The sequence below is a fragment of the Rhopalosiphum maidis genome, chromosome 3 (genome assembly GCF_003676215.2).
Source record: "Rhopalosiphum maidis isolate BTI-1 chromosome 3, ASM367621v3, whole genome shotgun sequence".
In the NCBI taxonomy this organism is placed as follows: domain Eukaryota; kingdom Metazoa; phylum Arthropoda; class Insecta; order Hemiptera; family Aphididae; genus Rhopalosiphum; species Rhopalosiphum maidis.
In genome coordinates this window covers 14610827-14723598 of record NC_040879.1, presented here as the reverse complement: position 1 = coordinate 14723598, position 112772 = coordinate 14610827, and the positions used below count along the sequence as shown (strand labels likewise).

At 27.2% G+C, this 112772-nt stretch overlaps 4 protein-coding genes and 1 pseudogene across 4 annotated transcripts in view; 3 read left to right on the top strand and 2 right to left on the bottom strand.

Annotated features, from left to right (window-relative positions):
• Window positions 1-16618: 16618 nt before the first annotated feature.
• Window positions 16619-25382, bottom strand: LOC113559610 (phosphate carrier protein, mitochondrial-like). Its single transcript, XM_026965355.2, has 7 exons — window positions 25136-25382; window positions 21165-21325; window positions 21025-21099; window positions 20797-20958; window positions 17864-18042; window positions 17088-17275; window positions 16619-16860 (listed from the first exon to the last, which is right to left on the bottom strand). Exons 1-7 carry the CDS (start codon window positions 25230-25232, stop codon window positions 16703-16705), a joined length of 1020 nt encoding a protein of 339 aa, XP_026821156.1. The 5' UTR covers window positions 25233-25382; the 3' UTR covers window positions 16619-16702.
• Window positions 25383-34049: 8667 nt separating this feature from the next.
• Window positions 34050-60865, bottom strand: LOC113559961 (dynein beta chain, ciliary-like). Its single transcript, XM_026965756.1, is given in 63 exon segments — window positions 34050-34344; window positions 34446-34594; window positions 34672-34845; window positions 35300-35482; window positions 35550-35792; window positions 35860-36261; window positions 36326-36463; window positions 36532-36675; window positions 36823-37123; window positions 37227-37378; window positions 37538-37708; window positions 37888-38401; window positions 38465-38658; window positions 38732-38896; window positions 38985-39123; window positions 39195-39364; window positions 39421-39563; window positions 39809-39962; window positions 40371-40499; window positions 40858-40991; window positions 41055-41181; window positions 41276-41749; window positions 41810-42355; window positions 43163-43324; window positions 43415-43634; window positions 43696-43889; window positions 44122-44234; window positions 44552-44747; window positions 44971-45144; window positions 45276-45707; window positions 45815-45942; window positions 46011-46221; window positions 46307-46531; window positions 46693-46894; window positions 46954-47216; window positions 47316-47450; window positions 47596-47731; window positions 47790-47968; window positions 48034-48267; window positions 48334-48460; window positions 48522-48748; window positions 48835-49535; window positions 49617-49906; window positions 49985-50151; window positions 51101-51323; window positions 51377-51546; window positions 51627-51821; window positions 51902-51979; window positions 52038-52257; window positions 52703-53066; window positions 53652-54014; window positions 54114-54232; window positions 54920-55089; window positions 55156-55348; window positions 56576-56769; window positions 56847-56960; window positions 57759-58055; window positions 58973-59138; window positions 59212-59309; window positions 59370-59581; window positions 59667-59807; window positions 59885-60024; window positions 60777-60865. Coding segments are annotated over 63 exon segments (13503 nt in total).
• Window positions 60866-73463: 12598 nt separating this feature from the next.
• On the top strand, window positions 73464-74834 carry LOC113559962 (piggyBac transposable element-derived protein 4-like). The gene is made up of 2 exons (XM_026965758.1): window positions 73464-74112; window positions 74257-74834. The coding sequence occupies exons 1-2, from the start codon at window positions 73464-73466 to the stop codon at window positions 74832-74834; spliced, it is 1227 nt and encodes a 408-aa protein (XP_026821559.1).
• Window positions 74835-80028: 5194 nt separating this feature from the next.
• LOC113559963 lies at window positions 80029-82855 on the top strand (annotated as a pseudogene).
• Window positions 82856-102397: 19542 nt separating this feature from the next.
• The window catches only part of LOC113559964 (serine palmitoyltransferase 1-like), a 24360-nt gene continuing 13985 nt past the window's right edge, over window positions 102398-112772 (top strand). The window contains 1 exon segment of the mRNA XM_028188651.1: window positions 102398-102894. Coding sequence (XP_028044452.1) covers window positions 102862-102894 — 33 coding nt within the window. The 5' untranslated portion in view covers window positions 102398-102861.

The window sequence follows — 112772 nt, the reverse complement described above, 5'->3', positions numbered from 1 at the left end:
TACTATTACTATTACTATAGCTGCTGTTGCTGTCGTTTGTATTCGTGGTTTCGTAGCATTACAGTTGCGGATCCGTCAGTGACGGATTTCGTGTGTAAGGGGTTGTTAGAGGGGATCAGTCGTCTTCCCCGCCGCCCCGCCATTACACGCGCCGAGGCCATAGTTTGTATAATTTTTTTCAACGACTATTCCTCCTCGTAATATTTAAATGTTATATTCAGGCGCATAATATGATTGTTAAATTACTATTACGATTGGCCGTGCAAAAACAAAACGTACACGGAAAAATAACACACACAAGAACACCGTCTACGTCCCTTCTCGCCAACCCACCACCCCCGACCCGCAACAATTCACCGAGCCGTTTTTATCGACGATTGCGTCTGGCCGACGGCGGCGGCGCCGTGTACGTTTCGTATCGCCGCGCCGCTCTTTCTGCATCTGCATCGTACCTACAACGACGAATATACATTATACGCCGTATAGGTTACCTGCCTTTTGTCGTATTGACGACTCCGCCGGCGCCGGAAGTGTTCCGCCCTCCCACACGACGGGCAGCATACAATAACCATGACATTTTGAAAAATTAAGCTTTTGCACCTCCCTTTACGGTCACACAGCATAACATGCCTGGTGTAACAATCAAAAGACTGATATTATACGTATCAACGAATTATTTATTTTTATATCGGTGAACATCGGTATAACCGGTATTGATACATGCCTTCTATTACCTACTCACGAGAAAATAAATGATATTTGTCAATTATTGATTCACTATATTATTTTATGAGCAAAATTATTGAAAATTAACTTCTCAAAGTTGTATGCAAATATTAGTATTTGTTCGTTGTCTACGCAACAAATTTGAACTGCTATTATTTCATTATTTTCTTTAAATATTGTTTTAATTATTCTGGTTTATTTTTAACTTAAAATGTGTTTTATTTAATGTATACTTAAAACTGTTTCAAAAATCCAAAATGATGATTTCTTTTATATCTATGCATTTTGTTAACCAACATTTTTTGATGTTGAAAGGTACCTACGATATTTGTTTTATTTTGTTTCAATTGCAATAGAACATGATTTAATCAAGTTAATATTTTCTTTTAAGTGTACATATATGATACATTATTCGTGCATATTGGCGCATTTATATATTGATCCATTTTCTTTGCATATTTGCATCATATATTTACTACATTTTTAATACATATAATTCGAGTCATAACATCAGTTTAATCATCACTAAACACTTACTCGATAGACGATAGGGTTGTATTTTTATTTTATTTTATCAACTGAAATCAAATTTAGAAAATTAAAATTTTTAAATTAAATAGTTTAGTTGTGAGTCTAAATTTGGACTATTTGTTTCTACACTACCTCGTTAAATAAAATCTAGATACAACTTTTAATTTATAATAGTTGTAAATAAAATGTGTTTATAGATTTTATATTATTATGACCAGAAACAAAATGTTCACGTAAAACTGAATATCATAACAATTCCATCACTTTTCTTTATAACAATGACATTAAGTGATACAGAAATATAATTTGATTTCTAACTAAAAATTTTGATTTTTCTAGATTCAGCTGTTCTTATTTAAAATATGTAAAATAGTTGGGTATATATCAGGGGCGGTCAAATTTCAAAGTCGTTCATGTTAATATTTATTTTTATTTCATACGCACGAAAATTAATCGATGTTGTAGTGAACAAATTTTCGATAAGTTTTATCGAAAAATGTTCTATGAAAGTCGATCCTCAAAGGTGAAGTGTATTTTTAGTATATCGTGATTCGTAACTAAAAATGGTTTGGGCACCCCTGGTATACATAAAGTATATTCATGTATTATACAATGTAGCAGTCTCGTCGTAGATCTGTAGAAGTAATGTTATTATGATGTATTATATTATATTATGTCGTGTTAGTGTAGTGTGCTGCAGTATATTATTACGTCCCCAATATGGCTCGTGCCACTCATCGTAGCTGTCGTCGCACCCTCTATATATAAAAAAAAAAATACAAATAAGTCTTTTGAAACGTTTTAATCGAATGCTAGCATAAAACATACTGAAATACTGATTACTACTATGTGTACATTTATAATTTATAAAACAGACGCATAAAAAAAACCAAATTGTATAAAAATTAAAAGTCACCCATTTGAATAATAATTCTTTTGAAACGTTTTAATCAAATTACAATCTAAAAAACGCTTTCTGCTATTACGTATAATGTATACACTAAACATTTAGAATACATTTATACACAAAGAAAAAACACTAAATAATATACTAATAATAATAATATAGACGTACCCCGATAGTATTTACAAATACAAATAAATTCGGAATTTTCCGTTTAAATTGTAGACATTTTTTCATTCCAACGCGTTTACTGTCCAATTAAAAAACGACGATTTAGGTAATATTGAAAAACCATACATTCAGGTATACCTGAATAGGTCCTTTTCGACTGTTTTTAAAAATAGACGTGATTTGGTAACCAAAACTAAAATAAATATATATTTGATATTTCTCATTAGAACTTGTATAGACCATATACTTATTTCATATACGTATTTACTACACAACTCTATAAATCCGTAATGTAATGTCAGGCTTATCTAAAAAAACAGAGTTTGTAATTAGTAATATATGTCATAGTAAAGTGAATAATTCAACTATATAGCGTAGAAAATAGATTACTGAAAATTGTCAGTAAAGTGTTCGGCACCCTCTAAATGACATCTTTATCAATGCGAGTGTGAAATTGGCTTAAAAGGGTTAGTTTATTAATTTAAATGAGTAGCTCCCTACTGAATGGCCAAACAATGTTATATGTACTATAGAGGGTTGTAGATCATTATAACACATTCTATTTAAGTTAATGGGCTAGAAAATTAATTAAATTGCACAATACAATAACAAATAATACGGCTTACTAATATGTATATATATATATAGATAGATACTTATTATCGGTAAAATAAATACTTATAATTGCTTGCCATTAAAAGTAAAAGAGCTTTCTTAAAAATTGAATTAAATTTTTTATTATTTTAAATAAAAGAAGCTGATAAATTGCCAACAACAAGAATGCTTATTAAACAGTGAAATATAAGATTAATTTTTAAAAGTTAGACTAATAGTTTTGAAAAACGGCAAAATAAACGGAATGAAATGATAATTTAAAGAAATATTTCTGGTGTATTTTGATAAATCAAAATATTTATCTAATGATAAAATATGTATTGTAATCTGTTTAATTGCCAATTATAAATAATTGTATTATATGAGTACGTGTACCAATACGTATAGTATAATAACATACCGGTAGATGACTGTTGGTCGGCCATTTTGTGACAACAAGCTTTGTACAAATCCCTTATGAAATACCGTACATTAGCTACTTCTGACTTATACGTATTAATTATGCAAACTCCTAGCATATAACATGTACATCATTATACAATGCATACAACTTAGCGACCTAATTCGATTTTACGCACGAAATAGACTGGTCGCATAACGCACATAATAAATAGGTGGTCAATTAACATAACGGAAGGAAATATTTGCTTGAATAAAAAAAAAAAAATGAATATTTATGAATTAAATTAATTTTTTTTTAATTATGTACATACGAGTTAGAATTATACAATAGCAGGTAAGTAGTTGGTTAATAAAAACCACCAATCACCGTGAAAAAAATATGACCTGAAACAAGAATTAAATAAATAATTTAGTTGTGACATCAAAAGTAGGAATTTAGCCATTACCACTTCCTGGCGTGTAAAAATTATGTACATAAATCTAGTTTTCAAATTATTTAGACTAATTTTAAGGTATAGAAGGTACTTGTTTTATTTAATAACAATAACTTATATACATTTTACATTATTCTACGGTACCAGTATTGAATTATAACTTATATAAATTAATATTATTAGTATATATAAATGTATAAATTATAAATTATATGATATAATGTATGCAAACATAATCAATCTAAAATAAATAAGTTTCAAAACTTTTTATTTATCATTACATTCAAATCTAACACATCTTTTTCATCCGCTGAGTAACCTACTCAATGGCAAGATAAAATCGAAATCTACTATTGAGTAGAATGAATTCCCCATTCTACTTTAAAATGTATTAACGATAAAAAGATTCTTATATTCTCTATAGAAACATTACAAGAATATTGGGAACTTACAATGCATTCAAACTTTGATTTTATACGTTTGAAGATTGGGTTTTCATAGTCCATAGAACTCTACGCCGTTTTTGTTCCATTATCCAACCACAAATACTTTCTACCTGGAAAGTGGTTTATAATGCCACCTCTTCATAAAATACATATATGCTCACTACTTATTCAGAGTCATAAAAATACGAATATTTCAAAAAAAAAAATTTAGCTTCTTACACTTCATCAATTTTATTTTTTTACCACGTTAATATAATAGATACTGTAAATAAAAATTCTTGAATATGTAATTTAAATTGTAAAAATTAACAACTTAATTGTCAATATAAGTACATAAAAAAATTACTAATTATTCAATTCAATAATAAATCATTGTAAAAAAAAAAATCTACTACCCTAAGGATAATATTTTATTTTACACTAATATTAATCGTGAGTTAAACTAATTTTTAACAAAAACAAATCACATATAAATTATATAATAATTATTATATTACACTCAACATTTTTTTTTCTAGTTAAACAACTTATTTTTGGATTTTTTTATTAAATTTTCAAGCAATTAAAAATTTAGTAAAAATTATTTTATTGACATGTTTTTAAGAAAAACTAAAAAAAAAATTAAAATTAAAAATGTATAATTATATAGCTCAAAAAGAATGAAAATATTTTGAAATTATATAATGTATTAAAAATACTAATAAACCTATCTGCATTTATTCGTTTTTGAATGACAACCGCATGCTTTGTACAGAGTAGAATTTTTTCGAGTCTTTAGGATTTTAATTTTTTTTTTTTTTTGATAACTAAATACAAAACTTGTACCTATAATTTACATACCTAATTAAATACAAAACATTGAAATGTACAAATTCGTATTATTTAATCTTACTACACATACTACATAGAACAAATAAAACGCAGTATCACAGGCTTCGTCCCAAGTAATTGTGTTAATGTATATTATTTGTTAAATTCGATACAAATTTAATGAGTGCCTATACCTATACCTATCGAGTGATATAGTTCATTTGTAGTATTACAATTGTATACACATAAGTGATATGTACATACATAATAAATGTATTGATTCGGTTAGTCTAAGAATTAAGTTGATCATTTAGTTCATTATGTATCTTTGGAACTTTGAAAGTATACAAAAAATCAATCACAGTAATCTGAATTTGTGGCTGCTAGTCACGCTTTTCGTGCCATATCGGGGAATTTGCGGCCTAAAGAGTACATTATTTGGGATAATTTAATATTTTTATTGTAAACTAAGACTGACTAAGACGCCGAAATATATATTAACCGAAATGGTTTAAAATGTAAACACTTACCATAATTATACTATAAATACCTGAGTTATATATTTTAAAATACTTATTATCCAATTCAGTGTATTCTCCGAATGGTTTTTTAATGCTTTTACTGAGGTATGTGTATTTTCTTATTTCAAATTCTATACAGTATTTTAATTGATTAGAAAGTTAGTAGGTAATTTTAATTTATAATAAGGTGCATATAATTTTAAGATAATGCGATTTTTCGTGTAATATCTATCGAAACTATTATTTGAAAAAAAAAATAAAAATATTTTCAAAATTTTAAAATAGTCATTATGTATATGATTATTTTATATAAGTTCACAATACAATTTTAAACTAAAAGGAATAAATATATATTTAATTACTTCTTTGTCCCACGATTAAAAAAAAATACATGCATATATTTGAATAGATCATCTCGAATTTACAAGCCAATTCATGTTATTATTACGATAAACAATTTTTAATAAAATCGTTGATAGGTACCTAAAACACTGTAATTGCCAATAGGTACAATTAATATTGAATTAATTTTATTTTTCAAATTTGATTACGTACTAAGTATTATAATATGTTTGTTATTTATTTATTTTTGAATTTGAGTACTTAAATAAGTTTGAAGGAAATTAATTGATGAATATTATGAAATAATATTTTCAATTATTTACTGTATAATAGTTTTAAAATATTAGTACTTTATCGAACTTACATTTATCTAGGATATTAAAAACCTAACATTTAATATTACAAAATAATATTTTCCGGAGTTATAATAATTAAAAATCTGAGTACTAAAAAATAATAATTGGTTATTTTTGATTTTGAGTGGTGCAATTTATTGATTTTAAAATTATGTACCTATATTTTCTTTTTGCTTTGTGTCTTTCATCACTTTTTGGAGTGGTGAAATTGTTTTGATTTTCAGCTTTAGGAGTGGTTTTTGGTGGTAAATAAGACCTAATTCAAAAAAACGAAATAAAATTAAAAAATAAGAATTTTAGGATAAATCAGTTTTTAACAAAATTATTTTTGAAAAAAATTTGAAATTTTTTTGTAGCTAAAATTTGAAATTTTTATAGCTAAAGCTTTATAATTTAATAGAAGGTTTGTCATAATTATTTTATACTGAAACCAAAAAATCTAAAAAATATATAATAACATTATTTTTATAGCTTTTTGAATTCCAAATTTACCTAAATTAAATATTTAAAAGAAGAATAGCGATTTTAATTATTTTATTATAATTTAAAAGTATTATGCATAGAGTCTTGAAACTTTTCTTTATACTATTATTTATTAGGTACACTGCAGTAAAATTTTCAAAATATGTAGATTAATGTATATATAATATTTTAATATATATTTATATCATCACCTTGTTTACGCTGTTTTACAGTAAATTAGTATTGATTCAAAAATTAATAACAATCATATAATATGGTATAAAATATAAATAAATATCATTTTAATAATTTGATAATTATAATATTAATTATTAAGTAAGAAGTATATCCCTGAAAGTTTATGCAGTATTATTAAAATGAGATATATATGCACTAGGTAGATATCTCACTGGGTTTTGCAATGATTTGTTTTAGTAAATGTAGCTTATTTAATTAAAATATCTAGTAGATAGATATTCCAAAAAAAAAAAAAAATACTCGGGTGGCACAGGAAATAATACCTAGAACTAATAAAGTTTCAACATTTTATTTTGTGACTTAGTTTTATGTTCGGCACCAAATTGTTTTAAAAAAATAATTAATTAACTCAGTAAGTTTCAACCAAACAATGCTTATTATTATTTTTCATTTTCTCTTCCCTCTATCTCTTATCTAATTTTCTCATCTTAAAATTTCCAAAGTAATATTTCTTCAGTTTTCATAATAATTAACACATACTTATATAAAAAAAATAACGACGATCTGAGGCAACAAAACTTAGACTCACGGTTGGTTAACAAGGTAATTAACCCAGTCAACTTATCAGCGCTAAATTGAAGACAATATTTTGCGAAGCGTCTCAGAAGATTGCATCATAATTATTTGTCAAAAGGTTATAAGCGTAATTAGTTATTAAAATGTGAAAATATAATTAAACAATTACCTGTAAACATAAATCAGCTATTCAAATTCTTAAATCAAATTTATATTTTACAAAAACTTTTTTTTATGTAGATTTAGGGTATTTATTTAATGGTTTCTTACAAATATAATATAAAATCAAAATTCTATTAAATTTCTAATAAATAATATAATGCTACTTTAAATGCTAATTTACTTCCAAATTAAAAACTGAAACAAAAATAGTCACTTATCATTAAAAATCGTTCTGTTCAAATAGGTACTATGTAATAATTATCATTGTAATAATAATATATTTTTATGCTCTAGCGTACATATTATACTTTAACAATTGTGGACCACAATATTATGCAGTCACATAGTACTAATATACTTACTAAGTTCATCATACATCAATAAACATCCTAAATTTGAGGAAGCCTAAGAATACATTTCACTAGAAATTTGTATATAATGCAAACATTATAGCACTTAATTTTTACAATTTATATGTTTGATGAATACATTCCTATATTTTCATTAGCACATTATTTTGCTAGTAAATGCGTTATAGATAGATACAAGGTATTACAATTGTAGTGTTTTACATTCTATTTGAGGTGGTAATAACTACGTTGTACCTGTAAAATGATCATGGATTGTGGGCTGTGGCAGAATTTTGACAAGATAAACAAATTATTGAATTACTTGCAACGTTGAATTAGTAAAATAAATATTTTTTTGAATTCTAACTTGAGCTCAAAATAATTTGTTCGTAATAAATACATTTTTCTTTTTTATAAACATATTTTTGAAACTTTTTGTAAATACAACAAACTGATATTTGCTTTTGTAACACTTTATAAAGTGTGAAATTGCTTTTCAACTTTTTCGTTACCCGATTCCAATTTTCAAATGTTTTCCCCGTTTCGAGCACTACCAGAACAACTTTGGCTTTGGGAATTTATACCCGCACTTGTTTTATCGAACACAAATTATATCTACACTACAAGCGTATTAAACGCACCATTCGATTTGTATCAGAAATCGGAATACATTGGCCATAGATACAGATGCTTGTTGAGTGTATTCATTATTGCGAGTACTCACTCAAAAGGCGAAGCAATTTTTGCTTCAATAATGGTTTTGCTCTATAGTAGTGTGTTGTGTAAATGAAATTTATTTTGTAAATAAAATTAAGGTATAATATAGATACAATGATACAACACCACTGACACCCATTAGATTTTAAATCTTTATAGTGAACACATTTTTAAAGTCCTACACCATTGTTGTGTTATTGCCGATTATGTAGATATGCATAATACACTTATAAATACTATATCAAATATCTTCATCCTAAAGTCATACTTATTATAATTTTATAGCGAAAAATAATGAAATAACCAATGGTTTTTTTTTAGGGTTGGGCGTAGGTGCTAAAGTTTATCATGATTAGTATTCCAATAAAAAAACTAGTTTAGGTACTGTATATCTTGGTATATCTAAATCTAATTGCAATATATATTTGGTAACTTTCCGAAAATAATATTTTTATTTGTTTTTATTTCTAAATTGTAGACAAAAATGATAAATATAGTACCTATTTGATGAAAAATTGATTTACATTAATGTCAATCTCTGATAACTGTACAAAGCTTAAGGTAGATTTAATATTGTTTTTGGGCTATATGTCGGGTGTTTTTTTTTTAACTATTGTAAAACATTATTTGTTTCTATGTTTACCTGCATAAATATTATTTTCATTAACCTAATATTATTCAGAATAATTATTCATTTCATTATAATATGCTATTTATTATCAAGATCGGTTATAATTTTTCTTTTGTGTGTTACATTTAAGACAGTTAACAAATTATCATAATAGTATCAAGCATCTACTATCTATGTAGTATTAAGTCATTTAATGATTGCTATATAATATACTAATATAGTTAACTATTATTATTTTCTACAATATTATTACAATGACAATTTCCTGAGTTTAAAATAAACATTAATTCAAATGAAATATATTAAAAAAGTTATAATTATATATTATAAAAAAAAAATAAAAAATTTAAAACATTGATAACTACATTTTTAAAGATCCATTTAAATAAAATATTATAGTTAAAACAATATTTTATTCGTAGATTATATATACTTAATTTTAAAAGTATATAATAATAAACTAATGAAATCCATTAGGTTAAAATATCTTAAGTTAAAAATTTAACATTAAAATGTTTTTAAATGGTACTTTAATACCGTGCAAATTTTCAATTTATATTAATACACTTGAAAATAATTTTTTTAGTAGGTAGATATTTTGTTTTTCAAATGCTGAAGGTAATATAAATGCCACATGATGCAGAAAAGAGTAACTTATTTAAATATTTATAAGTCGTTAAAGTTACTTCATGAAATTCCTGAATAAACCAAATATTCTTTAAACTAAGTGTTTTTCTTGATTCTTCATTATATACTATTAAAAATTAATTCATACGCTTTAGAAAACTAAGCCAAAATTTACGGAGAAAATAATTTTCATTAAATCAACATTATTTAATTATTCTTTTTTTATATTGAAAATTTCAGATATTCTTACTTTAAATGTTTTAAAACAGGATAAATTAATTTAAGTTGAGGTAAAACAAGCGATTTCCTATGGTCCAAAGATATTGTTTTTATAACAAAATAATACTCTGTACAATGTACATACATTTAATATGTAACGTAAAGATTTATGAGAAATAACTCAAACAATGATATGATTTTTCATCTTTTGAAACAGTAAAATTACTACAATCTTCACTATAATTTTATCTAATAGTCTATTTAGTGAGCCGCAAGTAAAAAATTATCAGAACTTTTCTAAATTATTGTGAAAAAATAAAAAATGTATAACATAGAAAACGGACAATATTAAGGAAAAAATAATTTTGTTATTTGACATGCGTCGAAATTACGTTAATCCCATTATCGTAACCGACTTCTCAATGACGAGGTTCACTCGACACCTACTAAAATATTATAGAGTTAGTCTTATAGTCCATATTATTCCTTTTCTCAATTATATTGTCGTTTTTTACTTTATTATTGCTACATTAATTATTTTATACTCTGTTTCATTAAAATTAAATTATTTGTATATATTTTTTTTGCGTGAAGTTTATTTGTTACTCATTATTACTACAAATGAACCCATATGATACGATGTAGCTTTGATCTACGCGTGTAGGGATCATTGCAAAAAAAAAAAAATTGTCTAGTACAAAATTGATCAAAACTCACTCTAAACATTTAATCTGAGTGTACTAATGGATTTAATAATTTAATAGTTAAATAGTTTTAAATATTTAAATATTTTAAATTTATAGGTAATGTTATATGAGAGCTATTAACAATATAGTTGATTTGGTGACCCCTTAAGACTTAACTTACATAAAGGGAATCACATTTGATCTAATTAATACCTATACTACCTACATAACTTTCCGAACACCCGCAGCTCAACATTCTAATAAAAGTAGAGTTTGTGAACCATAAAATAATTTTGACCATTGTAAAACAAAATATATGAATGATCATTGTGTTGCTTGAGCAGCAAATAAACTATGTATTCCATAATGTCATAGCAATTTGCCTTGCGGTAATAAATAATATTTAATTTACCAATGTCTGTTTTAATAATTAATAATGTTAGATTCAGTCAATTTTAAATATTGGTCACGTTGACTACTGTTTTTAAATGTCATGTAATTTAAATGTAGGTCTTAATATTAAATATTTAATTGTTAATTATTCAATTATCGATGTTCTTTCTTGTAAAACCGATATTTTTAAGTACACCTGCTTAACAGATAATATGAAATTAAGATAATCTTAGATAATATATTTTAACGATAATACATGTACTAAGTACGTTGCATTAGGAGAAAAAAGAGCAAGTTGGCGATGTTAAGTAAGGTTTAAATATTTATATTTCTAAATGCATTAGACTTAAAGACCTTTATAAATTCAATACACACATTATTAAAGTTATAAAAAAACAATTACTATTAATAGGATAAATTGTATATTGTGTGTATAGCATTTTGATCTTATAACTTTAATAATATCTTCTTATTTTATATAATAGAGAAAAAAATATTTGAAAAAATTACTTAATGGTACTTACTGTATTATTTCATTTTAAAATAAGTAATAGTCAGTATGTTCAGGTAGTGTATCGTGTATGACATTCTAAATCAAAGCACTAAAAATGCAAATATTCGACTGTCGCAAATTTTCATAAATGATTTACTATTCTGAATTTGTAAGAAGAGATGTAATGCCTAGGGAATACCTTCAAATCTGTGTGGCTGTATGAATATTTTGTTTTCCTATTTAAATGTTAGCTTTATTTATCAAAAAATAAGCCCATTAACATTTACTCAAATCTACACTCATGTTCTGTGAGAATTATACATATGCTATTATTATAAGTGGGTATATTATGTAACCTACTAAATGGTGCAACGGCGTTAGTTTGGACTAAACTCTAGAGTGATATTATCATATACTATAATGACACCGTGCATGGGTGGGTTGTTATTCTCCAAAAATAATAGCGACTGATGAGCAAACCTTATAGTGAGCAAGGCGCGTCAACGGGCTGGGGGAAATAAAACATGTGTCAAACAAAATATATTTATGTATATATATATATATATATATATATATATATATATATATATATGTTATTTGCATTTGTGTGCAACGACAAGTCCGGTGCCAGAAGAACCGTCGTGGCGTATACGTGACACATTTAGGGTAGTTGTCCGGTAACCATGGTAGCGCGACGCGACGGCGGCAAAAGGGTCATAGGTCACTTTTCTTTACTCTTTATACCTCCGGACTTTTTCTCTCACACGCATACACGATTTCTCTATACGTATCTCTCTCTCTCTGTATATCCGCTTTCGTCCCTGCCACCATCCAATGCATTTCCGATCCCACGCATTGTTCCTGTGCCCGTACACGTCCATACCAATCATCTCATCGCCCTATCGTGTAGACGAGAAAAAAAATTCCCGCACAAACTCCTGTACCCCCCTCCCCCTTGCCCACGAAGCCCAGAAATGAACTATATGCGCACGCGTCACACTGCACTCGTCCGATTTAGACCCGAGTTAATACGGAACGCCTCTGGGGACTCGGTCTCTCTCTAAAAACTCGAGTACTGACAGGTTTATTTTCCGCACTGTCGCCCGTCGATGTCACCGTCGACGCTCCGCAGAGGGTGAACGCACTCCCCTAACACGAGAATAAGTATAATATACTTAGTATATATACACGGTATACATAACAATACGCGCACAGACGGGTATTACGTATATATACTTACGACAAGAGCAGTCGAAGTATATATATATATATCTATATATGTTATATGTAGTCTGTGGTAGAGTAGTATGGGCGGGTAGCGATCGATATGGGATTCTAAATCGTCCAATTTCACGCGGTAAAATATGTTAATGACACCGTCGACCGAACATGCCAAACCGACACGATGCAGACGCCACATCCCCCGGCCATCAACATGCGTACATAAGCATAGTGTATATAATACGTAATCGTGTTTCAGTACATAACTTTGTGTTCGTTTAAGATTACACAATTTTTTCATAGTATAAATCCTAATACTGTCAAACTTTCAATACAGAAAAAATGAATGATAGATACACTTTGATATGAAAAATTTTTACATCATAATGTATAGGTGAATTAAATTGTATAAAAAAAAAATATATTTTTTCGATTTATCGTACATGCACTAGGATACACTAACCACCGGAATTGCAGTCAAATTTACAATCAAACTGCAGTTTAGATTTGACTATTCGGTCTATTCGAGAAACATAATTTTATTTATTCTTATAGTTTGGTAAATATTTTATGATGTTCACATAATATGACATTATAACTAAATTGTATGAAGTTTATTATATGAATTTAAAATAGGTAAAATAACAAAATATATTCTTTGCCCTTTGGTACATATTTACTAAATAATATTATTATTATATAAAGGATAAATATAAAATCAAATCGAATACAGCGTATGCTCTCCTGTTATAAAATATAATTGTTTCACATTTGTTCAGTGTCTATTATGCAGCAATAGGTGTAGAATAATGCCGACGAAGTTTCACAATATATGTTTATAGATAAGAACCACTAAAACACCCTGGAAATGTTTACATTTCAACACAATTTTACATTTTTTGTTTTTCGACTATTTTAAGAGTACCTACAAGAAATTTTCAATTTTAACATTTTATAAGTACCAACTACATATTGTATCCAATTTTTTATCAGAAACAAGTAACAAACTTAAAAGTTGAGATCAAAACATTTATATTTTATTTCCACTTTATATCACATACTATACGGACTAAAAAAATGCATGATATTGTTAAAAAAAAAAAGATTGATTAAAATTTAGAAAAACTAAAAACACAGATAAGTTAACATACAATTTCACAAAGTTCTTAATTTTTTATAATATTAAAATTAAATTTTGGAAAATCCAAAAGTTGAGAGGTATGTTAAAACCATGATAATTCATCTTATTTCACAGAACTTACAATTAATTACCTATCAATTTACCATAATTGTATTTATTTAATAACTTTCTGAACATTTTCACATTTTAATAAAACTAGTCAATTATTAGGTAATTTTGGTTTGGTCCATCTTGTAAAATTATATTCACATCGAAAATACGTAATTTTCGTCAAAATAAATGCAAAAAACCTCTAATAGTTCATAGTTTTTTTTTTTTTTTTTTTTTTTTTTTTAATGTATTAATAATTGTAATGATATTATTAAATTAACCTAAAATCATCAATAAAATAAATGACTAAGTTATTTTCTATCATCCGATTTTAGTAAATTAGTTTTATTAGTTATGTTATCAAAAAATTAACTTTTTGTTTAAGTAGTTACTCTTCTGTTTTTTTTATAACTATTCTCTTCTAAATACAGACATATACAATTATAAAATATGTTTAATTTAAAATTAAAATAAATATACTTATTTTATTGATTACATTTGATTTTAAAGAAGCATTTTTTAATTTAAATTATTTATTTTTTCATTAGTTATCATAATATTATATTAATCATTATATATGTACTCAATTAAAATTAAAAATTATGAATGATTTTATTATACTGGTTATTTGGAAAATGCAAATAAATCAAAAATAAATCTCTACACACCTTTTTGTATACCTACTTGAATTTTTATTTAAAACAGTTGTTATATACATAGTTTTACCATCAACACAAGAAGCATTTTTTAAACGATACACACATAACTTAATGTTTTCACATGTGACTTTGTGGAACTGAACAAAGTGAATAGAGTAACCAAAAAAAAAGGTAAAATTAAAAATATGTGTATACATATTATACGATAATATTTCTAAAGATATATACTTTATGCTATGTAAACATTTAATAATGTGACATGTATGTTATGGACAAGGCGTTTAAGTTATAATGAAAAAAAAGATTCAAGTTGCTATGTGTTTTCACGATTTATAATTATATTTTGATTATAGTAGGGTACCTAGCTTAAAAAATGAATACATTTGCATAAATTTCAATACAATTAAATAGTTTATTCGCAAAGTGAATCAATAAGGTAAATCTAAAATATATTAACTCAATTTGCTGATTTACTATATAACGTTAATGGTAATAGGAAATAACTAAAACTTAATTTATAATTTAAAGAACAAATTCAATAAAAAAATCTTTTTTGTATTTTTATACTTTTTAATTTCTAAAAAACAACTTATTAGGAATCTTGTATCAAATTTTCAAACTTTTTGACTGTACCAAAAATATAAATTAATACATCAAATAAAAAATGAAAATATCTATAATAGCTTAAAATTAATCTTAATATTTTAAAATATTCATTGTTTAAAGAAAATGATAATTGAAACAACAATAGAATGTTTCTTGTTTCTACGAATAATAACTAAAATTGTTTAATAATAAATCGTTATTTTACGCGTGAATATTCGATATTATCAAAATTTAAATTTCAGGTTTCTGTATAAATATTTGCTCAGTTTTGCTCATTTTCATAATATACTTAATTTATTTATGCTAATAAATTCTTTTTTTGTATTTTAAAAATTAAATATTTTTGAGAAATCTTGTTTTACATTTTCAATTTTTTGACCAATCGTTAATTTTGGTATTGAAACTTAAATAAAATAAAATTTTGAAATTTCAATTTTCCATGAATAGCTCAAAGAGATTCAAAATATTTTTGAAAATGCTTATATGAGATTTTATGGTGAATATTATTAATACATTTTTCCAATTATCATGGTAATTACTGTCTTCTAACTTGATTTAATTTTCTAACAGAAATGATTTTAAAGTTGAAGGCTGAAACATTTTTACTGCACCAAAAGGTGTTGACAGACACAAAAGAAAACTAAACATTTTTTAAAAAGACATTTTTCATTGTAAAATTAATAAGTCTGTCGTTCAGTACAGAATCTGAAAAATACTAAAAAAGTATATATTATATTGTATAATTTAAAATCTTTTTATACTCGTATCATGTAAAGATAAATAATATATCAACCTATTATGAAAGTGATTTGTAAAAAAATTGAGAGTTTGTTAATTAATTAAAGTAGTCTAGCACCCATATATGCTGTATTTAAATTGAAAATATACAATATTTATATGTATATAAAAAAATATAGTTTTATAAATTTAAAAAAATTAAAAATTAATTCATAATGCATTTGTTGAAAACTATAGTTGTACTGGATTGAATCTATTACTCATATTTCAATAAATACAATATATAGCCAATAAAAAAATACTGTACTGTACTCTTTGCAATAATATATCCATGTATAGGTACCATCATGATATAGATATTTTTATAGGTACCATGATAAAATTGTACACATTTATTTTGAATAACTAGATTTTAATATAATTTTTTAAATAATTTAACATTTTCTACAACCATTTTTGTTGTTATTACATATTATTATTGTAGGGCTAATTTCTTCTTCAAAGACTCTGGCATTTCTGGTGGTGGTGGTCTGGGTAATCTGAAGAAGACCTTAACTGCGTCATAGATAAACCATTGAGCGGCTGTCAATGTTCCTACCATTACAATCCTTGGTCCCAATCCTTGCCATAATCCTAAATAATAAAATGTATCATTGGTAATATTTTAAAACAAATAAAATAAATAATATTATTTCATATAATGTCATTAAAACAATATTCAAGTAGGTTCCTAAAACATTAGTGGTTTTCAAACTATTGGTTATAATAAATAATATTTATCACAACTTTTTACAGTTCGTGTATATTGTTTGTACATTTCATAAGACTGAGTGTATGTAACTTTAATTAACTACACTCACCCATAAATCCAATTTTCTTAACAATATCTCCAGCAGAGGCACCCTTAGCCTGGTTCAATTTAGACACTAAAGTATCGGCGGGATGGGAAACAATAGCACAGAATACACCGGCAATGTAACCAGCTCCGAATGTGACAATCAATTGTTCGCCCTTTGTGCATTCTGCCCTAGGTTTAGGCACTACATATCTGAAGACAAACGTATATTGCATTGTTAATATTAAATTTCTTATAACGTAAATATTTAATAATTATTAAAATAATTAATATCATTACATAATTTATAATATTATATACTTTATAATTAGCCACCTGATATACCTATTATTGAAAGCTATCATCATAGAATTTTAATTAATATATCCAATAGATTTTTGATTTCATTTCAGATTAAGACAAACAACAAAAAGAAGAAAATCAAACAGTTTTATACAACTAATAACTACAGGATGTCCCAAAAAAAACTTTTTTTTTTTAAATCGGTAACCATAATTTTTTTTGTTTTTGGTTCACAATATTGTTCTCATCATTTTTTTTATCTACTATTATTCCGGTTTGTTGTTGTGTAGTCGGTTTTTGCCAAGTATCACCATGGACACGTTGAATTGAAACACGTGTGTTAGTTGTTACGACCTTTTACTAATTTAACGAAAGTGATGCGGATACTGTGCGACGACTTCGTATCTTACTCGGATGGGACATTACGTAGGCAATAATATATATTAAAAAATATATAACAATAAATTATTATTGAATGCCATAAAAATAATAACATACTTGTACAGCAATTCAATAGTCTTTTCAAAACATGCGAACTTCATCATGGTGTAAGGGATTTGTCTCATCCACAGTGGCACCAAACTTTTGTAAAATCCATTCAATCCTTCAGATTGTTGAATTTTCGGTAAAGCTTCTCTCAAAGTATTAGCAAATCCTGGTTGAGTTTGGATACGGACCTAGAATCAAAAACAAAAAAATAAATAAATAAAATATTTACCTACTATTTATAAATTCACAATAAACAAGAACAATTTAGTTTGTATGTATTCATGATATACTTTTAATAATTTATTCTAATTTTATTATGATCAGGGAAGTCGTCTTGATGTAAAAGAAGAATTAAGAGTGAGTATCTCTTCATTAAGTATAATATAGTTAAATGTAATGGATAGGTTTAATTCTCAGGATCTAATTTCTACAGTTATTAAATAATTAATTAATTAATTTAAGTTGATAAACTACATTTAAAAAAATACACATATTCTTGTAAACCATTACATACATATTACAACATTGTATTACATTAATACAAAATACAATCGTATTACACCGAATTTAAAATCTATTACAAATAAATATTTAACGCAATAGCAGTTCTCTGAAGTAGATGTACAATGTACATGTATAGAAACTACAAACATTTGGAAAACCCTAAGTATCAACTTGATGTTTCTTAGAAATTAATATGGGTTTATCGAGAAAATGTAATTTGACTGACATTAACTATTTAGTAGAGGTCTCACAACTTTGTAAAATTGTATAATATATTGTCGTCCGAGGAGAAAATTGTATTAGAGACTAAAGTTTATGAAGCACTCACATTATTTGTGTATCCGTGTTAGGAATTATTTCGAACACATTAAAATCGGACGCTTTACAGAATTACAGACGTCAGTCACATATTTTAATATAGGTACAAAATGATTATTTTAACAAAAAATACTCGTCATCCAGAAAAAGCGTATACTTTTTTCACAATATTCTTTTTGGAAAGTTTAAAACAAACGCAATTTCAAAAATGGTAACTGCTCTTTATTTTTTTACCCTTTTTATTAAATTTATATTTATGTTTATAAAAATGTTTAATACATTGTGTGTTAAAAATAAATAATAAAGAATGCTTTTAAAAAACCAATAACAACAATTAAGATAGCTATAAATAACAAAATAACTTTATCAAGGCATCTAAGAACAATTGTAGGGACCCGTTATTTATTTTCACGGGAGGGGGACGTGTTTGTTTTGAAACAAAAATACTGATGATGGTACAATTCGACAGAAAGCAGTGTTAGTAAAACGACGACAGTACCATAAGCCTACTATTGATGTAACACACGTGTTATATTTTCTCACGAAGTAAAATAAACATATTTTAAAAGGGATTTTTCGAAACATAGGCACAGAGTATATAATATAATATATCTTATATGAGTAAAATGAAAACAAGAATTGCATTTTTAAACTTTTACGATACTATCTCAGAAAAACAAAACAATAAGTAAAGCTGTAGTGTGTGTAGACATTTGTCATCGTGTGGTAAAAACGTGTTTTTATTTTTAAAAAAAATACACTTCAGTGGAATGTCTACTATGCCCAAGTCCTCTGCTTTTAATCCCTTAAAAAGTATAAATTATTATTCACATCACGTCATACATTTTTTATTATTCTTTATAACTTAATTGCCAAAATAAACAGACAAATGCATTCATTATAAGTTATGACTTATGAATAAGTAATAATACAAAAGTTTATTTTTTTTAATCTGTAATTAAATATATTTTAAATGTTTTAATTTTGAGTCTACAATCAAGTACACAATTAATATTGATACTAACAATAATAAAAAAAACTAGGTACCTATGTTAACATGAACCAACAATCAATGTCTTAGCATATACATAGCTACCGTATTTTGTTATATCAATAACTGTATAGGTAATTAATTTGGTCTATGTTAAAATTTTAACCAAAGTATAACAAGGTGATTAAAGTATTAAGGAGCTAACATTTTTAAATAAAAAAAAAACCAATTATATTTTTGTAAATTATACCTGTTATTAGTTTCAATAAATAACAAGGGGGATAGTTGACAAACAATGAAATAGGTATCAGTGAATCACCTATTTATTGATTTATTTACTTAATTTACAGATTTATGACAAATATGAATTTATTTTTCACATTTATCATAAATCTGTAAATTAAGTAAATACATTTCGTTTAACAAAATTTGTCAAAACTGTGAACATTTGCAAATCATTTAGTAGTTAAAAATTTATAAAATGTTTAATGTTCATACATAAGACTTGAACATTTGATAAAAATCTCTCATGAGTTATTAATTTATTAGTTTGAATTAGGTAAAAAAGTTGAATGTAATTTCAGAAATATTTTTTGTAAGAAACTAAAATTAATTGGATATTTTTGCGTAAAAAACAATTTACCATTATCGATTTTCTTATTAAATTGTACCTAATTCAAAAAAAATAAAAACGTATTTACCTACTTGAAATAGTTAAAATATTAACTAAATGTTTATATTATCATTTTCTATACATGCGGGTATAATTGTCTTTTGAATAAAAATGCTTGAATATTTAATACAAGGTACATTATAATTTGTTCTTACTTCTTACAGCAATTAAAATTATTAAAAATACAGTAGTTTATTTTTATATGTATTATAGACGCTTTAAAATGTTTACAAAATTACAAAATTATGAAAATATGTTTATTATTAATTAAGTTAATAAAATGTTCAGTATTTATACCTTAAAAGCTTGAAAATTAATTATTAAAATCCTTGGTTTATGAGGTTATTTTTACTTTAATTAAAAAAAAAAATTAGCGTACTATTTTACCGTTCAATTATATAATTATTGGTTCTATGTATCTATTTAATTATAATTTAATTAATATTATGTACTTACTTTTGCAGATTCCATTGGGCTTAGCGCGATATCAGCGAAAAATTCGGCAGATGCGGATGCAGCTAAGTATAACGCTGTTCTGTATACGTATGCATTCTCTTCGCCAATCATCTCCGAATAATGCACTTTGAAAACTTCATACAAACCAAATTTGCACATACCCTAATGCGGAGCATTACTAGTTATAGACACGTGTAAGCACGAGAAATTATTTTGAATTTAACTTACTTGAGCGGCATATCCTAAGAAAGTGGGTGCCCAACCTTTGGCCAACCCTTTAACACCGTCTTCCTTCAGTGTTATCTATACACACATCATTGTCAAATAAATTTTTTTATATGTTAAAAAATATGTTACTTTCTACCTACCTTGAAACCGTGAACAACGTTCTTGTATTTAGCTTGGTCGACTTGTAAGCGACATTTAACTAAGTCCAGGGGTGTAACCATTGCATGAGTTATTCCACACGACAAAAATCCGCCGAGCCCGCAAAGTAAAAAATATTTAGTCGATCCAAACGCACAACTGTCTTTAAATAAAAAAAAATATTAAATTATTAATAATAACAAGGGAAAGGTTTTTTACAGGTTTTGTAAGACCTAATCCCTACAAACAGTAAGTAAGTATATTCAATTTAAATATATATTTATTTCAAACCTCAGCGTAGGATCTAGTATTGAAATAGCAATATACATAAAGATCTAGTATATAGCAATCTGCTATATAACTTTTATCAATTCAAATAATTATTGTATTAAAGTAAAAAATCTTAAATATTTTGTACAATAATTTATGTATTGTGAATACTGAATTGTATGAAATTAAGTATTTAAACAAAATAATAACAATTTTAGATATTTTTTTGTAGGTAATTCAAAATTATTCGTGGGCATCTTGAAACTTTGACATATATACATATTATATATTAATATATTTGATTATATGTAATGACGTAATTTAATAATTTAAACCTATAACCAATTATATGTGAACCTATTCACACCATTTTACGTAAGTTAGTATTGGCTTAACAGTAAATTTAACAATAATAAATTATATAAATATATATTATAATATTCGTAATAAATAATGATATAAAAAATGTAATTTTTTCAGCTTAATTGTATTCGACCTACCGTATTTCTAATAATAAAATAAATTCTATAATAGCAGTATAAAAATGTAATAAAATAAACTTAGTAATACCTACCCTATAGGTCGATAGTTTATCTCCACTGAAAATCATTTTTAGTATGTACTCATTTATCTTTGAATTAAAATTTAAAATATTACCGTGACCTTCTCAATGCAGTGATACTACACTCAACTTGACTATACAGCAGAGCGTTATTGGCTGTTTACTTTTCTATATTAACTTAACGAGTTGAAAAAAAAATATTTTACTTACTAACCTTGAAAATATTGATAAATTTATATATATATATATAAATATATAAATATCAATTTAAGATTGTAAGAAAAACAAATAATAATTTATACATTTCAATTTATACTTTTAAATAAAGTTTACCAATCAACATGCCAAAATATACTTATATACTACTCTATCCCGCATTGGACACATAATCCTTTCATCATCTATACACAAAGGTTAATCAATATTATTGTAAACCGAAATAGCTTAATATAATTTTGCCTTGATAATTTATATCCAATGTTTTTATAGAATTTTTACAAGGTTTTTTAAAAATATATTTTTAAACATAAATTGACAAATGCTTGATTAATACTTTAGTCGGGTTTTAAATTAAATTTAACTGTCTGTAATCTTATTTTAGAAAAACTACATGTAATTGAAAATTAAAATTAAAACAAAATATCAATTGAATTTAAAATGTATTCTATCAGATTCCTATTAGACATTTTTAAATCTTGAACCCGCGTGATACCCGCGTAATCGTTGTGTTTTCTTAACACAATTATTAATATCAATTACACTTACAATAGTTAACTCAGCTTCTTCAACTAAGTTCTGTCGGAGATTATCAATTATTTCAAATTTAAAATAATGGATAATAACAAAAGTATACTCTGTAATCAAGTTTTCTGTTTGATTTTATTTTTAATTTCATATTTTTTATTAATGTTAAATATTGTATTTGTTAATAAGTTATCCAAATTACCATTTAAAACTACTTATTCATAAATTTATTTCTTTGACATTCCTACATAGAACTATAAATTATCACGACAAAATAGGTATCAGGTTAATTAGAACTATAAACCTACTTTTAATGCATTATATCGAATAATTTAATTAAAACTTTGTGCGAGAGTTGTTTTAAACTTTAAAAATAAACTCACTTTGAAAACATACTTAATCTTGAACTACATTCTGTAAGTAATTACTTATTGTATAATATACCTATTACGAAGTTACGAGTATCTACCTAACTAAATTATGTTTTTGTGTTATGTGAAGGTAGATATATCAACTAGTAATTAAAACAAAAATAATTTTTAGAATTGCCATGTAAAATATCTAAAATTACCTAATTTATAAACGGTTTTAATACTAGCACCACTAATCATACCTATTTATATATATTAAATAATTTTATATTATATTAATAAATAAATCATATTATATTACAATAATCATATGATTCATTTATTTATTTTTAATGATATATTTTATTTCTGGTAATGATTTTGTATGAGCTTTTTAGTATTCCATTTAAGTTAAGGATTAATACATACATATATATATATATATATAAAGTTTAATTAACAAACAAATTAAAAGCGATTGTCCTCTGACAGTACTATTTATTTCAATCAGATATTTCATATCAATTACTTTAATAGTTATATTTTGATTACATTTGAATACGTAGTTAAAAAAACCACAAATTTCATTAGTATTCCTATCTATCTACTAAATTTGTTCATGTAAAATAAATTCATTTATCTTTATTTTTCTATTGAATACAATGTTAAATTCATTAAAATGCAACTAAACTGTAATCATATATCATATATATTTCAATAACAATACACGTTGATTGACGAGTGATGACATTAGTACAAAGTTACTTCGGTACAATAATTGATGTTTTCGGTTTTTATTAAATGAAAAATGACAAACAATTTTTTTTTATTTAATTTAAAAAAGTAAATATTATAATATTACACAAATATTATTATATAGGTATATGATTTGCGACGCAAGTATCTACTAATATATTATAACTAAAAATTATTAATCAGAGCTATCAATTTAGTATAAAAATCAAAAATTCAATCGTTTAAAATAAAAAAAGTATACACTAAAAGTATGATTTGAAATTACTTCCACATTTAGCAAAAATATTTTGTACATTAAATCAAGTATGAAAAGTACTCTTTTAAAATGTTTAACACATAGCTATATAACTTTTGTGTATTATAATAATCAGTTATATAATTATGTTTGTCAAAATTATTAGAACCATACTAAGTACTCGTATTAACAGATAATTTCAATTTTCAATTTTGTTATCTGGCAATTCTTCCAATTTCGTTAATATTTATCTGATTGAGATCGGAAGAAAAGGGATTAAATTGTGGCCATCTAAATATGTAATATACATCAACATTTTGTAGGTATCTTTTACGATAATAACTAATAATGAAAACCACTTATATTATTTTCATAATTTTTTTTTTAAGTGCGTTGATGCAAAGCCGGGCAAAATTATCAGCGAAACGAAATCCGGGCTTGCGCACATGTAAATCATGACCACCAGCTATTTCTACCAAAATATCGATAGGCACCTTTACTGGGCATTATCCAAAAGTGACCACATAGCAAATTGTCTATTAAAATAGATTAGCTGTTATTTGAGTCATCTACATTAGGCTTTTATGAAGCTTAGACTTTTTCATAGGAGCCTAAGACTATGTTGAAATCAATTTACGAATAGCAATTAACTCAAATTTATAATTTGATAATATTAATATTAATATGTTGCATAGAATTGTGTATTCGTTCAAAGAAATTGTGTTTTTTGGGTGGCACATTTAATGAAAAATGCTAATGTTGATGGTATAGCCACTTTAACAAATCACGAGAATGTTCTTTGATAGACATTCACATTTTTAGATTTACAGTTTACGGGTGGAATTTAAACGGACACTATGCAAATACGTATCAAATATTTTTATGGAAAGAATAGAAAAATTAATGTCGTGGGTTCAAAGAAGGTTTAACCCGCAAAACGTTACTAGAAATAATTAAACCGAATGTCGTGTATCTAGCGGCATTAAACATCCCCAATTGAGAGTAACCCGACGGATTCTGTTGAACGAATTACTAGTACGTGTTTGTGTATTATACCTTCGACGACGGCCGCAGCCATGGAACCGTTAGAACTGAAGTTGGGCGACGGGAACACTTGCCGTCCCAGTTGGACGATTTCCTGTGAAGACCTCATGACGGCTTGATTCGACGTTTTATTAGAAAAATATATGATATATATATATTATATAATATATTTTACTCGCGGACGGAGCGGCGGCGGTTGTTGTACGGACTGCGCGACACACACACACACACTGGCGGTGGCAACGGTCGGATCGTCGATCTTGTAGAGCCGCGTGTGTCGAAATACGACGGAAATCGCTGACCCAAATAATCCTAATGTCAATGCCAATTGTGACAACAAATAATAAAAAAAAAAAAAAAAAAAATTGCAAAGTACGAGTAAGGTACAGTAATAGAAAATCACTGGCACCGGCGCTTTTCCTACTTAACGAGCGGCGGCCGTTTCGCAAACACGCGTAACGATATAGGTATTATTATTAGCTCCGCAGCGGCGAGGCGGTCTATCGTAACCTCCGCTGTGTCCGCGTCGGCCGTTCCGCACGCTCTTGTACGCTTGCCAATATGATGCCGCCGCAAGTACGCGTGGGGTAGGTGGCACTCAGAATTGTTTAACCCCCCCCCCTCCTAACTACGATGCAGTCTGTCGAATCCAAAATCCTCACACTTTTTATTTCGGAACGAGACTGACGGCCGCGCAATTTCGCCGGGGAGACATTTGGCCGTTTCGGCGGAGCCGCGAGGGTGTGAACATTATATTATACAATATTACGCAAAGTTATGTGGACTCTACTGAATAGTTAATGTCGGGCACGTTAAATATTATCGATAAAACAATAATAATAATTTCAAGCAAACATCGGGTATTTAGGGTTTTCTCAATGTTCGTAGTACATGTACATCTAAGGTAAAGAGAAGTGTTATTGCGTTAAATTGTTGATGATATAATACTATGTAAGTACCTAATATGGTAACAATATAATAAGTGTACAAAATCAGTTCTTGTTTGCGTATCGCTACATAAAAACACTCGATAAAAAAATGTAACTTCTTGTTTTCTCTTTTTTCTGATACTTGTGGTGTCCAGAATAGAAATAAAAATGTTGCAGCAATTCTTATGTTTATAGTTCAAACTACTAACCATATTAAAGTAATTGAACAAAAGTTTTTAGAATCAGGTCATTGAGTATAATGATTTTTATGATTTAGCAGGGTTACCCAGTACATATTTACAAAGTACTGATATAAATACACAAGGTGAGAAGGTTAACTGGTTAAAAAAAAAAAAAAAAATTGAAATATGACAAACAATATTCAAATAGTTTACTATACCGTTATGATTATTCAGAAAAGTTTTCTAAAATAAACATAAAATTAGTAAGAATAAGGTCAACTGAATGTACTTAATTTGTACCTAAAGGAGATGATCAACTAAAAAAAGTCTACTCCAGTATATTACCTATATCAGCAGCAAAGTATAATGATTTACAAAAATTATGTAAAATAAATAAATAATATTTTTGTTACAAAATGATTTAGAATCATTATTGTATAATATTATAATACGATACATATACATTTCAATCTACTTCCGTCCATATATTTTTATTTATATAAATTAATAAAATAAGTTAGAAATTATTTTTAATAATATTGGAATGTTACGATTTTTGGTTTCACTGCAGGTAATTTAACTGAATTAGCATCATTGTGGCCCGATCTATTACTAGTAAACGATCGGTCACGTTATCCACAAAGCCAAGGATCTGTAGAATTAAGTTATTGTACGTTGAAGGATTCACTGGTGGCGCGGATGCGAGATAACAAAACTGCGGCGTGGAGTTACGGCATTGCCTTTGTACAATGGGATTTTAATACCACATATCACGAAGCCATAAATATCGCATCATATGAAGCAGCCTTTGGCCAAAAAGCACGGATGGGAGATGGGACTGGCAACAAAAGTACCTCGACAATTATTAGAAAATATAATGACTAGCGTTAGGCACACTGGAAGAGGATATGTTGGAAATGCTTTTAGATCCAGTTACTGCTACCACTCCGGAATATCAGAACGATGAGGACGTATAAGTAGGTACTCAATACTGAAGTGAGTAATAATTCAAAAATATTTTATATGAAAAATATGTATACCTTTTTTAAATTAAATTATGTTATATAATTTTTTTAAGAAGAGTTTTGCCTTTTTTTATATTTTTTTATATACATATAATATTTATTAATATAATTTTATTTTATTATATTTCCAGCATGTTACAGATTTATTTAAATTAAATTATGTTTTATAATTTTTTAAGGGTTCCAGGTCAAAATATCTCCCATATTTTAATATTTATATTATTTTATATTAATTACTTAATTTGTTTATTTTATTTATTATTTTATTATTATTAAAAGGAGGTACCAAATATATTAATATATTATACTTATAATAACACTGATGTCTAAAGTGATACCCGAGTAAGTACATTTTCTAGTAATAATGTTTAATGTTTTTTAATTTTATAACATCACTCAATCGTCCACAACCTAAAATTAGTCAAATTATAATTTGATATTTATTAAGTTGTAATATTAATTTTGTGATAAGTTTTTATGTTCTGTTTTTGTGGCAAACATTATTGTGTACAATATGTAAAACTCACTGTATTATAAATACAGTAACATAATATTCAGTAACTGATACATAATATTATATTATAATAAATAATTTATTGTGTAATTGTAATAAAAAATAATAATAACATATTATTTTAAAAATTATATTTTATGATTACAATAACATATTTTCAAATATTAAAATATTTTCATGCTAGGTATTTTAAATTGGAAATATTTTGACCGGTCACCATTTTTTAGGAAGAGTCTTGCCGATTTCGCGTAATCGGGGCGTAACACGTTTCCACCAAAAGTAGACCTTTCCCTTTTCCACCAATATCGGTTTCTACCAAATAAGATATGACCACATTTTCACCAAAAAATTGTATACTACACTTATATAGTTATATTAAAAGCTATAACACATTTTAATTCAACACACACGACACAGTTGTATTGCATAATAATTTAAATTGTGTAACTTTTTCACGTGTTCATTTGATATTGTTCCGGTATATATTATCACGATTAATCAACATAAAAGGTAATAATTACGGAAACGGTTTAATATACGAACAATATACAATATAGGTACATTGATTATATGTGTATCTATACATTTTACATCAAAATCCGAAAAACTCATAAAAATAATATTCTACAATTAAAAAAAAATATATCATCCAATTATATATATATATATATACATATGAATTATGAGCACATAATAGCTAAAGTACCATAATACCATAATATATCATTTTTTTAACCCAGCATTAGTATGTTACATAAACTTATTACTGTATTAAAGGTTTTAATATAAGCATATGATGTATAAATTGTTTTGGTAAAAACGTTAACAAAGTTAGGTGGATCTTATTTGGTGGAAAAAGTAAAGATACACTTTTGATGGAAACGGGTATTACCCCGTAATCGGCAATTTTTCTGCCGAATTCACGAAATCATAATTTTCACAAATTCAGCGTAACATGTATATTAGACCTAATAATATAACTATTATAATAAACTAATATATTATCACTGATTAAATCGTTCATTATTGAATGATAAATATCATTGAGTTAAAGAAAAGTCTATCATCACCGATCACCACAGTCAGTTTCGTAAATATAACAAAAACAATAAACAGTTTTATTAAAATGAACGTTACTAGCGTATTATTAGCGAAAAAGACAAAACAATTTTAATTTGTGATGGTTTTAAGTTTGGATTTCAAAAAAATTTAGCCAATGACGTTAAGTGATGAACGTGTATAAAAAAAAATAATATGTTCAGCTTATTTAAAAACTAATAAATGTAATGAAATTCAGTTCGAAAATAGTAAACTTATTCACGATTGTGCGAAAGACTCGGAGCAAAAACTCAATAGACAAATACTCAACGACAATTTAAAACGTAAAGCTTTAGAACATCTCTCTGAACGACCTGCAAAATTATTTCATGACGAGATGAAAAATTGTAATGTAAGTACATTAACAAGCTCAGACATAATTTACATAAAAAATAATATGAATCATGCTAGGAATTGTATACATCCAAAATTGCCACAAGATGCGAATGAAATCCATAAAATTTTATCGTCCATTGAGATTAAAACATTTATAAATGTGAACTTTTTAATGGTAAATGACCCATTAAATGGCTTTGTGATGTTTTCGTGTGATGAAAATATCAAATTCTCAAGTTCGCTAATTACAATATACCTACATGGATGGTACTTTTGATTATTGTGTTCAATATTTTTGCCAATTATTTACAATACACGGACTTAATAATAATTATTATATACCTTTATTATTTTTTTTGCTAAGGGATAAAAGTCAAGCATCATAATATTATAAAGGAGCTTTAATCGAATTACGTAACCAATTTTAGAAGTCCGTGAACATAATTGAACCAAAATTGTGTTTTGTTGGTTTTAAAAAATCCATTCATAATGCATTACTTGAAGTTTGACCACAAACTGAAATTAAGGGTTGTATATTTCATTTATGTCAATTTTGGTGGTGTACCGTCAATTTATCGAAAACAATTTACCGCAAACTATATAGGTTATTTCAGGGTGGTTATTTTAAGCACGGAAAAAAATAATTTTGGTATGGTAATTGGTTAAAAATATTATAACAATGCCTGTTTGGTGAAAAATACAATGTAGTTTTAGTAATTAACTTATAGTTAAATTGACCAAATAAATATGTACACTAAATACTTCCGATAGTTAAATCAACCATGTTAGTATGTTCGTTGTATACAAGTCACGGGAATTTCCTATTTTCTTTGTCTATGTACATTATTGTATATTAGGTATCAGGAACTCGTAAAAATTATTTTTCTTTGTTTCGGACTTTGGTAATGTGCCGGTACTCGTAGTGCAAATGCTAAAGTGCAATTCTTGTTTTGTATTCATTGAAGTTTTAGACCTCTGAAACTCCGACTCTAGTGTAAGAATTTAGTTTTCAGTGTTCACGTCTAACGTATACAAGTATATTAATTCAAGTTTATATAAGAAAAAACTCATCTTTAAGTAAGTACCTATATATATAATACGTATATTATTTTTTAGTTATTTTTCATAATTTAGTATTTACGATTACAACTTTACGATTTACTATCTCGGGTGCCGCTAATGGGCGACTTCCCCTTCCCGTTATTTAAAAATCATCAAATTTACTTATTGTATAAGAACTTTTACTTATTGTTAACTTGTAAATACAGATTGTAAATAAATTTTGTTTCAAATAAAAAAAAAAAAAAACAAAACGATTTACTATTGATTATTTATATTACATTGATATTAATTTAGAATATTTATTTTCAAACTTACTTAAATTATTGTGTATTTACAAAGTTCAATGAATAGGCAGGTATGCTAACTATTTTTATTTTATAAAATTTCCATAGATACATCGTATATTCATTGTAAGATTTTAATATTTAATGTTATAAATTCAACTGTAATTTTTATTTTAATTGCTCTTTAATTTTTTTTGGCTTAGCCTCCCTCAAAAAAAAAAGTCAGTCAAGCCCCGTCCTTTTTTAGTTTTGTAGGATTGTAGTTCTTTGGTCACATTGATTTTAATAATGTTAGTCTCCCTATCCCCCTAAAACAATAGATTTCCACTTATGCTTATATATTTTATAGAGTATATACTCTAGTTTTACTACAATGGGACATAAATACTTCCTACCTATTAAAGAGATGAGTCGGTATAGAACGATATACGTCCATTTTATTATAATTACTGATAGTTACTAGGTAATAAATACAACAATAAAAATAGAGAGTAGGTATAATTTAATATTTTTTATGTAAAGATCATGGCAGACGAATTTACAAAAATGTATTAAATTAATGGAATTTGGGGATGCTGGTTGAAACATTTGAAGGTATGTTTATTGTTTACCTACTTATAATACATTTTACACAATTTATTTATTAGGTACCTTGTTTTTATGACTTGCATTGTTAATTAATTTATGCATTTTTTACATTTGGCTTATTAGGTATGTGTATGTTTTTATATTATTATTTAAATTTGTGGTTCCTAAACTTTACTTATACCTATATAGGAACATATTTTTCTTTGGCAGTAAAAGCTCAATATTGCCTAATTAGTTCATCATAAATGTAGGTTTCTAGTTATGTAATTATAATTTATATGTATGTCATATGCTTATCTATTACGTGTATATTTATTATAATTATACACAATGAATCTATTAACACTTATTAGAGGTACCTATTACTAGAGTATAGGGCCTAAAATACGAGTACATCTGATTTCAATATTTAAATTTAATACTTTTCTAATAGTAATATAAAACAACTTAAAATAAAAAAACACTTAATAGATAGATTATTAAATGATTGCTCAAGTTGATCATCTGTACTGTATGAAGATTGTTATGCTATAAAATACATATACTATTTTAAATAAATTTGTGTATGTATAGTACCTACATCATTATAAAACCAAAACAATAGTTAAGAATATTTTATGTGATGTATGTTAGTGAGTGAGGTAACTTTAATAATTATTTTAAATCATTAAAAGCAGTAAATGCCCATATTATATAGGTAGTATTGTAGTAAATGAGAATATGTACCTACTAAATGTTGTACAATCGAAACATACACATCAGAAATTTTTTTAAATATGTTTATAGGTGCTCATCATTAATTAAAATATAATTTATGTAAGTAAATTAACACTTTTAAGAATATTAAAGGTTTTTTAAAAAACAATTTTGATTATGTTTAGAAAATAATATTAACCTTTTTAGTTCAGTAAATTGTTGTATTATTATAATATGTATATTATTATTTATAAAAAGAATAATAGTCCTTTAGCCAATTATATTTATTAATTAAGTCAAAATAACTAGCTAATTTTTAAAATCTAATTTGCAATCAGTTTTAATTTTTCTATGCACAGAATTGTAATAGTTTAACATATTTTAGACTTCAAATAAATAACCAATACCCATTTAATTAAAGTTAAAGTTTATTATATTTGTATAAAATTATCACAAAGAAGTTGTAATCAATTTATATTAAAATAAAAAATTATAATACATTTATGTTGAAATCCAATATGTTTGTTATATCTACAATTAAGACTTAAAACACGTTATATAATTTGGGATACTCACTTGTAGTTCAGGATACACAATTTTATTTTCAGGGGACACAGTATTATAGCCCCTGCTACAGTATTTTTACTACCTAGTATACCTACTTATATAATCAACCAAAAATAAAAAATTAATATTTTTTTAATTATTATTAACAACAACTATCTATGATCATGGTCGGATACCACAAGTATTGTGTCGTTCCAATACATCACTGAACGAAAAATACCAGTAATTTTAACAAGAATATAGATTAAATTAATAATATCATTGTTTATATTGAGTCAACAAAATGTTTATTGCTACTAAGATGAAATATTTGTTAAAATAATAACTAACAAATTATTTGATTTAATAATTGTTTTGTTCAGTTAAACTAATATTTCATCTTAGTATCACTAATATATTTGATTGAAATTTTGTTAATTTTATCAAATACATTATTAATTTAACACACACACACACACACATATATATATATTGTATGTTGAATTAACAACAATACAATTATTTTAACAACATTTTATTATTGAACTTAACTAAAATATACTAAGTTTAATAATATTAAATAATTGAATCAATAGTATATTTATGATTTAAAAAAAAATTAGAGCCTTTTGCCCGCACCTTTATCTTTCTTTTTACGTATTGACTTTTAATTTATTTAATTATTATTGTTAAGTCAGTCTATTTAATAAAAATTTTAATTTTATATTAACATTTATTTTCTCAGTTTATTTAATATGTCTATTAGTTTATAATATGTATGTTTATACCTAAATTGATTAATTATAGCTATCGGAGGAGATTCCAGTATAAGAGGGTCACTTTTTCGACTACTTTTTTTTCTGGAAGCAATTCCAGTAATATTTAAAAAAAAAATTCACGGTAAACAATTTGTAATTAGTAGTTATACTGAATATAAGTACCTAATGATGGACTCAAAACTACAGGATCGTTTTCAATAAAAGTTTCATCAATATATTTATTAAAACTAAGGGTGTCTATAGCTTATTTTTTCAATCCCTAAAGAATGACTTACACATGAACTTAGTTTTGATTTACAAAAATGGAATATTGTTTTGTCTTTTTAAATAGCTACAATTGGTTACAGATAATATGAATAATGCTATTATAATAATTAGTAAAAATATGGCATATAAGTTTACAAATATATAAAAAAAAAAATAATAACTATGATTACTTTTATGATTTATAATAATAATTTGCTTTTTTAATTCTGGAAATATTTTATATATTATAAATATACTAAGACAAATATCAATATTTGATTTAGGTTATCATTAAGCATTTGTTGAATCTGTCTTCAGTTTTTCATGTTAACGTTAAAAATATGTGTCCAGGATTAAGAAGTAGAAAATCTTAAAACTAATCATATCATTGTAATTGTGTTTGTATTATACGTATACGTATACCTCTACTCGTATTTTAAATGAAGCAAAACGAGAAATGATAGAAAGATAGATTAATTTAAGCCCAAGTGAAGTAGTGTAATACAACTAGTATTATATAAAATATTTCGCTCAAAAACGAGACAACTGAGTTAGGTTAGTTCTATATGTTGAATAAAATAGACAAATATAAACATAACCTAAATATCTAATCACATATAATTAGTACTCCGTTTATTTAGTTATACACTAAGTAGTATTGCTACACCCGCTAAAATCCATTTAGATGGCTTTTGTCGTGTTTTCAAATTAAATGTCCACACATATGTCGGCCCTCTTTGTTTGATTTTGTAAACTGGGCATTCGTAAATATTTCGCAAATCTTGTTTGTCTTTGATAATAGCTTTGATATGTATCACCGGCATTATTGGAAATAAATCTTTTGGAATCGATTCAACAATGCAACCAGCAATCAAGTCCCAACGAGCACCTTCTAATATTAATCCATTTATCATAGCACCTTCCCTGGGTGCTACCCTAAAATATCACAAGACAAAAAAAATGTTTTTTTAAAAAAAACTAGTACTATAATATTTAATATCAGATGGTTCAATTTCTAGGACTAATTGTTTGTTTACGTGATTTCCTCTTGGTATCTTTTTGTCACATCACATTGTAAACACATCTTATCTAAAGGCCATCCCATTTTTCGAGCTGTGCACTGCATAATAGCAGTTAAGAATGATTGAGGGTTGAAAAATCCACCTAACCATACTGACGATGGAAGCTAAAACAAATATTAAGCAGATTTATCTATAATATTTGTAATGATTTCGTATTTTTAATTAATAAGTTATAGTTTACCTGAAATTCGCTAACCCATGATTCTAGTTCACGTAATCTTCTCAATAAGTCTGCATGCCAAGATGCTAAAGGCAATAACGATGGGTAAGCACGCTTTTCCCAGCTAGGTGGAACTTTATCCATAAATAAACATTCTTCTAATGCCTCCATATCTGCTGTTATTGTCAGTTCACCCTAAATTTTAGGAATCGCTAATTATTTATTTAGTACAACTCAATTAATGTCAGTAGTGAAAAATAGATCTAATTAGAAATACGGATAAAATTTTAATTATAGTAAATTATTTAATAGTAATGATATATTATAATTTATAATAGTAAATATTTTATTATTATTTGTTTCATTGTTAGTTACAAAAACAAGTTTATCGCTTTATCTTCTAGCTCCATTGTAAAGGGATTTTTAGGCGTTTTCATTATTACATTTTTTTGTTATATATATATATATAACATTTGGAAGTTGGAATTATATAACTAATACTGCATCTTTTTATAATCTAATTGGTTATTAGTGTTTTGTATTTAATTGAAATTAAATTAATTACTTTAATATTATGATTGCTGTCTTCTGTTAACTGTTTTATTATCATCCATGTTACTAAATCGTTAAATAAATTATCATGCCTTACCTTTAATCCTAAATGTAGCTCTTTTAATGACCGTCTAATTTCGTTCATTAACGTATTCATACGCTCACATTCTTGGAATGATACGATTACGTATGGAGTTTGTTCTTCGACCTTACCCATCATATCTATTAAATTGAACGGTTCTGGAACTTTATCAAGAACGTCGTCTAAAGCTTGCCTAACCTGGAAATAAATTACATACCATTCATAATGATATGTCCAATAAATTTTATTTTATTTTCATATTTACTTTTTCATCTCTCGACATTCCAGTTCCACCGGATGTACCCGAATCTCTAGGTTGCATTTCTAATAGAGTTTGGAATAAGTTTTCAGATCTTGTAGTGAGTGTGCCAATTTCAGCGTTCGAGTGGAGTCCATATAATATAGGACTTTCTGATGGCAGTAAATCATCTATATATTCATGGTATGACTTATAGTCCGTATTTGGTGGAGCCACAAAACCCGGTGCAAATAAAAGCTCTCCTTCCATCTATTAATTTGAATACAGTTTTATAAAACCAAATTTCATTAATAAATGTATATATTTTTAATAGTACTAGATCTGGATTCATATAGACTTCAAGATAAGTCCGACATAATCTTCTATCCCAGTCATCGGTTATGTGTCCACCATACATGATTTCTCCAAAAAGATATCGAAGATCTTCCCAAGGAACTTTATTGTTGGCTTCCAGGTAATTATATAAAACGTTCACAGAAATAGTCAAATCGCCTACATTAAATGGATACGACCTATTCCATCCTTGAGCTCCAAACTTTGATCTTTCCTGTATAGATGCATGGAAATAACACAAGCTAAACAAGATCGCTTTAAATTCTGCTTCTTTCGCACACATTTCAAGAGTATCTTGGTTGAAATTATCTAAAGCTTTATGCAAATTTGCCATCATTCCTGTTGGTGGTTCATTTGTTATTTTGATTGAAGAATCCAAAACACCCTAAAAAGACAAACAAAAATTTTACAATTAAAAATTAATATAATTTTAATTATAGTAAAAATACTTGAGGGATAATGTGATAGAGTGGATCAGCTGCGGGTTCAGCACTAATGAATATTCTATAATTGACATGTGGATGTTCAAAAGATGCTTCCATTTTCTTATCCAAAGAAGGTAACCATTTTTGCACTAAATGTACATTCTTTAAAATATAAATAACGACATTATATGAATTATTGAATAAATGATTAACTATAATTTCATATTTACTTGTAACATGACCCAGTTACCCAACCGAGAACTTAACTCTATAGCATCTTCTGCCACTTGTTCTTGCCCTTGCCCTAAAGATATATTATGGAAGTTCTTTTTTTCAATTGTAAATCCTTTTTTTTTACCAACAGCTTCAACATCCTTTAACATAATATTTTGTATTTGCAAAAAATTAATACATAGCAGTGTAATTTTATTATAATTGAATAATAGTAGTTTAACCCATTTCAACATATAACAAATACAAAATTAATGGATATAGATTATAGATCATTGTATAATATTTACACGAGTTGGATCTACTCCGGAAGATAATATAAAAAATACAGGTGTTCTACAAGTAGTTTCTTTGAATGAATCAATGAACTCCGGAGGTCTAAAATTGGTATACTTGAGACCAAGAATTTCTTGGACGTATACTTTGGTAGCATAAGTCATTCGATCGGTTCTTAAAGCTCTTATTATACATAGTCTCTGGAATGGAGTTTTGTTTTTCCATTCTTGCGGTAATTTATCTTTTTCTGGAGCTTCACTATCTATGTATAACTGCCATCGTTTACCAGAAGTTTCAATATCCTTGTCTAGACCGCTTTAATAATGAATATATTTTTAAAATAATTTATTCTTAATTATAATGACAATTAACATAATATAAATTAAACATCCATTAAAAAAGTATTTTTTATTCTTACACAAATTCATCATCAGCTAAAACAAGTGACTTTATAGCTCCCCATACATTTGGTAAAATAAAATCAAATGGACTAGATAATCCAGCAATTGCTGGTCTTCTCAACAAATATTCTAATTCTATCGGTTTTATCTTATTTGCTTGAAGTTGTATCTAAAATATAATGAATGTATTATTTGTATTTTTTAAACATTAACAGTAATCAATAATTACAAAAAAAATGTATATTTTTAAAATAAAAATCATCAAATAAATATAAACAATATTATTAAAAATTAATAACTTATCATCATAATATAATTATATATGCACCTGAATAGTCACTTGACAGATGAATATTAACTTATCCTTTTCAAATAATCCTCTACTAGTATAAATAAATGTTTGATAAGTTATATTATCAACCAAATTACCTATTCGCTTTTTTAAAGTATCTGCTTTTTCCGCGTTTTTCATAGCTCGTTGAAAGACAACACTGAAAGCCTATTAAAATAAAAATATAAATCAATAAGTGTGGTTAGTTTAAAATTAATTTGAAAAAATATTACTAAACACATTTAAATAAGGATATTGAAGTAAAATATAATGACTTAGTAAATAAATAAAGTTAAATGGTACGAATCCACTATAAAATGATTATCCTGTATTAAATTTAAAAGTACCTCTAAAGAAAACTGATACATTGGATTTATTTTTATCAAATCATTCATTATGAAGTAAATTATTGATGCTCGTGTTGCAGCGATACGATATTCTTCACGAGCTGTGTCAATTTCTTTTGATGTTATTTTCGCTTCAGCCACTTTTAATTCAATTTCCGTAGCAGTTTTTTTAGATTTTTCTAGGTTCAAAACAAGTTCTTTGTCACCAAGTATCTGATCACCATCAGCTGATGACAGCCTCTGTAATAAATCATCTTCAAGTAGTTTCAATGTTATTTTAAAGCTATTTTGTTGTTTGGTCAAATCGATTCTCATTTTTTCTAAATCAGGTCTTTCAACTTTCACTACTTCCGCCAATAATTGATCTTCAAGTTGATCACGGTTCACAGTGAAGTTGATAAGTGTTGTCTGTGCTTGCATTTCTGGTTTGTAATGCGGATTTGATAATTTTGTGTGTAATATGAGACGGAAATTCGGATTGTAATCAATTTCTTTTTCGCCGATTTTTACAGCACTATAATTGCATATTAATAAAAATTAAACATATATATAAATTAATAGGAGACATATAGTATACCTTCCTTTTTTTATTAAATTTCGTCCAATAATGTTGTCTAAGACAGGGTCAATGTTTTCTCCTATATTCTCAATCAATAGAACATTCCCATCTCTAACACAAATTTCTATATCTAACAAATAATTTTTGTAGTTCAGTCTGGTAATTCTTAAGTTTCTTCCATATTTTGCTTTAATCCATTTAATTCCTTGAAGCTATTTAAAAATAAACTCCAATAGGTATTATTTATTCAAATATTGTTTAATTAAAAATAAAAATAGTTCATACCTGAGGATCAACCATTAATGGCCATCGAACAGAATTAGTTAAAATTGTTGCATTTTCAGATGACATCCTATCATTTGGTAAACCTTCATTATTCCAAGCTGCAATTTGTGCATCATCAGTGAGCAAAGATAGTGGATCTAAATTTTCTGTTATTAGTATCTCCGGCTGAAAAATTTAATTTTAATACGTATAGCGCTTAAAATACAATAAAATACATATTTTTTATATTTGTTTACATCTATGTTAAGTTTACCTTAACTTCTTTGAAAAAGGGTAACCATGCATTTTGAATAAGTTCTTGACGATACATTTTTGTAAAGTAACCAACATATGACACAAAAGCAGAAACCATAAGGGTATCCCCGGGTAAAGTTTGCAAACTTTTTTGCAACCTAAAATATAAAATAAAATATTTTATAATTCTATATATACTTTTAATAAATATAATGTTAAAATAATTTACATCGAAACGCTTTCTTTCCACCGTACATTTTCTGACGCTAAGCCGTTGACAAGTCGGTTTGCTAAATCAATCCTCATAGATGTTTCATCAGCTTGGTTTTGACAATTCGTTTTTTCAGCTACTGCGCCGTCAAACTCGTCTGTTAAGATTTTTTGTTTTTTTTCCAATTCCTAGAATCATAGCTTAATTAAAATACTATGTAATTAATCATTCAATTAAACTTTACAATAATCATGTTTCTAAGCTCCATAAGTTTATTCCTTGCAGCACTTAGTTCTTCATTTGCTTGATCACGAGCTTTACGTTTTGGCTCCACAACTTGCCAAACGTTATTAAACTTCATTATATTTATTACCCATTTACATAAACCTTGAATATGAAAACTCATTGTTATAAATTATTATAAATATTAAGTATAATATATTGTTTTAAAAATATCTTTGAAACTAGTTATATATATACATATTATTTTATATGCACCATTCACATATTATGTAGTTAGTGATTTGTATTATTAATATATATATATATGTGATTAATTATTACATAATAATAATAATAATATTAAATATTAAATTGTATTGTTTTATAAATTATATTTTAATTTTACTTACCAGCAGCAGCCGAAGACTTTGCAGAAATTAGATCTGGGTCAAATTCAGGATCTTTTAAATAAGGTTGAATTGCTTTGACTACATCCTGGTGTATATGTTCCTTATCATAGTTTATAAGTGAATCTAAAAATCCATCAACTTTTGCCATCATAACCTTTAACATTGAAATATAAATTATGTATTAGGTATGTTAAATGACTAATATTAATATAGTCGCTGATTTGCTACCAATTACATTAAAAAATCCTATACCTAAATTAAGTGTTTGTTAAAAAATATAATTGCTTATTACTAAAGTAGGTAAAATATACATTTTATAAATGTTAAAAACAATTTTAACACTCAAATAAAAAAAATACTATTTTATTTTAGGTAATAAACTTAAAATATATTGTTTAATTTAATGTATCCATACAATAATTATTTACAATTTTATTTCCATTTAGATTTTCATTTAAAATCTCATACTTCTATTAATTAAAAGTAGATATATTTTAATTTAAAATTATAATAAATAAAAATAATATTTAAAATAATAATTAATAATATCAAAAATAGATACCTTGCAAGCTTTCCAGCTCCTATCTTTTGGTACTTTCCCTTTTTTGGCTTGTAATACCATAACTGCCGATAATACATTTATTACAGCTAATGGAGGAGATCCAAATGATTTTAGTTCTGTTAAATTATTCTAAAACATTGAATAAAAATCGATTAAATATTGCTATAATAAAAACATGACATAATCGTTATACACTTAGTTTTTATAAGTATTTAAATTTTTTTTATTTCATAAAACGATACAGCGTAATTCATGCAGTTGAACATCTACAATTACATATAATTTAAATTATAGAAATGATTACAACTGAAAATTACAAAATAAAAATATTTCGATAATGGATATGATTCTTTCATTAAATTTATTTTCATTAATGATTTTCTCTTCTTTAAGACTTTTATAATAACTGTACATAATAATTTGTATAAATTGATTTATCGACTGTTTTTAAGCATTTATGATGGTTTTATTAACATAGTAAATTTACTTTATTTAATGTATCTAAAGCACTTTGTGCTGCTACCAACGCTGGTTCTGCTTTCTCTAAATCTTCTGCGCATAATCGTTGTTTCAAACCAACATCTTCTTCAATCAATTTTACTTTGTCTTCTTCTTCAGCAGCTGTAAAAAAAAGTAATCATACATCTCAAACTCGTGAATTTTATTTTAAATTAAAATAATTACCTTTATATTTTTCATATTTTACTTTCTCTGTTTCTTTTTGGACCACTTTGATAAGCTCTTCAGCTTTAGTATTTTTCTTAGTTAATTCAATCTCTTGTACATCTAATTCAACTTTTAAAATATCAACCTATGTTTATAAAAAAAGTATTTAACTGAATAAACTGTTAATGACAATCATTATTGTTAAATATTTATAAATAGCATTTTATATTTTAACTTACTTGAGCTGCACATGATAAAAGTTGTTTAATACCATTTTGGAATCGGTAGATCCCGTGCTTAATATCTTTGGTCTTCGATACTAATAGTTTCATATAGAGATTAATTTGTTCCAAAAATGATTTTGGTGTAGTATAATTGTAACGACGATCATTTGTTAAATATCTTAGCGACATGTCATTTACTGAACTATGTACGTGAGACATAAACAGAGATACTGGTTTCCTTAGTTTGACTGGAAGTTCGACCAAATCGCTTAAAAACCTGAATGATACGGATTCCAAAGCCTCTTTGGGCCATTCGTAGAACCAGTTGATAGAAGTGCAAGTAACTAGAGCTGGAAATCGTCTGGCTCGAATTCTTAATGTATTGCCGACAGGCGAAAAACACAAAACAATCTTGATTAATGATCTCACTTTGTTAATGAAAAAATGCCAACAATTTTCTTTAGTTTCGGGTAAACCAGCTGCTTTGACCTGTAATTATGGATTGTCAATTTAAAATTATTTATAAACTAAGGTAACCTATGATAAGACCTCTGGGGAGATGGTTTGAATTATATTATCAATTTCATCATCGGCAAACAGCTCTGGAATCTCGCCACTAGCCAGCATGTCATTAATGAGCACAAGGAACTTTTCATCGGCCACTTGAGAGTCAGTCATCAGGAACATAATGCCAATGTTTTTTAACCCAGCTTTCAAGTATAAAGTTGCTAAATCAGCTTTCAAATCAGAAATTCCATATGAAGACCTCAACTGCAATTGGAACGGTTCTAGCGAAGATATGAAAGCTGACAATCGAGCTAACGACTGTTTACCACTGCCACCCACTCCAACGAGTAATGCATTGCCTCTTGGAAGTTCAAGTATACGGTTTATACGGCAAACGTGTGACATTGCATCTTCAAATAGCACCAAGTTAATAGCTCCCAAAAATTCGTTGTATGACTTCATTGCATCATTTAGTAATTTTTGGAGTATGGACCACGACCGCACTGGCATATACTTTTGATCACCAATACCATCCGCGAAGTGTGAAAATATCAATGGGCTTATCAAATATTCATTTTCCGGGATATCCTGCGTACATACGTCCGTCGTACAATAATATTATAATATAAATTTATATAAATTAATTTTTAATTTTTAAATAGTTTCTTTTAGATATATAATAATATAGTATTAATTTATTATGTTAGAAATTAGGATTTAATATTTTTATTATATAACAAGAAAAAAAATATTAATTTGCAAATTGTAGGTATGTTTGTGTTAGTGTGTGCTAGCATGATTTTTTTTTATTTCAACAGAATAATGGGCGCCACATGCTCGTTTAGGGACCCCAAAAAATGATCTAATAACTTTTTTTTTAATTCTAAAATACTGTTTATATGTATCTTGAAAAACAAACTATAAAAAATATTAAAATGATAAACATACGGTTAAAATAATATATTAATAGTAATATATATAAAAAATAAGGTATAATGTTTTCATTAAGTTCACTGGTTGATGAATTAATCATTTATTTTAGCATACTTTATAAAGTTAAATTTAACCTAATGATTAAAGGAAAAGGCTTCCCCCAAGAAAAATTAAAATTACCTAAATACTTTTTTGACTATGGATAATATAAATTATTGTTATTTATTATTTTTTAAACACTTTAAAGTGAATTGTCGGTATGCAAATAATAATTTTTTTTCATAATGAACTTCTGTGATTCTATTAATTTTAATAAACATCCCTTATGATAGAGAAGCTTAAAAACTAAATTAAGCACCAAGTAAAATATAATAATCTTACCTCAATTACTAAGTTCTGCATGAAACATTTTTCTTATTACAATTATACATAAAAAACTAATAAATAATATAAAATGCTCACACTAAAAGTTTTCTTTATTTGTTCCGCAATTGTTTTTGAAAAGGTTTCTTGATCTTTTTTTTCTATTAATTTATCGCTATAAATTCGACTAGTTTCGTGAAGCCAGAGACGAATAAAAGAACTAGTTGTTGAGACACATTCTCCAGTGGTAAACATGATTCCCTTTTTAACAAAAAAATATTAATATAATTATTTCTAACAATTGTAATTAAAAATTTCTTATTTTTAGATAGATAAATAATAAGATTTTACTTGAAAAACATTGCTCATATCTCTAAGGTTAAATATGTAATGAAACTTAATAGCTGTTGGCAAAAATACTGAAAGAATTTTGTCATGGAAATTGATTGCCAACTGCACAATTATATCTGCTAATTTTGATACAGTACTGTTGAATTTATTTACTGGGTTTTTTAAATGTTGAGTTAAAATTGAATAGTAAATTGTGTATAATGCATCACGGGATGGAAATCTAAAGAAATAGCATAACAAAATATATTAATCAAAAATTTTCAAAAAACTTAAAGACTTACCCTAAAGCAAATACATAAAAATGCCTCTGTAGTCGAGAATCAATAGTAAAACTCCCGGCAGTAGGATTCATACTCGAAGCAAACATAACATTTTGTATATCTTTTAGGCATAACTTAGTCCTGTCATACCAATGTTTATAATCCATAAATTGTCTGATGAGAGTATGAGGCTGTACAGTTCCATAAGGGTCGACCTTTAATTATATTTATTTACATTAAAAAAAATATGTATAGCAAAAAAAACATTGTTAAAACATTTATAACGCGTTTCAAAAATACATTTTAAGATCGTTTACAACTTATTTTAAAATATATTTCATCCAAATCATTAAGCTATTTTTAATTAATAGGTAAACTATTTAAAATTTATTTGTTAATTAATATTATAATATATATTATTAAATTAACAATAAAATATTAACTTACCTCTGGCATGTTTATATCATCTATAAAATAAATTAATATTTTTCCACCCGGTGGGGCAAAGTTTCTTCCGGCTTTTTTCTCTAATGGTTTTTCCAAAATCTTTTGTAACATTTCTGGTAAAAATAAATTATAATTTTAAGTTATTTAATATTGTTTTAGTAATATTTATGATTTTATGCTTTAAGAGATCCATTTTTAAAAATACTGACATTAATTTTATTTATAAAGAATAATAATTAACAGTAAAAAACTAGATTCACTCATCATACACTTAAATATATAAGTATAAAGTTTAAAGTTTGCGACTAATTATGCATTACTTATTTTTGTTTACAAAACACGTATTTAAAAATAACTACTCTATTAATCTAGTTAACATCTTCAATCATAAATATAATTATCACAATTCTTAAATATTTAGTTTATGTACCAGATGTTGTGTAGAAATTAAGCGGTACATTTGCAACAGCATACAAATCATTAGAAAGTGATTTGAGTTTATCATTTATTATGACCGATTTTCCAGTACCAGCGGCTCCAACCAACATAATTGCCTTTTTTTTATCAACCAGTAAGTCAAGAAAATATCTTATTCTAGTCGTTTCTATTGTGTTCACGAGTGTTTGCTGTAATTAATTATAAGAATTAATTACCATTGATTAATTGCAAGAAGGCCAAGAATAAACACGATCAAATATAAGCTATAATAATTTACAAGAAACTTGGACACTAATAAAATAAAATTTAGAAAAAAAGTTAGAGTAATTATACTTTTAATTATAATTGGTATGATTTATACCAATATATTTATAACTATTATTTTTTTTAGTTAAATAATAAAATCATTACTTGTAAAGGTATATCTGGATTAAGTTCAAATGAAGAAACAAGATCTGACCACGGAAGAAACTGTTTCGATTCAGGATCGATAAAATAATTGAATACACTTCCTGATGATGGGATTTTAATCGTTTTAAACTCTGTTAACCACCATTTGGAAAATTCAACTCGCCAATCAATCAACTATATGAAAACCGATTTAGCGTAATAATCACAAAATATTAGAAAGATTATTATTATAAATATGTGTAATATATTTTTATATTAATAAAGCGCTAAATATAATAAATAATAATACTAATTATTATAGGCACCTGATCTTGGAAAGTCGCCGAACCAAACGCCCAAAGACAAGCAAACACAAAGTACGTTTCGTACACATCTCTAGTGGTTTCCGGGGGACAATTTATCGGAGTCAGTAGACAATCGAGTAACGTGCACAACATTTGTATGTGCGTTATTTCCGGTATGGGTGTTATGATTTTAAATTTTGTTTTCAGCCCCTCTAAGCAGATTGGCACATACTTCTCAAAGAGTACCAAAAGAGCAGCTTTTTCGGTCGCGTTATCCCTAGTGTCAATCCAACTAGAAACATAAGGGTTCCAGCCGAGATCTGTAGGGTTCAAGTAGAGTATACCAGCTCGAGAAACTGTGGCTGGCGTAGCCGACCGTAAATTGGATATCTCGAACAGTAGCCGCATTGTTGGCGTTAGGGCAATACGTTCATTGCTCGCTAATGTCAACACCTGTAATGTACATAATATCAACAAAGTACTTTTATATATGGTGATGTAAGTCAATGTGATATTCAAAGAGTTTATAATAATCGTATAAGACCGAAAGGATTTTGTACCTTATTGTCGTCCATCACTGTATTTAATGACTCAATCCACATAGGGTCTATATCACCATCCATTACCATCCATTTGGATCCATCGCCAGACATTTGTGATTGATCTCTTATCAAGCACGAAAATAATCCTATACGGACGAGTGTACAATGTTAGTATAATTACACATAGAAATTATATTGGTGTGTGAAAACTTACCGTCTACCCATTCTCTGGTAGTCGGACTAATGACGCCAAACAGCTCGTCATTAGTTACTGCTTTCGGCTCGATGTCGTTGAAATACGGTTTAAATTTCAGATTTGCATAAGTTCTATATAGTGTTTTCCACACCTCGGACTTTCCTGTACCAGCCAAGCCAATTATGAAAACTGAATGTCTAACTTCTAATAATTCCACTAGTTGTACTACCTACGTAGGAAAAATCCACATTACTATCAATAAAATGTTCCAAATAGTTATTTATTATTATTATTATTTTTTTTTTTAAAAGAACCTTAAGAACAAAATTATCCTCTGGTTGAAGTTTCAAGTCAATCGCAGCTTGGCGAACTTGCTTTTCAAATTCTAAATCACGTTTTCGAGGCACATCTAGTGCAGGAAACAAGTCACCAATAAGTCCCATAAATATAGTAGTATCTTCCGTTACAATTTTTGGAGTGTTAAAATCTCGAAGAGCTCGCATTAAAACTTCATCTTCGGGTCGATTTCTATCTGCCCGCTAAAATTATAATATGATATTTATTTCAAAACATATTTACATTTTAAATCTTTAAGATAGGTAATTTTATAATAACAGATTCTACGTAAAATATAATAAATACAAATGTCTAAACAATTATTATATTTGTGAGAACTATAATATTATAATTCAATTTTTACTTTTAACGATCCGGCAACAACCAATAGTGATTTAATAGCTCTTAGACCCCAATCATAATGATCTTGTTTGGACAGAAGTTCTTTGCAAAGTGAATATAGTGTCAAGAATTTTCTAGCAAGTAACCTTGCATTTTGAAATCCTTCGGCAATTAAGTTAATTTCACAAATTAACTCAAAATCCGGTACGACCATAGCACAAGGCCTATATAAATACATTTGAAATTAACACTCAAGCAACGTCAAAAATCTTAATCAATATACCTGAACAATGCCTTAAGGTTCTCAGGAAGTTCAGCTCGTCCCGCGTACCCGGGGTTCATCGTTATAAACATACCGATGGTTGGAATGAGATTAACATTGTCACCCAATAGAAAACATGTGTTCTTTTTTGCTTTAATGGAGTCTAGTACTGATTTAACTTGAGTTGCCACTACGGATAATACTTCTACAGATATTCTATTGAATTCATCAAAACATCCCCAAGCACCGGTTTGAGCAAGGCCTTTGTAAATATTACCACATGACTAGAACCGAGATATTATTTTAAAAATATAAACATAATATATGTATGTTATTAAAAAGCAAAATATTTTATTTAGAAATAAATAATATTATTAATTCACTCTATAATCCATTTGTTCGGAGCAATTGAAAACATAGACCATCATTCCTATGGCTTTTCCTAAATCTTTGGTCGTCTCAGTTTTTCCGGTACCGGCTGGTCCAGCAGGAGCGCCACCCATTATTAGATGTAACGACTATTTTAAAGCATTAAAAATTAAAAATAAATATAATTAATCTACATAATATGACTTGATTGAATTTAATTTAATTGTATAATTGAAGGTACGAGTATATATGGAAATTTCCATCTAGATCCAATCTATAAGCAGTCAAAATTACCTGTGTTAACGTTATATAACATCTATCGGTCAAAGGAGTCACAACCAGTCTAGGAGTATTTCCCAAGTATTCGTACCAATACCGAAATTGCGCATCACAAATATTGGCAAAACAATCTGACTCTTTGAAATCCCATCTTTAATAAAATGCAAGTATTTGTAGATTTCAAAATTAAGTATATATTATTATGTTACCTGTGTCTTAATTGACATTGCCACTGAAAAGCAGAAGCGGTTTCAATTTTCTGTTGAATCATTTTCGCCACCACGTCCCTGCAATGAACATCAATAGTACAAATCGTATTCACTTTTTGTCGATCTCCTTTAGTCAGATCTTCTAATAGCAAATCGATAAGTTCGTTTAACTGCACTATCTAAAATCATACTAATATATTAGTATTCATACGATAAAATATTAATGAATAGAACCTAAAATTACTTGTTTTTTGTTGTATTCTTTCAATGCGTTTTCATGACCTATTTCAAGCTGAGCAAAGGCATCATTAGTTTCAGCAGTCCACCATATTTGAACACCGCATAAAGCTGCCTGAGCTGGGTAATCAAATATCCATAATCTTCTTGGTTTTTCATCATAGGATTTTACTGCTTTACTAAAGTACTGACGACCAGATGAACGCATTATATCCGTCAATTTATTTAGCCATTTTTCAACCTGAACATTTAAAACAAATTTTTATCGATTAAAAATATAAATCCAAGATTTATTGTTTTTTTTTACTTGTCCAGAACATTCACAGTTTCCATCAAACTCAACGTATTCACCATCTTTAGCGTACATACCAACCCCTAGTTTATCTTTAATAAACTTTATTTTTGCCATTGAGTCGTATAGCTTAATCAAATGTCTGCAATTATATATAAATTAATAGTTTTATAAAATAAATTGAGTGCACTAGTTAAAATTACTTGCAAACGGACTCCGGATTATTACCATTTGATAGTATATCTAATAAATCAGCGGATGATATAAAATAAAACCTTGGATAAGTTAAACGTTTTGTTTCCAAATATTGTGCCAAAACTTTTTCGCATTTAAACAGCTCGTCTTGTATATTGACAAGTTTGTTGTATAGCCCCGGTTTACCAGTGCCCTTTATAACGTTTGGATTAGCTCTAATATCCACTAGTAGTGACTATTTATACAACACATTTAATCAATTATTATTACTATTATTATTGATACTTATGTATATATATATATATATATTTATTCATTCACCTTAAATTCCTTGTCAAGTAATTCGAATCGCCGCGTATCCTCTGGTAATTGTATCCGTATATCACCAGAACCAATAAAAATTGCTTCCAGATAAGCCCATATTCTTTGTACTTCCAACCACAAGTTTATTACTCGATCAGCTGTGTTTAGCTTCAATTGCCAATTAAACACTTCATTATAAAAATATCCAACAAATTTTGAGCTTAGCATATTTTGTAATTGGACTTGATTATCTTCTAAAACTTCTACTATCTCTTCCCTGACTTTAAGCAAATTAACTTTTGTCCTAGGATGGGGTTGATACTCGAATGACATTGTATTCCAAATTTCATTAAATTCTTTTAAAGACTTCTCCATACTCATTTCTTTTACAGACTTATCGACAATATTTTTTATATCATCTTCATACACATGTAAATTAAGTGATATTAAATCATTTAGTGTGGTCGATTTCTCAATAGAAAACCTAACCTAAAAAAATTTAAAGGTTTGAATACATTATATTAATTTCGAATAATAATAAACTATCTATCTAAATTTAAATAATATTACATTTGTAACATTCATAAGTTCCGTCCAGTGACGTTCTTTCATTGCTGGGTTTTGTAATTCACTTAGTGCTCTCAAAGACGTCATAATGGTTTTTATTAAATCTTCGATGTATTCATATACCGACCATTCGCGAATAATTTTATCCATTACTTAAAATAAATTGTATAAAAACATCTTAGTATAGTTTTAAAAATACATATTTAAAACTTTTAAATGTGAAAATATAATACCTTTTAGTTCTTTTGCAAATCGTTTAAGTTCCATGTCTATATTCTCGGTGTCTACGTCATTCCACAATGTAGATTTCCACACATCTATCCAACCTTTTACTAGATATACAAAATCCCACAGTTGTTTATTGAGACGTAGAGTTTTTTTAGTTGATAATAATATATTTGGTTCTGGTTGTGGAATTTCAAATAGTACAGCTTGAGAGAGTAATTTTTCGTGCAATTTTTCTAATTCCATCAAAGAATGATTTGCATTATCAATCTCTATGTAAGGGTTTTCACATGTCGCACTAAATTATATTGACTATGAGTTTTAGTGGGTATATTGAGATAACACTATTAATTACAGGGAGAATCACGATGCTTACTTAAATTGAGACTGTTTTAAAAAGTTGATTTTGAAAAACGTCTCACGTACGTTTAACAAAATTATTCTTCCAATTATTATTGATCCTTCTGTTTGAATTAAAGGAATTACTTGAGATTTGACGTTCAAAGCATTTTTCTTAGTTGTACTCCATTTTTCCGGTAATTCCTAAAAAAAAAATGAAATCTTAAAATAAAGAACTGTTTTCTATAATTCTATAATACATCACTTAATTTTATATTAAAATTAATTAGTTTATTTTGATAATATATTATCAATTATACAATTATTATTTTAAATACACTTAAGTTGAATCACGATGAATTGGTCGTGAACAATTGATCGCCAGGATAATTGATTGTCGAACGAATATTTTTAGTTATTTTATTATACTAATTAGTAATTACATAATTAATACACACATTTCCAATATTATGTATATTATTTTAAAATATTCAAATACTCTTATTTATTTATTTTTAAATAAGGGACAGTTAATCAAATTTACAATGTGGTTAGGTTATCCAACTATAGGGAAATGTATAGATTTATTTTATGAAAGAGAAAAGCTTTATACGATTACAGGTAGAACAGCTAATCGCGGGAAATACAATGGATGTTAAACAGAAATACATAAAGAACATGTAGAAAGAATTATAAAAATGTATAACGACTATAACTAGACTTTTTAAAAGGAATAGCCAATAATTTTCGTCTTCAAGTTTAAATTATAAATCATATTTTTTAAATTTAATTAATTGACATTATCATTTATTATCCTATTTTATTAACTATTAACAAAATAATGTGTAATTTTTATTTGATGTAATTTTAAATTTTTACTGTAGTACATTTATGATAATAAATTAGGTATATTTTTTCATTATTTATTTAGAAATATTACAATATATTATACCTAAAATCATTTTCAGCAATACTTTTTTGATAATATGTTATAAACAAATTAATAATGGGTGATCGAGTAGTAATACATAAATGCTTATACTTTATAAACATATATTTTTTTATTTAAATTATGTTCATTCTGTATTGTTAGGTTTAGAATTATAAACGTTTATATTTTAATAAGATAAAATGAATAAATAAATGACCATACTTGTTTCAAAATGTACACGTCTTCTGGCATTTCTACGTCATACACTTTTAATAGATGTAATATTTCCCCTATTGGCTCAAACATTGAATCATATTCTTCTTGCCTCTCTCGAACATTAAATAAATGTCCCATAATTTTTACAAGACCTTCATAGTCCCCTTCTTCTAATGGTTTTAAAAGACCCATGTCTGTTTCCACTGTGAAATCTCGTAACGAACGCAAACTAGATAATACAATAGATATAAAAATGTTTTTATCTAGTTTATATTACTTTACCTGTTTACCACTTTGTTTACCAAATATGTTTTGAATAAATCTGACCAACTGGTAATTAATTTTAAAAGATCCCTTTTAAAAGGTTTTATATCTATTGTTAACCAAACATCAAATGTCATACTTTCATCTATTTTGTCAACTTTTTGATAGATATTATCAAAAAAGTTAATCTAAATATAATATTATAATCAAGCTCGAATGTATTTTATATAACTAACTATGTATAAGTATATATTATTTTTGTGCATACTTTGTTTTGAAAATCAATCAGTTTGGGTGAAGAATGCATAACTAATGGATTTCCATCTTCATCGACGTCATATTGAATTTCTAGTTCTTGTGATGATAGATCCCTTCCATATAATAAAAATGTTGACAATGCATCATTTTGATTGGTTAACCAAACCATAGAATAATCTTGGTACACCATAATATATTCAAGAGCCTAAAATACAACCAAAATATGAACTTATCTCGTAAATAATATACAGATTATAAATAAAATCAATTATAATCTACTCTTACTTTATTGGTTGTAATCTTTACTTGATCAAGTATTTTATCTGTATATTGTTTCACCTTTTCAACATTTCTTATATCTACCTACAATTTTATATAAAAAATTAAAACATATGTGTATATTCAATATTAAACATTTTACGTTATATGGTGGATAGCCATCAGCAATCCTTTCCATGTACGATCCCATTTCAACCATGTCTTCAAGTAAAGAAGTAACCAATCCTAAGAAATTTGGTTCATTATCAATTTCCAAATGAGGTGAAAAACGGGGAAAATTATCGTTATCAAGAAAGTATACAACCAAAAATATTGCCAAGGATCCGTCGGGAATTGTTATTTCATCGTTGATATACTTGAGACTGTAATTGTTTTTTTTTGAAATTAGTTAAACTAAATTTGTATACAAATATAAGTATACTGCTTATAATCGATTAAAACATTATTTTAAATAATTTCATATAAGATTTTACTACGGATAAACTAAAATAATAGAAAAATTAAAAACTAGTAAATATTTTACAGAGAACTCAATTAAAATTAGTTGTTATTGTTAATTAATTTTAATTCTATATTCTAAGATCAAAAACATACAATTGTACTAATCGTAAAGTATTTAAATGTAACAAAGTAAAAACTCTTAAACATAATTGATACCACGTAATGATTTCAGTTAGGTTTCACTATATTAACATTTGAAATAATATTCATTTTTTTTTTCATTTACCCAAAAACACTTAATTATATCTTGAAAAAAAGAAATGTATTCTATTTTATTATTTTATTATTATTATTAATATTTCATACCTGCAAAAGGTTGCATCTTGTAACCCCTTAAATACTATTTCATCAACATAATATTTATATTTATCCCACATTAACTTGTTTTCGATATTAGATAAAATAATTTCTGCCTGAATATCTATATAGTCTAGTTTTTCTTCTCCGTTATTTTCTTCTTCTTCAAATATTTCTTCTAAAATATTTTCTTCTTGATTTTCTATGTAGTCAACGTTTTCTTCTCCATAATTCCCTTCTCCTTCTTCTTCTTCTTCTTCTATTATTTCGTCTAAAATAGATTCTGCCTGAATTTCTACGTAGTCTAATTTTTCTTCTTCTTTGTTTGCTTCTTCGTTATTTTCCTCATTTACTTCTTCTTCAAATATTTCTCCTAAAATAACGTCTCTTTGATATAAGTTAACTTCATCACATTTATTTTTTAAATAGTAATCACATAAACATGTTCTATTATTAAATAGAATAAACTAAACTGGACTCTGTTTCATAAATAATGTTTCTAAAATAATTTCTCCTTGATGTTTTCATATTAATTGTTCATCTTCCCAATCAAAAATATTAAACTTTATTTCATAAATACATTCTCTTAAGACAAGAGTTAAATATATTATCTTTCCTCTGTTTCTTCATGACATAAGAAAGCTTATATCATAAATTAAATAATATTATTAATGTTGCTGCTTATATCTCCATCTAGAAAAATGGACATTTTTTTCATTTCGCTTTTTTCTTCTTTTCTTATTTTTTCTTTAAGATCAAATAGTGTTATAAATATAACTAATCTTTAATTAATATAACCATCATATTAACCTTCAACATTTTCTATCTTAACTTAATATTGTTTTAGGGAAATCTTTAAATGAAACATTATTTATGAATTATTTACTATATCTATTGAGAAATATACTATGTTTATGTCATTACAATTTCAAAGATAAGTGAAATAAAGTTGACTTACTCAAATATGGATCTATTAATGGTACATTATGAAATAATAAAAGATCTTCCTTAAGCAATCGTTGTATCTTAATACTAGCGTCTCGCACTTCAGCGAACCTAGTGATTTTTTTTTCTGTCAATTTATAGTCAAACACTATTCGTTTTGTATTCTTGTCACGTATATACATCGGATTATTAATCCATTGACTACTTAAAGCAGTAATTTTTTGAAAATTGTCATGTGTTTGCATTACACGCCAGTAAAGATTTTTAGTTAAACCATGAATAGTACTAATTGTATTTTGTAACGATATGGGTGATAATATAGACTGATCATTTTCTGATTCTTCATTCAAATCATTTTCGCTTGTGTAAACAATATCTATTTTTAAGGTAATATTATAATTATTTAGTTGTATAATATTATATTGTATATTAAGTACGTATTAGTTATATAAAGATAAGAAAACAATTTTTTTACCTTCTGAATTCCATGTAACAAACTTTTGAGCATCTTCAATAAGGTTATCAATATTCTCGATTTCTTGAACAATTAACTGTAATTCTGTAGGATGTGTTTCTGTTCTTAGTATATTATACCTAAATCAGCAAATGTAATTTTTTAACCAACAGATATTTAAAATAAAATTATTTTATTATTAGAAAATAGTTTTGAATTTTGCTTACAAATTAAAATAGGGCTTTTAAAGGTTGTAGTTTTAATAAAATATACTTAATATTTGAATTATCTAATCCCTGCAGGTCACATGAACAATTACTAAACATGTTATAAACCAATAATGAACTAATGTCATTTAAACATAATTTAGTAGCCCATGAATAAGGGTTCGGAAAAAACAATTTTTTTTTATTTTCAACAAAAATACCAGTTTTTATTCATTTTCATTATTTTGTTTTATTTCAAACAAAATATTTTTTTTTTCAATTGAAAGAAAAAATTTATTATAATTTACTTTGAAAAGACAATGGGAAATTGCACATAGAACTCGTGTGGGTACAGTTCTATAATAGAACATAAATAATATGTTGTTTATTTCTGAAGTTAGTCATACTGTTTGGAATACCGAAAGAATCTATGTAATCAACAATAGATAATATAATACAATAGTTATCACTATTCAGTAATCAGTTATCAGTACCTCACAAATACCTACCCAAGTCACAAACGGATAAATTTCTAAGTATATAATTAATCATTTAACAAACTTTTTATACATTTTTAAAGTACCAAAAATAAAAATTTAAATATTAAATAATATCACTAACCATTCAACTATTTCTTCAATATCTCTTTTATATGCTAAAATCAGTTTTTCTCGTTTATAGAGCTCAATTGCATCATATGGAATGTCATCTATTGGAATCTCAAACATTGGATCTTTGAAATTGTAATTACAGAGTATAATGTATCTGGTTGATTTAATTGCGGCATCCAGCTTTATATAAATGAATAATAAAAATAATCATTGTATGATAATTGATTAAAAATAAAAAATTATTACTTCCTTAGAGAAGTTCAGACTGATTGTCTTATTTGTATTAACTGTGAAAAGTGGTTGCACTATTTTTTCTTGTATCTGTATTGGTACAATACGCTTCCATTCTTCCAACATAGGATTTATATATTTTTTAAATTTATCCTTTAATTGTTCAACTTTTATATTGATTTGATCTCCTCTTGGGGTTTTCATGATCCTGTACAACAAAGAAAAGGAGAATTTTAAGTAAAAACAAATCTAAATATATTAATTTAATATTATTTATTAGTCGTTATGTCATTCCCAAAATAAATGAATATTAAGCGCAGAGGCAAACAAAAGGAGAAAAATTTGAGACTGACACCTGGGCACTATTTTTTCAAAAAATGTTTTATTTTATATGATTATAAATTTACAAACAATTATAATACTTAATAGTCATTACAGTGTAATATATTACATTATATAATATATATATTATATTTTATAACATTTTCTCGTTTTCGGTAAATCACGTTTTAAATCTACAAATATTTAAGTTATATTCACATTGCTTGTATTTAAGAACATAATTTGTCGAACACACTACTATTTCATTATTTCATTCATATTCAATTCATAAAAATCGCATGAAGCCCGTGGAAACGGTACCTCACCGGCCCCTACATAAAATTGACTCTCTGTTGCTATTGTTCTTAAATATAAACCATAATTACGGACTATGATAGAGGACTGGAAACGATATAGTGGGTGGGTTGACAGGGAACCGGACCGCAATTGTCTCGGTACCTTCTACTCTTCCTGGTCAATATTGGTACATAGCCAACATGTACGCTATCTATATCATCATCATTAAATCAGTAGCGTTAAGACCAGCCGTGTACTACGAAAATCAACAGAGGCACTCCGGGCCCGTTAAAAATTTGTTCGTTTCTAGTCCTCTCTATCTTAGTCCGTGACTATAACTTAGGAAAATGTCAATTTATGGCCTTCAAAATATAGTTTTTTATTGAAATAGCATACAATTTAAAATTTAATAATGTATTATTATTAATTCCAGTGTATTCTTTTCTTTGTAGACTTTTCATAATTTTATTTAGATTAAGACTTATAGTTGGTTCGTTTATTTATTGTTAATTATTCGTTATTATAGCTTACAGATTTTAGGCTAGATCTAATAGTCTTAATAAAACGAATAGACCTACAATAATTAAAGCTCGTTTACCATGTTTCTGGCTAAAATAATGTTTTTGATATAAAAACAACAAACAATTTATGTAATTACTGAAATACTACAAATATTCCATAAGTATACATATCTATGACAATTTTCCAACCAAAAAAAAAAAAATAATTGTAAAACGAATTTCTTCGAATTATGACACGTATGAGTTTTTCCAGTATAGAATAGTATTAATAATGTATTAGATTATGTAATATTTACGGTAAATCAAAGGACTGAATAATTTTTAAATCGTCCAACAACCGACTTTGTAACCGTGAGTTACCCCACATGATCGCTCTAGCCACGGGTGGGTACTCTTCGTCCATATCTTCCGGTATGTAACGCGTTTCGTAATAGTCACTTTTCTCAATTCCGGTATCACTCGTTGTTCCTGATAGACGGTCGATAATTTTCTAAGGACACGAAGAAAAAAATGATTTCAAGTACTATGGTTGTATAATTATAATGTTAATAAAATTAAAATACTAACAAATTCCCGGGCCAATTCGAATTCTATTAGATCCAATACTTTTTCGTAATACTTTTCCACAACAGCCGCTACGATAGGTCGATTCAGCACAGTCGAACCAAATATCAATATGAACTGTAAATTTAAGGTGAATACGATTGTTTTAATGATTTTTCATTAAATTTTTATACATTAGCTATAAAAACTGAATATTTTATACATTTTTAAATCAATTTTCGTGATTTAAACGAAATTTTCATAAAATTTGAACTACAGATGTTTATTAAAAATAATTGTGCCTCTACATATATGTATTTCAAATATTTTTGTATAGTTATATAAGAACAACTTATGTGGGATTTTGCAATAATTTTTCAAGCTCTTAAATCTAATAAAAAATATTTTATCAACTTTTATAAAAATAAATTTATTTTTAAATTTAAAATGTTAAACTTTAATATCGGATCATTTTTTTCAATTACTATCCGTATACACACACACATAAAAAATAAATCATCGCTACGCTAATATATATCTAAAATATAGAAAAATCCTACGCTTTTCTTTTAAGCTATTCAGATTGTTTCTAGATTTGATAATTTATACTTAGAACCATTAAAACATAAGACTAAAAAGATATTTTTATAGATACCAATTGGAAAACGCAAGTTATTCTGCATATTAATTTAATTATCTATATCTTATAGGTACATACCTATATATTAGCTTTGTATTTCAAAAATCTGTTTGTCGATCGTCAGTATTTCAGTATGGATAAACATAAGTATAGTATATTATGTATTATAGTATAGGTACAAAATATATTATATAATTCGTATTATTATTTTGAGTTATATTTCATAAAACCTCAGTATAAAACTTTATGTGCATATTTTATAATATTAATATAAAATTAAAAGAGAATAATTTTACCTTGTGAAATGACATTAGATTGTCGATGTCTTCAAAACAAGCTTTTGAAACAGTGGCTAAACGATTGTCAATATCTTTCGACATAATTAAATAGTAATTATAGTCCTCCAGAAACGCGGCGTTATTCACATCGTTCAATAAGTCCAATGGATCGTAAGCTATAGAAGACAACTTTTCCATGTACTTTGTAAATTGAAGATACATGTCTTCAATCATTGGGCTATACCAACAGCCAATGAGTCCACCCACATCCACTTTTTCCAATTTTTGGTTATCAATAAAGTTCATTACCATCAACTAAAATAATATAATTTTAATAGATATAATTAATATATATGTGTAACTAACTATATGGCTATATATAATACAATGTTCTCGTGGTTAAAATATAGTTTTGATATCAAAATTAAAATTAGAATTTTTTTTTAATAATTGACCTGAATGATGCAAATTTTTGTGATATAAACAAATTTTGTCAAAATTGAATTTCAAGAATTTCAAACGCTTATAAAAAAAATCCATGTGACACGTATATTCAAGACGTTTAAATTGTTATAAGTACAACTTATAAGGAATTTCGTATTTAATTCTCAAGCTTTTGGACTAAGAAGAAATTTAATAAAATTTGAAAATTGAAATGCCCATTAACAACATTAATTATTGCTTATACGATGTTTAGAAAATGCTAACATATTTATCAAGTACCTACATTCGTAAATTTTTAATTTACAATAAAATATCCAAATCAATTTGTTCAAAAACTGGTGTTGCGTAAATATTTCCGTTTTCATTTTTAGTTTTTTAATTATTTTTCAAAGTACTAAACATTTCTTTAATTTTAACTAATTAGATATAATTTACTACCAAAAACCAATCAACGTTTAAGATTAAATAAGCATATTTTCTGCTCCGGAATGTAATAATAAACACAAATAAAAATGTATAAAATAACACATTATTTTTAAATAAATACATTCATTGCTTCACTCATAAATTAAAATATGAATTTGAATAAGTAAGTACTGACAATAAGTGCAATGATAATAATTACTATTTTAATTTCTATAGTAATTAGAACTCGGACAATATAATAAATCACACTCAAGTTAGTTACAATATCGAAACTCAAATATATAAATATAGTAGTTATGTATTTTGAAGTAATACATAATATATATACTAAAATAGTAATATTTAATACATGTTTAACATACTTTAATGCAGTTTAACCGATCTTCAAATGCATTAAGACTCTGAAAAATATCATTAGCATGGAAATTCCAATAACGTGGCTTGTATTTACGTGAAACGGGATTTGACAACATAAATTTATCAGTTTGTTCCGTAAAATATTCCGATTGAGTAACTTTAAATTGATATCTATATAATATATTTTAACAATATATTAAGACAATATTTATGTACTATGTTAATATGTATGCAAATTAAGTACTTGAAATAACTTATTATGTCTAGAATATCATAAATCTTAGCTAAGTTCTCCGCTAGTTCACCCTGAAATAGAGCGGTCGGCTCTAAATATCTTGAAGACTGTAATATTAATATCAGATAAAAATAGATTAATACGTGATGTAACCTTGTTTTGCTTACCTCAGCCATAACCATATTGCATAATACTTTTATCAAGATAATTAAGTAATTGTAATTTTGAAAATTTGGACAATATATCCATATACAAGCCAATTTTCTCCATAAAACGCATAATTCTACCTTCGACTCTACCAAACCATCTCCTTCGATCGTATTGATGTGCTTAATCAGTGTCGATAAAAACAAATTAATTAGATTTGCTTCTCGTTTTTCTAAATAAAAACAAAATAAGTATTATTATCATTTAAATAAACATTTATTGAATGAAAGACATAATAATTTGGTAAATTGATTTACCACACACAGTTTTTTCTATTATTTGCCTATAAATATCCAAACATGGACTTTTTGAAATTGTTAAAAAATGTCCAATTTGTTCGTCAATTTGTTCGTAAAAATGAATGAATTGTTTTTCTCGATTTGTCCAGAAATCGATGTCTATATATTTAAAATAAATTAGTATGAAAATTTAACAAAATATAATTAAAATATATTTTTAAATTTAGGGCGTATACATTGGGCAGGCAACGCAGCGGGATTTTTCTCCAAAATCACATCTGGTTTGAGCGCTACCATTGTTTTCAATTCTTTGAACCAAGCGTACACTTTGTTTTCTAATCTTTGTTTTAACACTTCATCAATAATTTTTCCATCACTAAACACGTGTTTAATCAATATAATTAATATTCAATAGTAAATAATTCTTTTTTTCTTGGATACAGAGCTATTAACTAAGTTAATAGTACTCGTAGATTTGCTTAAATTCTGTATAGAGCAGAACGCAAAATATAAGTAAACAATAAGAAGTCAATCTACAAGAAGTATCGCACTATAGCGATGTGATATCGACATAAATTAATCAATAACAATAGTTGAAAACGTATCGTTATGCTACACTAATAAATAGCTCAAAAATGTTAAAATATCAAAAAAATTAAATTATATTTGTATATAAAATTATTTTGTGAAAATTTCAAGTTTCTACGGTTAATCGTTTTTAGTTAAACAAAAATGTCTGTCGACAATGTTTTTTTAAATTAGTTTAAATTTTAAATTTAGACATTTTCTAAAATACAAACTAGGTATAATTTGTAATCAGCTACCTTCAAAGTTAAAAATCGAAGCATTTTTCGACTTCTTACGGTGTATCTATATACACACAATAAACATCTATTATTATAAAATAAAATTGCTCTACTTAGAATCTAAAATAAAATAGAAAATTTTTCTATAGACAACTTAAGAAAAACTAAACTTCTTAAAAAATAGAATAAAAATAATAAAAATAATAAATATATTTATTATATTATGTCTTATCGCGTAATAACACATAGCAACATTTTCCATTGTAACGTACATTGTACTAAATACAATAAAATTATTTTTTAATAAATAATTGGTATATACCTCATTTCAGCGGTTTTTAAAGCAGTAGTAATGTTGTCATAGCCATAAGGTAATGTCAATGTTGTGCGATTTTTTGTCTGTCCTGACATGTTATTTATGTTTGTAAAAAAATCATTAAGTCTGTCTTGTATTTCCACTATAATGTCATCGGAACAGTTTTTGAAAAAGTTCTCTTTGTTAGAAAATAAATTCAAAAAAGCCTATTCAAGATAATCATAAATTAATTTAATCAAGACTACCTACAATATTATTCAACAATGTTGTACTCATTTATACGTTTGTCACTTACGTTTTCAGTGATCACTTTTAAATCTTCAATAGGGTTTGGTGACACTTCTCCACACAAAAGTATCGAATCACAGTTATCGTGTGTAATTTCAACTGGTTTAAGTCTTATAATATAGCAAATTCTAGACTTATAACCATCAGGAAAATCATCATAAATAGGTATCAATAAACCAGCAGAGTTCAGCATGAAAAAAATTATAACATGATCCGGCATGTTTAAAAATTCCATTACCATAGCCTAAAAGCCGTATAAAACACAACCAAATATATTATATTTTGCTTACTTTTTTATGAACAAAGATTGTAAATATTATTTTTCAAATACGTTTTTTTTTCGCTTGTTATACAATATATACCACAAAGCCCAATATCGTATTAGACAATGAGTACTATTTTAGTATTCTTATGAATATTGTATTTAAATAAAAACTATGCTACCTAATCTAAGTAACTAAATACACCTACTGTATTAATATACATATCTATAATTTTTCCAAAGTAAATTTTATTTCAGAATACTATTATTATAAATAAATATTGGAATTAATTAATAAAAGTTCTTATTTAATATTAACATAAGACAATAATATACGTACGTGAAACTCTCGATTTCGCATCATTGTGTCAATTACATCATTTTTAATTTTCAAAGATTTAATTAGAAAATTATAGACGTAAACCAAACGTTTATCATCGAATTCTGCATTATCTCCACTATTCATCTTAAAAAATGAAGGTAAAGTTCAAAATTAACTGCATAAATAATAATGAAAAGGTTTAGTTGAGATCAAATAGATTTTATGGTTTATTTTATAACTTTATAAGCTTATGTTAGTTACCTTGGTGACTATAATTGCTAAATCGAAAGTAAAATGAATGTGTGAACAATGCGTGCAAGCAACCCATCAATCATTCGGTGTTTCTATAGATTCGTACAATATGACAATACAGTCTAACGTTTCTCGATTTTTAATAATGATTTGTCATTTTATAAGGGATGGAAATATAGAACATTTTAATGATTTTCTTAAACTAAAATCCACTAATTAATAAACTTTGGACTACATTTAGTACTAAATTAATAATATCTATATGTTTATAGTTTATAAAAAAAAAATTCATCAAATTAAGTTAAAGAATTTATGTAAAAAAATAAATTATATCTTAAAACTACCAAAACTGACTTTTACTATATGTAGTATAAATGTATAATATTGTACAAATATATTGAGTGCTATTATAAATAGGGAGTAGGGAGAAATTATTTGTTAATCAAATAATGTTCTCTATTTTAATACATTTTTCTCACATTGTAATATATATAACATTTCCTATATTTATGTTTATATACCTATTAAAAATATTAAACAAAAAACAAACATACTTGTACTAAAATATGAATGTGAAATAAAATTTTTATGGTTGTATAATAAAAATTAATAAATATTAATTCAACCATAAATTATTGTATAGTAAAAAAAAAAATTCAAAACTGTAAAAAATAACAACGATTTTACATTTAATATATTATCATAAAATATTAAAATGTATTTTCTAAAAAAAAAAATATTAAAAATATAGTTCTTATAATCATTAAAATAATATGTTTATTATAATAATAATTCGTAAAAAAAATGTTGGTAACTAGTCTCTGCAGCGAAAATTCATTAGTAAATTCAATAATGCTTAATTTTCATTTATTAACAAATAATAATATGTTAAAATAGTAGTTATTATTTTAATTTGAACAATATACTATTGAATTAAAAAAATATATTATAGGTAAAATAAACAAATACTATCGGTAGGTAGAATTAATTATACAAACAAGCATTAATTAAAGAAAAAAATACATTGAATTAAGGGGACTGCAGCACACGCATTTTTCATACGTTTTAGACCAATAAGCGGTAGTAAATTACACATACTTCGGAATGTCCAATTTAAATTTTTAATACATGTATGAACTCTTTGACAAAATATCTAGGCTTTTTAGGAAGTCAATTTTTGATTTTCAATTTTAAAAGCCCTTAAAATTAAGATATTTTTTTCAAAAATCTCATGAAATAATTGCATTATATTTGTATTTATTTTGAGCATATCTGATTTTAAATCAAAAAAGTAATTCCTAAAGAGCATAGTCTAGAAGATTATAAATTCAACCGTTTTTTTTCAATTTCAATCAAACTTCAGGAAGTATGTTTAATTTACTACCGCTTTTAGTAGTTTTTATAGTTATGCATACAAGAATATATTTCGTTTTTCGCTATGCATTGACATGTGCGTGCGCGTATGAGAGTTGCTTCCGGCGGCTCGGCGCGCGGCGGCGGTTGCTCGGTGCGGCGAGACATCGATTCTTGGAAACAATTAATAGATAAGGATTTTTTTTTAGGTATAGCAAAATCAGCATAATCAAATATTTCTATAATTTAATAAAACCCAATACCCATATATTAGGAAATATAAAGTTGTACCGCCTAGCGCAGTGGCGCCTATATGAATCATTTGATTTCAACACTACACTCCGATCAGTAAGGTTGTCTGTAAAGTGTCCAGTGTTTTGTGTTTTTTTTCATTATTTTAAAAAATGGGTAAGGACTGGCGTTTTGGCCGAAAAACTAGGCGTAAGTTAAGTGCACCTAAATTAAAAAAACACAGATTGAACAATTTACAATCGATAAAAAAAAAAGTGACAAAGATCATAGCTGCGATGTTCAGGTAATTATATAAACACATATAGAATTTAGAACAATATAACTATTTTAAATATTGAAGAATATTCAGTATTATTTTATTTTAATTGTGACAGGGAAATACTCATTTATCAGTATCTGAAAATATTTCGACAGATAATAATACCATAGAACTTACAACTGTCACTAGGTAAGTAAAACAGTTATTGGAAATTAGTTATTAATATTTTTTAAATTTTAACTACAAAATAATTTGCAAATATTCATGATTTTAACCATTTGTTGTCAATATAATTTGAACTTAAAACGCTAATAAAAAAAAATTATGCCTATATGTATTCTTATAATTTTAAATACTATTATATTATTTTTAAATTAATAAATACTAACTAACTTATTTTGTGATATTTAGTACTGCATACTTATAACGTAATATTAATTTTTATTTCGCTTAAGACGTTTTATATTATGTAATATTTTATAAAGGTGATGGAGATAGCAGCGTTATGAAACGTTTACGCATTGCTAAGCCATATGGACCTAATTGCATTGTACAAAAAGTTGAATGTACTAACCATTTATTGCGAAACTACATCAACCGATTAAGAGATTTAACAAGCAAACGGAAAAATTCGAAAGGTGAGCCAATACCGGGTTATCTTAGAAAAATTATTCAAACTCGTCTGTTACGATTACGATACGCTGTCACCGAAGCTGTAAAATATAATCGACAACTTCAAACAAATATACCATATGAAACCCGATTAATGGTTCTAAAATCAGATTTAGTAAATGGGCCCAACCATGTGTTTGGAGATCATACCAACTGTAGACAGTACTTCTGCCAGGGCACAAAAGAAGGTAATATCACTAAATATAATTTATAAATGTATATTGAGTAATTTATGTATTTATATGTATATAGTAATAGTATAATATATTTTTTAAATTTATAGGTGAAGATAATCTTGTCGATGAACTAAAGCGATTCGAACTATGGGATGATATTGTACGTGCTAGAAATTTACTGACTTACCACACGGAAAGTCTTATGTATAATTTTAATAATAACGCGGCAGAACTGTATAACTCAATCTTGGCCAAATTTATCGGAGGAAAACGGATTAACTTTTCTCACAAAGGTGACATTTTAATTTTTGTATACCTACATACATTATAATATTAAATTAATATTTTTTATTTATTTATTTAAAAAAAAAAAAAAAATTAAAAAAAATTAAATTAATTAAATTTTAATTTTAAATAAATAAATATATAATTTATATAATATATAATTATAATTTAATAATACACTATAACTATAATATAATAAAGCTAGTACCTATTCACTTTATCGATTATTCACTTTTTAAATTTAACATAAACTGTTTATAGGTTCTTATGAGCTTCGATGCAATGCGGCAGTTACAGCTTATAACGAAGGAGCTAATCGTCTATCTTCTTTTAATAAACAAATAACCGATAAAAGCCCTGGTATGTATACTAAACAATACATTAAAAAAAGTACGAAAAGAATTGAAAATCATAGCCGACGTCGATGCCTTTTTAAAACATCTGAACGCACAAAAACTGCTGCCAAACCACTGACCAATACTGGACCAGATGAAAATTACGGAAATGTATTACACGACCCGTTCTTAGATTTAACTGAAAATCAAATTGAAGTATATAAGCGTGATTACTTGGATAAATTATCATTATCTGAGAGTCAAATAAAAATATTGGAAATGAGAACAAGAAGGCAACACCAGTGTGAAGAATGGTGTATTGAAAGGAAAAAACGGTTAGTACCTACCTATTATTTATTTAGTTTTATTTATGAATTTTAGTTGTATGAGTTATAATTTACAATAATTAATGGAATATCTAAATTATTGTCAGACTTACAGCATCTATTTTCGGGAAAGTTTGTAAAATGCGTGATAAAACGTCACGTGCTAAAACTGTGAACGATATTTTATTTGGCACATTCACTGGAAATGCCGCCACTAGGTATGGAATTGCCAATGAAGTAATCGCTAAAGAACAGCTAGAAGACCTTCTAAAGACAAAAATACAATCTGCTGGTTTAGTTGTTGACAAAAATATACCATTTATAGCCGCCTCCCCTGACGGAATACTAGACGATGAATCGCTAGTAGAAATTAAATGTCCAGCTAGTGCCAAAGAACTTGCACCAGAAGATGCTATACAAAGTAAAAAAATTAAATATTGCTCAATTAAGGACGGGACATTGTACTTAAAACGCAACGATAATTATTATTATCAAGTTCAGGGTCAACTGCACATCAGTCAAAAGACTTATTGCTATTTTTGTGTATGGACCCCAAAAGGTAAACACAAATTATTAAAATTATATATTTATTTAAAATATATGTACTAAAAAAAACTAATCATTACAGGTTTGATGTATGAAAAAATAAAACGAGACGATGATTTTTGGAAAAATAACATGGAGACCAAAATTAAAACGTTTTATTTAGAAAATCTCTTACCAGCCTTAATCAAAGAAAATTTAATGCAATAAATATTTTAATACTTTTTTTTTTAATCCTCAAAATAATTTTATATACATATACATTATTATATTATATAGTTTTTTTATTATTAATTAAACCCATATATGTATTAATTGTATCTGCAGTCATTACTTACTTCATATTTGTTTATTAATTGTATCTATCGTAATTCATTCTAGGCTGTCTACAGCATTTTTATTAATTTTACGAGTATTGTATTTTTTAAATTTTAACTAGGTAATAGCTATTATGATAATATCATAAAAACAGATGCCCGTATGAATGTGTAACATAAATATATAAACACATTATAACAATAATAATTTTTTCTTTTGATTATTATCGTAGTTCCAGAAATTCGTATTTTGGATAATGGGCGGGTGGCAGTATGATAAAAGCGATAACGGATTACACACACTAATGTTCATTTACTACTCACACATAGACAAAGCCAAAATGTTCATGTCATACAAATTGCCTAAATATTACTCCTTAAAACATGATACGCTGGAGCCCCCTTAATAGACAGTTTATTAAATTTATAAAAAACATTTTTAAATCAACATTGTTTTTTGTTAATTTAATACAACAAATTTAATAAATATTACAAATTAAAAAATATATTTATCGAAATAATCATACTAATATTTATTATTAACAATATTAATATTGTGTATACTGTATACTATAATATTTTGATTCTCGTATTTTTGTAGACAACATTTTTTTTTTTACAGTTATACAATAAACATGCAATTTAGACAACTGGTATAGTTCATTGTTTTATTCATAATTTAACTATTAATATTCAAGGCGATTGACGAAATGGAGAATCATACTATTTTAATGTTACGTATCATTTATGACTATCAAACTTCAAAAGGTAAGTATTAAATAGGTAAGTATAATAGTTACCTATCAATATTTTTTTGTATTTTTCGCAACATAGCTAAATATCCTAGCGTACAACTTATATCATATTATATTAACTATATATTATTATGCCTACTTTTTTCTTAATTTTGAAGAGGAATTATCTCTCCTTAATCTTTGCAGAATAATCGAGGAAATTTCAAAAAAACGATAAACTATAGGCTACAGATCATTAAAGAAAATAATACTGCACACATATTTGACAAATGGCAACACTATACCAAACCAATGGGATATAAGCTTGTAAGTTTTTTGTTAGGATTATTATTTTAAATTTAAAATAATTCAAATCAATACAATACAAACAACCAACACAGAAAATAATATACATGCAATTTTTCATTTTTTTTTATTGATTCAGTAGACTTTTTATGATTTTTACCTAATATTTTTGTGTTTTTTTATAACAAATCTGAAATATTTTATTGTTACAGTATCTATGAAGCTTTACCATAATAATAGGTATCTACTGGATTACAATTAAAATTGACTTAATATTCATATACCTAACAGTTGATATTTAAAAACTAAATAGCGACTTTATCTTATTAATTAATAATATTAATATTAAGAATAATTACTAATTATCAAAATAACTTAACACCAAAACAATTTGTGTACTTATTTAAGTATTTTTTTTTTTTATATATATATTAGGTTGTAGATAAAATAGGTAGATTTTAATAATATTTGTGCAGTTTTTGTACACTATGCAGAAAAGGGTTTTAAGGTTTAAATGGTAATGCTTTTTATTACTTTCGATAAATACAATCTCATAGATATGTCAAAACTCGATTAAATTAGTCGTTTTTAAATACATATGTGTATTTTCTATCACTATGATAAAATAAAAATTGCCCACATAAACCGAATCTAGTGCCCATACGTATTAAGCGGATGCCTATATTAACCGGAATCCACTGTATTTAACATAACTAAACATTCAGTCACTTTCAGACACTAATTATAACAAACATCATAATATATAATGGATGTATTGAGGTGCTTGTTAAATTATCATGATTTATTTTGGTGCCTATACAAATTCACAATTTTATAAAAAGTGTTTTTATAAATAGAGCCAGTAAAATATATAGTATTATAGTATGTAGGTATCTACTTCATAATTTTATGTCTAATAAGGGATAACATTTTAAAATTATAAAATAAATACATACCTACTGAATACTATGGTACTAGTATTATTCACTATAGTCAGCATTTTATATATTAGATTATGTATATTATTCAGTTCAATTTTAAACATTTATTAAATTACTGTATTTTCAGATTCAAAATATCTGATAATAATGTACTTGTTACACAGTGTACTACCTAATTCCTTCATCAAAGAAAGTAACAAAGGATGAGAATGGAAAAAAATCTTACATAAAATATGAAATAAAAGATTCACAAAATTCAATTATACAAATTACTAAAACAGCATTAGAAATGGAAGCACTTTTTAAAAAAAATGGCATAGAAAGGCCATATCCAATCATGCATACTGATTGTTGGTACATTATTCGAGCTTAAACAAATAATTATAAATTTTGATACAGTCAGATACACGACTTTTACAATCTTAAAAGCATTTAATATTTGCTTCAAAATTGTTCACGTTTTTAATGTTTAATATCCCCGTGAATTGGAAGATGTATGGTTACAAAAAGTATTTTATAATATTCATACGAAGTATTATAAATCATGCACTTTAATAAAACAAATTTCTTTAGAATATAGTGGCTAAGGCATAATTCAAATATTATTATTAAATTATTGATTTTATTTTTACCTTTAGCTAACATACGAGGTGTGGCAATTAAATAACGAGAATTGTGTCTAGTTATTGTTTTTTAGTTTATTTTTTTGTGTCTAGTTTCTATAGTGGTAACGCTGATACCTTGTGTCATGGATTACAAAAATGTGTGACGTGAAAAACGAGCAACGAATCGTCATCAATTTTCTGATGAAAAACCGGACGAAATTTTTCGTAAATTGCATGAATAGTATGAATGGGCATCACATTTCGCATCTGGTCGAAAATCAACGCAAGACGATGTAAGGTCAGGTGCCCCTAAAATCATGCAGGCTGGGCAAAACGTCGAACATTTAAGTGCGTTGGTACGAACAGATCGACGTCTCACAATCCGAATGGTGTCTAATGAACGTTCTTAAGCGATTGTGTTATAGAATGTCTTGTGTGAGGCCGAAATTAGCTAAAAATGGTTGACTCCTTCACCATGACAATGCGCCTGTACACTCATCATTAAAAGTTCAACAGTCTTTGACCAGTAGGAACATAACAACGTTCCCCCACTCCCCGTACAGCCCTGATCTAGCTCTACTGGACTTCTGGGTATTTTCAAAGTTAAAGGAACCAATGAAAGGACAACGCTATGAGAATTTGGAGGACATTCAACGTGTTGTTACGGCGGTGTTGAAGAGTTTAACTTCTGGAGACTTTCAGAAATGGGAAGAACGCTGGATCAAATGAATTAGACTCGGAGGAGAGTACTGTGAAGGCATGGGTGCATAAATCATTGTAAATATTAAATAAATATTTTAAAATTAAAAATATTCGTTATTTAATTGCCACACCAAGTATTATTATTTATTAAAATATATTTATAAACTATAATTTTCAATAATTATGTTTATAGGTTTTTACATTTATTTAATTTTTTAATTTTTAATGTAGTTACATATTATTATAATTTATAATTTATAATTTGAATATGGTTAGTAAGTAAATAATAATATTATAACACAATACCTACCTAATAATGTTTATTTAGACACTGTTTTACTAAAGATTTAAAATTTATAATTACCTATAAGTAATATTAGGTATATTGCATGACTTGTATAAGTTACAGCTAAGTATTTCTCCAGTAATGTTTACATTAAAGTCTTTTTTATAAAAATACATATAATTTAGTTATTTACTACGTATAGGTATATTAAATTTTAAATTTTTTAATCTATATTATTATAACAAATATTTTATAATTCTTATTTCTTAAATGTTGTTTGTATGGAGGTAATATCAATATTATATTATAGTTTTTGTAATAATAAAGAATAATATTTTAAAAGGTGATTCTATATCAAACAACACTCTTATACTTTATAATTTATACTATTATAATAGTACGAGATAGACATAAAAAACACTGCCCGGGCTATAAAAATTCCCGTTTTTCCGTTTCTTTTTTAGGGTTTTTCCTGACGCTTTCCTAACTTGGAAATCTTTTACTTTTGACCCTCTCCCCATCAAAGTACCAACTAAATTTATTTACCTTTACAAAGAGAGGCTGAAGTCAAAAATCAAAGCACTATTACTACTCCAAAACGTGAAGGCAGACAAAAAAATAAATTTAAAAAAACAAACATCATTGTATAATCAATACATTCATCACTTCGTTCAGAATATAAAATATAATATATTTGAAATATTTACTATACTAATAATATGCATAAAAAATTGAGTAGTGAAATATTTAGTTATATTTAAAACTTAGAATATAATAGTTTATTATTTTAAACAAATTTTTTTTATTTTTGTCTTATATTCTATCAATATTAGAGTAATCAATACAGTCACAGATTTAAAGTGATATTTACAATATGTATATTTTTAAAAACCTTAAAAAACAATAATTTAGGTAAAATATCTTCTTCGCGTCAGTGATATGCTTTTATAGTAATATTAAACTTACATATGAATCGGGTACTTCATTTTTACGGCGTTCGGTTACTGACGTGTCTAATGATTTGTCTAAATCTTTCTTTAAAAATGTCTTTTGATTTAATTTTTTTTGTATCAAATTTCTTTGTAATGTGTCGTTCCTTTTAAAAAAAAAAAGTTAAGAGCATAATATAATAGAAGATGATATTTATACTATTATTATATGATATAATCTATACTTTTCTTTAAGCTTATTCAACAATTCAAAATCAATGTTTCTTTCTTTTTTTTTTCTTGGAGTTCAATATTTTGTGCATTTTGCTGTTTCAATTGGTAATTGGCTATATGACGATGTTTACTAAAACAAAGTCCATGCATTATTATGCATTAAAAATGTTGTGCTTAGCTTTAAATTTTTTTCTTATAATAGTACAAATTAAGTTCAGAACACACAATTATTAATATCAAAAATCGAAAATGTATATATAATCGAAATTCGTCAAAATAAAAAGGGTTAACAGATATTCTGAATACAATATACTCTATGTCAGAGGTTCCCAAACTGTGCATCGCGGGGCCCTGGATCAAGTAGTTATGGCCCGTGGACTATTTGGTAAATGGAAACAACATAAATAAATAAATGGAATATATGTTGCATTTGACCAGAAAATAACTAAAGATCTGTTACTACAAATTATTACTGAAGTATATAATGTTGGTTACACAACAGTTGCCTGTGTACATGATTGCGCTGGAGCCAATATTGGATTATGGCGGGAGTTAGATATTTCTATTGAACATAGTTAATTTAAACATCCTATTACGGATGAAAAAATCTTTATTTTTGCTGATACTCCTCATGTGCTTAAACTCATTAGAAATTGGTTTCTTGACACTGGATTTATTTTAAAAAATAATGATATTATATCCAAAATTCTAGTGAAAAAGTTATTAGAAATGTCCAATACAGAAGTCAGTTTTATTCATCAGCTTAGTCATCGCCATTTAACTGTAAGAAGTACTCAGCGGCAAAATGTCAAAACGGCAGCACAATTGATGTCAAGAAAAGTTGGCACTGCTCTTTGTCATTACACCCCGGGAGATAATTCTAAAGATGAAAAAGTAGCTCAAGATACTGGTAATTTTATTTTGTTTATCAATAATTGGTTTAGTGTAATGAATTCATACTCACTGAATGCTGCATTACCAAATAAAAAAGTCATATGGTGTTGAGTTACAACAGCAAAATGAAGTTCTTAATGAATTTATTAATGTATTTTCTACAATGAAATATTCCAACGAAAAAAAAAACAAAATATCTGGCCTTCAAACATTTCAGAAAGGTGTTATAATATCGTGTAAGTCCTTGCAACGTTTGTATATATTACCTAAAAGAAGAGTATGATATTAAGTTTACTTTAATACATTGCTTGAATCAAGATTAATTAGAAACCTTATTTTCTCAATTAAGAAGTCGTGGTGGCCTAAATGATCATCCTACTCCCCTAGATGATTTATATCGGCTTAAAATGATCATTTTAGGCAAAAACCCAGGGGTAATATCCAGTAATTGTAATACTTATGAAATCAAACCTGATGAATTTGTCAAAACCGCCAAGTGCCTATGGACATTAAACCAGATCCAAAGTCAATAAACTATGGTTTATATAATATTGAAGAAGATGCTGAATTAACATCATTAACATCACTTAAAAAAATCATTAACATAGTTGAAGAAGTTGGTGTAGAATATCTTGCAGGTTGGGTGGCAAGAAAATACAGAAAAGATTTTCCTGATCTTGCCAAAGTTCAACATGAAGATCATAATCAAATATAAATTTCCACATAACTGACCTAACCTAACACGTGTTCCCGTCACGTTAGTTTTCGCTATTTCCGCGAGCATATTTTTACAACCGCAAAACGACACGTCCGCTCCTGAGAACAAGCAAGCCGCTCTTCGAGCATCACGCTGGTGGCAACGGCTCCACCCGGCCACCGATGAGCCAGCGCGTTCGTGCGACATCACCGCGTTACACGCACGCATCGACGCGCTGGCGAATCTCATCTTCGACCTGCAGGCCGAAGTGCACGAACTCACTGCCACAACCTCAAGCAACTCCGGGCAGCAACGCAGTAGCGGTTTTGGGTGTATTTTTTTTTTTTTTGTGAGGCGACATGTATCACTCCCCTTCATAACAAAAATTAAATTTGATAATAATGGAATTTAAAAATATAAAAATAGTTATAACTATAATAATATAAAAAAAGTGAGCATTTTAAAATTTGGTAGTCCTGAAAAAGACTTTTTAAGTATGCCTAGTTCTGAAACTATGAATTAAATAAACTATATTAAACTAATATGTTTTGTATGTTAAATTTATACTCTTATTTTTTTGATTAGCATATATGTTTATAATATTATCATAAAATGATTCGGTCTCTTTGAGTTGATGGATCATGGACTTTTCAATTGATAGTATAGTGAGGGAACTTTGTGAAATACTATTTCGAGAATAACGATTGCTTGTTACCTATAGAAATGTTAGCTAATAAAGAGCCATATGACTATTTTAAATTATTTCTTACTGACGATATACAAAACTGTATGGTCTTGGAAACCAATAGAAATGCTGATCAATATCTAAAAAGTATTAGACTGTCACGTAGTAGTAGATTCCATTCATGGGAACCCATAGTATTAGAGGATATGACGAAATTTATTGGATTATTACTTTGGATGGGTGTAGTAAAATATCCGAACATTGCTGATTACTGGAGTAAAGCGGAAAGATATGAAAATAGTGTGGCTCCAAAAATCATGAGCAGAAACAAATTTGAACTAATATTACGTTTCTGGCATTTTTCCGATAACAAAACAAGTGATAAGTCCGATCGTTTGTACAAAATAAGGAATATTCTTGATAAAATTAATTTCAATTTCGAACATTTACTTACACCGGGAGAAATCATCGCAGTAGATGAGTCTATGATCCCTTTCAGAGGGAGATTAAAATTCCGACAATACATTCCAAGCAAACGACACAAGTACGGAGTTAAACTATTCAAAATATGTGATGTTAACGGTTTTACATACAAAATAATTATTTACGAAGGAAAACAGTCTATTTCTGGTCAATCATTAGGTGAAACAATCGTACTGTCTTTATGCGAAAAATATTTAGAAAAAGGTAGAACAGTTATCACAGATAACTTTTATACATCTGTTCCACTCGCTAAACAACTTTTGAAGAAAAAAACACATTTAGTAGGAACACTTAGGAAAAATCGCCGTTATTTACCTAAAGAAGTTATCACAAAAAAAATTTAAAAAGGAGAAATTTTTGGGAAAGAAGACGATAACGGTATTGTAGTGTCAAAATTTAAAGATAAAAGAGATATATTTTTATTATCTACACGTCACAAATTAGATATTATAGACACGGGAAAACAATCCAGAAAAAAAGAAAGCATTTTGAAGCCTGATGTTATTTTATTTCACAATGCAGGAAAAGCTGGTATTGATTTATCAGACCAACTTGCATCTTATTCTACTCCAGTCAGAAAAAGCATCCGCTGGTATCATAAAGTTATGACTGAGATATTACTTAATACCAGTGTTATTAATGCTCAAATCATGTATAACATGAAACATTATGATTCAAAAATGAATGTAAAACAATTTCGCGAGTCGTTAATTGATAAAATGCTCAACCTAAGACCTACCAGCCGGAAATTAGCTCAACAAATGACAGTGCCTAACACACCAAAATTAACAGGAAATCAAAGAAGATCAGCAGCACCTAAACATAAAATAGAGGAAACGGAAGAGAAGTGTCCAAGAAATAGAAAACTAAGAAAACGTTGCTCGGAGTGTTATAAGAAAATATCACAAGAAAAAGGATTTAGGTAATGAGATTATTTGTTGCATCTTTTAATTTGATCATTTTTATAAAATAATTAAAAACTAATAAAAATATATATATTTATGTTTTAGGGAAGCATTAAATAAAACAAAAAAAGTCACTACGTTTTGCAGTACATGTCCATCAAAGCCATTCATTTGTCTATCATGTTTTTCTGATCATATTGTATGATTAAATGTAATAATTTATGTACAATTAAGAATATTTTTTAAATGCGATTAAAATAAAGGAATCAATTAGTTTTTTTTTTAAATTATTCGTTTTTTTCTCGTGTACGCCATAGTGTTATTATTAAGTCATTATTTCCACGCTATCGAAAAATATAGTATATTAAATACAATTAGAGGTTTGAACCGCCGGCGACCCAAGCGGCCCCTGAAGGATAATTTGGTTTAGGTCGCCGGCAACCTAAATGGCTCCACTTTAACGTATCCATGTTAGGTCGCCGGCGGGCTCGTGGCAGTCAACATGTTAAATTCATAAATATATATTATTTAGTCGCCTCAGTCAAAATTGAACTCCAAAACTAATGTTTACCAATTATTTCAATTAAAACTATTAATGAATTTACTCAATTTTAGATAAAATATATAAAAACATATTTTTTCTAGATTCGCAAACATGTTGTAAAAACTTTGAAGCAACTGATTTAATGATTAAAAAATTTACTGCACAGATGTATGATAATAATGAGGAAGAGAATGATTAAAGTTCAGTATTAGATAAAATACTTGACTTAGAATTATTTAATGATATGAATTCCAAGTTAACACATATGTGAATCGTCATAATTTATTACGATATAATTATTTATATTTTATTTTTATGATGTATTAGTCATAAGTATGATAATTTGAAAGACTTAAGTTATTAATTACCTGTTATTTATTTTATTTGTGTACGTTATGACAATTTTGAAAGTATGAAACTGCCAATTTTTATTCATTTTACCATTCACAAATAAATTTAAATTATTAATTAATAAATACAAATACTTGAGCGAGAACTGTAAACCTGAATATTTATTTATTGCATACCTATAATATTCGTATACAGGAACATAAATATTATTGTATTACTATATTTTACTTCTGTATAATTATTGAAAAACAATAAATATGACAGAAATACAGAATATTATAATATATTTATAAATATAGTCATACAATTTGTCACCCAAAGAGCGCTGTGTGCTGGTGTAAAAGCCAATACACATTTAAAGCTTCACATTTTTACTGTTTGTTCCACAACCATATTATCTATAGCCGTGCACGGAACTGAAATTGACGGCATACACAATCGCGATAATATAATTTGCGAATAAATTAGAATAAATATTTTTTCTATTCTTGTAACAATTAAGGGGATCCGAATGTCTATCTAGTAACGGCTAATTCAACTTGGATACCGTCTAGTGATCAAATGGCCACAAGTTGATCCCAACCAAAAATACTTTTTTAGAGTATGTTCACACAACTGGATTGTTAGATAGTCACAAAATCATCCAAATGATTTATTTGTGGGTGGCTAAAGGTAATACAACGACATCCAACAAGAAATAATTATATTTATTATATTTTTATAGTGAATTATGCATAGGTTTTTTGATCACACTATGTCTAGTATTCATTTTTTTTGTATTATTATTAAATTATTATATTATTTTTAGAAAGTTCTACAATATATTTCAATAGCAATAAATGATTTACATTCAATGGGACACACAATAATATCATTGGAGCTAATAACTTTATTTTTAAAAAACAAGGAATCTTCAATGTAAAATATATTCATCATTTCAAAAAAAATAGAAAAAAAAACATAAATGCTTAGCGATACCATCGGCAGTGAACAGTTAAAAAACATGATTTTTAATATAAAAATTAAATACAATATTCAATTACAAAATTTTCACCAACATTGAAAAATGTACAACCTAAAACTGGGGATAAACTTCACGTAGCCCCCGACTTAGTCCGATCGACGTCGAACTTGTGCGAATATTTAGCAATCTATTGCCAACTAATTGCAGCAACCTACTTGAAATCATTTTTAAATTTATTCTTTACGAATTTCATCGTGATATATAGGTTGCCTCAAAAGAGAATAATCAGTCGATCGACCGGTTGTTATCCATTTCCATCTCTCACCAATGGACCCATACTATTGGGCAATCTCCAAATTAAATATAATAATATTAATTATGAGGGACATTAGTCATAAATATTTGTACTCGTGTCTTCGAAAAACGTCAGCTAGCAATGTGATGTGGGAAATTAGAACTTAACACTACCAGAGCTGTTAGTCAGTAGACGCAAAAAATTCTTTTGTGACAAGGTATATAGATTAGGGGATCAGCCCTGACTTTGATCGATGTCGGACTTGTCCGAATGCGAATATATTTTGCTATATTAAATTAGCATAAATTATCAAGTTGTAAATTTAGATAGTTTTAATTTATTTTACAATTTAAATATCTTACCACTATTATAAGTTGATAACCTAACCACATTTTTAGATTCCAGAGAATCCTATGGAACGGCACCCGAGGAGTGTTTTCGGTCCTTTAGAAGGTGGTCGAAAAGTCATTACTTAACGAGATAAAAATGGTGCCACTCAAGAAATTAAGGTATGAACAACAATTGTTTTATCTTGTACTTAAAAATGTTTATTACAAAATAATTTGTTTTGCATAAAGGATTCAATGAAATATATCTATATTCTATCCACTAATTGATTTTTATATATTCATTGTTGGATACATATTTTAATATTTTAATTTGGTGTGGCGACAAGTCCTGCGTCGTAACGATTGCCACCCTGGCAATGTACAGCAGACACAGCTCCGTGTAAACTTTGTCCGTATCGCCGCGGTCTAGCCAATGACCGGTGATGCTGCCGACCCCGTCGCTGTGTCCTGTCTTTTACCGTCCACCTAACAAAGCAGTCTTTGTTTTTGTTGGTCATCGCAAAACCGTTGCGGCATTGCTGTATTCCGCCCTTTGGTTTACGTGCATCCGAGCTCCCGCGCTCATCGTCGTGCCGCACACGTCCCGTGTCCGCGATTTTATTATTTGTAAAAAGTTCACAAAAGTTCCGGCTTTTGCAACAAATACCCCCTTTCGCTTCGTGCCATCGCCTGTCCGAGTTCTCGTAGTGTGGCCGAAGCCATTCGCGACAAGTGCTTCCATTTGTTCAACGAAGTGTGAACACGGTTGACTGTTGTTCCCGCCGTATTATTATTTAACATTGGAATATAGTCAATCGAACCAACTCGTAAATTTCGTGTCCGCGATACAAATTTTTCTATATAAACCCCCGTGCGCTCGTACGCAATACGAATACGCGATCGTTGACCCGTGTTGCCCAACCGACGTTCGGTGGAGTGTCGCCGTCTGGTCGGTCACTGCTTGCCGCTCCATCAACAGCCACCATCATCACCAATGCCTGCCATCAGCTGTTATAAGGTCGTACATAAACGTTTTTTTTCTTTTGTTTTATTATTTATTTTTATTATTATTATTCTACTCGTCACCATTGTGGTACGGCATTTATTTATATTTTACATTTATTTAATCTAGCCGATCGGGTTGTGATTGTGCTACACAATTGACTAACACTAGTTTAATATATTATTATATTAATTGTTGAACGTCAATAAATGTATTATAATATTTTCTGTACCACTAAATATTGTTATTGACATCTTAGGGATCTTACACTCAACATTGATCTTGTAGTTAAATACTTTTGTTTGAATCAACCTTAATATTATACAGTCCACTCTTCCCATCCTACAGGGTTATCGACAATCGACATAAGTATTCACGTACGACGGGTTGCGTGTAGGCCGTCGTCGTTGCGCGCACACATACATACACGTACACTCGTCCGCCAGCTTCTTGTGCTGCCTCTCGCACATTTATATTTAATCAAATTAAAGTTTTGTATACACTGCTAAATGTGAAATTGTGTTCAAATTTTTTGACCAAGATATTTTAATTTTTTTTCTTGAACTCATTATGACGTGATTTCCATCGGTCATCTAATCTCCGTATATGTAATATGTAGAATTCCGAATGATACCCAATTACACCACAAATTGTATAGCTGAAAAATATGTAACAATAGAATGATTTTTATTTAATTAATCAAGGAATTTCGACTGTACATTGCTACGCATTTCTTTTATCAGCATACTTAAATTAAAAATATGTATTGGGTCACGTCCATTGCAATAATAAGACTTCCATTTTTGAGAGTTTGTTGTAATGTGAACGCTTTTATTATGCTTCTCTATAACCATCCTTTTATATTTTTTCTAATACAAAAAAAATTAGCACAAGTTCGTTGATTGTAATTAGAGCATCAAGCCGTTCAATCTATCTAGTTTCGCCAAGCTTCATTATTAGTCGTCGCTTTTTTGTTTCACAGTCCAATTGACAGATTACAACCTTCAACATGGTTTGCCAAAAGTTAATGGTTTCTATTATCGATGAAAGACTCCGATTGCTAATATAAATAAATAACCTTTTACCATCACTACTACTAGACAAATATTCACCACGTTTGATGAATTATACGGAACTTACAAATTTTATCAATTTTCACATACATTTTTTGAAAACGTGCTATTTTATCTATAGTCATTGCTTAGTCCCCTCCGAAGGAGATAGCTAGATCGCGGATGAATTTGGTAGGAGAATTAACGCAATAAATAAATAAATGTGGACAATTATAAGGCTGCCATTGAAACCATCTTGAATAAGGTCTTCGCTCGGAATACTAATACCACCTAGCTGAGCCAGCCGGGAGAATGTAAATGTTAAAACAAAAAGGTTGGTCGTTGATAGTGATTGCCACACTTAGACTAAATGAATAATAAACAGGTGAAGAGAGCACTCAGTTATACAAGAGGGTTATTCTGATAATTTTGGAAAGATACCAAAGATTTATCCAAAAAGGAAAGTTCCGAGTAAATTAAAGAAAGTCGAGATAGATTAATTAATGACTGTACTCTGTGACAGATACCTTCGTAATCTTAAGAAGATTTCTGCTGGTCTAGGAATGATTATAAAACAGAAGAAAACCTGGTTTAGTACTAAACTCCTTAACTACGGAAAAAAAAATATCCTTTGGTAGTGCTTACATCAGTCAGAAATCTTGAAGAAAATTAGTAGAATGTTTCAGGATGTAAGTGATGCTTATCCATCTCTCGCCAAAAGGATCACAGTGCACAGCTATGCACTCGGCAACTGCAAAGGATTTGACACAATTGTATCGTTTTTCATTTCAATGAGTGAGATAAGCCTAATTATAATTAAAAAATATAATTTCAGCTTGAATCTTGGGAACAGCACAAAAGATTCAATGTTAAATTAGAAATGTCTTTACATAATGAACTGCTAATGTTGATTTTGATAATAATTAAACAATAAATCTGAAACAACTTTAAAATCCTTTGAACTTTCAGTGCTTTCGTGTATTAACTTCATCGTATTTCTGATGAATAGCCAAAAGGTTTTTTTCTAGTTTCCATGGTATTAACCAAACTGGCTTACAACTTCTGATCTTAGCACCAAACATGTTTAATGGATTGAATGTACTATTCTTTATCTGTAGGATCTGAACAAGATGTGAGGAGAGCTCTCTCGGTCCAGATAGGACACCCGTATAAGTATTTCCTCACGATTTTAGAATAGCAGATTGTTGATAGCATACAATTTTTTAATATATATTGTCACAGGAAAGGTACAATTTTTGTATAATTCTGGATAGTTTTGATTTTAGTTTTACATTTATAGATGTTTAAAAATATTTCATACGATGAAATTATAAACAAAATGCAAATTATCAAAAATTTGCAGCCACGTGTTATAAAAATTATCTACCGCATATTTTTTTATAAAAATTATATTTAACTTTCACCCAAGAATTAAAATATACTAATATTATCATAATTCGCGTTTCCAAAAAAAGCGCAGATAAAAATATAATACAGCTAGTATTCTTGACATAACATCTGATAGTACTTTTAAGTTTCATCGTTTTTACATGGTTTCATTATTTGGCGTACAAAAAACATAAAATGTTATTGTCATGTTATTCGTAGAATTATATATAGAAAGACCACAATTCGTTAAATGTTTACTTTATCATTATTCATTAATATAATATTGGTAGGTAACTCCTTTATGTTTTTTATTTTACATACATCATATAGATCCAACTATTAAATACACTGTTAATATTTCTCAAAGCAACGTACACTCTAACTTCGGTAACATAAAACGGGGTAACTTTGGCCCACTGTTGGAATTTTGAATACTTCCGTGTGCTGTGATAAGACATTTTTTTTTTTTGATTTTGATATAATTAGTCGTTTTAGACACTTATATTATACCTTTCCACTTAGTTTATATAGTCTCTCATCTTTCTTGCCCTTTTTGCTTAACAGTACACGATACCGCATAATCCAAAAAGACCGATAAGTACGAGGATGTACACAAACTATAAGCCGGAAACGTTGCAGGCATGTCTAAGTAATTAAGTCCAAACAAATGACACAACATAAAGCTTCCGAACACTACAAGATACCTAGATCGACCATAAAGAACAAACTAAAAAATTTGCACAGTAAAAATGTTGGCCGTCCCACAGTATTTACTCCCGCCGTGGAAGCTAGCTTCGCACAGCATTGCATTAAACTTGCAGATTTTGGTTTCCCATTACTTCCCTCGGACCTTAAAATGTCCGTAACTCGTTATTTAGATTGTAAGGGAGTTCGAGTGTCACAATTTACTAATAATATTCCAGGTGATGACTGGATTTGCGGGTTCTTAAAAAGAAACCACGATTTATCGGTGAAAGTAAGTGCAAATATTATAAAAAGTCGTACGAACATCACGTATTTATAACTATGATGAAACAAACCTTACCAACGATCCAGGAACAAAAAAAGTGATAAGTAAAAGAGAATCAAAATACGTGGAGCAAATTTGCAATTCCAGCAAGAGTGCGATTTCACTTTGTTCTGTGGAAATAATGAGGGGCATGTTATACCGGTTTACGTTGTGCTATGGATCACATGGACCGAGGGAGGTCCATCCAACACAAGATACAACCGCAGTAAAAGTGGTTGGTTTGATTCCAACATCTTTGAAAATTGGTTTGTAACAACTTTTTTGAAAGAAGTACAGGGCAAAGGACCTAGCGCCTTAATAGGCGATAAGTTGGCGTCACACATAAATGAACGTGTGTTAGAATTGTGTGATACTCATGATATTAAGTTTATCTGTTTACCACCAAACACCACGCACATATCTCAACCACTTGACATAAATTTTTTCCGGCCAATGAAAAAGGCTTGGAGAGATATTTTGAGGCAGTGGAAAAACACAAAAACTGGCTACTGACACAATTAATAGACAAAATTGGATTAAATAAAGTAGAAAATTTAAAAGCGGGTTTTAAAAAAGCTGATATACACCCAGTGAATAGAGAAAAATTATTAGAACGGTTGGCTGAACATAAAAGTAGTATGCTCGATAATAATTTAATTGGTAAAGCATTTCTGGATCAAATTCAAAATGAACGTCAAGATTTTATTGGATTAGCTGGTAAACCAAAGAAAAAGAAGTTGCAAGTGCAACCGGGCGATAGTATATCAATTGAAGATCTAAGAAAATCACGCGAAAACCCGGGACCTTCAACTTTAAAACCTACACCAAACAAGAAAAAAGTTCGAGGTCTGTCATCTTCATCGAATGAGTCAGATTCTGTGAATTTTGATTTGGAAAGTGACAGCGATAATCTTGACGACGGCAGTGACAGTGAAGATGTAGATAACTTAGTTGAACCCGACGACCACCTCGAAGAACCGGAACTAAATTATAAGGTTGGTGATTTTATTCTAGTCAAATTTCAAGAAAAACAGTTTCCCGGTCGTATCACAGAAATTCCAGATAAAAGCGCAACTGTGTATTGTATGGAGCTTTCAAAGCAGTAGAGGTGGCCAACGAAAAAAGATTGCATTGACTATGAGTGGCGCGACGTCATAACAAAAATAAAACCACCGATTTTGTGCAAACGAAATTTTTTTCGTGTACCAGAACTCAATGAATTTGTGTAATACGTTCTATTATTTAGTTTATATAATTAAAACATATATATATATTTTTTTTATGTAATACATATGTATTAAGAAGTAATAAAAAAACTTATTTATTTTAACTTATTAAACTGTTTTATTCGTTATTTTAGCTTGTTTACCCCCAAAATTGGTTTAATTGCTTTCCAAAAACTTGCTAATTATAGGTTAACTTTGGCCCAAAGAAGCAGGAAGGGCAAATATATAGAGATATTTGGAGGTAGGTTAAAGTTACCTCATTTCCGGGCAACATTGACCCAAATTTTAGTATACATTTCTTATAATTAAAAAACGAAAAAAATAAAAATTAGATTTCGCATAAGGCATTTATGAACACACAATTATGTATATATATATTTTTTTAAAAGTGCAACTTACCTTAAATTAGCTCTAAAGTTTAAAAATGCTGAAAAATGGTACAAATTTACCCCATGTTACGATAGTAAATACTCAACAATTCACCTATCATATTATAATATAATATACTCAATTAGGTAAATGAATACTGTACTATTTGGTACAAGTCTTTTATAAACACTTAAATGTACAACTCGTGGTTAAAGATGTATGTAAAGGTTAAGCTACCAAAAACAATAAAACAATATAAATTCGACTATATAATGCAATTTATTTGAATCAAAAATAGTACTACACTCGAATAAATAAATAATGTGCGTTGAATCCAACATCAGCTTTCTATGTAATACGATATACGCGAAAATTTAAGCAAAAACAATAGTATCGGCATAGATACTAATCACAAGAATCGGATTTGTGTATTCTTAAAATACATGTACTACGCAAATACTAACTGAACAAACGTGAAAAACACATTTACAATGGGAGAAAAACTGAAGAAAAATGTCCGGAAGACCGTCGTCGGCAGCCATTACGAGATCGCGGCCGTAACGAATGCGGAAAAATCGTATACGTACGGGTTTTTAAAGACACGAACTACACATTACAAAAATAAAAACTTACCGGGATAAGTCTTAAGTGATAAATGTAATAATTATTAATTTTCTTTGATTTTATATTATTTATATTTGTATCAAATACCTACAATGTAGTATTTCGCAATATAATAAATAACACAGTTATTAAAACTGGTAAAAATACAATCTACAGCCGTGGGTAAGGTAATTATGTCACTGATACTGTAAGTATCTTACTTATGCAAGTCCAAAATTAATTTTCTCCGTGACACATAAATGTGTTTATAAAATTTTTTTTTTTTGATATTTTACGAATAAACCAATTATTTTTATTGGTAATTATAATAGACGAGGTATTGCTTTGTATTTATCATTAATATAATATATGACACACGAGGTATTAAGTCATAGCTTTTGACTGCAGTATGACGAAATTATATTCTAATAAACACAATGATGTGGATAAGAATGGAATACGCAAACTGACAAGCCGTTGAAGACCATGGTCCATGAGGTTTTTGACCCGATCTGGGTCGATTGCTGAACTGAATGATAATATGTCTAACAAGACGAATGCAACACCAATATGTCTTTTATGTTATTGTAAAAACAATCGTACGCGCCTTATATGAGCGGTACATACAAAAAAAAGACGACGAGAGGAAATATGAAAGCATAATAACATTTATGACACGCGAGCGGTAGACAGAACTGAACTAGTGTACTCACGCCATGTTGTATAATGACGACCGGCGCGCTGCACGAACTCTATTGGCGGTGAATGGAGGTACCATCCTCCCTCGGCATTACTAACACTACCTCCGCATACCTAATTTATGGAGGTAGTCGTTTAATCGTGTTATGAACGTGCCACATGGTTCCCCTTGGAATACTTAGTGTAACATAACATAGTCCTTTAACTGATGGACATGAATTTGGAACTATCAAATAGTTGGAACTGGAAGTGAAGGCGAAATTACTACTTGGTGGTAGAGCTGACGCTGGAATTGAATTTAAATTAAAGCTATTTAGACGGTGATTGATCTCATCTAGGTGTTTGAAAAGAATGCATTTTTTTTTTTAATAACGATTAACGAGCAGTGAGTAGTTATCCCGAATCCATTGGATAAACACAAAATAATAAACATTGTCATAATGTTATGTTCGGACTTCGGTTTTGCAATGACGAAGAAAGTGTACCATGTTTTTTACAAGACTGTAGAGTGCTTCATGGTAATCGTACTTGTAAGAACGGTCACTATATATCTGTACGGTATGGATCTAAAGTTCTGTGGTGATGCAACACTTCCGAGTACAAGGAAACTATAGTTAATAGGAAAAGCACATGGTAATATAATTGTAGAATTGTGCTGTTTTAAAAAATTATTAAGTTCATTTATTGGTGGTCTAAATAGCTCACATCTATACAATTTTGCGAAGACGAACTTGGTATGAACCATTCTACCATTGTTGATTGAAACAATTATTTAGGTGAAATCTGTACTGAAGTAAATAATGATTAATTCAACTAAATTAGGGGGACCAAACTTAACAGTGGCAATCAACAAATCGTTGTTTACACAGCGTAAAACAATAATGGAAAGATTTCCTCAGCAATGGGTTTTTGGTGGAATATGTAGAGAAATACTTGATATTTTCATAGTTATGGTTCCAAAAAACCGAAATACTTTTTCTTGTACAGTTTTACAAACTAAAAATTGTACTTTGTATTTGAGTATGTAATGTTTAAAATGCTTGTACATATATATTTGTTATCTTCTATAATAACTATCATTACTCGTATCTTTTGGTCTTACATTTGGTAAATTGGAAAATTCTCTCATTCCAAATATTCCACACAGTCATGATTTACCTAGGTAATAAGACATGCCAGTCTGCTGGATTACATCTTAAGAATACGCGTTTTTACGTTTGTTTTCGAATTTTATATTTTTTTCAATTCATAAACAAATTAGCATTAAAAATGGAATTAATTAATTCGTACACAAATTTATTTGTTTATTTGTATTTAAATTAAATACAATCGTTTTATGCATAAAATAACCTAGGTACCTACTATTCAGGTGATTATTTTATCGAACAACACTTATTATTTCATAGTTTTTAACATAATTTAGTGTAAGAAACATATTTTTTTTATTATTTACTATAAGATAGTATCGGGAATACAGAAATGAAAATTGCTAATGAATGACAATGACCCGAATGCTAATAATAGAATTTTAATGTTTGCCGTTATTGACCAAATCTGATATCTAGTTTGTCGATGAAAATTTTGGTCTCGCACCTGCAATTGTACATAAATAAATTCTGTATTTGTGACGCCAGTAGGTATATTGCATTCTGCAGAAAAAATATCAATCTACGTATGAACAAATATTTAGTGTTATATTAAAATAATGCTAGACTCTTGATTTGTACCCAGATCCGATATTTTTACATTTAGATTTTGAAAAAGCAGTCATAAATGCTGCAAACAATAATTTTGGAACCTATATTACGATTAACGGATGTTTTTATCATTTGTGTCAATCGACACATAAAAAAGTTCAAAAACTTGGTTTGTAGAAAATTTATAAAGAATAAAGGAATTTTTAAAAATATTGCAGCATGCTTGATTAATTTAATCTACAGCATAACTGGGTTTGTCGAGAATTCTCTGCAACCTTTGTGTGTCGCACATGTAATTAATATAAGGAAAGGAGTAATCAAACGGCAATGTTATGTTGATAAAAATGTATTAATTTAGAACAGTATCACCTTGATGTTTATAATAGTGTTGTGAAAGAAGCTTGTACATGGCATAGGTTTCAGTGTATTAAATTAAGTAGGTGTAGATATTATGAATGACTTATTAGAAAGGGTCTGTAAGTATGACTTATCGTTTTTATTATTATATTATATGGAAGTTTTAAAACTTTTTTCCTTTCAAATTTTGATTGAAAGATTGCTATGTTTTGATTATAGTCCTGATAAAGACAGTAAACCATCCATTTTACATATTGAACATCTAAAAAAAAAAAAAAATACAAGACTGCATCAGAAACGAGATTACTTCTCAATATTAAGGTTTAATTATTAGAGATTTGATTCCTACATGTGAAATAGTACGGGAACTTTACATTTTATTGAGAAAAATGCTTGACTTGCTCACATTTCTTTTTGCTTAAAGAATGTTGTGTTTTAATGAAAGCCATCGGGTCTATGCTGGTCTTAAAATTTTGTGAGGTGATGTATTGTAAAAGTTTTAAAATTACTTAAATTGACTTACGCTTTTACAGCATGATTTGAAGTAATATTAAAATTTCTCTGACAAGGTCTTCACAAGTTCGTGGTAAAGCTTGGCATGCAGCGCTGGCGTATAAATGGAACGAGTGGCAAATACATTTTTGATTATAAATCCCTGCACAATCAAAACATTTTTTGAATATTAAAATCTACATCATATTGCAGTATAAATTAATGTATTACCTGGAAAAAATTCATTCAGTCTTGATGTTACGGAATTTGATGCACCAAACATAATGTTGTAACCATCTGAAGCAAATCCTATAAAAATAAAGTAAATAGGTGATTATAATATAATTTAATAAATTAACAAATAATAAGTTGTGTTTAAATAAAATTTCAACTCAGTTACCGATTATAATAGGGGTCTTCAATCCGCGGCACGCGGGCCGCGTGTGGCCTGTCTTGTCTTTATTTGCGGCCCGCGATCACATTTTTAAGTATAGTATATATTTTTCCTATTTTAATGAAATTAGAACGGCTAATAACATCGTTATCGAAAACATTTGGTAATATGCGATAAGATAAATTAAATTACCTACCTAAATATGAATGTTACCTGTTAGTTATCGATCGCGGCACGAACGTAATATTATTATACTTCACGTAATTTCGCCGTGTATATTGTTACAAGTATAATGTCAGTTAGTAAAAAACGTAATATCTCTGTCAAAAGTCGCGTATTTCAAGAAAAATGGACCAATTGTTATTTTTTTGTTCAAGTTAAACAAAAAGCTGTGTGTTTAATTTGTCAAGAATCCATTTCAGTAATGAAAAAATACAATCTGAAACGACATCATGGCCCCAAGCATGCAGTAAAACATGATTAGATTCAAGGACAGCAGCTTCAATTAGACAAAATTGCATCGTTGATGAAAAATATACTCATTTTATTATCCAACGGAGTTTTAGAATATGTGAAAGCTTTAAGTACTTCATCAAATATTTTTTGACCAGTAGCTTCTTTGTCTGCAGTTTTTATACCCTCAAACTAGATGAGCTTGAAAAATCTTGTTTCAAAATAATTGGATGTACTGTTGAAATACTTTACACAAATGCACATGGTTTTCACACAGCCAACATCAGTGCTTTCGTCAAGAATAACACTAAAAATGGTTTTTTGCAAAACATTAATAAGTTCTTCAAAAGAATAAAGTCCTATAACATTAGATACAAAAGCTGTTGATTTTGTACGAGCCAATGATACATTCGAACAAATTTTTGAATCCGGGAATGCTGCCTTACATGTTTTTACAAAATGATCGCTAATATTAAATGGTAAATTATGTTCACTTATAAAACTACAAAGTTACAACATTAAATTATAGTATAATCACCTATTTACTTTATTTTTATAGTTTTTGCTTCAGATGGTTACAACATTATGTTTGGTGCATCAAATTCCGTAACATCAAGATTGAATGAATTTTTTTCCAGGTAATACATTAATTTATACTGTAATATGATGTAGATTTTAATATTCAAAAAATGTTTTGATTGTGCAGGGATTTATAATTAAAAATGTATTTGCCACTCGTTCCATTTATACGCCAGCGCTGCATGCCAAGCTTTACCACGAACTTGTGAAGACCTTGTCAGAGAAATTTTAATATTACTTCAAATCAAGCTGTAAAAGCGTAAGTCAATTTAAGCAATTTTAAAACTTTTACAATATATCACCTCACAAAATTTTAAGACCAGCATAGACCCGATGGCTTTCATTGAGTATGGTAGTAAATAGAATAGTCAAATGCATTTCCTTTTAATTGAGCTAGTATAGCTTCTAAAATACTAGGTTTTAGACTATCGGGAATACTTTTAAAAATTAACTCGCATTTAGCTTCGAAAGAAGCTAAGTCCGATTCGGTCCCCCCTTGAAAAGATAGAACTAATTTAAGTGCTCCCTCAAATCCTAATTTATCTGCGTTAGTCATTATGGTTTTAAGTGTTTGTGGGTTATAAGCTACTGTATGCGCCCAACATAATAGGCTCTCGAAGGACCACTCGATAATGCCCGAGAATAATGAGAAATGCCAAAACCGGCCAATTCTAAATTTATACGCCGACTAAGTGGCAGGTAGGTAACTAAATATATTACGCCTTATAAATTGCGAATAGGCAATTTTCTGCGTACGACGATGACACGAAGGAACGGGAAGATATATATAAAATGGAAGTAGGATGATACAAGTTATTTTAATGGGGCCAAGGGGCCCTGTGGTGGATCCGGTCTGGTGCAATAACCACAGGGGGGAACTACCAATATTGGGACAACTTGAAACAACTAATAACTAAGGCAGATGCTAGCGGGCTGATGACTGGTACGACTGGACGACCGGGGCGGCCTCTCACACAACCCACAATGGGTGCTGGTGGACTTACGCGGAACAGACAGTGACCATGGATGACGAAGAAATAGTAGGCAGACCCAAAATCGACGTTGTCTCAGGATGGGCAATTACGGTTGAGTGAGTTTATGTCAACGATTGTACGGCTCTCAGTCACACATTGTGACCAGAATAATAATATAAAAACAATAAGAAACTCGCTCAACTCTTGTAGACGTAGTCGTTTTATTTAATTTTGTATAATACCCAATCGTTATAGTATAATAAGTGTTCGCATCGCAATGACAAAGAGACACAAACGACAAATTTGATATAATATTATAGGTATATGTAACGATGATATATAATTTTACAGGAGTTTTTCGACTCAACAATAAGAGGAAGTGCTATAAGAGCGACCGTATAAAAAAGATAAATAAAAAGAATAATATACAATAAAAAAGAGCGTTGGCCGTAGAATAATAACAATAAGAATAATCAGTAATACGAATGATATGAAAAAATATGACAATAAAACATATGCGACAAAAGGCCGACAAATAATTGTTTTACAGAAAAATACATAAACAAAAAGAATAAATAACAATAATATTCAAATTATAATATTTACATAATTACAAGGACGGAGTGGAGTATGGGGAGGAAACAAGGTAATTAAAAACGGTGTCATCGTCGCACATAAGCAATAAGCAATATGTTTGGCGCGAACAGCTACGATTTGCCAATTTTTGCCTAACCTCTCAGACATACAAAATATTATTCAAATGACAAGCTTGCATCTTGAATGAAAAACTTGGTCCTTGAATTGAAACTTTCTTCCTGGAAAATGCTTGAACCTGTGTGCGTGAATGCTCCACAGAACTCCCTTCTTTCTTTGTTGTCCTTTATGAACGTGGCTCCGTCGGTGGGTCTCAGCTTACTTCTTTTGGTCAAGCCAAAATGTTTTTCTGATGATGAAGTGTGACCCCACACCGTACACCAAATTGTATGTAGTGACCGTGTATGCGTGCTGTCACCACTCGGGTTACCGCAATACTTCTTTAACAACGGTGGCACGTATCGTTCTGTTGCAGCGTAAAAGGTAGAGGTTGAAATGTAATTGGTATAAATAAAGTTAACACTTTGTATATTTAAACTGTTTATTGAAAGTTAACTTATACTTATATAAAAAGTGTTACGACAGATTAACTGTATATAAATCTACAGGAGAGAAAGTATTTAAAATAGTCTAGTACTGGGAAATACTCGTATAAGCGACGATGCGGCTGTTATAAAGTACACGACTCATACAAGTACATAAAACTGGAAATGACTATAGCTCGACGGCTGTACAATCTTTGGAGCTCTGGGTGAACAGGGCCCCTGTTTATATGGAACATGCTATGATAAGGAGAGGACGAATGACGTAATGAGAAGGTGATTTTGGTACTAGCTCTGGTGCTAGCCAATGAAATGCCTATATTAATGGACTGTTCTGGTGACGTGATGTTGTTGTAAAGTTGGACTTTAGAATCCCGTTTTTATGTGAAAAACACCGGTTTACTACAGTGGTAACGTTGGTCGGACGGGTCTACCAGTAATGTGGTGACAATACCACATCTGTGATCCACCTTACAATCGTCATTCATATATTATCGCGTTCTTTCGAATGTTTGGAATAACAGTCTCGCTAGAAAAGTAGAATAATGGAAAATATCTTTCTACCAGCAGTACTAATATTCCGACAGGTGTTGCAACTTTGTGCCATATAAGAAGCTCTGTTAAACTCAAAAGGTATCCTTTCTGGCTAATTCTGTGCTAAAAATGTAAATACGCGTTCATAAGATAAATAAGATTTATCTGACAATAAACAATACATTAATGGTATATAGTCATCATTTATATAACCATGTAAAGTCGCCAATTGTTTAAAAATAACTCAGTTCAATAATAAAACGTACCATCTAAGTAAACAGTTTCTGATTGCTTTAAACAATTTAAATTTGAAGAGAATGCAAAGATTATGAAGATTTTCCTTTTTTGAAAATGTTGGAAATATCATGCGTCTTGTATCATATATATTTCAATTTATTTGTAATAACTAATAAGTTACTAATATAAATGGCATAGCTATTATTTTCCTGCAAAATTTTTCGCGGAGCATCTATAATATTTTTAGTCGTTTTTCGCTTTCCCGATTGTGTTATACACAAATTTTGTACCTTTTACTCATCAGAAACACGATTATGTTCTAAAGTTGATCGTGTACTTCCTTATAAAAAAATATAGAAAATATATTATATAAATTATATTATAACATAAAGAAAAAAAAGAATAAAATGTAAAAGAAATGATCTGGTTTCGGGTTTCTATTCGGAAACCTGTGGTGTATCATTGTACGATGCACCGTTCTAGCAGACTACAACTTTAAGCTTACAATCTTGTGATATACTTAGTACAATAAGTACCGAATGAATAACATTATAATTACCTATCTTTACTTTTCAAAGTCTAATGTATTTTATATTTTATACAGTTTATTTTTTAATGTACCTTTCAAATTATATTTAAAATGATTTGTTTTGTTTATAAATCTAAATTTTCTACCCTTAAATTATTGGTGGTTTATTTTAAAATATTTCATTCACTGAAGTCACAGAGTACATACGAAGGTATAGAAGAATCTTGTCATCAGTCTTTTCAATGCCTAAATAGTTTTAAAAGATATGTTTCATATAAACACGTTCCTTACTGTACATACATTTCTAATATTTCTACAGATAATGTGCATAATATTATTACAAATGTTATTAGAGATAAAAATGTTTTTGAAAATAACATTGAAACACCCATACTAGAAAATCAACAAATTTGCTTGGAAACATCTAATTCTTTCAATATAGATGTTGCAATTAATGATTTGTATAACTCAGCTATTACGTTTATTATGAGTTTACACAATAATAATAATTTTTCAATCAAAGATGTAATAACAATTCAAACTGATATAGTTGATAATTTAACCAAACGAATGACATCTATGCTCACTAAATTTAATCAAACCGAAGTAGAAGACTCCCAATTAAATTAAAACTTAATAAACTTTCCTCGGTGTTTTCAAATCCTTTTCAGTATGGTAATACAGAATATCGCTTAGAAAAATGGCTAAGTCAAAATCAGTACATTACTTATTTGTTACAATTTACAATTCATGATGAAATTAGTAACGTTCAGCTTTCTAGTGAAACAATATATGACGAAAATCCTACCAAAGGAGTTCTTTTACCTATAAATGAACAATTAAAAAAACATATTATTTAATATTGTGATAACTTCAATAGTTTTATGAATAAACTCAATTTGTTAAAAAATGATAGTTCCAATATCTCTAATTTTGTGCAAGGAAATCTATGGAAACAAAAGCATCTCAGTACGCTGGAAAAAATAGTTATTCCTTTTTTTTTTTTGTACATTGATGATGTAGAAATAAATAATCCTTTAGGGTCTCATTCAATGGCCCCATCAACTATGTATTACAGTTTCCACTTGTAGAAAATATTTTCCTAGCAACTTTGATAAAATCCAGAGATTATAAACAATTTAGAAATGAAGCATGTTTAAAACATTTAATAAATGAAATAAATATCCCTGAAAAATAATGAATTAAAATCATAACTAAAACGGGGAATTTCATATGTATTTTATTCTAGGACTTATATTAGATGGTAATTTAAGTTTAAACACTATATTAGAATTAACTAAATCGTTTTCAGCCAATTAGTATTATCGTTTTTGCAAAGTAAATAAATCTGAAGCAAAAACAACGTACTGTTGATAATTATTGAGATAATATCAATACAAATAATTGTATAAATACTGAAGTTTATCAAGAGTCTATTTTAAATAAAAAAATATCGAATTTTGATGTTGTTACTAACTACTGTGTTAATATCATGCACGATATTTTTGAAAGTATATGTCATGTACTTTTATATTATACACAAACTGTTAAGTTATTTTCTTTAGAAATATTCAATTATCGTAAATAACTTTTAACTATGGTCCTATTAAAAATCGTAATATTTTACCTCCAGTTACTTTACTTGACCTACAAAAGTATCATTTGAAAATATCTGCCCGTGAAGTTATGACATTTGTACATTATTTTTCTATCATCAAGTACATCAAGATTATGTTGGCATGTAAAGATGATAACATAACTCACCTCGTCATTATAAAAAACAAAATTCTCATCATTAGTTTTTCAGAGAGTATGTACACACACAATCATGAAGCTCAAGGACAGTTGTAGGCAACTTGGGAAATTGTCTCAATTTAGCGGCACTTAAATTTTTCCAAAATCTATTAATATCATCAATAGTCACAACATGCGACATTCCACTGCTCGCTATTTCACGCTTAATAATTTTTGTCAGGCGTTCACAAAGAGCATCACTTGCTTTCCGTTTCAACGAATTATTTATTTGTTGGCGTGCTAAAGTAGTGTCTGCTTCATGGCCATGATCAAGATTCTGTTCCACTATCACTTCATTCAAGACTTAAACGAAAGCGGTACACCCACGTGTTGTACACTTCCATCACGCAATATCTCCTGACAAATTTTTATGAAATCCGAATTTGTATTGGTCAATTACAATTAATTGTTTACCAGCTTTGCTAAGCAAGTACTCCATGACAAAAAATAATAAAATAAACAGAAAAACGCACTACATTTCGCCGTTTTTATAATTTTATATAACTGATAATATATTTAGATGCACTACACTTCTCAATAAAACAAGAACAGCAGATATATAATTTTATATAACTATATATATATTTGATTAACTAGCTATCAAGATTCGTTATCGTAATCGGACGCTATACGGCTATCAACGGACGGCAAGGAACAACGACCTGGAGTCAATACTGATAAAGCGAGAGCGATTAATGAACCAGAGTTTTGTGTAGCAGTCTTTGACTTGCAAAAAGTACTTATTACACCTAAAAGTGAAGTAAGTTCATTTTATTATAAACGAAAATTTGCAACCTAAAATTTCAACATTTATGATATTGGTAAAAAAATTGGCTATTTTTATACATGAAACGAGCGTGAGGCAAAAAGGGGTTCTAGTGAAATCGCCAAATGCTTGCTTAAATTTATGAAGTACAAGAAAGAAAATGGTGTCAAAGATTTTTGCTTTTACTTTGACAATTGCGGTAGTCAGAATCGGAATACGTTCATATTCGCAATGTGGGAGTACTTCTAAATTAAAAGTTAAAATTACTTATACATTTTTGGAAAAAGGGCATACCTAAAACGAGAGTGACAAGCGTGCACGCATGCATTGAAAATGCGCAGAAATGTAAAGTTATTTATATCCCGGCACAATGGGTAACTTTGATCAGTTGTGTAAAAGTTACCGTAAATCCTTATACTGTGGTTATAATATCTAAGTATCTACAGTATATTAACAGTTCAACTGGAAAACTTCGGATGATGGTACCCAAATTAAGTGGAACAGTATTAGAGAAATAACAGTAGATTATAAAAATCCATTTCAGCTATACATTAAATACGACTTAAGTGCGGCAGATTTTATTAAAATTGATATTAATAAAGGATATAAAAAACAAAGAGGTAGACATCAGCCTCGATATGAACCAATTAAAGCATATAATGGAAAGTTATCAATCGAAAAATTAAAAATTTCCGATTTATTATCATTATGCTCCATGGGACTTAGTCCAACAGCCTACCATGATTTCTACAAATCTTTCCAATCAAAATAACACGGCATGTGCAGATAAAAATGTATTATAATTATTTTTATTATTTTCATATTTTAACAACATTAAAAATAAGTTCGGTTTTTCATTTTATAACAATTATTATTATTATTCAATTCTATTAAATAGAACTTTTTAAAAGTTACTTGTGTTTATTTTATTATAATTTTTTATAGGTCGTTATTTTATATTTATTAAATTTGTTAAAATATAAAACCAGTTAAAAGTAAATTCTGTTTTTTTTCATTTTATTAATTATTACTATTGTATTTATAAATTACATACTACTATATTGTTGTATCAAAAGTTAATTTTTAATTTTGTTATTAATAATGTTTGTTTTATTTAATAAAAGGATTTCAAAATCAAGAGGTATTAATAATTTATTAAGAAATAAAAATGCATGAATTATATTTATATTTGTAACAGTTAAATTACCCATAAAAAACATACTTATTAAAATACAAGATGTTCGATGGAACCTCCTTCTTTTTAAAAAGCTTATTACCAATGAAAAAATTCGTAAGTATGGATAGTACCACTTTTTTTAATAGCTTATCACCATTGAAGAACGTCGTAAGTATAGATACTACTTTTTTTTAAGGTAGTATCTCAAAAAACCCCATGAAAGTTAATTTTTTTTAAATTGATATTTTCTTATTTATTATGATCATAAACTATATATTATGTATCCAAATTTTCAAACTAATATGTTAAAAAACAGAATAAGAATTTAAACTTGAATGTTAGTTTGGTTCATACTGAAAAGTTGCAAAAAACAAGATACGACCTTTTTCGTTGGGGCCGTCGAAATAATAACCGTAACAAGGTCCCTAAATGGCCTAATTGTTGTAAATAAAAACTATCTAATTTCATAAAATTGTGAAAAATGTATACACAATATCTACCTAATATTAATTAATTTAAATTAAATATGCTGTAATAATATAAATAATTATTGTAGATATTAATCATTAAATGTAGAATATCATATTCTATTTTAAGTCAAATATTTAATAATACCAAATCTTGTGTTAGAATAGAATACTTAAATCTTCACATGCCTATGATTATTTAATATACTTACTGTAAAAAAAAATATTTTTAAATACAATATTGAATATAAATAGAATAGAGATTATAGATAATCATAAATTGTATTGTTTTTTATTACAGAGGAAATGATTTATTTTTTAGAAAACTTAATTAATGAAATATTTCCTAAAGAGCAAAAGGTATAAATATTAAATATTATAATTTTAAAATACTTCTTCACACTATAAATTTATATATTTATGATTCGTTTTTAGTAAAACAAATTAAGAATATTATTTTTTAGAGCGTTTACTTTATACCTACCAAAGCTGAAGGTTCACATCAGGCCTATGCTAAAGGCAAACTGATAGAACGATGGAAAAACGTGGCTAGTTGTTTACGGTCAGATCTAGTGTTTTATTAACAGTAAAAAAAAATTTCAACATCTTGGTTCAAGAGCAAGCAATTTCATTTTCTGGTAATTTTTTTTTTGTGGTACAATGATAAAATTAAAAAAAATGATTTAGATTAAAAACTAAAATAACAATATATTAATATATGGTTCTTTAGTAACGATTTTTGTAATGTTAATTACTTTTTACTAAAAATTTCTCCGTCCACATTTGTAGTAGGTTTACAAAAAATAAACTAATATATAATAAAAGTATATATATATATTATAATACTGGTGCTTAAAGAAAAATTAATATCCTGTTAAATGAAAAGGTACCTATATAATATATATTAAAAAGAATCATTAACAAAACTGTATAATAGGTAATTATAAATACGTAACAATTTTCAATTTATTATATTGGTTTGTGGTCTTATGGTATGATAATAATATTCAATAATAACTATTTATAATGTTAATATTTAATAATAATATTTTTATTTTTAATAAAAAAAACCAAACAGTCAAATAAAAATTGGGTGGGCGTGGGCCTAGTCGGCCTACCCTGTACACGCCACTGATAATAACTATATCAAAAAAATAAATCATGAAATATTTTTAATGATGTAGGTTGATAAACTGTTTCACTGGCTGTAGCCCAGAAGAGCAAAATAAAAATAATAATTATCTTTTTAACAAGCCTAGAGTGCAAATACATTTTACTAAATAAAAGTATATTTCATTAAAATTCTAGTCAACATATTATTTTTACAGTGATACTAAAGTAAGTTAATAAATAAAAAATTTGAATTATTAATTATTTTAAATGTATAAATATAATGAATACCTTAAAATTTGAAGCCTATTGTTTTTAAGTAATGCAATCTAGAATTTTTTTTAATTCGTAAAATACTAAATATTATTTTACTGTTATTTTGAAACATATAAATAGGTATAACCGCAGATAATTTTAATGTTCATATTAGTATTTTATATATATATATATGATATAATTATAAAAATATTTTAATCCTTTTTGATCTATTTAATGACCACTACAGAGATTTGATATTTTTTATTAATTGTCATGTAGTATGATTGGTCAAAAGCCTAAAAAATGTATTAAAAGATTCTTTAAAAGTTTTTAATACTGGAATTACAATAAAAAGTTGAACGTAAATATACAATAATTTTCTAAGAGCCTTTTAAATCAAAATTCAAAATAACTAAAAAAATTTAAATCATATTGTAAATAAAAACTGTAATATTCATACCTAAAGTCAAAAATTTAATAGAGGGTTTCTTATAAGTTTGTTATAATGAAATCAAAAAAAAATATATTTATATATTTTATGAATCATCAAGTAACTTTTAAATATATATATATTGACGTAGAACGGTGTGTATAGGTTCGTGGTATACATATGTGATGCTTTATAGTTTGTATCTAAATTATTTAAAATGTGTACTTAGTATAATATAATAATTAAATGTCGGAATAATATTCTTTTAAAATAGCCAAAATAAGATGCTGATATTATCTTAAAAAGTTGAAAATATTCTTCCAATATGCTTTAAAATTCATAATAAAATATGCAAAAAATATGCTTTTATATGTAAAATAATAAAGCACATGATACAAAAAACTGATATAAATAAGGACGAGTATATAATTAAAATAATACATGTTAAAAAAAATCGATTAAATTATATTAATGAAGTATTATTAACTAAGGAAATTTTTGAAAACAGTTGATAACTACGTTTTGTAGATGATGGTCTGTTAAAATGTTTTTATGTGTGTTAAAAGAACGTTCGACGTCAACTTTACTGAAGTTACTGGAGCATGTTGCAAATCAGTTATCATAGTCGGTGAAAATTTTTTTATAAGTTGTAGGTACTTAATTATTTCCATTCAAAACTTTTGCTACATTTTTAAAAATAAAGAGCCCTTGATTTTTTTATTGAAGTTGGTCATTTTTATTTTTATTTTATTTCCATTTTCTCCGGGTATTTTTTTAAGTTTAGCTATTGCATTTTCAATTAGATATATCGAATCAACAAGAGGCACATTAGACTTTTCTGAACTTTTAATGGATGTTACGAGCACGATAAAATGGGTTTTAACAAATATAAGATCATTTTCTACGGTTTCTAAATCAAAAATTGTTTTATATTTAAGTACAGACTGACTGGGAGATTTTTAATTACTTAATTCTTTAATAACCTTTTTTAAAACTTGGATATTATAATTAATAATTTATTATTATATTAAAGTTTCAAGTCCCAATGAAGAATATTTTTAAATTACACAAAGTAAATAACATTTTTATTATTTATTTAAATATCTAATTTTATCCAAATTTGAATTTCAAATCTTATAAAAAAAAAATTTAATTAAGTATTTATTACATTTTTATTTATAAAATAATTTGCTTTGCAAATTTTAGTTTAAATGTTTGTAAAAAAATTGTACTTAAGTATTTTTAATATTTTCAAATTACTGTAAAAACAACTAATGTGAGATTTTTATTGAATTTCTAAGTTTTTCGACCGATTCTTAACAATTTTAATAAAAAAAGTTGGAAAACTTTTAATTCCTTTAAACAACTTAAAGTTTATGGTACTTGTTTGTTATCACCCCGCCTTAAATAAAATAAACAATATAATAAATAAATAAATTATATGCATTATTAATAATAAAAGGTTAAAAAAAATACATAACATAGGTGTGCACAGACCTGAATTTCAGAGGGTGCTTACAATTTTTTTAGGACCTCAGGACCTCTCTCAATAAAACATGTATATATTTTAATAAATTATATTGCATGAATAAACATTACTTACATTATATCACATATTAATCAGTGGCATTAGTGTATTACTAGTACCAAATTATATGATATTTCATTAGATTGTTGGATCTAAAATCTATTTCTAAGATATTTGCAATATTTATTTATTTTTTTTTTTTTACTTTTGTAGTCAATAACATCTAGCTGTTATAATCATAATAAGTATTACCGCACAAATTTAAAATATTTTACGTTGTATTATTTTTTTTTATCTCGAAATATAATTTTTTTTGCCACTTATTTTAGAAAAAATAACATTTTTATTCTAGTAACGTTAGTTAAAATACGGATTACGGACCCATATAAGACTTAAATTTCGGGACCCGAGGCAATAAAAACTAAAATACTTAATAATTAAAAAAAATTATAAATATATAAATATATAAGTAAGTATAGGTATAATATTTATTTTATCATAATTAGAATGGAGGCCAGAACTGAGATATATTTTTTAAAATAGTTTTAAATGTATATTGTTTTTTGAGACGTGTTCTCCACATAAATTTCGTCGAATACGATTCCAGAAAATGTTTTTTTGTTCCACGATGCTTTTTATTTCGCAATTTAACAGAACCCCACAAACTCGATGTTTTGGGTGTGTGCTCCTGTGTCAAGATCAACAAAATTATAACTATGTATTATGTTGGAATCCTGCTTGATGCAAATTATTGTTAGTTTTCCAACAATTTGACAATATTATTGAGTCTGGTTTTATATTTTTTTTGATTATAGGTAATCCATCATAAGCTAAATACGATAATTGTAAGAACAATATAGTAGTAATATATAGTACGGCACACTATATGGCGGAGTGATAACAAACAAGTACCAAGTTTATTTTGAAAGTACCAACTGTAACCGACTTTCCACCAGAAACCACCTTCAAAGTTGAAGCATTTTTTGAACGATTTATCGTATACAGACAAAAAATCGTTCTTGGTTTAAATACCTAATTTCGTCAAAATCTTAACCTAATATATTTTATAAAAAATATTGTTGATATGTATTATTTTTTGGATTGATTTGCTTAATTAATAATAATTTATGAAGATTCTTGTATTAAATATATCCAATCCTAAGCTATAAAAATTTAACATTTTATACATTTTTTAATTTTAACGATTTTTTTCACAATTTGAACTTCAAATTCTTTTTAAAAAAAATCGTTTGACAGTAATATATATCTGTAATATTTTTAAATAGTTATGATAATAACTTATGAGGAACCTTGTGTTAAGAGGACGCTATACCGCATGTGTTATCTCTGTCTTACTAACGTACATCATAGTAAATTTGCGTTCAGCAGAACACATTTGGTAATGTTAGCTTTAATATAAGAGTAAATTTACTTATCATCAAATTTAAAGGTAAGAAAATTATCTTGGAAATTTCTTATGCTTTTATTTATATTATTATTTTAAAGTGAGTTATAACTATGTAAAATATTACAAATTTAAAATGATAATATCAATAAAAGCATATGACATTTTCTGGATAATATTCTTACCTACCTTTAAATTTGATAATATGTAAATTTACTCTAATATTAAAGCTAACATTATAAAACGTGTTCTACTGAACGTAAATTTGTTATGATGTACATTAGTAAGACATAGACAACACATGCGGGTATAGCGTCCTCTTAAATAATAAATATTCAAACTTTTTAAGAATGATAATTATTCAAAATATTTTGATAATTATGCCATGTATAGGAAATGATAATATAAATATTTGCTAGAAATGTCAAGTAGTTATTCACTTTCGAAAGATAGTACCTATTGTGTAAAAATTCTGATTTTCCCTACTTTTTTTGTTTTTTTTTCGTTTATTTGACTACACGAACATATTAAATAGATTTATTTTATTATCAGATAATAAGTATATTGATGAAGTTGAAAATAATAAAATTTGATCTGCTGTATAAATCATGTACATATAGCGTTTATAGTTTCATACACTATCGCTGTGTTCGGAACCTATAACTCAAAACCATATGGTATAGACGTACGACGATAATGTTCGTCAATGCGTCACCGGGCCATCGTCGCTAGATATTATACTCGTACAATGAAATATTATCAAGTATTGATAATTCGATAAATAATTTGAAGACATTTTCTACTACATACAATAAAGTAATCATACTGTAATATTAATTAATATTGACCTTTGTTCCGTAGATCCATAAATTAAATGTATAATTAAAAACAAAAAAAAATTTCGTTTTCACGAGGTCTATACTCTCTCTCTCTCTCTCTCTCTCTCTCTCTCTCTCTCTCTTTCTCACTCTCTCTATTATTATATATTTAATAGACATGTACATTCGGGGTAAACCACAATGTTTTCCCTCGTTTATTATAATATTTTATATGTAGTATGTACATATATGCGTCATATAAAATATTTTTTGGTTTTTGGATGGTTGTGCTCTATATACAAAACGATTGTAAATTGGCATACACAATTTGCAACGTAGAGGTTGTATGGCCTTAGTGGTATAAAAAGTGGTGATTCCCGAGAGCATTGTTGCTCGTCCTGTATACCCGGTTGGATCCCTCCTTTGTGATCGAATACCGCTGGAGGGAGACGCGATCGTACATGACACGCCATCCATTATAATAATGTAACGACCGCCGCCACAGCGGTTTTGTAAAAGAAAATAAATGCTCTGCAGCAGTCGTCGTGAACGAGTGTCCGCCGCGTTTTTATTCGGTACGTTATAACCAGTGAGAAGAGTTCAGCGCGCTCAAACATTTTTTTTTTTTTTGTCTACTACTGTTCAAGTCAGTTTAGAATTCTAAAAATGTTTTCCCCGCCGCCCGTATAATCGCGAGTTACGTTCGGGAGTAGGTATAGGTACGTAAAAAACAAAACATCTATAATAAATAATTATCGAGACACATTAGTGACCGTCGCCCCCGGGTCATTTGCACACACAGAGTCCTTGACACTACCGTTTCCGTTGCGAGCACGCTTCCCGCCGTTTTTTTTCGTTTTCCATCGTGCCGTAACGTCCATTGTTGTGTCGGCGGTACATCATTGTGCTCTGCGACCCGTTGTGAAATTCACTTGTCTCCGCCGTCGTCGTATAGCCGCCACCGTTACTACTATTTCTATTTGAATTATTACAACTTACATTAATACTATTACTAATACTACTACTACTATATACTATCGTATACTATAACTACTACCGCTGTCGACGAAGTTTGCTGCCATGTATTTGCTAATCAACACGCTATTCAATCAGGTAAGTGACGGTGTCGTCTAGGCATTTAGGCCTCGATATAGAATAATTATAAAAGGCGATGATCTACAGTGGTGCCGGGAGAAAAAAAATGTTGATCTATATAGATATGTATTCGTCGCATGCGTAATATATATTTTTTTTTTCGAAAATATTAACCAGCCTTTGAACGCGTCATGAATATTTTTGTTATTATTTATAGTTATAGGTTATAAACAGCGGTCGGCAATCTTTTTGGACTCTCGGGCCATATTCACGAATTAAAAAGAGTTCGCGGGCAGGACAAAAATAAAAATTTTATATTCTTAAATTATTTATTATGAAAAAAAAATACTGTCTAAAACTTTAAAATAATGAAATGTATAATGTCGTTCTAAAATTTAAAGCAAGCCGTATACAACAGCGGCGGCGCTAGCCGCCGGTTGTCGACCACTGGGTTATAATACTATAGGGTTTAAAGTCATGACCTGATTTTAAATGTGATTTAGTTAACCACCGGATCATCCATATCGATTCATCTAGTCCCGCCCAACAATGGTATCAATTTTTTTTTTATATCATATTTTTCCGTATGAGAAACCATCTGCGTGCTGTCACCGTGTCTCCAGTTGATCCACAAGCAGAGTTGGCTTTAGATACGAGCGTCGAGCGACGCGTGTGACGGCATATAAGAGAGGTTTCAAAATTAGAATAATAAAAAATAATAATACATTTTTATTTAAGTTATTATTTTTTGATCCTAGGGACATCAAAATAATTCTTGTATTAGGTGCTATGAAAGAGCAAAAGTCGGCCCTGCATTCTGGGTTCCCTCATATATGAATTGTTCATCATACGTTCGTGTTGTAACCGTTTTATAGGTATATGCTGTAATAATGATCATAATATAGATACCATGCAAACGAAAGCTATAACTATAAGCTTATAGTCCTTACATAGTTGTATGACTTAACATCCAAAATTGTTCAAAAAGAAATGCACTATGCCGTGGTAGTTTCTTATACTTTTTTTTTGTTTCTTATTAATAGTGTGTCTGAGAAAGTTAAAATCTATATTGATATGGATAATGAAGGGCTATAATGATATTATCCATAAATATCTTCGTCGTCCGTGTGATGTTCCGATTACATCCGAGTAACTATTCTCACCCCCTCACAATTTTGATTTTATTATATATATATTATAAATACTCGTAGTAAATTTTCGTGATAACGCTAACTTTCGTCTCCAAGTAATACCGGTCTCCGCGTTTTCACTCCGGTTTTACAGTTTATCTTAGAACAATTTGTTTTATTTCTTATAAATACACTAATCGAGTAATGAGTGGATATTCAATTTTTTTTTCGATAAATTATATTAATCCGAATATTAAGGTAATACATCCGTCAGCGTTGCTTGTCGCTTAATTTAAAATTCGTTTTAATATATTGTATTAGTATATAGGACAGCGATAAATATGTCTTTATTACTGTTTGTCTTATTAGGTAACTCATTGAATAGATTAGAATATTAGATCAAAGAAGTGTACAATGTCTAGTATAAAACGCGTGACTCAATTATTGACCTTATTGTATAATTTGAAGCTAAATGTTTTGATAATTATTGATATTTGGTACATAAGGATCAATATAGTAATTAGTTAAAAACTAATAATTCAATGATAATTTACAATATTTACAGATGGCTGATATAATATAGGTACCTACATTATTATTAACCTAATAAGATTTATTTATAATTTACAGTCCGTATACTTTAGTATTTAACTGCTGAATACAAATTATTTAATAGTTACCATTTTAAATAACTTTGACATATTATTATGGATTAAATATTTGTATACTAGGAAAAAATATTTATAGTCACAGCATATAAATAAAATGTCGGTAATTCAACTATTTTGGGGTTATCAAATTAAAAACAATTTTGAAAATTTATTTAATTTTGTTTTTTTAAATATATAATTAATTGATCACAAAAGTATGTATTTTTAAAATGTTTATGTTATATTGTTCTATGTAAAAAAAAATATAGTAATAAATTAATAAATAAGCTTAACTATTTTTTTTTTTAATAAAATTTCGTTTTACTGTATTTATGATTTATCTTTTAAGCCAAATAAATAAATACACGTTTGTTTTGTGTTACTTACAATAATATGACGATAATATGCAAATGACGGTGACACATTGTTTATATTTTGAAAATGGAAAATATGTTATTTGATTTTAAAAGTGGATCACTAGAATAAAATTGGATGGCTCATAACCAATACATATTTTCTTATTGATTTTTCTTCGCTTATAGAAAATAATAAATGATATTAATTATGTATATTTTATTAATTACCTTCAATACTTATCCGTTGTAAAGTTTAACTACATCAAATAATATTTTACAATAATATAAAAACAATCTTGTTTTTAATTTAACAATTCATATTTCGGGTGTTCAAGTGCACATTTGATAACTTTTTAGTTTTTAGAGTTACACTTTGCCCTATCATTATTTCTCTAAAAAGACATAATTGGTTTATGAAAATTATTTTGAATGATACAAATTTTGAACAAAACAAAAACTCTTTCTTATCATTATAGTATATGAGTTGATAAAATATATTTTATTAAATGCCTATAGCATAAAACCAAAAAAATCTTCCTACAGTATATTATAATGTATAAATTCACTCTAAAAATTGCAGTTAAAAATTGTTATTACAATACTCTCTACGATAAACGTAATTAGTGTTATTTATGTTAATCAAATAAATATATTATTTTCGTATTAAAATACTCTAATAAATATCACGTTTATCAATTTAAATAAATATACTTTTTCGTTTAATTGATCAAACGTTATAATAATACTTTGTTGATTAAATTAAATTATAGTCAATAATTAATAACTATTTATTTATGAATTTACTCAGAATTGCATTATGAGTATTTTTATTATGCGGCGATGCGATGACTGATAATGTAGGAATGTGGGACAAACTTTATTTTATAATAAAAAATTAATAAATAATACTATCCTGAGAAGTCACTAGCCACATAATAAGTTTTAAGTGTAACTTGTCATTGAGTTGATAGATGTGTTAAAACGATTCGAATTCAATGATAAATGATTAAATACAAAAAAATTGTTTTCAGCAGAAGCAGAATATTAGTTATATAAGTTATTTATTTTTTCATTAGTAATAAGCAGTAGGATAAGTGCATTTTTCTAAAAGTTTCGATATTCTATGCAATATCTATTATATTACTACACATTTGAGTATTTTTATCATATTATTTCAATATATCATAGTTATAACCCTTTAAGTTAAAACTGACTTACATTTAGAATGGTGTATATAGCCTATATAAGTTCAAGTTGTAATTATATAAATACTTTAAAATCAGTTTAAGTATTTTGAAAAATAAATTTGGTACCAATAAAGAATAATAATATACTTATGAAAATAAATTTAAAATTACTACAATTCTACTACGATTCAGAATTAAATTTTGTTAATATTTGAATTTTAAATTTCTAAAAAAAGTTGTAAAACTGTATTTTAAATATTTTTAAATCTCAATGTAATAACTTACTACCACGTTATGTGTGTATGAAATATTATCGTTTAAAAATAATAACTCTCTTAAAAATAAATAAAAATCGTAAATAGGTATTTGATAATAGGTTAATTCATTAGGTAATACTAAATCTAATGTTATAAAAATGGTTTTGCAGAACGCATTAACTTAACTCAAGCTTACTATGTATACAAGATGTAAAAATATACGTAAAGCACAATTTAAATATTATACGGCATTCCCGGAAACCGGTTTTGAGTTATCAAATTTTTACCAACTGTAAATTGTGATTATTTATAACATTTTAAATTTGAATTCAATTTTTATTTTCTTATTTTTTATTGATTATTAGATTTCAATTAATTTACTCGTTCGATTCTTATAATATTTATTGATATACATATACACGTTTTGCTTCTTGCACAGGTGTTTGAAATAGTGACATATTATAAATAAATAAAAGATTTTGATGTATTGAGTATTTTATATAATATAGTATTATAGTTCAACACTACTACACGTATAGATTAAAATGAATAGTTCTATATATTTTCTTAACTAGTTCATACTTGTATTTTAATAGCGCCTAAGTATATAGTATATTTTGAGAAATTTAACTAACAAAACTAACGTAAGTACTTATTGAGTTATTAATTACTAGTCTACTGTTAATTGAACTGTAACAAGAATAACAATACATATACATGATACATTGATACGTATAAATTAATAAAATAATTTTTTAACGAATCAATTGAAAATTAAACTACCTAGTTAACTATTTAACCAATTGTTAATAGAAGTATATGTAATGAATTTATATTTTAAATTACTATTTCAAATTATTTTCTTTAGATATAGGCTATAGATACTTGTATTATATATATATTATATATGTCAATATATCCAGTGATATTTATTCGCAGCACATAATATATTTAAGATAATAATAATATTAATATATTTTTTTATTAGTTTTAAGTATTTACTTAAACTAATAAACATCCAACATATAGATGTACTTACAGCTATAATATTATGACTCGATCAGTAACATTCCAACTACTGAATTTTATTAGTACACATTTATTTTCGATATCTCCCAAAGCAAACATTATTTTTAATGCCAACATACTTTGTTATTAAAAAAAACAACATACTACAAAATTATAACAATTAGTATTTAAAAATAAAAATATTTTTACAAATTATTGATTTTTATTTTAAATTTTAATAATTGTGTTAAACTAGAGGAGGTTTGACTTTTTACAGTTATAGTTTAGCTTATTGTTTACATTTAGTCAATACGTGTACCTATATTTTATCTTGAAAAGTAAATAAACATACAATAAACTCTTCTTACTAGAAGGTTGTATTTAGAGGATCCTTAATATCAAAAATGTTCAACCTGATTAGATTATAGATTAGAATTATAAGGTAATACGTAATATAATATCACGTGTAACTTCTAAGGAAAACGTTATGTAAAATAAATCATAGGGTATTTAGTATTTACCTACAAATTTATTTTACAACACATCTATTTTTTGATTAAAATGTATTGTATATCTTATATTATACAAACGTAATTTACGATACTTGACGTCAATTTGTTTAAATATAAAAAAAAAAAATACATTTTTGTTTTTAGACATTTTTTTGAACATTATTCTGGTGGAGGTTTCCCCATAATTATCATTATTATTGAAATATAATGTTTTAATAACAAAAATAATACTTCTTATTTTTAATTTAGAATAAAATTCGCCAATATTATGCTAAGTTAAATTCATAACCTTAATTATCATTTATCACAAATTTCAATTTATTATACATTTATATTATGAAAATTGCATTTATACTATAATAAATTCTAAGCAACGTATCGAACATCAAATTTTATGTTTTAGAAATTTTTAAAAGTCAATAATTAGTTTAATGTAGGTAAAATAAATTTCAAGTCAACGTTTAAAAATATTTTAGAAGTAGTAAAATATTAATGATATGTTCGGTATATTAAAAATCTACTATGTATTATAAATTGATGATAATATTTGAGAAAAAAAATATAAAATAACAAGTATTAGAGTATTACAAGTTCTAACATATAATAAAATTTAACCTATTCATATTAACTATTAAACAGTATTCTACGATTTTAACGGAAAATTGTATAGTTACAGCCCGAGGATATATACCAAATCACTATATCCGGCTCTATAGAAATACAAATACACCGATTAGTTATTACATGATATTATGTTATTTTGTTTTTGCTATACAATTTGTATTGTATTTTCAACTAGGAAATTGTAACATTATAGTATAAATCAAATAATATACGTGATTTATTCATAATATATAGTTATGTAACACATAAACACAATACATTTTACGTTTATGTATTACTGCTACAGTTTAATTGAAATCTAAATTTTAATTATTTTAATTTTTAATATATTTTTAACTTCTGTTTAGAATAAACATACTTTTAAATATATCATATTCCAAGGCACTATATAAAATGTATCATTTTTTGGTCATCTTATCACTTATTTGATATATTTATTATTCAATAAACTATTATTTTTTATTGCTTTAATAAAACTGATTTATTATTATAGCCAAATACGATAATAAATAGTGAGAGAATTATTATCAAAGACAACTATTTAAAATGTTCTGTGTGTACTATAATAGTGTATAATTTCAAGGGCCCCATTAGTCAATAATCAATAAACTATCAAAAAAGTAAAAAATTCGTCCAATGTTTATTTATGTGTATCGCTAAGTAAAGATTAAAAGTCGTAACTATAAATACTATATTTTCAAAGCGTAGCTGTCTGAAAATTTTACTAGTGTACAGTTTAATGACTGACAATATTCAGTTTTTAAATAGTTTAAAGAAACAAAAAAACATGATAAAAACTTTCTTATTCTCATAAAAAATTTAAAAATATCTCTTGGGTCTTACGTATAAGATTAATGTCAGGCGTAGATAAGACTGATTAGTTTTCTTGGAAATACTTTAAACTTATCGAAGGGGTAAATAAATTATAGTTTTATTGTTTAGCATTCTTTTACTATATACCTACTACGACGTTAGTTTAATAATGTAGATCTTTGTATGTAATCATGGCCGTCGTGGCTGTGGCTGTAGCCCATAAGCGCAAAATATGATCTAAAACGCAACCCAAAAGCATAAAAATAAACACTGCATAAGCGCAAAAAAAATACTTATAAACAAATCATAAGCGCAAATATATTTAAAAAAAATAAGGTGTATTTTATCAAAACAATATATCTATTAATTAAGATATTACATTGATATTGAAATGAGTTAAACAATTTAAAATTAAAATTACATATGTACTGTCATAATAAGTACCATACATTTGAAGCTCACAGTAGTTTAAGTAGTTCAATCTGGAATTATTTTTCTATGTATGAGTCCCATACATTTATATTGGAGTTGACTAACAAATATTATTTAATATAAGTTTATACTGTATATACGGTATAGACGTATAGTTATTTTAAATGATTATAAACCGTCGTGGTAATTTGTTACGATAAAATACGATACGATAATATTACACATATATAATACTAAACTTCAATTATTGAACTCAATCATTGTTGCTTTTTAAATATAAAAATATTATTTATTTAAAAAATAAATTTATAATAACCATACAATTTTAAATTGAAACTTATATAGTGTAACGGCTTAACGGGTACAATATTGTATCAGATATAAATTTATTTTTGCGCTTTTACCCCACTACTAAGAGCAAAACGAAAAAAATAAACGATTTGCGCTTTTGGGATTCTTTGGTTTACATATACTTATTTTTTTCCATTACCTTATCATCCGTTGACAGTTATAGTATATACTTATATACACTCTTATATTGACCTCGTCGACAAACATATCTATTCCATAATTAGAGTTTAATCTAAGTATTTCTATACATTTATCTTACATCTTGCACACACACACACACAAACATACATATATATCAGATCAGGACAAAATTGACACTCAGTGCATGACGAACGTTAACAGAGTAATATTTCTGAAGTATAAAATAATGTGCTGATTTCATTAATTTCGGATTGAACATATTACAATTTTGAAAATCCCAAATTATTATTGTTATAACAAAATAAATATTTATTTTTTGCAACCTACTTAATTTATTAAATCAGATTTGTTTTATCAATACAATATTTTATATTGTTATAAATAATATAAAACCTAATCAGAACTGAAAGATATATATATATGGTATAGTTAAATATATTTTAATTTATTTACGATCGAGTAATAAGTATCAAATATTAAAATATACTTAATATTTTAATACTGAAAATATATTATCATGCTACTTCACAGATAAATATATATAGTATTACATGTTTCTACGTTTCAAAGGCAAATATCTAATATGATACTCACATTTTTAGGTATCTTAAACATTCCTATTCGTAAATAGGTTTTTCAAACTATACTCTATGTTAATTCACTTGTTTTTTTTTTATTTAGGTATTATTTATTTATTTATCTTATACTCCACTTTTTTATTCTACTTATAATATTTGCTATAAAGAATAATTTCAAAATGTATTTAAAATAATTATTGAATACTATTTTGATTTTTTGTCAATGAATACGTATTTTTTTATGTCATGCGTTAAACCAATATTACCTAACAAAAGCAATCAATGTTGAAATATTTTAAAATTATTGAGATTGACGATAGACATTATTTGGAAAATATACTTAATAGTTTAGATGCTGAGTATAGCGAATTTAAAAATAAATAACCTTAAAAATATTTTTAAGAGCATTTTCTATACATGGTATATATTATATATATATATATGTATTTAATATTTTGAACCTTTTTTAATTACTTATAAACATTTGAAATTTTTAATTTAATTTAATTTTTTTCATGATTATCAATAAAAAAAATTCTGTAAGCTTTAAAATGTAATACAAGGTTCCGCATAAATTTTTATTATGTATATGTTTAAATTTCAAATTTTCACAAAATTCATCCAAATCACGAACATTATAAAATAATTTTGTAGTTAAAAATATATAAAATGTTCAACTTTTATAGATAAGGATTGAAAAATTAACATACAGTTTCTTTTAAGTAGAAAGTAGATCGTACTTTGACCAAAAAATTATATACACAGTTTTTATTTTTTAATATATTCAATTTATAAATGTAGAGCAGAGCAATTACCTATTTTACCATTATTTTAAATTTTAATGAATAATTTTTATACATTGATGTATGACTTATAAGAGTTATGAGATAAATAAACTCATAATTTTCATAACTTTATAGTATTGAAACAAATTATATGTACCTATATATTTTATTTAGAGCCAATTAAAATTAAATACTATGCTGCATATATTATCATTACAAATAACACATAAACATAATCGTTCACTGTTTAGTTAACTTTAAAATGAATATATCAATAACCAATATTGAAAACCAGCTTATTTTGGTTTTTATGATATCTATTTTATAAGTTACATAGTTAGATAGTATAATATATGTTAACAATACATCAGATGTGCTGGCAAAAAACTCAAATTTTTTTTTTTTTTTTTTTTTTATACTACATGGTCATATGGATATATATATAAAATAAATAATTATTACAATGTTATGTAACATCCGCTAAAATGTTCAGCATATATTATCATCAAGATAACACAATTATAATGAAATAAAACAGTTTTTAAAAACGTTATTCACATCAAAAAATTATTAACATATATTTTTTATAGAAATTAAAACTTTATTACTAAATAAAGTTTAATACTTTACTATTAAACATTTTTTTACATTTAATACCTCATATAAGATTATTATGCTAGTATGAAAAGGTAAATTTAATAAATATTTAATTAGACAGCTTATAGTAACATTTAGTCTGGATAAATGGAAATTATAGGTTCCTCCCCAAATTGATAAACCATAAGAATAGAAAGATTGTACTAGGGATAATTAAATATTTATTTTATAATAATTATTAAATATATATTAAGTTTCTTTAAATATGTAGAAGAATTTACGTAAACTGTTATTTACAAAATAATATGCCTATCCCATTTTAGCCTATAATCCAGAAATAGTCCCAGATATTTAACTTCTAATACCTTTTCAATATTAATACATTTAGGACTGCAGGTTGAAAAACAATTGGGTATACAGTTTCAAGAATGAACTATTAAATTATAATTAGTAAAAGTATCGAATGAAAAAGTTT

Bases quoted from the DNA above. Each gene is read 5' to 3' on its own strand.
- LOC113559610 (XM_026965355.2), bottom strand. From the start codon at position 25,232: ATGAGGTCTTCACAGGAAATCGTCCAACTGGGACGGCAAGTGTTCCCG. The intron at 21,326-25,135 runs GTATAATACACA...TTTTATTTAAAG, and splicing joins GGCTGCGGCCGTCGTCGAAG to ACAGTTGTGCGTTTGGATCG. The intron at 18,043-20,796 runs GTAAGTACATAA...TTTTGATTCTAG, and splicing joins GCCCAATGGAATCTGCAAAA to GTCCGTATCCAAACTCAACC.
- LOC113559962 (XM_026965758.1), top strand. From the start codon at position 73,464: ATGTTAGCTAATAAAGAGCCATATGACTATTTTAAATTATTTCTTACT. The intron at 74,113-74,256 runs GTAGAACAGTTA...AAATTTAAAAAG, and splicing joins CGAAAAATATTTAGAAAAAG to GAGAAATTTTTGGGAAAGAA.